The 140834-nt window shown below is 55.2% G+C and overlaps 3 protein-coding genes and 1 long non-coding RNA gene across 11 annotated transcripts in view; 1 reads left to right on the top strand and 3 right to left on the bottom strand.

The window, feature by feature from the left end:
• The window catches only part of LOC143638403 (uncharacterized), a 17118-nt gene extending 14272 nt beyond the window's left edge, over positions 1-2846 (top strand). The window contains exon 4 of the long non-coding RNA XR_013154603.1: positions 1-2846. This exon is cut by the window's left edge and continues 5704 nt beyond it. This is a non-coding gene — a long non-coding RNA (uncharacterized LOC143638403).
• Nr2c2 (nuclear receptor subfamily 2 group C member 2) overlaps positions 1-42755 on the bottom strand; it is a 65510-nt gene extending 22755 nt beyond the window's left edge. For 2 of the 6 annotated variants that reach the window (XR_013154602.1, XM_077106249.1), the window contains exons 1-2: positions 42406-42484; positions 5533-5643 (exon numbers count right to left, since the gene is read on the bottom strand). Coding sequence is in view for 5 of the 6 variants with exons in the window: in XM_077106249.1 (XP_076962364.1) it covers positions 5533-5604 (72 nt within the window). In the remaining variant the exon portion in view is untranslated. Of the gene's footprint in view, positions 1-5532; positions 5644-27040; positions 27127-41394; positions 41601-42405 lie in introns of those variants that run through there. The other 4 variants (XM_077106247.1, XM_077106248.1, XM_077106245.1 and 1 more) reach the window with 3 other exon arrangements.
• Positions 42756-49970: 7215 nt separating this feature from the next.
• Fgd5 (FYVE, RhoGEF and PH domain containing 5) lies at positions 49971-113947 on the bottom strand. 3 transcript variants are annotated; one of them, XM_077106242.1, is made up of 21 exons: positions 113818-113947; positions 104008-106597; positions 83433-83565; positions 79266-79324; positions 79158-79188; positions 70600-70760; positions 70039-70195; positions 69449-69533; positions 68722-68772; positions 68069-68127; positions 64195-64266; positions 63394-63462; positions 61859-61942; positions 60419-60498; positions 57824-57923; positions 57438-57575; positions 56405-56534; positions 56009-56130; positions 54777-54905; positions 51758-51909; positions 49971-51503 (listed from the first exon to the last, which is right to left on the bottom strand). In XM_077106242.1, exons 1-21 carry the CDS (start codon positions 113828-113830, stop codon positions 51467-51469), a joined length of 4452 nt encoding a protein of 1483 aa, XP_076962357.1. In that variant the 5' UTR covers positions 113831-113947; the 3' UTR covers positions 49971-51466. The 3 variants fall into 3 exon arrangements, with proteins under 3 accessions (XP_076962357.1, XP_076962358.1, XP_076962359.1); XM_077106243.1 differs by lacking the exon at positions 61859-61942; XM_077106244.1 differs by lacking the exons at positions 49971-51503; positions 51758-51909; positions 54777-54905; ... (4 more) ...; positions 60419-60498; positions 61859-61942 and adding an exon at positions 62071-62888.
• A 21386-nt stretch (positions 113948-135333) lies between these two features.
• C20H3orf20 (chromosome 20 C3orf20 homolog) overlaps positions 135334-140834 on the bottom strand; it is a 28422-nt gene continuing 22921 nt past the window's right edge. The window contains exons 14-15 of the mRNA XM_077106264.1: positions 135528-135665; positions 135334-135415 (exon numbers count right to left, since the gene is read on the bottom strand). Coding sequence (XP_076962379.1) covers positions 135334-135415; positions 135528-135665 — 220 coding nt within the window. The remainder of the gene's footprint in view (positions 135416-135527; positions 135666-140834) is intronic.

Genomic DNA, 140834 nt, shown 5'->3' with positions numbered 1-140834 from the left:
AGAAGCCAGGGGGGCAGGGAGACAGGGGTGACTGGCCTGCACAGACACAGTGGCGTTTAATGGCTGCACATACAATTCTTTCTCCACTGCCTCCTCATAAGCCTCGGGCTCATGCAAATGCAAGACCCACAGCTTTTGAAACCTCCTGCTCTGACCCCCACAGCCCCCGGAACCCGAGGCTGACCACCAGGCAAAGAAAGACAGGCCCAGCGCGGGCAGGTGCGCTCCTGTGGCCAGGGCTGGGGCAGCGTCAGGTGGGAGGGTGCAGCCACGTCCCTCCTCTGTGAGCAGAACCGCACCCTCCCCTCAGCTCGCTCTGCCTAAGCCCCGGGACCGGTGGCCTTACTGGGAAACAGGCCTCTGCAGACGTAACCGAGCACAGGTGAGCTCACAGCGGGCCCGGAGTCCATCAGCCAGTGTCCCCGCAGAAAGGCCACGTGGCAACGGGACAGAGACTCTGGATGGTGCAGGTGTAAGCAGACAAGGATACCAGGGGCTGCTGGTGGCCACCAGATGCCAGAGAGCAGGGAGCACAAGAGGGGTGGCCCTGCGACACCTTCGCTTCACGCCGCTGGCCTCCACAACCAAGAACACACTTCTGCTGCCACAGGCCGCGTGTCTGTGGTGACCTGCTATGGCAGCCCTGGGAGAAGGACACAGGAGGCCACCTGTCATTTCTTCACACAGAGCAGCACGCGGCAGGCGGGGAGACCTCAGGGATGTCCTGCTCTCTGTGTGACTTCTATGGCCCGCCACCTCTCGGCCACTCAGAGAACCGGAACATCAGGGAAAGGCGAGTTCTCCGGTGTGACAGCTCCAACAACAGCTCCCGTGCTGGTCTGCGCACTGTGCCTCCTGCGGGCAGCACTAGGCCACACACCTTGGTGATCTTGAGAACAGCAGCCCAGGGGAGGGCCGTGTGTCACACCCAGCCAGCCAGCGCTGCACCTGTCCATGTGACTTCAGGTCCCCTCCGACCCTACTCGGTCACCCATGAGATGCGCTTCTGTCACGCCCCCTGCGCTAGCGCTCTGCAGGCTTCCTTGGGTCCAGGGCCGCGACTGTCACAGCTGGGCACTGACCCGCCTGCAGCTCTACCAGACTCACTGCCTGTGAGGCTCGTGCCACTGCCCCTGAGCCTGCCCCTGCGTCTCGTGGCTGTCACTGCATAATTTGGTACAGTGTGGGGACTTTTAGGGATACGCGTGCCACCTTACCACAGAGCTGGCCATGCTACCAAGCCAAGGCCTATCCCAGCTCTAACCCCCAAGGACCTGGGTTTGACCGGACACCCTGTCATTGTCCCCTACACTTCCCACTCTGTCCTTCATGACAGAAATGAGCTGAGGAAACGTCTGCCAGGAGATGGCCAATAGGATATCAACCGAAATCATGTCAACTGAAAAACTAAGAGGAGTCATGTGAGTTGGTCATTCAAAGACCAGAGAAGGCAGAGTGAGAAGCTTCTGGCAATTAACAAAAAACAGAGTCGGATGATACTGATCCACATAGATCAATAGCACCAAGTGTGAGTGATCTGACACGCCGACTGAAGCAGACCGTCGGTGGGGAGAAGAACCCCAACTAGGTGCTGCTGTATGTATGTCAAATATATAAATTTTACATTTTACATATAAAACACAGACTGGAATAAAGAGGTAGCACGTGAACGCTCATTAAAAGGAAGGGGAAGTAACTGCGATTTTAAACAAGGTAGACTTCAGAACAAGGAAGATATCAGGCATAAAAAAGGGCGTTTTATGACGGTTAGCCACACTGGGTTATTGGGAGTACAAACTGGGACACCCTCTTTGGGGGCAGTGTGGCAAAATGGAATATCAAGCAGCCACTCAAGAGAAACAGGATGTCTATTTTGCCCCATACGGAACCATCTCCAAGGACGAGGCACACTTAAGAAGAAAGACTGAGGAGGAAAACGACGTCAGACAGTCTTGACACTCGTGTCAAAACACGATATATGCATTCACGTGTCCCTGTAGACTTATGTGACGAGACCGACGCTGAAGGAATGAAAGGCAATATGGCAACAGCAGTTGCCTCCCCCCACCCCCATAGAGCCGTGCAACCCCAGGAAGGCGGGGGACACTCCTCTTTTACTCTGTGCCCAGTTTGGTGTGACTCTGTTACACGGGTCTCTGTCACCCTTCCAACACACACGAGCAACAAGTCCTCTGAGCACTCGAGAGAGGAACCAGCACATGGCTGGGGACCGAGAGGGCACAGAGAATCGGCTCCAAGCAGGATGTGCAGGACACAGCACCAGGGCTGCGGGCAGCAGGAGGGAGGGACACGGGGCAGCTGACCAAGAGCACAGCGTGAAGTAACAGTGCTGTCACCTGGGCTGGTGGGACAGCCAGGAGGCCTCACCCTGGAGTGTGAAGATGCCAGACGCCACCCTCCCTCCCAGGACTGGGCCCAGAGTGCGTCACCAGTGAGCTGGGCCCAGACCTTTTGTAACTTTTGGGGAAAGGCTCTCCCTCCATTGCTGAGCCTGGCCTCAAACTTGTGAATGTTCTGCTTCAGCCTCTGAGTCACTGGGGTTAGGCATATGACCGTCCTGCCTCTTTTTCTGTGGTGCTAGAGTTTGAACCAAGGGTGCTCTCCCTCTGCTACGGAGCTCCATCCTCTGTCCTTTTAAATTTTTAGGAAGATCTCCAAGCCCACAGAGAGGGCAGGAGGGCTGCACAGCGTCTGCCCAGGCAGAACAAGTCAGCAGAAGGGACAGCACCGATTATTTCCAGCAGGTAAAATTCACTATGTCACACAGTGTCCTTTTAACTTACTTTACTGGCTTCCAAAACATGAATAAAAAAATAAAACTGGAACCTCATGTGTGCTGTGCCCTCCACGTCCTCCCATGGCTCCTGCCCCACACCTCTGTGTCCCCAGAAGCAACAGCACCCCGACTGCACACCTGCCCTGCACCCCGAGGGCTGACGCTGCACCCACTTCCTCAGGGCCTTCTGAGCCGCTACAGGGACACAGCACAAATGGACTCAGGCTCTGCCGCACGCACCCCACCCTCTTCTAACCTGCATAACTAAGTGTGTTGACCTTGGGCTGATGAGGTCTTTATTGCTTTTATCTCTATTAAAAATATAACATTGATCCTGGGGAAATAGCTCCACGGGCCTTTATTGGGACAGCGAATGAAATGTGGGAATCTGGAGTCTGGATCAGATAATGGCACATTTCAATATTAGTATTTTCTCATTTTGGTAACTGTATTTTCATGATGTAAGAATGTCACTGTCCTTAGACCTAGTGCACAGGAGTGATGTCCCCAGTCTGTTCTCAAATGAACCAAAAAAAAAAAAAAAAATGAACACGCTCATATTTAGAATGTGACAGCACACAACTCATGAACCCGAGTGATAGGCACAGTGATTCCTATAGACTATTTTTGGTAAGTTTGAAATTATGTTCAAAAAAACCATAAAAATCACACACTGCGCTGGCTTCCTGGGCTCCACAGGCCTTACCTTACCTACTTATGTCACCTCGTCCCTTCCCAACTTACGGAGTGAGCACCGTCAGTGCAGCTCTGTCTGCTCACTTTCCCGAGTCGCACGGCTGGGGGCAGACGCGACTCGACCCTCGGTCTCTGTACACTCAGACACGGCTCCGACCTGTTGTCTAGCCTGCTGTCCTTTTAAAAAACAAAACCCAAAAAACCCTTCCCTGCCCACCTTGCGAGAGAAGCCACCATTTGGAGTCTAGGAATTGTTACTCATGACAACATCAGAGAACGCGTCCCTTCTCCTCCCAGGCCTCAGGGAATGCAAGTTGATCACTAAGGCACGAGCTGGCAGTGAGAACCGCAGGGGACCCTCAGCACTAACTTTGAGAATCCAGAAACCAACCAATAACCTTTATTTTACTTTGAGAACTTCACATAGCCAGTGTGGTGGCGCTCAGCAGGTCCGATTTCAATGGTGGCTCCCAATGGGACACTGTTAATAAACATAAAACTCACACCAAAGGACTGTCTTCCCTAGAAACTGCAAGCTCAGCACCAAAGATCTGTCCCCCAAGACTTTTGTTGAGAGGTCCTGAGGGCGCCCCCAGGGGCTGGGCGCCAGCACGGAAGAGCCTCACTCTATAGATAAGATGGGGCGGTGCCAGCATCCCATCTTAGGAAAACAGGAAGTTCTCCTTAGATAATACAGAGGGAGCTGCGCTCTGGAGACAGACCTACACACCGGGTCTCCTGGGGTGGCCACCCCGTCCTTCTCGGCACCCTTATCTGCTTCCCGCCTTCTGAAAACAGTTGCCATTTGAAAAAGTAACAGTGACCTGCGCAGAGCAAGCTTCTGTGCCAGAGTCAGGAGAATCCTGCAGTGAGACCCCAACACCTCTCACGCAGGAGCGACTCTCATCAGCAGCCAATAAGAACAGAGGAAAGGGAGAACGCCACAGCTCTGTCAGCCCCTGACCTGGGCAAAGAGTAACACCCCGTCAGGGTCCTTCCGACTTGCAAACCTGTGTTTCCAAGTTCAAGTGACAGGCTTCCGTATGCTAAGAACGTCATGCAACAGACAACAGCATTTAACAACTCGTTTCATCTCACTTATTAGAAACGTTTGTAGTTTATAACAGGAAGAGTCCATGAAGTCTCTTAAGAGCAGGCAGACTGGAGGATTCACCCGCTCTGTATCACTGTCTGCCTGCGTGAGCTTCCACTACCTAGGACAGCAATCCCCAATTCACCCAAATACCCCTCACCTGGCGTCTCTCACGTTCATGCTATGAAACTCATGTTCTTCCTGCTGTCCATCTCTGTTCTCATGTTTGGATTTGGCCTTTGGGTTCCGCTGATGTGATAACATTGCATCTTTATCTGTCAGGGTCTGTTGCCCCTTCCTCCCAGCTAGGGCCTACATATCTACCTTCTGAGAAAAAAAACGTGCAGTGGGCTAGGGGCAGGCTGAGCGCCGCCCCTGCATAAGTGACTAGTGGTCAATGACACCAGTAGTAACAGGGATCACACAGAGGTGGAACACACTGGACACTGTCCCGGGCCAGGCCCCTTCTCAGCACTTCATAAGCAGAGTCCGGCTGATTCCTTACACTAACCTATGAGGTGGGCATCATTATGCACGTGCTGCAAGTGGAAAATGTGAGTCTTTTGACAGTTAACTGCCCAAGACAGCAACAGCGACAAGGGGGACCCCGACAAGCGGGCAGCCTGACCAACATATCGCCCATCAATTTGGAAGCAAATGAGTAACAAAATGGTTCTTTATCACAATAGTTGAAATAACAGTCTAGAGTTCTTAGAAATAAGTTAAGCAGGGCTGGAGGGCAGCTCGGCGGGACAGCACCTGCCCAGCCAGAGGAGACCCTGGGTTTACAACTGCCCAGCACCACAATGGTCAGTTCAATGAACAGAAACATTCCTTCTTTTGTCTTTGAAATAAATGTGGTGGTGGTGCACTTGACGCCATAGAGGTGCGATTTCCTAGAGATTTTGTGTTTGGCAGGACTGGGGGGCAGCAGAGTCCCGGGTACCTGAATGCGCTGAGGTGAGGCTACCGCGGAGTCGGTGGAGATGATCTGGATGCGCGGGGAGGGGCTGGTCATCCCTGGAGATTCCGGCCGATGGGTCTGTGCACGCGGTACCTGTGGGCAAGATCAGAAGGGGTCAGAAAGCCGCCCAGGGCCCAAGGACCGTGCCTCTTGCTTTTCCTGTGACAAACATGCAGCTCCGAGGCGTCAGCATAGGAGGCAAACGCAGCACTGAGCCACCGCACAGGATTGCCCTGGAAAGACCACCTGGCCGCCGCAATGCCACTCAGAGTGCGGGAGAAACACGAAGTGTTGGGGTTTGCTCTGCCCGACCTTACAAGGGCTACCAAGCTAACTTTTTGGATATGACCTGGGAAGTTTGTGTCTGTGCGAGCCACCGGTAAGGCTTAAGGTGACTGTTTCTGGAGAAAGGCTCCTAACAACTCTGCCAGGGACCACGGGCCAGAGGGACCCAGAACTGGAGGGATCAGTGCCTGGGAGCAGTGGAACAGGACTGGAAAAGCCCAGCAGGAACACAGGGGTCTGGGAGGTAGTCAGGACCTGCCCAAAGGCGGGGGTCCAGCTGCTCAGTGGTCACCTGGTTCCTGAAGTGGGAAGACATTATTTTCCTTGACTGAAAGTAGATCATGAAGCAGTACCTTCACAGGATTCCAGAACAGGGCAGAGAACGTTTCCTAATTCATTCTGTGAGGCCGATACTACCTGACACCAAAACCCACAAAGATATATCAAGAAAGAAAGGAAAAAAAAAAGACCCAAAAAATACAGACCAATATTTCTTATGAATATTAATGTAAAAAGAATCCTCAACAAAAGAAAGCAAACCAGGGCTGGGCTGGGCTCAGGGCTAGAGTTCTCGCCTAGCATGTGTGAGGCCCTGGGTTCCACCCTCAGCACCACATAAAAATAAAGGTATTGTGTCTACCTGTAACTAAAATATAAATAAATTACATATACAAAGCAATCCAAATCCAGTAGCATATGAAGGATAACATACCAGGACAAATGGGCTTCTTCCAAAGAACGTGAAGCTACTTCAATGTATGAAAATCAAACAGTTTAATACACTATATTAAAACAATAAAGGATAAAAGCCACATATGATCATGTCAACTGACAGAAAAGGCATTATGACAAATATCCAGCAATAGAAAGACAGTTCATCTTGATAAGAGGCATCTACCAAAAAACAAAGAAAAAAGGAAACTTTCCCCCTAAGATGGGGAAGACCACAGGAGGCCCGTTTCCCCACCTGCACACAGCCCTGTACTGGAGGGGCCAGAGGTCAAGCAGGGAGAGCGGGAGAGGAAGGGCAGGGCACGCGGGCATCTACATTGGAAGGAAGAAGACAGAGACTATCTTTGTCTGCAGATTAAATGGCTTTATATATAGGAAACCTCACAGAATCAACCACCACCACCACCAAAACCAAAAAACTCAGAACTGGCAAATGAGTTGCAAGGTCGCAGGGTACAAGACAGACATCCAGCTAGCTGTCACATTAGTGATGAACGATCCGAAAATGACATTAGGTAACAATGTCACTGACTAGAGAAGAATGACACTTAGGAATACAGTGAACACGGCTAACTAAGATCTATACTCTGAAAATTATAATCCATCACTGAAGGAAATTAGAGACCACTGAAATAAATGGAAAGAACTTTGTGCTCATGGATTAGACTAGACACTGTTAAGTTGGCCATACTCCCCAGACTGACTTTCAAATTCTGTGAAATCTCTACCAAATTTCTGGATGCTGTTTTATTCCTTTATTTTTTTGGCACCGGGAACTGAACCCAGAGCTCATGGGTGCTAGGAAAGTGCTCTACCTCGGTGCCACGTCCCTGGTTCTTCTAATTTTTAATTCTGAGACAGGTCTTGTTAACCTTCCCAGCTGGCCTTGAACTCTGCCTCAGCTTCCCGAGTAGCTGGGATCACAAGTAAGGGCCACCAGGTTCACTCACCCTCCACGTGCTTTTTTGCATCAATTGATCAGCTGATCATAAAATTTATACAATTTCCAGATGCAAGGAGCCCAGAATGGCCAAGACAGTCATGGACAGGCGGGGAGCAAAGCTAGAAGACTCGCACTTCATTTCAAAACTTAATACAAAACCTACAGTAACCAAAACCACTTGGGATCCAGAAATTCTGTTTCTGGGCACTTCATCCAAAGATTTGAAACCAGTTTGTGGAAGGCACATCTGCATTTCCATGCTCAGTGTACCATTATCTATAAGAGCCAAGTTAGGGTGGCCGTCGACAGTTCAAGAGATGAAGCAAATGTGATGCATGTATACCTCATTGACACTCTTCAGCCTTAAACCAGGGCTGTCACTGTGACAACATGAATGAACTAGAGGACGTTACGGTAAGTGACACACCAAGCACAGAAAGAAACACATGTTCTCACAGGCGGAATCTAAGATGATCAAACAGAATGGGGGGAACAGAGGCTCAGGATGGGCCAATGAGGCGCATAAAAGAACATAAAATCTCACAAGTTTATTTCTGAGATGCACCTCACAGCAGTCAGTTAATTAACAGTATATTGTATGCTTCAAAATCGCTGAAAGGAAATTTCAAGAAGTCTCACAATTAAAAACTAAGCCCTTGAAATGATGAACATGTTAATGATTCCACACTGGACTCACAAATCTCATCACCTTGTACCCCCAACACATAAACTTATCAGTCGTCAATTTACAACTGGAAAAGAAAACAAAACCCTAGTCTTTGCATGAAGACAAAGACCAATGGAAAAGAACACAGAACTCGGAAAAAAACTTTTATACGTTCAAGTAATCTGGGGAGGAGCACTGGGGATTTAACCCAAGGGCACTCTGCCATGTCCCCAGTCCTCTGTCATTCCCAGACAGGGTCTAGTTGCTGAGGCTGTCATCCTTCCACTTTGCTTCGAGTTGCTGGGATTGTAAGTGTACACCTGGCTCAACTGGTTCTTGATAAAGGTGCCAAGACAATTCATCATGTTAGCCACTAGGCAGGTACTTCTAAGAACAACCACAGGAGTGTGTATGGCTGTGTGTGTGTGTGTGTGTGGTGGGGGGTCGGGGTCCTCTGTTAACATACCTTCTAAGTACTTTGTATGTTTTAGATGGGGCACTCCAGAACCAGGAACCAGCCAAGACCACTCAGGCATGCTGGCGCACCCTTTTTAGGTGATAGAGAGTCGACTTTGCTCATTATGATACTAACTTTCCCACCCAGGAGGCGGTCTTCAGCCATTCTTAGAACATGTGATGTATGAGGAAGCATGACCTTGAACTGAGCATGCTCAGGACAATGTGCCACCCCTATGTGTGACATGTGATGACAAGACTTTCCTACAGTGAACAGGTCTGAGACTTCCTAATAAAAGCCCCTTGCCAGCCAGGGGGGGTGGCACATGTCTGTCGTCCCAGTGGCTCCGGAGGCTGATGCAGGAGGATCAAGAGTTCAAAGCCAGCTTCAGCGACTCACTGAGGCCCTCAGCCACTCAGTGGGACCCTGTCTCTAATAAAATAGAAGTGGGGCTGGGTTGAGTGCCCCTGGGCTCAAGCCTGGTACCAAGACATAAAGCAGCCGCTTGGCCTTCTCTGCTCAGGGACGTGCTGCTGTGAGAGTTCTCTCCAGAGCCCTCCGTACTTGCTACAAGTGAGAAACCTTTCTCTACTTGTTTATCCCCTGGCTTTGTAATCCACTATGTTTGGTTACAAATGGGCAAAACAGTCTTTTTCAACCACTGGTGATGAGACAACTGGACATCTAAATGCGGGAAGACGAACTTGGGACTCCTACCTTGAGACTCCTACAAAATATTAAAACATATCAAAGATCGAAATGTAAAAAAGTCAAACTACAAAACTCTCAAAAGAAAACAGGTGTGAATGTGTGAATTTGGATTAGGTGATGGTTTGGGGAGATGACACCAAAAGTATAACAAAAAATGTCAGATAAAAGTTCTTAATTTTGAAGTTCAGTTTGTGTTTCAAAAGACATCATCAAAAAAATGAAAGGGTAACCCACAAAGTAGGAGTAGATTCTTGCAAACCATACATTTGATCCACACATCATACACTGAAAACTATTAACATTAGTAAGAAAAGACAGATTTAAGTTGGGTAAATCTGTCTTGGGTAAAGACGGATTTAAGCAGGGCAAAGGGGGGGGGAAGAGGAGAAAGGAACAAGGGGTGTAAAAAAGACAGTGGAACAAGGTGGACACCACTCCCCTAGGACACGTATGAAGACACAAATGATGTGATTGTACTTTGTGCACAACCAGAAACATGAAGAAATGTGCTGTGTGTGTACTATGAATTGTAATGCATTCTGCTGTCATATAACAAATTAGAATAAAGAAACTTTAATAAGCCAAGATGTGAAAAAATAATAATAAAATCCTCACACGGGAGGCGGCTGGCTGGTGCTCCAGCTGCAGTGAGTTGGCAATGATCAGATCAGTGGCTTCTTGTGACTGTTCTTAAAGCCACTGGAATGACACTTTGAGAAAGGAAAAAAAAAAATTGGGTAAAAGAGACATTTCTCAAAGAAGATAAATAAATGGCCTATAAGCATAGGAAAATGTTCAATATCATTAGTTATTAGGAAAATTTAAATCAAAGTGACAGCGAGATGCCACTTCACACCCACTACAATGGCTACAAAACAGACGGATGATAACAAGTGCCCGCGACGTGAAGAGACTGGGACCCTCACACGCTGCTGGCAGTGAGAGGAATGAGGGGGACAAGAACACCCGTCTCAAAAAAGAAATGCTGACAAACTGTTGGATGCAGAACGAATAACTTGTGATATCACACTTAAAGCACAAGCAGCACAAGAAAAATAAATACATTAAAAATTGTCAACAGTAACAACTTCTGCACTTCAAGGACAGTATCAAGAATGTGAAAAGAAAATCTACCAGATGGGAAAAAATAATTTGTAAAGTATGTATTTGATAAGGGGTTTGTATCCAGAATATGTGAAGAAGCCCCGCCCCGACCAAACATGATCAAAGGATCAACCAGACATTTTTTCACAGAAGATCTACAAATGGCCCATAAGCAAGGAAAGATGACGTCACTGGGAATACAATAAAACCAGGAGCTGTGGGCACAGAAACGTCAAAGTCCCTCTGAAAACCAATCTGGCAGTTCCTGGGAAGTCTACCATGGAGGTAAGTCATTCAGCCAGCAGTGCCACTTTTCAAAGAATAAAAACATGTCCACAGAAAAATGAGCTCACGGGGTTCCTAACAGCATTGTTCTTAATTAATAACTCCAAATGAGAACTCGATCCTCATCAACTAACGAGCAAAATGGCACGTGCCCACAGGACACACTATTTAGCAGTAAACAGGAGTGAAGTGGTGGCACACACTAGGACAAGGAGGAGCCTCAAGGCACAAGACAGGCACAAGACAGCATGCCGGGCGGTTCCATTTACCCGAGTGTCCAGGAGACAGACCTCAAAAGACAGAAAGTCAATTAGTGGTCGTGGACGGCCAGGGGTGGGGATAACAAAGGGGGCTGGGGTTTCTTTTTGGAGAAATGAAAATGTTCTGGAATTAGAAAGTGACAGTGGTGACGGTTGCATAACCTTGTGGATATGTGAAAGCCACGAATTGGACACTCTAAATACGTGAATTAATTGCAGGTTGTGTGAATGACATCTGAGTAAAGCTGATGAAGTTTTTTTTAAACAGTGAACAAAAATCCTCGTTGAAGCCATACTGCAAGGAACTGGGACAGTGGTCACCTCTAAGGAGGAGCTCCTGGACTTTTGGGAAATTCTACTCCTAACCCAGTGGTGGTTCTGTGGAAATGTCCTCTGGGGAAACTCACCGAATTACACATTGGTACACTTTAAACCCACGTGCAAACTGATCTTTAACATAACAACTGTACTCAAAAAGCTTCCGCTGAGACCACAAGAGCTCGCTAAGTCAACAAGCCTCGGGGACCACAGTCCAAGCTTCATTTGAGGAGCAAGCACTTTGTCACCCTGGAGCTGTGTGCTAGATGCACAGAGCCACGGGCAGTGACCCTGCCTTCAAGCCTCCGTGGAGAAGGCTGGAGGGCTGCAGGACGTGCAGGCGGGGCCTGAGGGCGCTGGCCCAGCGAGAGCTTGGCGACCTGTTCCGGAGGCCCTCGGTGACCACCCTAGGGAAGCAGCAGGGAGCCTCGGATCCTGGGACTCCACTCGCGTCTCTGCCCATCAGACACCCGTAGGAGCAGCTCACCCAGGCAGGCGTGGAAGCCAGCAGGTTTCTCCCCAGTGGGAAGCCCCGGGTCACTCTGGATCAGCAGCTTCTCCACTCTGTCCCAGCGTTGACCCACCTTGGGGGTGTTTTATTTGTTTTGGTTTATTCAGAAATAAATATTAGGAAACGAGTCTGGGTTCACGGACAGTCATTTGCTGAAAGCCGAACATCCAGGTTGAGGAAGGGGCTCGACACAGTCCACGGTGCAGACCTTACGATTTCTCGGTCCCCAGTGTATTCTGGGGTGTGCGGGCCATGTCCCCCCAGTTACCATCAGGGCGGCAGAGCTCACACCAGTGGACACCTAGCACGGACACCAACACCTTACAGCCGCAGTGGAGACCCTCCAGGTCCCCTCAACACTCCCCTGGAAACGAGGGACGAGGTAAATGCCGGAGGGGGTAAGCGTTTGGGATAGTGGCCACCTACAGGGACACCTTTCTTTTTTCCAAAGGACCATTAAAGAGCAAGGGTGGGGAGGGGTCATCGGGCAAAGAGTCCACGGGCTCTGCACTGCAAGCTGCACCACAGACAGGGACGGATGCTGGCTGCTGGGCTTCAGAGAGCTTCCCCTCAGCCCACAGCGCTCAGAGCTTGGGAGGCCGCCCGTGAGCCTGCGCCCAAGGATGCCTTGTCTGGGTGGCCCTTAAATCCTGCTCTTCTTTACAGAGGGTCAGTGAAGGAATGAAACGAAACATTATAAATGGCCATCATTTATACCAGACTCCATTTTCTAGCTTTTGCTATTTTCTAGCTGTTCATTTGGCTTCAAAAAAGGGAAAACTGTACCTCTCAATTTCATGGCACAGAAACAAACATCCAAAGTCAACAACTACTTCCCACCATTACATAACAACAACGGTTAGGAGCAGCACAGCTCATAGTGCTTTGCTCACAGGCAGATTAACCTGTCAGAAGAAACCACAAGGGGACAGCTCCCGCCCCACCTGATGTCTCCAGTGCACCCTTACGCCACCTGGCCACGAGCTTAACACAACACACACCACACTGAATTCCTTCTAATACACAATGGGTGCCAGAATCCTCTGCTGTTTTACCAGCTGCTTTAGGAACACGTGCCTACTCAAATGCACCCTGTTACACAGAGGCTCACCCAGAAGCAGAGAGGGGACAGCCGGCAGTTCTGCAGTCCTGTTGTCACACTTACCATGCCAACGGCTCCTGCAGCTTTATTTACATTTTCCCTCAGAGCCTCCCAGGCCAAACAGGGCCCAACAAGGGAATTCACAGGCCCGAGCTTCCCAACCCCGCCAGTGCACACTCTACTTTAGGAAACCAGATGGGCTTTTGAAAGATGCCCTCTCTGCGACCCCGCTCTGCTGAAGGTCAAGTACACTATCACTCCCTGTAACCAAGGAAGCAAAATCGACATGCTCCTGCGGTGTCACCAGCTGCTGAAGCAGCCTGTCTTATTAACAATAGGATTAACTGCTTCTGGAAAAGAGGCACCCTGCTTTACAAACTTCTCCCTTCACCCAGATCGCTGCCTTTGCTAAATTCTCTCCTCCAGCCTCCTTCCCCTTAGAGATCACCCTCCTTAAGGGCTCACAGAACACTACCATGGGGTCCAGCCAGTCAAAGCAGGTTCAAAACTGTAAGGAGGGAAGATCTGGAGAACCAGATGATGTGCACATAACACCCGCACCCTCACAGCACGGCAGGCTGATGTTTTTACGAATCCAGGGGCTCTGAAGGCTCCTCTTTCATCCAAAGGGAAGGCAACAACCGAAACACAAGAACAGGGCCAGGGCTGGGACTCAGCGGTGGAGCACTCACCTAGCACATGGGAGGCCCTGGGTTCCATCCTCAGCACCACGTAAGACTAAATAAATAAAATAAAGACAGGCACGCGCGCGCACACACACACGAATACCCACAAGAGTGACAGAACTGAGCTAATCTTCTCCATCCAGTCGGTGGAAACCAAGAGAATTGCAGGCCCAAAGACGGCCTTGAGTCCCAGTCTCAGTCCCCCAAGGTCACTGAAGAAAGGGACCTCCTGAAGTCACAGTGAGGGTACAGGCGGGGCGGCAACTGCCTCCCAGATTCTGGGGCTTTCAGACAAGAACACCTGCCACTAAGCCAGCCTGGGCAGTCTCCTGCTGGACATGGAGACTCAATACCTGGGTTAATATGCAGCAAACGACGCATGAGAAGATGGCGCCATCACAGAACAGACTGCACAGAAGCCCAGGGAAGGAGCTGGAGGAAAGAGGGCTGTGAATACGCTTCCACAGGGTCGCAGCGGGAGGCGGAGAAAGAGGATGTTTTAAAAACAAGTTCACGCTGCGATTCACCGCAAGTTTCAGTCAGACACCAGTATGCACACTAACTTAAAGCAATGCAGTTCAACAATATGGCACCCACTTTCCAGATTCTACCACACACCCAGGAATCCCAATCCAAAAGGGAAAACTAAAGGGAAAGAGAAGACTCAGTTTTTTGAGCAGGTAAACTAGGAGTCGTTCCATCTCCATAGCTATTTGAAGTTGTCTTTTTTTTTGGGGTGGGGGACACTTACTGGGGATTGACCCCCAAGGCGCATATCCACTGAGGTGCCTCCCCAGCCCTTTTTTATTTATTATTATTTTTAAAATTTTTTTTTTTGGTGTACATGGACATAATATCTATATTTTATTTATTTATTTTTATGTGGTGCCGAGGATCGAACCCAGTGCCTCACTCATGCAAGGCAAGTGCTCTACCACTGTGCCACAACCCCAGCCCCTTATTTTTTATTTTCAGACAAGGTCTTGCTAAGTTGCTTAGAGCCTCACTAAATTGTTGAGGCTGGTCTTGAAGTTGATCTTCCTGCCTCAGCCTCCCAGCCACTGGGATCCCAGGCGTGTGCCACCACACCTGGCTAGCTATTTGCAATTCTAAGAAACCTATAGCTAACACTGCATTCACTAAGTTTGCTCAATGAAAGGTGCATACTTTTTTCTTTCTTAGATGGGTTAAAAGAGGAGTTTATCTAAAGCCGATTTTTGTTCTTAGTGAATCAATAAAAATGAAAGCATTTTTTCTGCTATTTCCTACACCAATAAAAGACTACAACTTTAAAGACTTTTTAAAAATATGAACCACTAAAGGTGAACCTCAATGCCGGGAGATTTCAAGGAAGAAGGTGCTTGCTTTCTGCAGCAGATCATTGCTTCACTGTGTCACGACACCAGGGGGACTCTCTGAACCTGTGCTTCTGTGTAGGGTGCGGCTCTTCTGCAGGGACAGCCGGCTTCCTCACGGCTCCTTTGGACAATTCCCGTTAAGCCTCGTCCTCCTTATTCCAACAGTACTTCTACTCCAGTCCCACTGTGTGCGTTTCCCCTACAGAAGAGCTTTATCTCCCTACCACCCTTCCACCATCACTCCTCCACAGCATCCTCTGTGGCCCCCAGGGCTGCGCGCCGACATGAACCACCATTTAACAACAAACTGCTTTCCTTTTATTTCCCAAATGTAACTAATATATTGATTTTTGAAGTTATTTCTGTACAAGTGGCTACATTTTCTATGAATATCATTTTGGCACAGTAAAAGGTCATCTTAAAATATACTAATAAAAAGAGGGCTCTAGGTCAGAAGGAATTGAAAACCCCTAGAACGAGGGACCACACTGCATGCGCAATGAATGGGTCAGCACCTGGGCTTATTTAATGAGGAGTCCAGTCGTCACTGTGAGGCCCTTGGAAGATACAATTTGGGCTTTCAACTCAGCTTCTACTTCTGGTCTGTAGAAATACTCCCCCATATGAGCCCAAGGAGAGAAGCACGAAGATGATCCTTACAGTACAACCACTTAAACACACTCCTACAGTGGAGTGGCCAAAGAGAAACCTGATCTTTGGTAATGCTATATAATTAATAGGAAATAGAATTATGTATGTATCTCTATATTTGAGCCACAGTTAAAATATTAACTTTATCAAGGGATCATATTGATCAGAATCTCACATCCAGTGTGGTTCCATTGACTTTCAACTTAAAAACCTACGCATCTCTGGGGCTGTTATGGAGCTCAGTGGTAGGGAGCTTGCCCAGCGTGCACCAGGCCCAGCACTGCAGAAAGCAGAAACAAAATTCCCACAACAACTAAGAACTGAATATTTCTGTAGTTAAATATGTCTGAAGGCACTCAGGAAAAAAGTCTGGAGGTAACACACCCAACTAAAAACAAATTTCAAAAACTTACTGTCATTCAGGCCAGATCTACTTATTACATGGTGATTAAGTTAAAAAATTAATTAAAGATGAAGTGAAACCTATAAAATACTTACAGAAAACATAGGAGAAAATCTTTGTGAACTAAGATTAGTTAACAATTTTTAGATAGAACATAAAAAAAACCATAATTCATAAAATTGAAAAAAAATTAAACTTCATCAAAATAAAATCTGTTCAAGAGACATATCAAGAGAATTAAAAGATGTCATAGATTGCAAACATTTTCCCCCAATATATCTGAATAAACAACATTCATGCAGAATATAATTTAAAAACCTCAAATTTAATAAGAAAACAAAGACCTCAATTTAAATAAATAGGCAAAAGATTTGAAGAGACATTTCAAAGAAGATATATAGCAAATAAGCAAAGGGAAGATGCTCAACATCAGTCATAAAAGAAATGTGAATTTAAAACCACAAACCAGTGCACATCTAAGATTAAAGATACGATTACACCAAGTATTGGCAAAGACACAGAGCAACCAGAATTCTGCGGCACAGCTGGGGGGAATATGAACTTGTATAACTTTTTTGGAGAACAATTTGTGAATTCATTAAAACAGGAAAAAACAAAAACAAAACAAAACAGTGGTTGCCTGGGGATGGATGTGGCTAGAGTGGTACTTGGAAGACAATAGATAATCTAGTATTTGCATTAGAAAAGAAGAAATAAGTCAACAAGGTAGGAGTCCATCCTAAGAATTAAAAAAAAAAAAAAAGAAAGAAAAATAAGTGCAGAGAAAATAAGGTCAGAAATTAATCAAAGTCAAAACAATTTATAAAAGTCATAAAGGAAAAATGACAGTATTAGGGATGAAGGGGCTATAACTAGAGTTGCTTCAAATCTTAAAAATATAAAATAAGCATATTCTGAAAAACTGTATGACAATAAATTTTCAAATTTAAGACCAAATGGACAATTTTTTAGGTGGAATCATAAAAATTTTTCTAGGCACTAATATTTTACTGGCAAGTTCTACAAGCATCCCAGAAACACCAATTCCAACTTCATGTAAATTATTAGGGCACAGAAAATGAGGGAATCTTCTTTCACTCCATTTTAGAAGTTAGCATACCTTGATGCCAAAAACTCAGGAAAAATTATAAGTTACCCTCACTCACGAACAGATACAGAACTCCTACACAGTTAGCCAAGAGCTGGGCGCAGCAGCGCACGCCTGTGATCTCAGCTCCTTGGAGGCTGGTGGAGGCAAGATGATTGCAAGTTCCAGGGCAACTTACCGGAAATCCTGTCTCAAAACAAAAAGGGCTGGGCATGGAGCTCAGTGGTAGAGTGCTTGCCTAGTCTAGCATATGCAAGGCCCTGGGTTCCATCCCCAACACTGGAGAGAGAGAGACAGAGAGAGAGAGAGAGAGAGAGAGAGAGAGAAAGAGAAAGAGAGAAAGAGAGAGAAAGAAAGAAAGAGAAAGAGAAAAAGAGAAAGAGAAACAGAGAGAAAGACAGAAAGAGAGAGAGACAAAGAGAAAGAGAGAGACAAAGAGAAAGAAAAAGAGAAAGAGAAAGAGAAAGAGAAAGAGACAAAGAGAAAGAGAAAGAGAAAGAGAAAGAGAGAAAGAGACAAAGAGAAAGAAAGAGAAAGAAAGAAGGAAGGAAGAAAGAAAATTAACAAATCGAGTCAAGAATCTGTGTATAAAATTAAAATCAAGATGAGGTTAGCTTGAGCTGGGGATGTGGCTCAAGTGGTAGCGCGCTCACCTGGCATGTGTGAGGCACTGGGTTGATTGTCAGCGTCACATAAAAATAAAATAAAGATATTGTGTCCACTAATAAAAAATAAATATTTTTTAAAGAAGCGATAAAATTCATCATCTGCTCAACAAAATAATTTTTATTACAATTAAGAATAAGAGAAAGTCTTTAATCTCATAAAAAGTCAATAAAAGCTCACAGAGCTGCTAAAAGCCTTCTTTTAAAATGACGAAGGGCGAGGCAATGATACCTACTATCGCCACTTCCATTTGACATTGTACTAGACTATCCGAACCAAAATAGTAAGGAAAAAGCAAAGAAAAATGTAAAACTACCATTAAATCAGAGGCCATCAAAACCCAAGTGAGTTTAGAATTACCAGAATTAATAAGAACAAACTGCTCAAGTTTAAAAATCAAAAACAAAACCACTTGCATTTCTATATGCCAGCAAGAACGGGAAATTAAAATTTTAATCCGATATTTATAAACAGCATCATAAAACAAAGTATTAGGAAACGCTAGATATTTTTGGAAAAAAAAAATTTGTCACGATGAATTGTAAACTCAAACATCAATATCATAAAAATGTCAATTCTCTTCAAATTGATTAAGTATTTGCAAATCTCAATTTTGGAAGCCAGCAGGCATTCTTTCTGTATGTATATAATCTAACAAATTAACTTAAAAATTCACATTTAGTTGGAAGGACTGAGAAAATTCAAGACCCTCTTAAAGATGAATAATAAAGTTATGGATACTTGACCCTTATAAATTCTTATCTTAGGCTAAAATGTCAATTCCAAGAGGTTCAAAATTCTAAATCTAGAAAGTTCAACTTTAAATCTTCCAGAAAACAATCTAAGAATTATGACCATGTGGTAGGGAAGCCCTCATAAATAAGATTTGGACCATGCAACCCCCAAAGATAAGGGCTGATGAAGCAAAATGAGGAATGTAAACCCCTCAGTAACAATTCCTCACCTGCCTGACTTGCAGAGGCTGACGGGTTAGCTCTACCACTGTTCCCAGGGGTGTTTCTTTACCCTAACAGAATCCACGAGCATTCTGGATTCCTGAGCACCCTGGGCTTGAACCCTAACACATACTTTATTTGATTCTGAGGACCTGCTTAGCATGTGCAAGGTCCTGGGTGAGTCCATCCTCAGCCCTCGCACACACACAGCGACAGGCTTTAAGACTGAATGAGATCACACACTTACCCAGGTCAGGGTGCCTGGCACACACGAGGGTTACCGTTACTCTAAATGTGTGACCTATGAAACTGTCACAGAAATGATGTCAGAGCACCAGCGGAAACCAACTGATTCACACGTGACCACTCCCAACTCTCCAAAGCTTTGTATCATTGGGTGACATCACAGGATTGGGGGGGCACAGCGTTGTGCGTGTTGCCTGCTGACACCAGGACCGTTCCCCGTCACACGACCCCCGTCCCCCGTCCCACTGCGCGCTTCCCCCAGCCTTTATACACTGCATACATTTCTCAAGTCTCAGCAGGAACTCGGTATCTTTAACCCTTCCTCGTATTTTCTTCCATAAAACTATTTTCACTTTAAGACAAAATCCTATACTTAAGTTTCATTATTAGGATCAATGTATCTTTCTAACTGTGCTATTTTTATTTTGATTAGGGTTATTACTTCTGGTAGTTCCTGGTCTGCGCCAAGCCCTATTTTTCTATAAGCTGTTATTTTTAGCGTACAGAACACAGGGTTTTCAGAAGCGCCTGCATTACGTAATGTCAGAGACGTCCACTTTCCAACTCTTAGAGAGCACAAGAAATCTTACCAATGTAGTCCTGCAGGGGATACAGTTTGGCTCAATCAATACAGACCAGAGGGGGCAGGGACATCATACAGGATGGACACAGCCACCCAGCGAATAGGACATGCATCTGCTCACCCTAGGAAGGGAGCGCGGTGCTCAGGGGGAAGACCAGCCACACCCATTGCACCCTGGAGGCTCCCGATCCAGCCCCCAAAGAAGGTCCCTCTTCTGCTCAAGACTCTCCGATGGCTCCCAGCACATGGGAAATAACATACAAGTCTGTCACCACAGCCTGTAAGGCCAAGATGCTGTGGCCCGGCTTCGCCCCCTGACCCCATCCCCTCTGCCCTGAGCTCCTGCCACACAGGCCTCACTGGGGCTGTCCTGTAGGGAGACGTTCTATAGAAGAAGACACTCTCTGGAATATTCCAAGCGTCATCCCCTGCTTCCCTGCCTAGTATGCCCCCCACCTCTGTAGCCTCACCCCAGAAACTCACAAGAACCACTCCCACACCTTTCAGGTCTCCTTTTAAACGCCACCGACTGAGACATCCTCCTGGACAGGCCCAGACATTAACTCCCATGGGTCTCTTCCCCAAAGGAGCATCCTGACACTGACATTTTAGTTGTGGTGAGATATTCACCGTCTATTTCTAATAGAACAGAAACTCATGTTGCAAAGCCTTCATCCAGCGTGCAGGAAGCACTCCTTAACAATTTCATGATAAATAAATGGGATATTTCTGGAGCCCCTTGAAGTCCATCACTGAACAATGACAATTTCTTTACAAGGACAAGTACTTCCTGACTTCCAGTTAAATGCAGAAAACAGGTACATGTGCTACCCCCATTTCTTTACCAAATCACATTGCAGTATGAGTAAACGAACAATAATAAAAAATGCCCAAATGCACAAGGACAAAAAGAGCAGTCAGGAGATGAGGGGGGTCACACATGCTAAGAAACGTGGGAGCCGGACAGCAGATGGCGGGTGGAAGCTGACCCGGCAGAAAGGACACAGCTGCAGAGGCGCACACCGCCGAGGAGCTGGCCCACGCCCCCTCAGAGCCCCGAGAAGGCTAGGCCTCTCGGTCTCACAGAAAGCTGGGCTAAGAAGCAAGCTGAAAACCCGGGACCAGCTTCACGTGGTGAGGAGCAACCCCCACCACCACACCGTGCCTCACTCCACTGCAGGAAACCGGAAGTCTGTGTGCAGACGAGCTGAGCAACAGGCCCCAACCCAGAGACGACACGTCTGCACGGTGAAGGAGCCAGCCCTGGTCCCTCCCCTCTAAGAGGTATGGAAAGGTGATGCATCACCAGCTGCCAGGCTGCAACCAGAAGACCACACAAACACAGAAATGCTTTTTTTGGGGGTCAGGGACGGCTCAGGCAAGGGAAGAAAGGGAGGCAAGAGCCAAGAGAGACAGCACCCCCGAAACCCCTCTATAATTGGGGAGAAGACATCCTGTAGAATATTCCACCCAAATAAGGCAAGGGATAGGATTTTGAAAAGCGGAGTCTTGTGTGGGATGTCCCGTGGTCAGCAGACTGATTGACATCTTGGCTAGTCACGCCCACCTCAGGGGCTGCGTGGGTCACAGGCAGAGCGGGAGGAAGGCGCACTGTGGCCCTTGGCCCATCAGCAGCAAGGCCCCCACACACCGCCTAGGGTGCCTCCGACAGTGACCTCCACCCCGGCCCCACTCCTATGTCCTGTGCCACAGCTTTCAAACAGACTAGGACAGGAGAGCTGCAACACGAAGCTGGAGAATTCTTGCCTGGAAAAACTTGAATATTCAACTCTAAGAAAGCAACCTACAGACAGTGGCAGGGGCGTGGCGCCCAGCCCCGAGGGTAAAAGATGAACAGGAGGGAACGAAGCCATCAGCTCCAGGGTCCAGACTCCAGCGCATCAGAAGTTCTAGAAAGAGCCTTGAACAAAACTGAGGAAGAAATTCTCAGAGAACTAGTATAAAGCAATTTCCTAAAACAGGAGGATGTAGATTGCTAAACCCAAAGAACCCCCTGAGCCCTGAGCATCATGGATTTCAAAAACGCACCCACTAAGGGACAAACTGTGAACTTCACAACCAAGGGGTAAAGAGACCTCTTAACAACGGGGTGGGGGTGGAAGGTGTCAGGGCTGAGGCCTGAGGAGGAGGCTGCAGCTCCAGCACTGTCCAGGGGGAGGCGCAGGAGCTCCCCGGCCTCAGCCCAGTGAGGCCTTCGAGAAGCACCAGAGCGGCCTTGACCTTTCAAAAGCAACACTCCAAGCTGAGAGAATGAAATGCCTTTGAAACTCTGAAGTAAAACCACTTTCAACTTTGGTTTCTATTCCTAAACTACCAGCTCAGCAAGGGGGAGTAAATAAGGTCAGGTTCAGATCTCAAAGATCAAACACCACCCGTCTCCCAGGCACCTTTTCCCAGGAAGCCATGGAAGCATGTTCTCCATAAAAAACAAAGAAAAAAAAAGTGATGACGAAACCAGGAGAAAAACAGGGACTCAAGGAAACAAAGAATCTAAACAAGAGAGAAGGGCTGACCAAGCCAGAAACACAAGCAGGAGAGGGCAGAGGGCCGGAGGAGGAACGCTTCCACAGGAAAGACGCACCAGAACCTTCTTCTCATGTATCTGTATGGAAAACAGCAGAGTCTCCCAGCGCCACTGGAGACACCAGGAAGCAGGTGGCACATTATACAACGGCACAGTGGTTCCTGCGGTGCACAGATACAGTCTTATCGGGATGATGGAGGGAAGAGATGTGAGCATACGAGTCACTTAAACCATGAAGTTCCCCCATCCATGATGGCGAGTCAAAAGAAAATGTCCAGTCAGAAATAAAAGCAGAGTCATTATTAGATGTTACAGCAACAAACAGGATTATAAGTGAGTACTATCGGTGACTGTGTCCCCCAAATTGGGCAACGTAGATGTCACCTAGGGACCAATTCCTAAAAACACACAACCTATGAAGACTGATGAAGAAACAGAGGATCAGAGTAGACCTAGAACTATGAGGAGATCAAATAAGCAAGCAAACCTTCCAAAAGAGAAAAGCGCTCCACCACATGGCTTCACTGGGGAGTCCTATCAAATATTTAAAGAATTTCACCAATCCTTCCAACTCTGCCAAGGACTGAAGAGGAGGGACTCTCTAACTCACTCTATGAGGCCGGCATCACCTGTGCAAAAGCCAGACACAGGAGAACTGCAGCCTACCATCACCGACCAATGGTGCCACAGTCCTCAAGGACACACCAGGCAACTGAAGCCAGCATCGTGTTAAAGGAGTAGCAAGCACGACCAGGAGTGGTTTGCTAAGAGCGCAGGAGTGGCTCCAAACACCTAAACTCATCAGTCACACGCCCTATTGGTGCAATGAGGGAAAACCACCCACACAATCCTCTCAGTTGATGGACAAAAGCAGCCTGACAAAATCTAATCCCTTTTAGGATCAAGACGCTCAGCCAAGCAGGGACAGAGGAGATCACCTGCACATAATGCAGGCCTGGCGTGAAGAGCCACTGCTAATGGCAGTGCCTTTCAAGGATGGCAGACTGAGGGGTTTTCCTCTAAATCAGGGAGAAGCCAAGAATGTCTGCGCCTTGGCCACTTCTACTCTACACTACGGAGAGTTCTAGCCCAAGCAATCAGGCAGAAAAGGGGGCAGGGGCAGCCAAATAGAAAAGGAAGAGAAACTATTTCCATTTGTAGCCAATGTGATCTGATATGTAAGAAAGCTCTGTTAGAAATGCTAAGTTTGGCAAAGCTGCAGGATACAAAATCCACACACAAAAAAAACAGTCACCTTTCTAAACTTAACTCTGCACAATCTGAAGAGGATATCAATAATTCCATTCACAACAGCATCAAAAGTAACAATCCCATGGGGCTGGGGATGTGGCTCAAGCGTCGGTGCACTCGCCTGGCATGCGTGCAGCCTGGGTTTGATCCTCAGCACCACATACAAACAGAGATGTTGTGTCCGCTGAAAACTAAAGAATAAATATCAAAAAGTCTAAAAAAAAAAAAAAAAAAGTAACAACCCCAGGGCTGGGGTTATAGCTCAGCAGCAGAGCACCACATAAAAATAAATATACTTAAAAAAAATAATAAATAACAACCCAGGAAAAAAAAAAGACTGAAAATTACCAGACTCTGCTGTAAGAGATTAAAGATGCCATAAATTAAGTGGAAAGCTATCCCATGTTCATGGAGCTGGAAGAGACAGTGTTGTCAAGATGCTGAAAATACCCAAAGCCACACTGATTCAGTGCAATGCCTATCAAAATCCCGATGATTTCTTTTCAGAAACACAAAAGTGTATCCCAACATTCTGATGGCACCTCTAGGCACCATCTTGAAAAGAACAAAGCGACATGTCTCCTGATCACAAAACTTACTACAAAACAGTCTAGTTCTAGCATAAAAAGCACATATATATATATACACAGACCAATTAAATAGAATACATCCTAAACCTATTAAGCTAAATGAAGTAAACCAGTCACAAAATAACAAGCTCTGTGTGACTCTCCTGGAAAGCAGTCACAGGACGGTGGTTGTGAGGGGCTGTGGGGGAGGCTGTTCACGGCAGCACTGCTCACAGTAGCCAAGAGCTGAAAGCAACTTAAATATCTATTGAAGGATGGATAGATAAAATGTGGCCCAATGGAATATTAATCAGCCTTAAAGAGGAAGGAAATTTTGACACACACTACAACACAGATGAGCCTTTTGGACATTATGCTAAGTAATATGAGCCAGTTCCAAATAGGTGAGATTCCTAGAGTTGTCAGATGCATAGAAAGAATGGTGGCAGCCAGGGCGCAGGGAAAGGAGAATGGGTAGCCAGTGTTTAATGGGGACAGAGTCAGTTTGGGAAGATAAGGGAAGTGCTGGCCATGGACAGCGGTGACTGGCAGCGGACGTGCACAGCAGTGTGGATGTGCCCCACACCAGCAAGCTGGCTTTAAGATCCACGTATGTGCACTACTTGAACAAGAAAATACAAACCGTCCAGACTGTAAGAGGGCAGAATTCACCAAATTTCCTCAGCCCGACTTGGACCTTGCAGGACACGGAAACCCGAAACCTGAGCAAAGGCAGCTCTGTCCCTTGAGCCCCGTCCCTGCACTGGGCAGCTGTGTGTCGAACACCCCCGTACCTGGAAGCGACAGTTTAAGTTTTCTGCAATGAAGATGTGAGAAGTCTTCATGGTAAAAATGATAATAAAGGTCTAAGGTTTGACTTTCTCCCCCATGGCAGATCTCCCTGTTCAGAGTGTCTGGCCAGATCTGGAAAGCCACCCCACGGCTACTGCAGAGACACATGCCACTTACAGGGTCGCTGTATGAGTGACCGACTTCCTCCTGCTCACAGGTAGTCAAAATGCTTCAGCAAGTGAACTCCAAAATCTCCTAACTCAAAATATCTTAGAGCTGAGAAGTGCTCCTGTGCAGGTGACCATGTGGGACAGCCCATCATGTGTATTTACATGTGTGCAGCTGTTTGTTTTAAATTTCTAGTCACCGAGGGAAACCTTACATGTTTAAAAAGTATTGCAGCATCTTTAGAAAAAGAATCATTTCTTTCATATACGAAAAGCAAAATTCGATACGACTCAAGGTCTCACTGCACCTGTTGCCAATTCTTATCTGTCAACTACCCTTTTTTTAATCAAGTTCCATAGCTGACAGGCATTGGGGTTACACTGCAGCCAGCAAAGAAAGGTTTCCAATTTCTCCGCATTGTCGCCGACACTAATTAATTAATTCTAACCAATCTAATAAATGTTAAATGGTACTTATTGTGGCTTTGAGTGAAAATTAATCAAATAAAGAATAGAAAAGCGATAAGGAAAAAAATTAAACAAATCCAAAAGCTTTGGTCCTTTGAGAAGATCAACAAGTCGACACTGAAAAACTTCCAGCTAGACTGAGCAAACCAGGGAGAAGACTGCAACTCCCACCGTCTCAAGGGAAGCAGAGACATTACTACCGACCCCACAGAAATGAAAAGGCTCAGGGCCAGCACTGAGATCAGGCAACCTGGCTGCAGTCCCCACTCCTGACCGCTATGCTATGCTAAGCTCTGAGTAACTGAATCGTTTTGACATCAGACATCAAACTGTTGTTTTGTACCATCCAACTTCCTGTTCTAGAAAGTTAATCCGGGGACTCTAGAGAAAGTCATTTACGTAACTAACCACCGCTGCAGGAAAGGCATGCCACTGCTGGGCAGGGTGACCCAAGCCTGTGATGGCAGCTACCTGCTCAGCAGGAGGATCGCCTGAGCCCAGGAGTTTGAGACCAGCCAGGACAACACAGTGAGACCCTATCTCAAAACAAAGAGCATAACTTTAAAGAAAACAACAAAAAAAACCAAAAACCAAGTGCATAATTTAAAAAATTCTATTGAAGCTTATTAAACCTCTCTTACCTCACGTACAAGTCTTTAAACATCATTATTGGCACTTCCAAAAGCTCTTCACACATTACCTTACTGAATCCTCACACCAGTCCTAAAGGACAGGCAGGTACTACTATCACTCTCACTTTCCAGCTCAGGAAACCCAGGCACAACATCGCCCACCCAGCAGGTGACAGGGCATGGACTTGACTGTGTGCCTGATCTCAGGGCCCACAGCTCCACGTGGGGGGCCCCTGTCTACCAGGATCCCGCCCCTTCCTACTCACTCCTCTGTGGCCCACAGCACGCACAGCCCCTTCACAGGGAGTTCCTGGGGAGAACCCTGTCCTGTCATCCACCAGAACTCACTCCCAGCCTCCCCACACACACCACCTATGGGAGAGAGGCACAGGCTCCTTCATGGTTCACTGACCAATGAGCATCGCACACCGACTGTTCAGAGCTCTTCAACGTGGGGACCTTACTCGCCCCCCAGGACTGTCCAGCGTTGAGACGGTCAACTCAAGGATCTCCTGCTCACTTCACTAATCTGATTATATGCAGCTTAAGTTCATTAAGCTCAAAATTTCCAAGAACACACATACTTACCCCTTCAAAACAATAACGATGGGGAATGGTTTAAGTGGGAAGATTGTTCTTGCGTGCAAGATGAACGATAACTTTTTTATTTATTTTTGGTAATGGGGAACGAACCCAGGGGAGGGGTACTTGAACCACTGAGTGGCATCTCCGGCGCTTTTTCAATTTTTTATTTTGGGACAGCGTCTCACTGAGTTGCTCAAAGCCTCACTAAATTGCCAGGGCTGGCCTTGAACTTTCGATCCTCCCATCTCAACCTCTAGAACTGCTGGGATTACAGGTGTGCACCACTGTGCCCCACCCTATTATTTTAACTCCAAAAAATGCATGTTTTGCCATGGCAAACAATTGCACCAAGTTAACACATGAATTTGCGTTTTTTGAAGGAAATCAGGCATTTGGCAGAAAATTTGAGCTAGCAAATTGTTTGAACGTATAATTCAGAACGTATTTACCTATTTTAACTTCTCTCAAAGAACTGATAGCCTTTAGAGCAGCAATCCATATACTAGTCTCCAAATCAGCCTCAATGAGGAACCCTATAAAATATAAAATAACCCTAAATATTTGAAAAACCAACTATTTTTGAGGTGATTATTCCATTCATAAATTAAAGCAACATAAATACAAACACTTTAACATCAATACTTTCATATTGCTAATGGCGCTTTCCAAAATATTATATTAAATTTTGAACTCTATTTTCTTTCATCTTCAGTTAACACCAACCTGCATTTGGTGGAGGGGGTGTAACTACACATACTGTTGTCTTAAACTTAATGGTGGATCTAAAATTCTGAAAAATCTGCTATTTTTATTGGTTTAAATTAGCATGTATGTGCTTAGTTTTCGTTTAAAAACAATCCTTTGTTTGTTCATTGGTAAATCTGTCTCTGCCTTAGAAACTAATCAAATGCAAACTTGAATCCTTCCCATGGCTCTTGGTTACCATAACCCATGGTTAACTGAAGGAGCTTTGAAAAACATGCACAGACCTGGGTTAGAATCTCTGCGGGGCTACACGTGCTCTTGGCCAACTACATGTCTTTGAGCCTTGGTTTTCTCACCTATGAGGACGAGAATAATAGTACCAATCTCAAAAGGTTATTGTGAGAATAAGATCTGGTACAGTGAATATTCATGATTCATGATGTTATTAATGATGACAGATTAACTAGGCTTTTCAATTCTGGCCCAGATTACCTCGTTTACACCACAAGCTGCCCCCACATACCAAGCTGATGCCTCAGCTCCTTTACATAAATGTTTGACTTAAGTTTTTTCCTAGAATCTGGCACAAAGTTCTCCACCCTCACTCACTCGGGTCTGTGTGTCCAGTGCTTACTTGCCATTCAAGACCCACCTCCAGGCTCACCTACCTCCCATGGAGTGACATTTCTCAATCCCTGTTTACAGTCACTCCATAACCAGGCCTGATCTCTGAAGGAAGAACTCTGACTCGTTCTCCTCCGTGTTTCTCAGCACTTGGGACAATGGCAGATGGCCAAGAACTGCTGGATGCACAGTCCTCCATCATTTGGTAGTACTGACCAAGTGTGAGGCAGAGACAGGAAGGCCAAGCCTTCGAGTTACAACTCTGCCCACGAGTCAGACTCTGTTGGTTTGGGGCTTGCGGTAAACTTTCAAGTCACTTTAATGTGTATGCAGCCGTCCTGTTCAGGCAGACAAATGCTACACTACGTCATTTTAACACTTTCTTCCACAGCATCCTGCTCTGGATTTGCATCACATGACCATTTCCTTGGGACCATTTTGAAATAACAGAGCACACTGATTTTTTCTTTCCTTTCAACAGCAAGGGTGCCAGCTATGGTGCTAGCCCCCGTCACTCACCTCAGCCACCTGCTGGGTCCCCACTCTGTGCTGAACCAGCCCCTCCATATTTGTAGCCATGGTGAAGCAAGATCATTAGAGAACCTGTTTGGAAAAATGCAGCAACTTCTATCAGGTGGGAGAAACCAGGCTACGTGAAAAATAGCACTAATCAAAATTCATCGTTGGTGCCATCTGACACGGGCTGTGCCCTCTACAGAAGGCCAGGCTGGCGGGCAAGCGGAGCGCATCTGAGTATGTGGCACCAGCGTCTTCAATTACAAGTACCGAAATTAATTTGTAGAAACATTTCAATTTGGAAACAAAGCCTCCCCTGGTAAACAGAGATGAAGATGACTGAAGTTTAATTATCACATCTTCTGGGTCGCCTCTCAGGGAGGTGGGAATTACACACACCTTTTTGGATAGCTCTGTCACCGCAGGCTGGATAAGAAGGCGGCCATCTGAGAAAAGCGTGAGATCAACCCTGGACAGAGCGCCAGATCGCTATCATCAACTGTGTTTCTGTCACTGGTGGCAATGCAGGAAGCAAAACCCTGCCCAGGTGTCGCACACCTCACAGGTGCAAGGCAGACACCATGGCAGAGAACGGGCTGATGAGAACCGAGCACCTATAAACTTATTAACTTACAGTTTAAAAGTTCTCAATGACGAGAGCCAGATAATTCGGCTCTCTGCTAAGAGGAATAAAATGTAGCTGGGCCTGGTGATGGCGCACGCCTGTGATCCCAGAGACTCGGGGGCGGAGGCAGGAGGATTGCAAGTTCAAGGCCAGTCTCAGCAACTTGGTGAGACCCCGTCTCAATATAAAAAATAAAAAGGGCTGGGGTGTGGCTCAGTGGTCAAACACCCCTGGGACCAATACAACAAGAAAAAAGATCTGATACCAACATTTGTAAAAACTGAAGAAAATCATTTGATGATCAAAAAGCGTGTCAGCCTGGGTCAGGACCAGGGTCACCACTGATGAAGCAGACTCCTGGTCCCTTCTGGTCAGGAGCAGTCCCCTGTTCCCCCAGCACTTTCCAACAACTCTACCACAGAAAATCCAGGACCAAGGGAGTCCCACTGGACTTAATTCCTGGAGAATTCGCTAGGGACTGCACAGATCTCTTCTTAATAGGAGAACAAAGCTCTGTGGATTTACTCCCAGGATCCGCACATGAAAACTACACGGCATCATCACGCGTGCAGTGTACACAGATGCTCCTCCACAGTCACAGACTGGGCCCCCGGGACATGCGGCTTTACAGAAGTACTTTCCTACAGCTCCCACCTGCAGGGCTGCAAGTGTGGGCCTCTGTGAAGTTGCTTAGTTCATTGGCAACTCTCAGTACTGTCCTACCCACTTTTAGCCACTTCTATCATAACTCTCCGTCCGATTATTTTATCTCCAAAATGGAGAGAGAGAAACGAGAGCATGACCAACAAGTATCAAATGATCCGGCTCTGGCCTTCAGGGTTTCGTCAGAACCCTGCAAGAGGGCAACACCAGGCCACCAACAGCAGATTCAGCTCTACTGTGGGGTCAGGTGGGAAGCTGGCGGGTGGGGTCTGGTGTTCATTTTTTTCCTCCGGAGTTTCCTTCCACCCTTCCCTTCTCCCCCTCCCCCTCTCTCCATCTTTCCTTTCGTTTTGGGGACTGCATCCAGGGCTCCCGCATTCTCCCAGCAAGCTATAGCCCCAGCCTATTTACTCTTTTAATAAGCAGCTCAATTTTTTTTTAAGTTTGTTTTTAGAAGGAAAAAACAAAACACAGGGAAACGCATTAAATGTTTTTTCATTGCTACAATTTGTTTCCAACTAATAGAGAAGGAGGGAAAAAGCACCCTTTCCCATGCACCAGAAAACTGAATGGTGTTAAAATAAGAAAACCCAACAGCCAGGCCAGACAGGCCACACAGCAAGAACGCCACACACGGAGCTGCAGCTGGTGACTATCACTTGTTAGATGCTAGCATTGTTTCTAATTGTACTTTGATATAAGAAGTATGTGGACTTGCGTATTTCAACATTCTGAGGGAAATATTAAAGATTATGGAAACAACAATTCTAGAGAAACACATCTTTCCGTTAGGTTTCCCTAAAAGAAGTGGCTTGATCTTGAAGTTCTGAGTTGGAGTGAATTTTACAGATGACTGTCCGAGATCATGGAGGCTTAGTAACTCAGAAACCTTTATGACATATTTTAAATTTGCTGGACCAATTAACTTCAAATAGAATTATTTGGGGGCTCCAAACCCTAAAGGCCAGTGACTATAAACATTAGGTTTCAGAATAGTAGTAGGAAGCCTGTTTGATTTAGAAAGGGCTAAATCACTATTGTGATCATCAGTAGTAGTCGTATTTGGGTACTGGGAACTGAACTCAGGCTACTTTACCACTGAGCTATGATTCCCAGTTCTTTGAGCCTGGGTCTCTCCAAATTGCTAAGGATGGCCTCAAATTTGTAATCCTCCTGCCTCAGCCTCCCGAATTGCTGAGATTACAGAATGTCCCCCTGCACCTCCATATTTATTGTTTACAAAAGTTACAAATATTTTCCCCCTTGGCTCATCTACTTATGTTCTTTAAGGTGTCTTTCCCTATAACCCTCCAGGAGCTAGGGATGGAACCCAGGGCCTCACATATGCTAGGAAAGTCCCCTACCACTGAGATAAGTCCCCAGCCCTTTAAGCTGTCCTCTGACAAACATAAAGATAATAATGATGTTGGGCTGGGGCTCAGAAGTAGAGCGCTCTCCTAGCATGTGTGAGGCCCTGGGTTAAATCCTCAGCACCACAAAAAAATAAATAAGTAAATTCAAGATATTGTGTTCATCTACAAAAAATAAAAAAAGATAATGATAATGCTGAATTTACCAGTATTTTCTTATATAGTTTATACTTTTATGGTTAAGAAAATTCTATCCTACTGTACAGTTGCATGTTTTCTTATATATAAATGTTAAGGAATTCTTGCTCTGACATTTAAAATTCCTGATCCATCTGCAAATTGATCCTCAAGTTTGATGAGTAAGACTCTAATTTTTAATAGATAACCAATTGTCCAGTGCCATGTACTGAACAATATTATTTTCCTATCTGACACACATCAGGTGTCCCTCCGTGTGTGGACATAATCCTAGGTTCTCAACTTTATTTTACTGTTGTTCCACTTATCTCTGTCACCACCATTATCTTATTATAGCAACTTTATAATACATCTTATCTCTGGAAGGACAAATGTCCCCCGCCAACTTCCTGGGCCATGTCAAATGCCTTTCTTTACACTTGAATGGAGCCAACTTTTCATATAGACTTGAACTCTGACAATTTCTGATTTCAGAGTTGGGTTTCTGCCTCTGACACAGCCATGACCACCATCAACAGAAGCTTCAGAGGTGCTTAAAGAAGGAACAAGGAGGAATGTACACCTACTAGAGACACAGACACAAAAAGAGAAATTAAAAGAGAAGCTAATGCCTTCAACATAAAGACTTAAATCCAGTTAGAGCAGATGTGAGAGATGGTTTCAATACAATATTTTCCTTTCCATTTTTTTTTGGGGGGGGGGACCAGGGATTGAACCCAGGGGCACTTCACCACTAAGCCACATCCCCAGCCCTTTTTATTTTGGAAACAGGGTCTTGATAAATGGCCGAGGCTAGCTTTGGACTTGTGATCCTCCTGCCTCAGCCTCCCAAGCTGCTGGGGATCACAGCAGTCACCACCGAACCCAGCCCATTTCATTACTTTTTAAAATGTCGTAAATTATATCTTATCTACAGATGTTTCTTTTTCTAGGATATCACAATGAAAGTAGTAAAATGAAACACTTAAGTGATATTAGAAAGGGGAAGGATGTTTAATCCAAGCCCATTCAGAAAAAAAGTTTGGGGAGAAGCCTCTCCCTCCAAGAGCTTGTTCCACTACAACAGTGGCCACAGAGACCTTGGGAAAGGGGATGCTTCCAAGGAACAGTGGGTTGTGTCTTAAAACGTTAGAACAGCATAATTTTATGATTGACATCTGGGGAGGGGAAGCCCTATTATTTTGATGCCACCAACTACAGAAACAAAGCTTTTAGAGACAACCTCTTGGCTTGTGGATCTATGTAAAATGAGCTTGATGACAAATAGTACTTGCTAAGAGGTAACTACATACATGGCATTATTTATTTATTCAATTTTATACTAGGAATTGAACCCAAGGGTGATTTACCTCTGAGCTACATCCCCATGGTACACACCTGTAATTTCAGCAACTTGGAGGCTAAGTTAGGAGGATCATAAATTTGAGGCTAGCCTCAGCAACTCAGCAAGACCCTGTCTTCAAATAAAAAATAAAAAAAGAGCTGGGGATCTAGCTCAGTGGTAAAGTACCCGTGGGTTCAATTCCCAGTACCCCAACCTCCCCAAAAGAGCATGATAGGCATCATAAACTTGTAGGTTAGCAGTTAATCTGTTCAGGTCCCTAATCTTCAAAGATCATATCCACACACAATAATGTTCCTAGAAAAAAATCCAACTAGTTTCCAAAAAAGATCTAGTATCTTAGGTTAAAAATTGATCCAAAAAAATCTTCCTCCAACAGTTTTAAACTAAGTCCAACTACCTTCACCAATCCTTACTAAGAATCAGCTATTAACTAGCAATGAGCTGACTTCTGAGAATCAGCAAGAACAGCCAAAGATCAAGGAGTCCTCATCCGTGATGAACTTAAGGGTACCAAGAACATCTCGGCAAGGTTAAGGTCTCAGGGAAGAAGCATCTCCCTCTGCCCCTAGGAGCCAATGACACACTGCGAGGAGAGAGGGCTGGACCAGCACTGAGGGAAGGGTGGAAAAGCAGCAATCAGGGAAAAGGAGGAGCTCTGGGCAGAGTGGGCAGCTCATTCACATCTGGCAGGTAGGTCTGAGGAAGGATGGAGGTCTGAGCAGCAGCAGGCCTCCTGCTGAGGAAGGACGGGAGAGGGGAGTGGCAGAGAGGCTGAGTTGTTAACAATGGAGAATCAGTAGTTCAGCCAAAGAACCCGTGTCTGCATATGCAGATACCTGCACCCAGCAAAGAAAAAAAGGAGAACAGGAGGCCAATTAGGAAGTAAGGGCATCCGCCAAGGCTCAACCTGAAGGAGGTTCTTAAGCTTAACTTGAACTAGTGAGTTTGTCGGGTAGCACACGAATGACACCAGGACACAGAACACACAACAAAGACAAGGCCTAGGGTGACGCAGCGGCAGAGCACCTGCCTAGAAGTCACTCCCAGTACTGCAAAAGAAACCAACACAAAACCTGTACCAAGGGCCACAGGATGACGGCGGAACACACTGTGACCAGAATGACCCCTTCCAGGCTCACAGTGACCACCGAGGAAACCCTGCAGGCTTGGTAGAGGAGGGCGCCAGACCTCAATGCAGTGACACCTGGGCTCCCGCTGGGGACACCTGAATGCGCCCTCAGTGGCTAGGACAGCCCAGCGGTGCTCTCCCCGGGCAAGGCCAGGAGTCAGTGTCCCGATTAATAAAGTCCCTTGTCTTCACTGATAAATGCATGAGCCCGTCTTGGCCTCACAATCAACTGACTGAACTCGTCCCTATTTGTGGACTGCGTGGCCCTGGTCACACAGCATTCAGAAAGTCCACTGTCTGGGAATTCTTTCCTCTAAACAAGTGTCCTGGACTCGGAGGCTCAGGCACAAAGCCAAACATGCAACGCACAGCGGCTACCACTGAGGGGACAGCACCACTTTTTTAAAAAATTTTTTAATATTTATTTTTTAGTTTTCGGCGGACACAGCATCTTTGTTTGAATGTGGTGCTGAGGATGGAACCCGGGCCGCACGCATGCCAGGCGAGCGCGCTACCGCCTGAGCCACATCCCCAGCCCCACAGCACCACTTTTACTTCCTTAAGAAAAAAAAAAAAAAAGGCAGTAGCCCAAACTGTAAAATGTATATTATAATTAGGACGAGGCGCCTCATTTACCATAAGATCCACGTGAAATTTAATTATACATGTATTATATGGAAACACCAAAGGCTAATCTGTAGTTCACTGTTAAGCTGTGCAACTGAGCAAAAATTAAAAACACCGAATTAGGACAAAAATCTAGGATTTTTTATACTTGTTTATTTGTTTTTGATATCAGGGATTGAACTCAGGGGTGCTTAACCAATGAGCCACATCCTCAGCCCTTTTTATTTTTTATTTTGAGACAAGTTCTCACTAAATTGCTTAGGGCCTTGCTAAGTTGCTGAGGCTGGCCTCCAACTTACAATCCTCTCGCCTCAGCCTCCCAAGCCTGCATGGGATTACAGGCGTGTGCTACTGGGCTGGGCTGTGTATACAATTCAGTGGCATTAAGCATATTCACACTATGGTACAGCCATCCCTGCCCCAGCTTCACAAATTTAAAATAAATCAATACCCAATAACTATTCACAGAATACTAGATATGGAATTTGTCAATAGGTGTTAAGTATTCAGTATAATTTAATTACACTGTAATTGTCAGAAGTCTTTGTGAAACAATAAAAATTGACCAACTTGGATACACAGGAAAAAAATGAGAAATACATAACCCCAGACTCGAAATCACAGATCAAAACATGAAATAGGAAATAAAAATCAAGTGGCAGGTTAACAGAATACAAATATTCATCAACAGAAAAGAAATTGCTCACGGGGATGCCTCTGAGTTCAAGTTCAAGTACCACGTCCTGTCATCAAAACTGTTACTTTTAGACTCAAAGATGACCTGGCCTTTGGGTCATGGGCTTTCTTGCCCTTTGTGTCTGTTCAGGGGACACTTGTGAAAAGGCCAGCAGTGGTCAGTGGGTGCTGAGGAGGTGGTGGGGTAAGGAGGGAATGGCAGGGAAGAGGAGCCACTGTCACATACCTGGAGTCCTCTGCTACCAGGACAGTTTTACAGTTGTCTGCGTGGAGACTTCTACAGTAAGTCACTGTACACTGTGGAGGATTCTTTCTATCCTACCAAGAGCCAAGAGCAAGGGTAACAAGGACTCTTCACTTCTCTCTGTGTGAGTCTGTGGATGGATGGAGGGAGGGAGGGAGAGCAGGGAGGACGTCGTGGCTTTGTAGGAAACCAGGCATGATTTACCCTGTGGCCGGCCTTGGGAGGAGGCTTTATCAGTCCCACCCACCAGATGGAAAAACTACGCCTCACTAACCAATCGATTTAAAGTCATCCAGGGTGGGGCTGAGGTGGAGCGCTCACCTAGCATGCCCGAGGCACTGTGTTCGATCCTCAGCACCACATCAAAATAAAGATTGTGAGCACCTAAAACTAAAAAATAAACATTAAGAAAAAATAAAGTCATCCAGCTAGCAAAGCAGGAGGGGAGGAGTCCAACTCATACCTCTGACTCTAAGAATCACAAATACTCCCTCCCCCTGGATCACAGTGCCCTTCAAAATAATTTTCCCAAAAGACAAAATCAAGGAGGAAATGCAAAATAAAAGTGACAGGCAGCCAGTTAATTATCTAAGGGAAGGAACTAAAGGTACGTCATTTAAAAACTGATTTACACAACTACTGATTCCTAAATACGTGACTTAGGTTCCAGGACTGGTTCAGACCCAGCTCCACTCTGGGTGGACCATGACAGTTTATCAGGCACTTGATAAAACCTTGCCCATATGGTAATGACTGCAACATGCAAATATGAAGCCCACAAATTATAAACGGTCTGATCAGTGTCCACCCACTGAACACACTTGTAAACACCACTCAGGTCAGAAAACATGACCAGCATCCAGATGTCCGGGTATACCCCAGGTCCACTGGCATTAACATCTTTCTCCTCCTGACTTCTAATTTCCATGGGTTCATCTTGCTTGGTTTTTGAGCTTACTGTAATACATATCTGCCCTTTTTTTTTTTTTTTGCTCAAGGTGATTTGTGTGATAACCATGAGTGGCTAGTCCATTTTCATTACTATATAGTATTCCAGTGCGTGTGACTATGCCACAATCTTTTCATCTACAGCTGTTAGACATTTTGATTGTTTCTAGCATGGAGCTCTTATGCTCACTCCTGTGAACATTCTCATCCATGCCTCGTGATGTCCTGCCATCCTCTGTGCATTTAGATTTTCTCATTTTCACCCTTTGTTTTGGTTTGGGTGCTGGGGACTGAACCCAGGGCCTCCCACGTGTCAAGCACATACTCTACCAACTTCACCCCAAGTCTCTTACTCTAAAAAACTGTCCTGCACATCTTCAGAAAAGAAACATACATCATAAATTTCAATCTTTAATCTCTTAAAAATCCTGTACTAAGTAAATCAACAAACACGTTCTAATTACCAGCCTTTTTAGTTGAGGACTGATGTACTTTGACATCTCCTTGGTAAAGCAATTAAAAGGTGACTTTTTTTCAATAATTCCAAGGTATTCACCTCATCAACCTGGTTTAAAAAAAAGGTGTTGTGGAGGCAATGGGAGAGCCACTGGGGGAAAGGGAACGTGAGAGCAGTCCCCTGGAGTTCCAGGGCCGTCCCGTCTCAGCCCTTTCTCAGAGAGCTGCGGCCCACACAGGCAGCTGCTGGTAGGAAACTCAAGGTCTCCCGCACAGATCCATCAGCACTCCTGTGAAAACCACCAGGCCTTCATCAGCCTCCCTCCTCCTCTCTCCAGCAGCTGTCCTGTTTTCCAGAAAATGGTGTCGTCCTCCTGTACACTTGAAAAATCTTGGAACAAAATTCTGTTTTACACATTAGTATTTCTAAAGTTACAATCCTTGGGATTGCTGTCAGTGACTATGGAATAAAACGTTTCACCTCCTGTTAAAGAGCTTTAGGCCTCGTATTAACAGGAAGCACTTGTTATTACCTCTTAAAAAAAATAATAATCATGCTCTGCCCCCAAGGCTGGCTTGTATTAATAAAGGCTTCCAAGAGTCTGGGAGGAGGCCAGCTGAGGTCTGAACCAACCTGCTGCCTTCATATCCCAGCAGCTGCCCATCACCCTCCTATACTCCCAGGCTCCCAGATGCCAGGTCTCAATCTGCTTTCACCTCCTTTTAACAAACGTCCCATGCCAAGGCCCGATCTAGGCTTCCGTCCCCTCGGCCCATGTCCTCCCCATCAGCGGGCGCTGTTCCCCATGCAGCCAGGCCTCTGGCCCCAGAGCTGCTGCTGCCACCTGCACTCCAGCACTCAGGCACCTGCACTGAGGACAGAATACCTGCCACCTGGGGTAGACATAGGTGACACAGAGACACGAGATAATACACGACAATCTCAGCCTCTAGGCAAGTCAGGCCAGAGGCAAATAAACCCCATGAATCAAGAGGAACCTTATTTTTCAGGATGTGACAGGAGTGTGAACACATCCTTCATGTTAAAGGTGATGAGCACACGTGGAGGGAACCAGCGCTGTTGAAGGTCCTTACAATAAAGCACAGAGAGACGCCAAAATCTTGTGGAGGACCCTACATCAGGCTTGAAGGAGGACTCGGTGAACTCCACGAGCACCTCCCACGCAGACCAGAGCCACCCTTCAGAGCCCCCACGCTGAGCTTGCTGAGACGACGCCCACTCCAGGAGACGCTGGAGACCCCAAAATCAGCCTCCAGTGCTCAGGCAGGGGAGTCAGTGCACAGTCCCAAAGGGGACAGACTCCACAGAACTTGGAGACACTCAGGCACCTGGAGACAGGAGACCAGTTGGCTCAGGTCAAGGTTAAAAGCCGGTTCCTTGTACACAGGCCACTTCCCTTGTTTTCAAGGTCATCTGGTCATCAAACACAGCCTAGCCCCCAGTCTCAGGGCTGACTTCCTACTTCCCAGGTCACAAATAGGGAATGTCTATGCCTGGAAGAGGCAACAACCCAAGATTCTGGAAGCAGGTCTTCCTGGCCTCCTCAGCCCAAGCTCTTTGCCCTGGACCACACTGTCACTCGACACTCTGAAGACCAGCTTAAAACCCTTCAGCTAGTGCCCAGTGGCCCACTCTGCAGTACCAGCTACCTGGGAGACTGAGGCAGGAGGATCACTGGAGCCCAAGAGTTCAAGGCCAGCCAGGTAGCACAGTGAGACCCTGTCCTAAAAACAGCAACAACAAAAACACACACACACACACACACACACACACACACACAACTTCCCAGAGGAGGCTGTTGCAGATAGGGTTTTGTTTCTATAAAGACATGATCATGAAAAGAAAACATCAAAGTCATCATGAATACAACTACTGAAAGCAATAAATACATGATTTAAGCTATGTGCAGTGGCACAAGCCGTAACCCCAGAGACTTAGGAGGCTGAGGCAGGAGGAGGCAAGTTCAAGGCCAGTCTCAGCTACTGAGACCCAGTCCCAAAACAAAAAATAAGAAGGACTCAATGGCAAAGTGCCCTGGGTTCCATCTCCAGTACCAAAATAACAAAAAGAAAGAATGAAATTTAATGGTATAAAACAGTATATAATATTTTTAATTAAACCATCAGTTCTTCGGTTACCCTGAGTAATTAGTTCAAGGAATCAAGTGCTGAACAAATATCAAAATTCCTTGAACAGGATGTAGAAGAAGCATACAAAAATAAACTAATAATTAAATAAAACTATGGCTGTTTTTGTTTTTAAAAAATGTTATTTAAAATTTATGTGTCAAAGTGTGAAATATGATATATCAAGAACTATGTAATGTTTTGAACAACCTACAATAAAAATTAATTTAAAAAAAAATAAAAAAAATAAAATTTATGTGTTATGTAAAATAAGAAAATACAATACAAATGTTCTATTTACCAGACTTTCTGGTAGAAGCTTAACATACATTCTGTAGCTTTTAACCTTGGGTAGCCAATTAAAAGGCGATTTTCAATAATTTCATTGCATGAAATCAATTTACTTTTGGAAAAATAAATATTTATAATTAAGCCACAGAGACTTTCAACTCCAACTCTGTAAAACTACTAAAAGTTTGTTTCCTGCTGTGATAAAGAAATTTTTACTTCAAGAAAATCATATTAGCTTGGTGCTTTGTTTCTTCAAATGAATTAAATGACACAATTATATATGGGCTATTTGTTCACATATGAATTTACTAATTCTCATGTAATTAAACATAATTCAATTAATAAACTGTTTCCGACCTTAAAAAAATAAAAACAAATAGGGAAAAAGGATTTGAATGGGTCATCTCATCTGTAATGACATCTCTGGGCGGTGGCCTATCAGTCAAGAACCACTTCTTAAGTGCATCCAAATACCCTGAGAGACATTTTATTGCTGGGAGTGCTAATTGAAATAGCACATAAAAAGGTAAAAGGTACCCATCAACAGGCAGCAGCTTAGTTATCGGTGGCATCATAAATTAACCAGACGTGCCAGGGATTTACTAAGTGCTGGATAGATAAAGGTGACTCCTTTAGGTACTCCTCCTCTCAAAGCCTAGAGTGTGGTCAGAAGGCATTAAACCTAAGAAGACATTAAAGAATCACATAATGCAGTGTGTAATGACAAAGTGAGACAGAGGCTACAAAGAAAGGGACACAATATAAAGCAAAAGATCTGATCTAGACTGGCAGTGGCAATCAGGGTGGACTTCCCTGTAGGGAAGGCTTTTCTGCTTAAGCAGAAACCTGCAAGACAAGGAGTCCAGGAAAGAACCAGAGGGGCAGGCTTCTGAGTATTTCATAGTGAAGGCCCTGCAGGTCAGAGGGCTAGGGCAGAAGGCCAGCCACCCTGTCCAGGAAGCCGAGGGTAGGCCAAGGTGTCTGGAGCACAAGGATAGAGGGAGGCCTCTAGGTTACATGGGTTCTAGTGAGGCCGGAACTAGGCTAGGTTCCTAAGAGTCCTGGGAAGTAGTCTGTAATTCTGTTAGCACTATTTCATTCCATAGCTTGTTTTCGATATCAACTTGAACTTGATGCCACACCTAGCTGAACAAAAGCATCCAGTGTCAGTGTTCGGACCACTGCGTGTGCTCCTACACCACACCACCCATAAATTTCATTGCTGATATCATTTATCTAGTCCAAGGTCTATGAAGCCAACCACTGCTTCATGACAACCACCTCCAACTTTTTCACTGAGTTTTAACTATGTTCCAGGCACTTTTCTAAGCTCTCCACTTACAGTAACTCATTTAATTCCCAATTCCAGACAGAATGTCTTATTATCGTTCAGACCAGGATACTGAGGCTCAAAAGTAACCTCTAGGCACAACCACACTACTAGTAAGCGTTGAACTGTCAGCCCCAACACGTAGTTTTGCCTAAAACCGACTTTGCATCCGTGCCTACACGTGGCGCGTGTGTCAGAGACGGTGGCAGTTCATACACGGGATCATGTTAACTTGAGGATCCTCTCAGCTACCTCTGTATCCCCCCCCCCCCCCCCCCGCCTGGGGGATGAGTGGGGCTCAGCAAATATCTGCCCAACTGAAGGTGCACAGAAGGGGCTGGTGAGGGATGTGAACCCAAGGTAAAGTGACTTCCTAAGGCTGTCCCTTCATGGCAGGGACTCACCAGCAACTAACCTCAAGAGGCACTTCCCCTCTCTCATTGTCAAACTACAGATGCTCTGCATAACCCGGCGACAGTCACAGTCTCTGGCGGGGGTAGAGGGGGATCACAGGACAACGACCTAGTTCAGGCACCTTCCAGCCAGGCCCCGCCGGCCCTCCGATGTCCCCCAGTTCCTGAGGTCCCCCGGCTCCTGTGGCTGGCGACCCACGGGGCGCCTCCATTGGAACACGGCACCCTCACGGCCAGGCTGAGCCAGTGCCCCGGGCCTCCAGCTCCTCCTCCGTGTCCCCTTTGGGGTGTTTTCGTCTAGCTGTCCTCCCACCCGACCGGCGGTCCTGCGGGTGGCGCCCAGAACTTCGCTGCCCGCTATTCCCGAGCCCGCGGAGCCCGGCGCCCCGCACTCGCCTCCCCAGCCCCACGCGCCCCACACCAGGCGGCTGGGGACAACAGGCCACTCTGCAGCCCTCGAGCCCCGCAAACCAACCTGGGAAGGGCGGTGGGGTCCGGCCGGTCAAGCGCGCCCATTCTCCCCGCGGGACCGACGACCAAACTGAGCCTCGGACGGCGGATTCGCCCAGGGCAGGGCCCAGAGCCCGCGCAGGAGCCCCGACAGGTGTCCGGGTTCGGAAACGCTGTCCCCACGAGGCCGCGCCGTGGACTCACAACGCTTCATCACCTTTACTACTATTGTTCCCCGCCACCCGCGAGCGACGCGTTCAGGGCACAGGGACGCCGCGCTCCCGGCCCCGCCCCGCCCCGCCCCGCCCGGGCCGCGCCCCCAGGCGCCCCGCCCCCGCCGCCCGGGCCTCACGCCGCGCCCCGGCCTCTGCTCCCGCCCCGCCAGGGCGCCCGCGCCCCCCGGGGGAACGCCCTCTCCGGCCAGAGCCAATCATCAGAGCCTCGGGGGGGGCGGCGCCGCAGGCCCCGGCCCTCCTATCGGAGCACCCATTGGTCAACCCCGCTGTCACTCAGGAGGTCGCGGCCCGCACCCGCCTTCCTCCTTTTCCTCCACCCTCCCGTTCATAAAAAACGGCGGTTGGGCCGAGGCGACCGCCAACTGCAGGCGGGAAGCGGAGGGGCGAAGAGCCGGGGAGCGAGGGAAGGAGGGACTGCAGGGAGGAGGAGGAGAGATGGAGGAAGAGGAGGAGGGGAGCCCGGCCCAGCCGGAGCTGTCTCCATCGGGAACAAAATGGCGGCGCTGGCGGAGGGCCAACTGTGAGGCGGGGCCGCGGCCATTCCCCCTCCGCCCCCACCCTCGCGCCGGCCGGGCCGGTCAGGGGGAGCCCGCTCGCTCCGCTCGGCCGCGGGCGGGGAAGGGAGGGGAGCGGCCCGGCCCACTATGCAAAGCGGCGGGCGCCGCCGCCGCCACCGCCCCGTGGCAAAGGTAAAAGGGTCGAGTTCAGCAGCCGCCGCCGCGGCGCCTCCATGTCCGCGCGCCAGGCCCGCCCCCTCCGCCGCCGGCCCGAGCCCGCCCCGACCCTCCTTTCAATTTTACCTCAGGATTTGGCGCCAAAGCGGCCTCGAAGCAGGTCCCGTGTCGGCGGCGGGCGGCCCCCGGCGCGGAGGGCAGGGCGCGGGGAGGCCCGGCTCCCGGCGTCGGCGGATGGCGGGAGCCCGGGGGCCGCGGGCTCGCGGGGCGGCAGGCGGGAGAGACGAGGCGCCGCGGTGGGAGCGGGGGCGGCGGGGGCGGGCCCGAGGGCGCCGCCGGGGTCGCGGGGAAGGGGGGGTTTGTTATTGTTTTTGTCAGTGAAAGGTCAGAGTTCGTGACCCCGGTGCCGCCGCCGCCGCCGCCCGCGCGCTGGTAGGAGGAGGGCGAATGTTCTTCTTCCTCTTCCCAGCGCCAGCCTCGCCGCGGCGGCGGGGGGCGGGCGAGCACGCGATTGGCTGAGGCGCGCGCGCGCACCGGAACGCCGCGGCCGGCGCCCGGTCCATCCGGCCCGCGAGCTGCGGGCCCCGGCGGCTCCTCCTGGGCTCGGCGGCGGCGGGCGGCCGGGGAGCCTGCCGCTCAGACCGCGCGGCCCCCCGGGGTCCCGGGCCGGTCAGGGGAGGAGCCCGCGGCCGCCGCGCGCCGTTCGTCGGCCGGGCGAGGACCGCGCTCCCTGGCATCGCCGCCCCCGGGCGCCCCGCGGGGCTCTCCGGGCGGCCTTGGTGGGAGCCGCGGGGCCCCGAGTGGCGCGGCCGAGTCCGCGGAGGCGGGCGGCGGGAGGGGCGACCCGGGCGGACGCGGCGCGCTCTGGGCCGCCTCGGTGCCGGCGTCTTTTGTTGGGGATTTAAAGGTGCCCGGCCGCGCGGTGATGCCCGAGCCAGGCCTCGTGGGCAACGCCCCGCACCTGGGTGTTTTGGTTTTTTTTTTCTTTTTAAAGCGAACCTCGCGGCCGAGCCTGCGCAGTCCGCGCCCCGCCCCTCCCCTGCGCGACCGGGACCCAGGAAAGGGGGATGGTGTGCGCAGAGCAGCTCTGGCACAGCGGCGACGCTGCCCGAGGAAAATGTCGCGATCTGCCGCCTCTCGGGTCGTGGGGCTTGGGTTTGGGCTTTGCTCTTGTAGGTCACAGCTTTGACTGGCTTGGGAAGACGCGGGCACTTGCCCCCCATGCCCCCGAGTGTCCAGTGTCCCCTTGCCGTGATCACCATGCTTCTGCAGGCTGCAGGTCCTGATCGATTTCCTTCCCTTTTTTTAATTAGGAATAAATACTCCAAGATGACTGTTCTCAAACAGTACCTCTCGACTTTATCAGGGTGACTCCTACTTTGATTTTGTCCATGATCTTAAAATACTTTATTTAAAATGCTTCAAAATATTCCTATCATAAAAGGTTTCTCTCTGGTGGGAGGTGTTTTCAACACACCTGTTTTCCTTTCCACTCTGTTGTCACCTTGCAAGGTGCAGGAAAGAGCTGTATTCCTTTTTTAAACAGAATTTTTAAATATTTTCCAGTTTTCGGTGGACACAACATCTCCATTTTACTTTTATTTGTATGTGGTGCTGAGGATCGAACCCAGCGCCCCGCGCATGCCAGGCGAGCGCGCTACGGCTTGAGCCACATCCCCAGCCCAAGAGCTGTGTTCCTAATATCGAGGTGACCCTCACACCCTGGAACTGGAAGGGGCCTGGAGAGAATCTGGTGAAATCCTCTCAGGGATTTTTTTCCTATTTTATCAGTGAAGTGGGTGAGAACCCAAAAAGGCAAATGTTGTACCTCAGGTAACACAATATTTGGATGGTAAGTCCTTGTAGACATGGACTGCTTTGTGCACTTTTTCCAGAAATAAAAATTTAATGCTAAGTAGGCCTAGAGATGTGTGAAAATCCATAACAGGTTATTAGAGGAACCTAGGGTGTTTTTTTTTTTTTTTTTTTTTAATCTCAACAGTAATGAATGTTTCAATGATTTATGATTTTCTAATCTTTTCACTTAATACTCTGAAGCCCTGTGAATGAAGCACTCTGTATAAACATGCATTCTCCTGAGGTGCAGGAACTTGTACAGAGGTTCCATGACCTGCCCAGGGTTGCAGATGCCTCAGTAAAACCAGGGCTCTGGTGTACCCTGTGGTGTTAAATATGCAGTGAATCAGCTCACCTGATTGCCACATTTGCAGTAGCCTTCAGGTAGGGCTCATAACCCTTGATTGACTTTGATTGGCTTGGCCATCTTTCCTTGCAGACACATGCTGGTAATTGAGTTTGATTGACTTGGGCATCTTTCCTTGTAGACAGGTGCACGTGTGCATGCACCCACGGGCTGTGTGCTCCCTTAGGGCTGCACTGCTCTAATGCTTTAATTGGCTTTATAATTCTTAATAGGCTTTGTAGGCACACAAAAAATGCACAAGTTGTATTGTGCTGGCTGTACTTGCCTTTTCCTGAGCTCATTAGAAGCATCTGCATTTCCAGTACTTTTAACATTGTTTGACCAGCCTTTAAGGGATTCTTGACCCTTCTGAATTGCCAGGTCCCGGGGTTCTAAGCAGGGCTTGGCTTCAGCACTTCACTGAGCATCTCGGGTAATTCTGTGCTCTCCAGGCCTGCACCGCTGATTTCATTGCACACATGCGTGACAAAACAAACCGCCACCCAGAGATTGTTTATTTACAGGGACAGGAGCTGGGGGTGGGGGGTGATCATGCATCTAGCTGCACCTGCCCACACCATGAGCCTTGGATGGGAATGTGCTGTGTCCTTTCTGTCCCTGCCCTCACGTAGTACCTGGTGCAGAGTGGTAAGGAGTGGCTATGAGTGCTTTTCCTAGCAGCAGTGTGTGACAAACCGACAATATTTATATTGTCCCCATATTTACAGAGGAACTCCGCAAAAACCAGGTTATTGAGCTAGAATGTGAGCTCTGGCTCCTTGCACAGAGCTCTGTGGGTGACACTCATCTGACCCAGCTGTCCCTAGGGCAGGTCTCTTTCAGTCTGTTCCGTGGTCAATAATTGATTGGATTTTTCCCTGTGAACTTGAGAGCAGGAACTATCACGGTTTCATTTTTGTACCTAACAGAGTAAACATGCCTCTTTGCCATCCGACATTATTCTGCATTTAAATTTAAATGATATATATTGACTCAATGACAGTCAAACTTTAATTAAGCTGTTGGAGATGTGGCTAGCCTGGCATGCATGAGGCACTGGGTTCTATCCTCAGCACCACATAAAAATAAACATGTCGTGCCCACCGAAAAACTAAAAAATAAATATTAAAAAAAAATTCTCTCTTAAAAAAATTTAGTTAAACAGTCGTAGATGCATAAAAATTTGCAAATTTTTGAGCAGAGATCTGATGTCAAGAAAAGAATAAATGGTGCTTTCCCTTTCTTAAGATAAATTAGTTGCTGACTTTTGTATCCTGGATGGGGAAGGCTTAATCATTGCCTTTGTAATGACTACTATAAGGACTCTATCACGTCTCCTGTAACAGTTCATGCTTTCTTATCTATGGTAACCATTTTCTCAGATTTCTGTTGGGATTGCTTATATCATTATTTCCCACTTGTGAAATAAACATTTAAACCTTACCCAGTTGCTGTCAACCCTTTGATTTTTTTTTCTTGAGACTCTGGAATGGGGGCAGGCGGAAGCTGTGGTCCCGGATTGCACATTCCTGACACTTACACATGATCCCGTTTAATCTTGCCGTAATCTCATGAAGTAGTCGGTATTATCCTGTTTTTACAGCTGAAGAGGCTGAGGCCTAAGCAGGGAGGGTGGCTGATGCGAAGTCACGTGCTCAGCAAGCAGCGGAACATTTATTAATAGTCATTTCTGTCCTCGAGGACTCTGAGGAAGAAAGCCCTGTTCTGCCCACGTCCGTGTTTCTGTTCACGTCAGTCCCATCAGGCCACTTGCAGAGGGCTCAGAAAGACTCATGTTCCTGGGGTGGCCGGGTGGCTCTGGAGCACAGGGACCTGGGAGGAGTGCATTCCCTATTCCTGTCTGAGTTGCCTTCACTGAGACTCGGGCCTCTTTAAGCTGATGTGGCTTCCTGTACCTGGAAGAGGTGTTCCTTGGAGTTGCACTGGGGGACAGGGTCATCCTGGTCTGTTTCGGCAAGATGCATCTGCACTTGGCCCTGTTTTTAGAACACGGCTGGTTCTGAAGGATGCTCCTGGTTTTGAAATGTTGTGTAACTAGGAACTCAATCTGAGGGCTGGCAGGTGGGGGGAAGCGTCCCCCTGGTGAGCACGTGGACGCCAGCTGTCCTGTTTTCTGTGAAGTGTCTTGTCCCCCTCCTGTCAGCCAGGCCTGCTTCTGAGTCCCCAGCCTCTTGTACATTTTCTTTGCAGAGAATAGCCCCGCTCCCTGCAAGGTGGAGGGTGGGCAGTCCCTAATCTGGAGATGAAGTGTTGGGGATCTCAGTCTCATGTCTCTTTCCTTCTGCCTTGGGTCCCATCCTGGTCTTCCAGGTCATCTGGGCCTCGTTTGGAGCCTCTTCAAAAGCAGGGCCCCTTGTGCATCTCCTTGGTGTGATGGGTGACGGGTACTTAACTGCTGAGCCACATTCCCCAGAACTTTTCTGTTAGGGTCTTGCTGAGTTGCTTGAGGCTGGCCTCCATCTTGCAATCCTCCTGCCTGAGCCTCCCGAGTTGCTGGGATTACAGGTGTCCGTCACAGCACCCAGCAAGAAAAGAAAATCACTTTTAAAACAATTGCCATCTTGCAGTTCTAGGAGCTGAGTTAGACAAGCTGCAGTTCATAAGCTGGTGCTTGGCACGACGCAGAGCCTGGCGTCACTGTCCGAATGCACCTGGTCACACAGTGTCCCTCGGCGCCCTAGAATTCTCGGACTATGCACGTGGTGCTCAGCCACTGGCCACCCTCTTCCTGCAGAGCCAGCTGGGACTCCCAGCCCGGGAGGCAGGCCCCTGGCCCTCCTGGAGGGCAGCATCCGGGTTCCCACATCAAGGTGTTTCCTACACAGAGGGTTCAGCTGGGGCTTAGGTAGTCAGCGCTGCCTGCCCAGGACCAGGAAACTCAGTGTTTATGTCACCGTGTGTCTGTGTCAGCTGAGGGAGTCAGTTTCTGGAATAACTGACCATGAATAGCCTTTCACCCGAGGAGGGTGGCAGCCATGTGGCGGGGACCATGGCTGTCTTGACACATCCACACCGTCCCCAGGTACTGCTGACAGGCAGTGCGACTTCTGGATCCATTTGGTGACGAGCAGAGAACACTGTAGATACTCAGTCTCCCCCACCCCTGTGCCCAACCCGCAGAACCTCCTGAGCCGCTGGGGCTCTGGAGGCCGAGGCAGGAGGATCGTGAGTTCAAGGCCGGCCTCAGAAACAGCAAGGCCCTAAGCAACTCGGTGAGACTCTGTCTCTAAATAAAGCACAAAATAGGGCTGGGGAGGGGGCTCAGTTGCTGGGATTACACCACGAGCACCACCATACCCAGTGGGGACCCCATCTCTTAAAGAAATGAATAAAATATATGTGCTTTGGGTTTTAGATTTCCAGCTGCCCAGGAGCAATGCAGGTAGGTCTGGCATATGTGAATATATAAAATAGCTTTATTTTTTATAACATATTGAAATAGTATTATATAGATCTTTAGTTGTAGATGGACACAACACCTTTATTCTGTTTATTTATTTCTATGTGGTGCTGAGGATCAAACCCAGTGCCTCACGCATGCAAGGCCAGCACTCTACCACTGAGCCACAGCCCCAGCCCAAAATAGTATTGTATTTCATAATATATTCTAGTAGCATGCACTAATTATGTATCACACAATAAAATGTGTACTGTGGTTTGGGGTTGATAATGAAATGCACAATTTAGACCCAGGGCCATGTTTATCATGACTTTGGAGGGAAAGGTCCTGATGCTTGGTCCTTGGCAGCCACAGGTCTCTCTGGGGAAGGAATTCACACTGTAGGTGTCCGAAAACTGCTTATAAAACGAAGGCTGCTCACAGTGAGCGAGCAGATCAAGAGAGACGCTGGGGAGCAGCCCCGACGTGGGCATTGCTCTTAGCTAGGCCCCGCTTTGTCAATTGTGACTCCGTAAAAATGCCCTACTGCTTCTCATCCCCAGCTTCCTCATCTGCACAATGGGCATAACGACAGAACTCATCTGGGCAGGCCTCTGGGGAGAATTCAATTTAATAATAAGGTTACGGTGCTCAGTGCTTAGTTGTTGCTAAGAATCATGGAAAGAGTCTCTGGGAGCTCATAGAGGTCGGTGCTATTTAGCTACTGATTTAACAATTCTGATTGGGAACTTACAAGATCAATAATGTCAAATCACCTTCCCCAATACCACTGACTCGAATACCTACAAAACATGGGTGCCAGATGGCCCGAATAATGGCCTTCTGAGTATTCTATCAGATCACCCCCCAAATCCATGGCAAGGTGAAGCCCTTGCATGTCACTAATCCAAACCCAAGTTTTCTTCTAGAAGATTTGGTCCAGAGCATGAGCCCTGAATCCACAGTGGCCACCCTTCCCTGCCTGCTGCTGATGTATTAATCAGCTTTCTGTTGCTACAACAAAATACCTGACATAGTTAACTTAAAAAGAGAAAAGGTTCCTTGAACTCGGTCTGGGCAGTTCTAGTCCAAGACTGGGGGGGGTGGGCTAGAACTTTGGGCCTCTGGTGGGGGTGCCAGACAGCAATGGTGGGGGCAGGTGGCAGAGCAGACTGTTCACCTCGTAAGGCAGGAGGCAAGAGAGAGCAAGGAAGAGGTCACATTGTCTTAGAGGACCTAATGTCCTCCCACTAGGCCTCCCCTCTTCAAGGTCCCACCACTGCCACAAGAGCACCCCCTGGTGACCAAGCCTTTAGTACTCAGGCCTTGGAGGACCACTGGCTGTCTGCACCAGTCCTGGTGGCCGCCCTCCATGACCAGCTCCGGAGCAGGAAGGCACATTAGCATGGACCAGAGGACAGAGGGCCTGGGGGGTGGCTTCTAAGCAAGAAGTAGCACCCAGGAAGCCCAGCCATCCTTCCCTGGGGGCTGTGGACAGGGACAGGAGCCCCGGCTCTCAGTGGCAGTCAGTAGCCTTGGGAAGCAGCCCTGGAATTCAGCTGACCCTGGGACAGCAGGTCGGAAAAGCCCACCGATTTGGGGTTTACCGGATCCGCTGCTCTTGGGCCTCCTCCTGCGGAGCCAGCTTCCTCATTGCTCCATTCTGTCGGCTTCCTCTTACTCGCTGCTAAAGGGAGGCATCTTCTCAGTGTGGGCACATGTGGCCTCGCCACCAAGGGAGCCCACGGAGGCAGAGAATGTCCCATGATCGCAGAAGCCACCGAACGCAGCCTGAATCAATTAACACAAGATTCCACCGCGTTTCTGTAGCGTCTTGGCCTCGGTGGCCAGAGTCCCCATGTCAGGCTTCTGTTGAGTGACAGCTTTTACACTGAGGATCTGAGGAAGAAGCTGGAGTAGGTGCAGACAAAGCCACCACCCTGGGACCACAGCTGCCTGCCCTCAGCACATTCCCAAAGGGGAGACGGAGCATCGTCCTCTTCCTCTACACCCCCACCCAGTGCCAGGCTGTGCCACGGGGTGTCCCCCCGTTACTTCATCGACATGACCAGAAAAACTCTGAGCCTCTTTCATTTTATGGTACCGGGGATTGAACTCAGGGGTGCTTAACCACTGAGCCACACCCCCAGCCCTTTTTATTTTCAGACAGGGCCTCACTAAGTTGCTGAGGCCGGCCTCCAACTTGCGATCCTCCTGCCTCAGCCTCCCGAGCCGCTGGGATGACAGACCCGCGTCACGGTGCCTGGCTCAGCGGGTTACTAGGAAGCCCATTTATGTGCATCTTGTGACTAAAATGATTCCACTGGAGGGAAGCCCTCCACCATGAACAAACAGGTCTGCCCGGTAACCCGTTGGAACCCTCCATCCTGCTGAATGCAAACATTTGAAAGGAAAAACTGCCACCTAGGAAAAAAAATTCCCTGAAAATATTTAATGTAAATAAAGTCCTGGAGACGAGGGTGCTTTTTACAAACGGTTTGTCACCAAGGCCTTTCCCTAGGGGGCAGGGCAGCAGGAGAAGGGGGACAGGAGAGCAGGAAATGACAAGGCTGATTCTGACTCTAAGCAACAAGGAGCCCTGCCCCTCGGCCCCTCTCTGCTTTCCATTAAGAAAAAAACCCAAAATCTCCAGCATCATGAGCAACGTGGACAGTCCCAGGAGGTGACAGCCCCAGGTGTGCAGAGAGATCTCCAAGCCCCGACTTCCCGCACCCTCGCGGGACCAGGGCCACGTCTTGAGATCAGGGATCCACCTTCTGATCTTTCTGTTTAGCTTCTTTTGAAACATGAAAAAAGGCTTCTGTGGTGGGACCCAGGGACCCAGGGATCCCAGGGCCACCGCGTGTCTAGGGTCAGGCTCCTGTGAACAGGCGGCCCCTGGGGGGTGGACACGGGAAGGCGCACAATAAATTAGAGTCTCCCCAGGGTCCGAGCTGGTCCCCAGGGTGGGGGTCTGTCACCCGCTGTGTTTCCAGATTTGCCTGGAGAGGAGGGGGCCTTTGGGGACTCACGGCAGGACACGGTCGCGGCCAGCTGCAGGGGTCAGGTGCCTGTGCCGCATCCAGGGGACACCTGGCTGGTGGCCAATGAGTCCCCAGGACTCTGCGGTGACTTCCCTTAGTCACTTGGAAAACGTGGAGATGGCGGTGGCGACTCAGCCAAGTAAAGTGCTTTGGAGGTGACAGGTGACGAGGTGACAAGCTCTCCAGCGGGTTCTCTTCCCACCATGGCCCCGGGGACAGGAGGGACCGGTTGCTGCTTCCAGGAGCCCAAACCAACACTCGGGTGCCGAAGCCCCCGAAGCCCCCGCTTGAGCAGGTAGGTCACCGTCTTCAGGCACCAGGTTGTCACCTCACTGCCGGGTGAGGGAGTGGTTCGTGGCTGGGGCTGGGACACAGGGGGACATGGGGGCCATAAATATTCCACCTGCAGAGGTGCTGGCTGGGGCGGGTCCCAGCGGGAAGGTCGAGACGTGGGTCAGGACCAGTCGCGACCCAGGTGGCCTCCGCAAGGGCTCAGTGTCCCCTAAGAGTCTCTAGAGTCCCGAGTCCCAGTGGCCACTGCTATAGCACGCTGGCGTCCTCCATGGCCTGCATCCACCTGCGAACAAGACAGCACCTGTCCCCACGGCCCTGCCACAGAAACCCCGGGTGACCACCCAGATCACTGTCACCCCAGGCAAGGGGCCCTGTGGCACCCAGGGCCTGGGGAGGTGCAGAGGCCCACCTGGATCCGAGGGCTGAGACCCTCCCCAGGAGGACGGGGTGGCCCCGGGCAAGGAGCAGGCCACACGCCTGGGCTCCGGGTGGCACCTGGGGGACAGGCGGGGGACTGGGGAAGGACGTTCCTGGTACCTCTGAGCGACACCCGCGCTCTCCGCCTTGAAGCTGTAGAACAGGGTTTTCTTGTGGTAAAGGTGGAACTCGGGGCCCGCCTCGCCGCCCTCCTCCTTTTCCGGGACGATGGAGAAGCCCAGCAGAGGCATGCTCTCCAGGGCCACCTTGTCCTGGGGGGGACAAGGGAGAGCCTCACGTTGAGCACCACACCCCGCAGGGACCATTGGGGGTGGACAAGGGAGGGCGCCTGGGGGCCACCCACGCTCACCTCCCACCCTTGCCTCTGCCCCGGCCAGCCCCAAGGGGGAAGGAACATTCTAGAACAGCCTACCAGGAGGAGCCAAGCATTTTCTCCTTCATTCTCTTGTTTAATTGTCACTAGGATCATTGGGGGTGCTTTCCCCATTCAAAAGAAGAAACTGAGGCTCAGAGAGGCTCCCAGGGTCACCCAGACTGTGGATCTGGACCTGCCATGCCTTCTGACCCGGCCTCCGTCAGCGCCTGACCAAAGACTCGGTGCCCAAGTGGCTTTTGACAACCTCTGATGTGTCCATCCCCCGAACCCTCATTTCCAGGACGCAGCCCTCGGGGTGTCTGTGCTAAGAAGTTGCTAGCAATTCCATGAGGCATGCCCAGAGGGCGCAGATGGATCTTAAAAACACGGCTCCGAGGAAAATCTCTGTATAGATTTTTTTTTTTAATCTACTGGGGACTGAACCCAGGGCTGCTTTACATGTTAGGCCAGCACCCAGCCACCGAGCCACAGCCCCATCCACACAGGAAATATAAGTATCTTTGGCCAGGAGCAGTGGCACACGCCTGTTATCCCAGCAGCTCGGGAGGCTGAGGCAGGAGGATCGTGTGTTCAACGCCAGCCTCAACAAGTCAGCAAGACCCTGTCTCTAATAAAATATATATATATATGGGCTGGGGATGTGGCTCAGTGGTTAAGTGCCCCTGGGTTCAATCCTTAGCACCAAAAAAAAAAAAAAGATTCTGAACCAATCTTTAAAAATCTCTAGATTGGGAAAAGTATTTGACAAGATGCGACATTCATCCGTGATTTGAACTCTCAGTAAAGTAGGAGTTGAAGGGAATGGCCTTAACCTGACCCAGGACATCTATAAAATATCCACAGCCGACATCGTAGTCAGAAGTAAAATCCTAAGTGCTTTTCCCCTAAAATTGGGAACAGGGAAAGAGGGTGCTCACTCATGAGCCTAACCTGATACGCACTAGAGGTGCCGGCCACTGCACTAGGGCAGGAAAAAGAAACAAGAGGATGAGAAATGATGAAGGTCACACAGAAGTCAAACTATTTCCTGGAATCCCAGGGGCTCTGGAGGCTGAGGCAAGAGGATCGCGAGTTTAAGGCCAGCCTCAGCAACTTAGTGAGGCCCTGAGCAACTCAGGGAGACCCTGTCTCTAAACAAAACATAAAAAGGGGCTGGGGACAGGGCTCAGGGGTTAAGTGCCCCCTGGGTTCAGTCCCTGGTACCAAAAAAAGAAAATATTGATAAATAGACATCAGCAAAGTTATGAACTGCTCTTCACCAAGATGAGGAACAGGTAGCACCTACAGAGGCTGGGCCCTGTGTTCTCAGGACTCTCTAGGGAGGTCACTGACATGCCACCCCCTTCACCCATCTAAGCCCGCTCATGTCCCCGACGCGTGTCCTGCGACGTTGCTTGAGGACTGGGCTGTGGCAGGGCGGTGTGGGGAGCCGCCACATCCTGGAAGCTCCTCACACACCTTACAGGACAGTGGAGCCTCCGAGAGGCCGTGGAGAGGAAGTCCAGCTGGCCGGTCAGAGCCTAGTGGTGACAGACCCCTGTGAGTGTCCCCTGGTGTGCCTTCTTAGCCAGAGGCCTCTCGGGGCCACGTTTCGGTTTGTTGTGGGATCAAACAGCCCCCCAGCACAGAAAGCCCCACCTGGGTACCCGTGAGTAAAGGTCACCTGGGTCCCCGTGCCTGGTCCCTCAGGCTCTGGAAGAGTCCCCCGCCCTGTCTGCCTGCTTCCCTGCAGGACCCCCGTGACCCCGAGGAGGGGCCTGAGGGGAAAGCTTTGCACCCTAAGGAAGTGACCTGGGGACATCATCCCAGCCCCGCTGTGGTCACCAGGGAACGGCCAGCCCTGGGCTCTTGGGCAGAGGAGGCCAAGTGCCCGTCCTGCAGAGGTCAGAACACAGCTGAGACCCGTGTGAAAGGGGACTTGGCCTGAGGAAGCTGCCAACCAGAGGGTGCGACCCTTTCACATGAACCAACAGGTTTCCCCTGGAGCAGTCCCCAGCCGTGTGACCACAGCCCCACAGCTGTCCACGTTGGGAGCCGGCTGCCGGTTTCGAGGGTTCTCTAGCCTCTATTTTAGAGGATGTAAGATGAGCTCTAAAAATGTCACACTTTTTTTTTTTTTGGTACCAGGGATTGAACTCAGGGGCACTTGCCCACTGAGCCCTGTCCCCAGCCCTATTTTGTATTTTACTTCGAGACATGGTCTCCCTGAGTTGCTTAGGGCCTTGCTTTTGTTGAGGCTGGCTTTGAACTTGCGATCCTCCTGCCTCAGCCTCCCGAGCCACTGGGATGACAGGAGCGAGCCACCGCGTCCAGCTGTTTCACTTTTTACTGGGGCATATGATATCCTGCAGCCATCAGATACCCCAGTCAAAGAAATGGGTGGACAAAAGCGGGTGGCTTCTAAGCTGCAGAATTTTGTCCCAAATCACCCCCACAGAGGGCACAAAGGAGCTTTCCCCTGGGGCACGGCTGGCGTATCCCTGATGCAGGGCCCGCGACAACTGAAGACCTCATTGTGTCCTTCCACATGCAGGACCCTCTTGTCTCTGCAGAGAAACTGCAGGTCCCTTTGGCTGGGGACCATGGGGGACTGGGCGTCCACCCCCAGCAGGCCACTGCTCTACAAAGGCTCCCTGCCGGGAGGAGGGGATCCACAGGGCCCTGCGGGGAAATCGCGGGGGCAGACCCCAGGGGCCTCCAGGCACCCACTTGACCAGGGGGGACCTGCAACGCCACCGTTACCTCGCTGGCCGCGTAGGTGTAGAGCACCTTGCCTTTGATGACAAACCAGAGCTTCTTCCAGTGCCGCTTGCCCCTCTTACACCGGCTCAGGTAGCCGCTGATGGCAGAGCCCTCTCCAGAGGCCGTCACCTGGCAGAAGGGACCACAGCAGTCAGGGGGACAGGCGGGGAGGACAGTCCAGACACCCAGGGGAGAAGCCACAGCAAGCCGCCCGCCGGCCTGAAACCTGAGATCAGGACCGACTTAGCATCAAGGTCAGCAGAGCAGGACTTCAGGGTGGACAGACAGGGTTTAGGGGACCCAGGGGACCTGGGGTCAAAATCAGCCTTGGAGCCGTGCACAGTGGTGCTCGCCGGAGGCTGAGGCAGGAGGATCTCCAGGTCAAAGCCAGCCTCAGCATCAGTGAGGCCCTAAGCAGCTCAGGGAGACCCTGTCTCTAGATAAAGTACCAGACAGGGCTGGGGACGGGCTCAGGGACCGAGTGTCCGGGGTCAGTCTCTGATACCCTCTCCTGTCGGCCAAGAAAAGAAAGAAACTGGCTGGTTGTCCCCTCGGGGGACGGAGAGAGGCTGGGGATGGAGAGGAGCTCACTTTTCACATCTCCTCTTTTCCACTTTGTTAACGTCATTGTCACGGTGCTGGGGGTGGAGCCTGGGCCTCGGGCACGGCCAGCAGGGCCCTGACCGCTGAGGGACACCCAGCCCTGTTGCCCACATTTGTAACTTGCAGAAGGAGCAGGTTAGTGGGCAGAACGTTGCCCGTTCCTAAACGTCATCCTCTAACGCCCTCAATCCTGCCACCTGCTACCTGATGACAAACATTCAAGGAGACGTGTGGAACCAACGGTGACGCTTTCTCGGGGTGTGTGACTTCAGGACGGGCACTGGCTGCTGTGTGGCTGGGATTACAGGGTGCACACAGAACCTGGCCCCCATTTGCAGGAGGGTTTTGAATTTAACCAATTCTGAGGTTTCCTGCAAAAATCCCCATCACTTCCCGGAGACTCGCCACCTGGGCTCACGAGGGACCCTCCAGGTGACAGGACAGCCCAGCTCAGGGGTCCCCATGCAGGAGGGGACCCAAGAGGCCCAGTCTGCACCGTGGTGGGCACTGGGTCTGTGCTGCGCGGGGGAAGACGTGGGGACCAGTCAGGCTGGGCAGGGAGGCCTGCCCCCAGGGGACAGTGGACACTCCAAGTCCCCGCCTCCTGCGAGGCAGCCGCCCCGCCTTACCTCCGTCAAGGCTGAAGGGACTTTCTTCTGCTTCCTGAAGGTGGAGGGGAAGACGGCGGAGAGTGCGCTCCCCGAGGAGAAGCGGGCAGAGGTCAGGGGAAAGCTCATGCTCACTGGCCGCTCTGCAGGGGACAGAGGCCACCAACGGCTCAGGCTGTCCCTCCCCGGGCGAGGTGGGACCAGGAAGGCGGGCACAGCCCCTCCCGCCAGAACAGACAGAGGCCATGGGGCAGGGGCTGGGCTGCTCCCTCTGATGGCCTATGTGGCCCCCGGGTCCCCTGGGGTGAGCTTGGGCCTCTAGGTCCCCGAGGGCCACTTTCGTCCACTCGCTCCCTTGTGGGGGACGTGGTTTCAGGTGGGGACAGTGAGGCAGAGGAGGACCCCCAGGCCACCCACCTCTCACGGGGCCGGGGACAGCGCCGCCCCTCTTCTTGAGTTCCCCATAGCAGCCGTCGCACACCTTGGCCATGCGGTCCTTGAGGTACCTCAGCGGGTACTTGTTCCGCGAGCAGTTCCGGCACACGATCTGCGGGACACGCGGGGACATGGGCCAGTGAGGCTGACCAGGGGAGGCAGGGGGCAGGTCACCGCGGAGTGCTGCGACTCAGGTGTGTGACGCGCACACACAACTGGGGAACCAGCCCCACCATCGTCTAGGGTTACAGTGCGCCCCAAAATTAACCCAAAGATTAAAACATGGTAAGTATGGAGCCACCCCGGCATTTGGAGCGTGGTCACAAGTAACCCTAAGTGTTGGCGAGGACGTGGGGAAAGGCACACTCATACACGGCCGGTGACACTGCAAACTGGTGCAGCCACCGTGTGACCCAGCTGTCCCACTCCTTGGCTGATACCCAGGGGCTTAAAGTCAGCACACTACGGGGACACGGCCACATCAGGGTTTATAGCAGCTCAATTCACAACAGCTAAACTGTGAACCAACCCAGATGCCCTTCAACAGATGAACAGATAAAGAAAATGTGCTGCATACACAGTGGAATATTACTCACCCATAAAGAAGAATGGAGTTACGGTGTTTGCTGGTAAATGGATGGAACTCAAGACTATCATGCCGAGTAAAATAAGCCAATCCCCAAAGAGCAAAGGCCCAGCGTCCTCTGTGATATGAGGACACCAACACAGAATGGGGGGGTGGGAATGGGAAAGACTTGGGATGAATCGGATATGACTTTCCTGCGTTCACACATGAACACACGACTAGTGACACGCCACATCACGGACAAGAAAGGGAAGTCCCACTCCCTGTGTGTTCATTATGTCAAAGTGCACTCTGGGTCGTGTGTGTCTGAACAGAACAAATAAAAATCATAAAATAACGTGAAAAACAAAATAAGACTGTCTCCCCCAGGGCCCGGTGGACCCTGGACCTGGCTGCGCAGGGACGCCCGGTCCTGACCCTGGCCCTCACCTTGCCGCAGGCGTGGCAGTGATGTCGCCTCAGGGTGAGGGAGAAGTCGCAGCCGCAGTTCATGCACATCATGACGTGGGTGACGGGCACCAGGGTGGGGGGCCTCTCCCCAAGGCTGACGCCCAGCCGCTCGCGAATCTGCAGGGACAGAAGCGGCCAGCAGCGGGGTCAGGCGGTCCCTCCCCTCCCAGGGTGTGGGGCGCAGGGGACTGCGTGGCCTGGGCTGGGAACAGCTGGACCCTGAGGCGTGGGCAGGGGGTGCTGTGCTCCTGGGGCCCAGGACGGGGGCCAGAGCAGGGCAGGGGCGCGTGGAAGGCCAGTGTCCCCAGGTCAGGGTGCAGGCACCTCCTGGTACCTGCTGAGGCTGGGAGCTGCTCCCCACCCACCTCCACGCTGTGGTGGAACGCGGCCAGCGCCTGGGCCTTGTAGTCCTCAGGGAGGGCTCTGCTCAGACAGCTGTACCACTCATCCCTCTCGGCGCAGGAGCTGCGGATATGGGTCTCGATGAGCGGGGCAGCTGCAGCCTCCACCTGTGGATGAATGCGCGCTGCGCGGCCCCCACACCAGAACCCCTCACCCCCCCACCAAAGCAGCTACGTTTGGTCATTTGTTTATTTGGATAGTCCCCCCAGACTAGGGTTAGATCCCAGCTCCTCATGGGGCGGTAGCACACCCCTGTCACCCCAGCAGCTTAGGAGGCTGAGGCAGGAGGATTGCAAGTTCGAGGCCAGCCTCAGCAATTTAGCGAGGCCCTAAGTCACTGAGGGAGACTCCGTCTCTCAACAGAATACAACAAGGGCTGGGGCTGGGCTCAGGTTGAGCGCCCCTGGTTCTAGCCCTGGTGTGTGTGAGTGGAGGAGAGAATCAATCAGTCCAGCTCCTGGCCTGTACCAGGGGCCATGGCCGCGTGGGCCGCCTCTGGGTCTGCTTCTCACTCCAGCTCCCAGGGCCGTGGTGAGGGTGAAATGAAATAGGGGTGTGGAACCTCTGTCCCTGGCAAGACACCATGCCAAAGGAGGGGGCCCCAGGGAAGCCTAGAGGGTCCCACGTTTTAGGAGGGTTAGGGAAGGCCAGGGTCCTGGTGGAGGGTGGGTGGAAGCTGGCACTGGTGAGCACTCAGTCTCCATCTTCCCCTGATGACCTACAGGGCTCCCTAGAGGCTCATGCACCCCACAGACAGACGTCGCCAGCCCCCTCTCTGCGGGGCACCGTGTCCTGAGTGGACAGGGCCACCCCAGGGCTATGGTCCCTCGGAACCAGGGCAGGGTGGAGTTCCCACAGTGCCCACCAGGTGGCGCGCACGGCCCGCGCAGAAAGCCCGAGCCCGAGCTGGCGGAGGGGAGCGCCCCGCTGGGAGGGACGGGGTGCGTGGTGTGGGCAGCCAGCTGCCCTGTTGGTAAGAGGAGATGCACGGGTTCCACGGCCCCTCCGCCCCCACTGCTCCAGTGTGGAGAGTCTGGGCTGGCAGGAGGGGACGGGCCTGTCACAGCCAGAGCGCAGGGCCCCTTCCTGGGGGAGATGGGCGTCCCCACCTGAGGCCCCAGCGTGGCCTATCAGCACCCTCAGCCGAGGCTGGACAACAGACTCCCCCGCCCCTTGTCACTGATTTGATCAAGAGGGGGGGGCGACATGTCCCCGCCCAGGCACCCCTCCTCCTTCCCCTCCTCCCCCAGATGGGACAGCGGCCCCTCCCAAGTCCCAAGGGGGTCAAACCCAGGTCTCCTGCGGGCCAGGCCATGAGATCCTCGCCCAGGTGACGGGACATGGCCAAGTCAGGAGGGCGGAGCCCTCAGGGACATGATGGGTGTCCTTACAGGAGCCCCAGAGGGACCCGGCCCTCCCCCGACAGGCTCTAGAAAGCAGCCCTGGTCCCCAGGAAGGGGCCCGCCAGACCCCGACGCCAGCAGCACCTCGAACGCCGCATGTCCTGGCCCCGGGACCGGGACACAGGCTCCTGTCATGAGCCGCCCCAGGGGCACCCTGGATGGGGGAGAGGGGCCGGGGACCCTCCCTCTCCGCCTTCTCCCTGCCCCCAGCGCGAGGCGGCCACACCGTGTGACCCAGCAGGACTTGTGGTGTGCACCCACCCTTCACAGAGGGCCTTGTGAACACGACGTATTGTCACTGTCACCTGAGGTCCTGTATTTTATGAGTATGGCGTTTTTCTGGGGAGTGAAGCCTCGGGTTTGCGGGGGGGGGGGGGGGGGGGGGGTTTGTTTGTTTTAAATATGAGATTCCCAAGGGCTGTGACCACAGGACAGTCAAGAAGCACTGAGATGGCCAAAGGTCCTTTGATCCAAAGGGACGCCAGGATGTAGACTGTGACATTCCACACCTGTCATTCCAGACACTCCCACCCCCTGAAGTCCTGCCCTAAGTCCTGCCCTGGGTCCCATGGCCCCATACCTTGAGGCCCCGTCCATCCCACAGCCCTGCCCCATACATCGAGGCCACGCCCCTCCTGTGTTCCTGCCCATACCCCAAGGCCCCGCCCCTCCTGCAGCCCCACCCCTCCTGCAGCCCCACCCCTCCTGCAGCCCCACCCCTCCTGCAGCCCCACCCCTCCTGCAGCCCCACCCTGTACCTCAAGGCCACACCCCTACCCAGCCCCGCCTCATACCTTGAGGCCCCGCCCACCCACAGCCCTGCCCCATACATCGAGGCCACACCCCTCCTGTGTTCCTGCCCTCCTTTGAGGCCACGCCCCTCACGCAGCCCCACCCTGTACCTCTAGGCCCCGCCCCTCCCCAGCCCACCCTATACCTTTAGGCCCCGCCCATCCGCTGACCCAGCCCCATACCTCGAGGCTCCGCCCCTCCCACGGCACCGCCCATACCTCAAGGCCCCGCCCCCTCCACAGCCCCACCCATACCTTGAGGCCCCGCCCCTCCCACAGCCCCACCCATACCTCAAGTCCCCGCCCCTCCCACAGCCCCACCCATACCTTGAGGCCCCGCCCCTCCCGCAGCCCCGCCCCCTACCTGGCGGACAGCAGCAGGCAGCACTCGGGCACCTCGATCTTGAGCGCGTAGGGCACCTTCTCCATCACGGGGCGGCTGACCTGCGGGACCCACAGAGCCCCTTCAGGCTGGGGCGGGAGGGCAGCAACCCACCTGCTGTCCACGGGTGGCGGTGGACAGAAGGGCCTGGTCCTGCCATGGACACCCTCTCTGCCCCAGGGTCCTTATTGGCGGAGGGTGGCCCTGGTGCCATGGCTGAGCCTGTGGGAGGTGTCTGGCTGCTGGCGCCGTCACCCACAGGAAGGCTGCGGGGACCGTCCCCTCCTGGGCAGCCTACAGGCACGCTGTCCTGCTGGGCGACGCGGCCCGTGGCAGGGTCTCCCGCGGCCTCCTCCACCAGGCGGCTCCTGGCCCGCCCCTCCCCGCTCCCCGCCCTGTCCCTGCCAGGCGCCCCTCCGTCCCCGGTGGCCTCAGAATCGACTGCCCCAAACCTCCTGCTGCCCTAGAGTGCCCCAAATCCACCAAGCGTCCCCATCCTCAGGACCAAGGTGCGCTGAGCGAGGCCACACGGGCGTGCCCACGTTTGTGGCAGCCATTCCTACAAGGGCCACGACGTGGAAGGACCAAGCGTCCCTTGAGGGGTGAGTGCGTGACCCAGCCGTGCCACACACGTAGAGATGGCACTGAGGAAGGAGCAACCGGACACCTGTCACCACACAGATGGGCCTCAGCTGAGAGAGCCGGCCACAGGACATGACCGCTGGTAGGGGACCCCGTGCAGGAGGCCCCGGGAGTGGTGGAGGTCACAGCCACAGAAAGAAAGGTGGTTCTGTTTGACCCAGCTATCCCACTCCTTGGTCTACACCCAAAGAACTTACAGTCAGCACACTATAGTGACGCAGCCACGTCAATGTGATAGCAGCTCAATCCACAACAGCTAAGCTATGGAAGCGACCTAGGTGCCCCTCCATAGATGAATGGATAAAGAAACTGTGGTATATATACTCAGTGGAATATTACTCAGCCATGAAGATGAAGGGAATCATGGTATTTGCAGGCAAATGGATGGAGCTGGAGACTATCATGCTAAGCAAAATAAGCCAATCCCCCAAAACCAAAGGCCGACTGTTCTCTCTGATAAGTGGATGCTGACTCACAATGGCGGGGGTGGGGTAGAAGTTCACTGGATTAGACAAAGGGAAGGGAGAGGGATGGGAAGAAAATAAGAATGGTGGTTCCCAGGGGCTTAGGCCCCTTCCCATGGGATATTTAGCAAGTGCTCTGAGTGCTTAGGACGCTGCCTCCAGGGAGCCCTCCAGGGTTCCTTCTTCCCAGAGGACCTGGAACATGCCACAGCCCACAGTTGACACTGCTTTCCGGAGCGGCCCTCTCCAGGCCCGTGGGGGTGCCTCTTCTCCTCCCTGGGGCCTCCCCGCTGCCCCTGACCCCACCAGGCTTTACCTTCATATTGGCCACTGCCAACGAGCTCTTCAGCCGGTACTTCCCGTCCTTCTGGGGATACGTGTACAGAAGCACGTCGCTCATCTGGGGAGAGGGGACCCTATCAGGCTCCTCCGGGTCCCGGAAGGCTGCAGCGGGCGTCTGTCCTGGAGGATCCCTGAGCTCCGGGTGCACAGGCATCCGGCACTCCCCAGGGACCCCGCAGGTGAGCAAGACCACTCTGGGCTGAAACGTGAGCCCCTTCCCCACAATCCCACTCCGAGTTAAGACGCTCAAGAAGGGCCAGGCCTGATGGTGCACGCCTGTCATCTCAGTGACCCCAGAGGCTGAGGCAGGAGGATCGCATGTTCGAGGCCAGCCTCAGCAACTCAGTGAAGTCCTAAGTGACTCAGGGAGACCCTGTCTCTAAATAAATACAAAACAGGCCTGGGGATGGGACCCGGTGGTCGAGTGCCCCTGAGTTCAATCCCCGGTGCCCACAATAAAAACCAGGGTGTGGTGTGTCCATGGGACAGACACTGGACACGGCGGAGCAATCCAAGGGAATGCACCGCCAAGATGCGCAGACGAATCTCAAAATCCCGCCGAGTCAGGGCAGCTGGACACAAGCATGCAGCCTGACCACTTTAGCAGGAAGGTCCCCATCAGGCAAAGCCATGCTTAGTGACGGAAGTCCAGCCAGTGGCCGCCTGGCTCCCTGGGGCAGCTGTATCTGCCACTGTCTTCCCGTGTCCTTTTCCTTCCGTGGGACCCTGAGGGCTGAGGGTAAGGCCCGTGGGACTGACCTCCCTGTTTCCAGAACCCACCACAGAGGAGGTGCTCCGCGAACCTCAGAAATGGGCTCTGAGGCGCGTGCTCAGAGCTCAATGCTGTTGCTTCACCCACAATCCTAGCAAAGAGGCAGCCATGATGGACAGGAACAGGAAGTGATGGAGAGAAACAGGATACCCAGAAGACAGGCGGTGTTAGGGTTGGGTCTTGAATATTCCCTGAGTGCTCCTGTGTGGAAGGCTTGGTCCCCAGCCTGGTGCTATTGGGGGGTATGGTGCTTTAAGAGGCGGGGCTTAGCGGGAGGTCTTTAGGTTCTTGGGGGTGTGTTCTTGAAGGGACTGTGGAACCTCACCTAACCCCTTCCTCTTCCTCTCTTTGGCCTCCTGGCCCCGGAGACGAGGGGCTTAGCTCTGCCTTGACGCGCTGTCTCACCACAGGCCCCAAAAAACAGGGCCAATGGGCTACGAGGTGGGGCTCCCGCAACTGAGCCAAGAGAAACCTTTCTTCTTTTTAAGTTGACCCTCTGGGATGTCTGTTACAGTCATGGAAAGCTGACTAACACAGTAAGTACAGGATGCTGGGGGTCCTGGGAGGGGGACAGGGAGCTGCCCATGTCTCAGTGAGCCACCAAGGTTGACATCACAGGACGCAGATCCTGCCCTACTCCATTTTGTCCTGTACCTTGCCACTCGAATGTGGGCACTGGACGATTTCACGGGACTAGAGGGTCCAGGGGCTGGTGTGGGATGGGGACAGGAACTTACCAGAAACAGGTGCCGGGGGTGTCTGCTCTTGCCCCTGACTTTCGCCAGTGTCCCTTCCTTGAGAAACTCCTGTGGGGAGGGAGGCAGACCTCAGTCACCTGGCTTGGGCCACTGCTGCCCCAGACAAGGGGCTGGGGACGACCCTGAAGACTCCAGAGGACCAGAAAGCAGCCCCCTATGGGGGACCCCCAGGCCACCCAAGATGCTCCTGATACACCTGAGCTCTGCAGGCTCCGAACGCTAAGGGCGGTTTCACAGCATCTCAGATCAGCGGAGCCACTGGAAGCTGGAATCTGCTGAGCCCAGTCTTTCATTCCAAGGGCTAAAGACCACATTTCTGAGCTATTTTTGAACTGAGTTATAGGTTTTTATTTCCCATTTGGAGGCTTCCAAGTAAATAAATTTCTTTCTTTTTTTTGGTGCCGGGGATTGAACTCAGGGGCACTGGCCACTGAGCCACGTCCCCAGCCCTATTTTATATTTCATTTAGAGACAGGGTCTCCCTGAGTTGCCAAGGGCCTCGCTAAGCTGCTGAGGCTGGCCTCCAACTTGCGATCCTCCTGCCTCGGCCTCCCGTGGCCCTGGGATGACAGGCCTGTGCCCCGGGGCCCGGCAAAGACCGTATTTTTAAGATGCTTTCTTAAGGTTTGCTCTAGAGATGGTTCTCTGCTTCTCCAGCCACTTAGGACTGAAAATACTTGGCGCCCCGTCTTCCCCGAGTGAAGAGACCCCACAGGACGCCCGGAACCAACCCGCGCTGGGGCGGGGGAGCCCACGCGCTCCCCGCAGGGCGGCACTCACCCTCCCTGGCTGCAGGAGGTCTCCCTGGCCCCGCACGCTGTGGTCGATGTGGACCAGCTTCTGCAGGTTCTCCTGTGGGCGAGGGCAGAGGGTCAGACCCTGGAGGCGCCTGTCCCCTTCGTGAGGGGCCACACTGCTTCCTTTCCAGAGGAGGACGGCCTGGCCCCCGGTTCCAGCCTCTATTTAGGGCAGGGGGGACGCTGGGCAGAGCCGGGCCTGCGGGATGCCAAGGCTGGTCCTGCCAGGCCTGACGCCACCCTCGTGCTGTGTGTGCTGGGGACGGACCCTGTCTGTCTCTGGGCCACAGCTCCTGCTCTCCCAAGGCTGGGCCCCGTCTCTGCAGGCTCAGGGTGTGGCCTTGAGGGACAGTCACGCGATGGCCGGTTCCCTCCCGTGAGTCTCTGCCGGGGGCTCAGGAGGCAGACTGGGGGCTGGGGACGGGGCCAGACAGAGCACCCAGGACCCCGCCCGTCCCCAGACTCCTCAACTGATTATGCAGAACAAGAGGTGACAGGCGGTGGCACTAACACACGGGGACTTCAGAGTAACGTGATCAACATGATGGGAAAGGGAATTCCAGGGGCAAAGTCAGGTGACGTGCAAGGACACGGAGAATTTCACAGAGTCGAATGGCAATGTTTTTAAAGACCCACAAAATCCACAAGAAGGGACACCTTCCACAGGTGTGGCCCAGGAGGGGACCCACAGGGGGAGGATGGACCGGTAAAGATCTAAATGGAAACAGAGAGGTGGAGGGAAAAAGCGTGTGGGTGCGTCACACAGCATCCAAGAGAGTGTCCCCCAAATTAACTAAGGACCAGTGACGGGCGGGTCCCTCCGAGAAGCCCGAGAATCGCGACAGGTTTCAAGCCACCTGAGACCCCTCAAGACCCACAGAGACGCACCAGAGTCCAGCTTCCAAAAACCAGAACACAAAGGGCAGATGGCGGAGTCCCAGAGGAGGGACAGGCGACTTCTCGTCCCGGACTATGGAGCCGGCAGGCGGTGCAGGGCATCCCCAGAGCGCCCAGAGGACAGAGCTGGCCCGCCCGGACCTGTGGGCCACCAACCGAGTCTCTGAGAGCTGAGGGCAACGGGACGTGAAGTGCATGGGAGAGGACGGTGGGCACCCGCCCCGAGAAGGCCAGGGCGCTCTGTGTGTGACGACGTGAGTCGGAAACAAGGTGCGAACTCGTGACGCGTTTAAGGTGCAAGTGGCTCTGTGTGCAGAAGGTGGTCCCCGCGGGTTCTCGGGGGAGTATGGGCGACCGCCTTGTTCCGCCAAGAGAAAATGAGACCCCGTGAGCAATGGCTGTACCTAGGGACCCAATCTTGGCTCTTGTATTTTTTTTTTTATTTTGGTACCAGGGATTGAACCCAGGGGCACTTTAACCCCTGAGCCCCGTCCCCAGCCCTTTTTTTGTATTTTATTTAGAGACGGGGTCTCACGGAGCTGCTTAGAACTTTGCTAAATTGCTGAGGCTGGCCTCCAACTTGTCATCCTCCTGCCTCAGCCTCCTCCCGAGCTGCTGGGATGACAGGTGTGCGCCACTGCACCTAGCTCCAATTCTTGTTTTTTTTTTTTTAAATACCATTATGGGATGAAAGGAACCGGGGATTCCTGGTGAAAGGGCTGATTCTAAGACAGGGACAGTAAATACAGGACATGGACCGATCTGGAATATCAAACAAATATCAAACACCCAATATCAAACAACGCCCCAACTCATACCATTGGGGCGTGTGAAAGGGGAACGGAAATTAACTGCAGGAGCTCCCAATGGCCACGGCTGGACCGATTATAGAAATAGAGCACAGCAGCGGGGCGCGGTGGCGCACGCCTGTCATCCCAGCAGCTCGGGAGGCTGAGGCAGGAGGATCACGAGTTCAAACCCAGCCTCAGCAAAAGGAGGCCCTGAGCAGCTCAGGGAGACCCTGTCTCTAAATAAAATAGAAAAAGGGGCTGGGGACGGGGTCAGTGGCTAAGCGCCCTGGGCTCCATCCCTGGTACCAACAGAAATAAAGGCAGCTTCGGCAAAAGGGGAGATGGCGCCATCTGACGCATTTTAACTGGCTCCCTGGCTGTCATCGGGGACGGACGGACAGGGCTGGGCTGGAAGCCAGCAGGGACCCGGGGGGTCACAGAAGGAGGCAGGACAGGCCTGGGCTGTGGGGGTGGCAGGGGCCGAGCCGTCAGGAACCCTCAGTCATGGAGCTCAGGCCCTGGGTGGCCCGTGGAGACCCTCCATCTGGCCATGCAAGCGTGGGGTGGCCATTGGGTCCAGAGCAGAGGCCTGGTGCAGCTGTGCCCAGCACCCCCGGGGGGTGTCCAGGGCCAGCGCTTCCTGACCCAGATTTTCCTTGGAGGAGCAGAGGGGTGTGGAGCGCCCAGCCCGTCTGCTGCTGAGCCGGAGCCCCTGTGCAGGGAACCGCGCTGCGCGCCCAGATGCCCAGCCCCGGGGCGGGGACCCGGCAGACACCAGAGAGGACACATCTAACCCACCCAAAAATGGCTCAGTGGGCTTCGGCCTCTGTCCCAGCCCCTTGTCACCGGCCAGCCCTGAGTCTCCCCCAGACTCCTGTCCCACCTCAGCCTCCTCAACTCCAGGCCTCTCCTGCCTCCGCAACTGTGCAAATGTCCTGGGGCACGGTGCTCCAATCCACTCCTCTCACTGAAAGGGGGACACTCGCGTCTCTGGCCCGAGCAGCACGGGCTGTGTCCCCTCCCTGAACTCTGCAGCTATCTCTCTGTCTCTCTGGTGACATTGACTGGGGTCACATGCAACCATACATTTACTGCTCCACTGAGCGGGCCCTTCCTCAAGGGGCGTCTCCAGTCCACCCCACGACGGGAGGCCTGCCCCATGGGAGGTGGCCCAGAATTGCTCCTTCCCCTCCTCCTCTCTGTACAACTCACAGCGAGGACGCTCTGTGCATCAGCCGTGGCCCACAAGCCACTGCCACCCCCTTCTGTGCCTCTGGAGGTCACGGGCAGCGGATCACTGCGCTTTCCCACTCACTAGGACCCGGCCTCAGAATCATTCTTAACACAGAAGCTGCGGAGTGCCCACCACGAGGTGCAGCAGGGACTAAGTGGACACAGATCACCGCAGGGACCCTCAAGTGGGACTGGACGGGGGATGGCGCGTCATCCTTGGCAGACACGGCGTCAACCCCTGGTCACGGAATCGCACCAGGCAGAACCAGAAGTGGACTCACGGCCCACGTAGTCCAGTGACCCAGGGTCTAGAGTCTCCAAGGTGGGTGGCCATTTACCTGGGGTGCTTATTTAAGAAATGCCTGCACGGCCGGGCGCGGTGGCGCACGTTGCCACCCCAGCGGCTCGGGAGGCTGAGGCAGGAGGATCGCGAGTTGAGAGGCCAGCCTCGGTCACTTATTAGCAAGGCCCTCAACAACTCAGGGAGACCCTGCTTTTGTAAGATATAAGCCGAGCTGGGGATGCGGCTCCGTGTTGAAGCACCCCCCAAAAATACACACCCCCAAAAAGCTCACACCCCCCAAAAAATGCCTGTCTCGGACTCTGCGCCCAGAAACTCCAACTAGGAAGACCCAAGGTCTGTACCCCTTGGAGCCTGTCACTTACAAAGCCCCCCAGTGCTGAGGCAGATGGTCTCAGACCCCCGTCGGGGCCTTGCTGGTCGGGGTTCTAGAAGCTTGTGGCCTCCCTCTTTGTTCAAATGGTGAACCGGAGGCCCAGAGAGGGACCCACCGTACCTGAGGTCACACAGCAATCGTTGAGGCCAGAACTGAAGGCCCTCTGCAGGGTCCCGCGGGATCAGTGATGGGGTCTCCCGTGTCAGGCAGGGAGGGGCCTGGGATGGGCACCGGGGGAGGGTGTGCAGGCTGGACTTACCCCCTGCTCCATGCTGTCGTTGGCTCGGCCTGTGACTTTGGAGATGAGGCTCAGGGCTCCTGGGGAGGAAGCAGAGTCAGCCTCTGGCCCTTTGGGGAGGGCTGGTCCGGCTGCCCCCGTCCTCACCTCTTCCTGCCCCTCCCCACTCGCCCCTGACCCCTGCTCGTTCTCTGTGGGGGGCGACACCAACCCAGCTCCACCTCCTCTGCCTCGGTGGCCCTGACCACTCTGACCAAGCTGGGCCTCGGTTTCCCAGGTATAAACTGGGACGTGACAGTGGGGACCGTCCCAGCCGCTCACACGCAGGGGCCGCTGCGCTTTAACCCCCGAGCCACATCCCTGGCCACTTTTTATCTTTGATTTTTCGACAGGATCTTGCAAAGTGGCTTAGAGCCTCACTAAAGTGCTGAGGCTGGCCTCCACCTGGAGATCCTCCTGCCTCAGCCTCCCGAGCCGCTGGGATGGCCGGCGGGCGCCACGGCACCTCACTGGGTGAACTTTTTAGACCTGCCCTCCTGTCACTGAGCCGCCACCCCCTCCCCTCTCGTTCTTTGTCTGACTGATATCAGGCCACCCCAGGGAGTCCCCCAGCCCTGGGCACGCGCACAGCGGGGGGAGAACACGTCCCCTGCCTCTGGGTGGCGGGGACTCACCCTGGGTGTCGTCGTACTCGGCCGAGTCCGGGCGGAGGTTGTTTAAGTAATCTGGAGGCAGAACAGAAGAGTCAGCCAGGCGGGGGGACGGTCCCTCAACCACAGCACTGTCCCCTCCGCTCTCCAGAGTCGGGGGAGCTCCAGAATGGGGGACCCAGGCTGTCCCCCCGCGGCCCATGGCAACACCAGGACGGGCCTCAACACCGTGGCCTGGTCCCCTCTGCCCCCTAACGGGCCGAGGATTTCTTCAGAGGTCCTAACTGTGACCTTAGGTGGCTGTGACTTCCTTGGTGGCCTGTGGAGTGTCTGAGTCCGCGGTGTCACCGAGCCTGCCTGGCATTTACCGCTGTCCCTTTAGCATCTAGCCTGGGGCCCTGCAGGACGTAGTAGGTGCTCAGCGCACGCTCCTCTGGGCCCTGGGCCTCGCGGTTTCCTTACGGCTCCTGGAGCGACCCGGAGCGTCCCCTCCACCAGGGCAGGGGGTCTTTGTCCCTGCGGGAGGTGGTCACGTAAAGGGGCGTGAAGCCCAGGACAGGGGCGCGGATGTCCCCGGCAGACAGAGTGGAGAAAGGGGGCCGATCCCGGGGACTTGGTAGGAAAGGGGCCGGGGCCTGGGGCTGGGAGCCGGGGGGCCTTCATGGAATGGAGGGGACAGCGGGGGAGCAGGTGCCCAGGGAACGAGGACTCTGTCGCGGGGTCGCTGCGGTCTGGCCTCCCCGGGGCCCACCTGTGAGCAGCACTTGGTACTGGAAGAGCCGCTGGACCACCCGCAGCAGCCGGTGTTTCGCGCTCTGCCCGCCTCCGTGTTGACCCTGTTGTTCCCCAGGGAAGAGAGAGGCCGTCAGGGACCCTGCCCTGTCACCCCCGGCCTCGGAACCAGTCCCCCTCCTCCGGGAAGCCCTCCTGGGCCAGCCCAACCCTAGTGTCTCCGCTGGGGACCTCAGGCCCACGGTCAGTGCCCCTCAGCCGTGAGCCTCTGCGGGGAACCGGGTCCCGAGTTCATGGCCAATGCTGCTGATTTCCTTGGTCACCGCAATGGCCGGACCCCGGCCTGGTTCATGCTTGTCTTTCTCTCTTTCTTTTTGGTACTGGACATTAGACCCAGGGGACCCCCTACACGGAACCACGTCCCCAGCCCTTTTGATCTTCCATTTTGAGAACAGGATCTGGCTAACTTGCCGAGGCTGGCCTCCACCTTGAGATCCTCCTGCCTCAGCCTCCCGAGGGTCCCATTCATTAGCACTAAGTCCTTCCAGGTCCCCACCAACCAGCCCTGCGTCTTCACAGCAGGGTCTCTAGGGACCCAGAGGGACCCACCTCAAATTCGCGGACGGCGGCTGCCAGCCGGGGAGAGAGGAGGCAGTTCTCGGCCAGCAGAGCCAGGTACCTGTCGAACTGCAGGATGTGAGCAGCGTGGTGGTCAAACTCCTGCTCCCGGGCCAGGAAGACATCGGCCACCTTCTGCTGGCCCTCCCTGCAGCCAGGGAGGGGGACCCGAGAGTGAGAGCGCAGCCTGCTGAGCGGCAGAGGGTCTGGGGGGAGGTTAGAGCCTCGTCCCTTGTTTTATGGGACAAGTGACTTAACACCTCCGTGACTGGACTTCCCCGTCCTGCAAAGGGAGACTATTTCCTGTGGGGGCCCTCGACTTCTGAGCCCCGTCCCCAGCCCTATTTTGCATTTTATTTAGAGACAGGGCCTCACTGAGTTGCTTAGGGCCTCGCCACTGCGGAGGCTGGCCTCCAAGTTACGATCCTCCTGCCTCGGCCTCCCGAGCGGCTGGGACGATGGGCGTGCGCCACCCTGCCCGGCTCCGTGGGGATCTTGTTGCTCTCCCCCTCCCCTGCAGTGAGTGGGGTGCGGAGCCCCGAGTCTGCTCACCAGTTGGCCAGCCTGTCCTCCAGCTCTCCCAGGATGCCTTGGTGGAGGTCGTGGATGGCTGGGAGCTCGCTCAGGCCCTGCCTCAGCTCCTCGGGGGCCAGCGCGTCTCTGCCCTCTTGGTCCATGTCATCCAGGGCCCTCAGGACGGCTCCGTGGAAATCCTGAAACCCCAGAGGGCCCGTTAGCCACAGGCGACAGGACTGGCACTCGGACCCGTGGCAGGCCCCCACGGCGGCCTCAGAGAGCTGGCTGACACAGAGACGGTCACCAGACCGACCCCCTCTGCCGGGCCAGGTCCTTACCTGCGAGACAGGGTCACCAGCACACACCTGGTCTCCCTGAGCTGCTTAGGGCCTCGCCATTGCGGAGGCTGGCCTTCAACTCACGATCCTCCTGCCTCAGCCTCCTGAGCTATTGGAATGACAGGCGGGCGCCATGGCGCCTGGCTGATCGTGATTTACGTCTAATATCAAATCTGATAAATGGTAAAACTATAAAGAACGGAAGGCTTGTTTCTCACTGGAAAAAAAAAAAATGACGTACTCTCTTTCAACACACTGGCTCCTCACGAGGCCCAAACAAACGACCTGAATTGTGGAGCCAAGTGCTCATCAGCAATCCTCGGGGTCAGAGGTCACGGGGTCCAGGCCCATCAGGAAGGTCACTGAGCTCTGTCGGGGGGAGACTCGCTACCAGGACAGTTCATCCCACGGCCCTTCCTCCAGGAAGCCCTCCTGGATTCCTTCCCTGGGGGCTCAGGCTCAGGATGCACCCCCAGTCCTGCAGGGTCTCCTCAGCCCTGGGGTATACCCACAAGAAACCATGCCCCTGTGTCCCCAAGACGGCCCCCCTGAGGCCTCGCCTCCCCACTATCTCAGGGCCCAGCGGGAGTAACAGAGCACCCAGCTCAGCCTCAGGCTGCCGCGGAGCTCACCTGACGACTCAGACTCTCTGCAACCTGTAAAGTGCCGCTCCCACTTATCTGTGGTCTGGGTTACCCCATGGCCACCCGAGCTCTGGAAATATCAAAAAGAAAAATCTAGGAAGAGCCAATCCCAACGTTTCCAATGGGATGCGGTTCTGAATCGTACAAAGAAACCTGGCTCCGCTCAGCTTGGGACCAAACTCGCTCCTTGGTTCAGCGTATCCACCTGGTATGTGCTACCCGCCTTCTAGCTACTCATTACCATTTCTGTCCTCAGACTCACTGCCACAGGACTGCAGTGCTCACGTCCTAAGGGACCTCATTCTACTTCTTCCTGGGCCCACAGACCACGGGTCCTGATGCAGGGGATTGACCTTGACGACAGAATACTGTTCAACATGCTCTATTTAACTGCCAGTTGTCACTGCGGCTGACATGGGTACGTTAGGCTGTCTCGTGGGTGGGGTTCAAAGGGTTGGGTCCTCTCTCGACTTTCAGGCACCCTCTTGCTGTGTGTCCCCTGGGGAGGAGTGGGGCCTGCTGTCATGGTCATTACATTTTGGACAGGACACCTTCAGAACGGGGGCCACGTCTGTTTTACATCCTGCCTGGTCTGAAGTCAGCAGAGCAGGTGACACAGAGAGGGACTCTGTAATGCTGGTCGCCTGGGGGATGGCACGACCTTCATTTAACAGAAAAGGAGAGTGAGTCACCGGGAAGCCGGGCCCAGACTCTGGTCACCTTGATGCCCAGACAGAGGGCACCTCTGGGGGGGGGACAGGAGGAGGGAGGGAGACTCGGGAGGACAAAGACAAGACAGACAGCCGCAGTGACGTCACCCTCGGGGGAACTTAAAGATGAGCTGCCTGGCGCGCTGGCTCCTGCCTGTAACTGATTCTCGCTGAGCCACCTCAGTCGGGATGCCCACCACCGAGACGGCCCACTCCAAAAATGAGTAAAATCAGAATTTCCAAGAGCACCGATTCTTTCCCACCCCCCACTATTGGGGATGGAACCCAGGGGCGCTTAACCCCGGAGCCACGTCCCCAGCCCTTTTTATTTTTTTTTGAGACAGGGCCTTGCTAAGCAGTTGAGGCTGGCCTCCAACTTGTGATCCTCCTGCCTCAGCCTCCTGAGATTACAGGCGTGTACAAATGTGCCCGGCCAAACCACTGATGTCGCTGCTGAGAGTCCCAGTGACTCTGGGATTCTATGTGTCCCAGTGCTAAGTGAGCGTCCTGGGGGTGTGACCGCACTTGCCTGCACAATCACTGGAGGGTGCTTTGGAATCTTGAAAATAACACTCTGTGAGGCCTGCAAAGAATTCCTAACTGTAGAGTGAGTATCCAGCCAAAAAAATAGCAAATTAGGCTTAACATTGAAAGACAAATAGGGGTAGGTGGACATGGTCACCCACGCCTGTGATCCCAGTGGCTTGGGAGGCTGAGGCAGGAGGACTGAAAGTTTGAGGTCAGCCTGGGCAACGTTAGTGAGGCCCTAAGCAACTTAGCAAGGCCGTGTCTCAAAAATTTAAAAAAAATTTCAAAGAAGGGCTGGGGAACGGGGCTCAGTGGTTCAGCACCCCGGGTTCCATCCTCAGTACAAAAATAATAATAATAATTTGTTTTAATGTCACGATGAGGCTCCTGACCAGAGGCTGCGTGGCGCAGGAGCAGGACAGACACGTGGATTAATGGATTGGACTGGGAACCCATAAAGATGCCTTATGGGAAGTGGACTTTTAACACGGCTGCCAAGAAAATTTACTGGGAATAATCTTTTCAACCAATGGCGCTGGGCCAGCGGGCTCCACCCGCCAAAGGATGAAATCAGACTCCGTCTGTTGGCCTTGCCCAGATGAACTCAAAATGGGTCACAGAGTTCAACAGAAAACCCTCAGCGTCTTGAAGAGAACCCAGCTGTCAGTCTTGGAGATCTAGGGCCGGGCCGAGCTTTCTTAGAAATGGCACCAAAAGCCCCAGCCACGAGAGAGACCTTCATGCACTGAATTCCATCAACATGTGAAACACAAAATCAGAACCCGCCCGTAAGCCCAGTGATGCGCGAGGCTGAGGCAGGAGGATCGCAAGTTCGAGGCCAGCCTCGACGATGACTTAGGGAGGCTCTCAGCAACTCAGCCAAACCCTGTCTCACGATACAAGATAAAAAGGGGCTCGGGATGTGGCTCAGCAGTAAAGTGTCCCTGGGTTTAATGCTCAGGACCAGAACCAACCAACAGGCAAACAAAACCCAGGATGAGATACCCGTTCCCACTCATTAAGATCACACTTTTCTTTTATTTTTCATTTATTTATTCTTTTTTTTTTTTTTTGTAATTTTTTGGGTACCAGGGACTGAACTCAGGGGCACTCGACCCCTGAGCCCTCTCCACAGCCCTATTTTGTATTTTATTTAGAGACAGGGTCTCCCTGAGCTGCTTAGCACTCTGCTTTTGCTGAGGCTGGCTTTCAACTCGTGATCCTCCTGCCTCAGCCTCCCAAGTCGCTGGAATGACAGGTGCGAGCTACCACCTGTAATTTTTTTTAAAAGATGGAAAATAAAAGACAGCGAGGAGATAGAAACCAGAAGCTTCATACTCTTACAGTGGAATATAAAGTATGTGATAACTTTGCCTTATTTATTAAGAGTTGTTTTTAAGAGATGGGGGTCTTGCATGTGGCCCAGGCTCTAATGCCATGGCGGTTCCCAGGTGCGATCCAGCACTGAGAATTAGTGGGGACGCCTGATTGGCTTCGTGCACTAGAGCCCTGAACCCCTAATGAAGAGCTCCTCCTGCTGTGGCCTACTGGTGGCGGGGACGCTAGACACATATCCCTGCACCTGGCTGCAGTCATTTTGGCAGGCAGAGTGGTGCGTCTACAAAAGATTCAAGAGTCACCGTGTGACCCAGCAACTGTCATCCTAGGCACAGACCAAAGGGAACAGGGGACAACACATTCCCACCAGAATCACAGCAGCATCTTCATAATTCTCAAAAGGTGAGATGAACCCAAACATCCATCTAGAGGTAAGTGGGTGAGCAAACTGTGGTACGTACACGCCGTGGACTATTCCTCCGCCTCAAAGTGCACCACTTACCGACACCTGCCACAAAACAGATGAACCTCGGAAACATGAATGCAGCTGCAAGAAGCCAACCACACATGACCGTGAATTAATTGCACAACTCAATTACATGAAATGTCCAGAACGGGCAAATGTAATACAGATAGAGAGGAGATGGGGAGTCGCAGAGGGAAGCTGGGAGTGTATTTTGGGGGTGATGAGGATGCTCTAAAATGGATCCAGGTGATGAGCGCACCACTCTGTGCACACACTAAAAATCATTTTACCTTACATTTTAAATAGCTGAATTATGTCATCTCAATAAAGCTGTTTTTTTTAATGACTTTTTTTTATGTGGTGCTGAGGATCCAACCTAGGGCCTCACACATGGGAGGCCAGCGCTCTGCCCCTGAGCCCCAGCCCCAGCCCTTTTTTTGCAGTTTCTAATAAAGCTCAGCCTGGGCTTCCTCTGTGACCGCCCCATGCCACCCCTAGGTAAGTGCCAAGGACAAAAGATCCGCGGGTGCTCGCCAATAAAGGATTGCACAGAACATGCAGGGTGGCTGCAGGATGCTCACCACACCCCGGGGTGCGGATGAACCAGCTGTGGGTCCCCTGGGCAGGCTGCTCCCACACCACGGGGCAATGGGGACGGTGGACGCAGGTGAAGCAGCCGGATGTAAAAGGGCACGTCCTCCACCGCGGGGAGGTCAGGAACAGGTAAGCAGTGTGCACCTGCCATCCCAGCCGCTCGGGAGGCTGAGGCAGGAGGATCGCGAGTTCTAAGCCAGCCTCAGCAACCCGAGGCCCTAAGCAGCTCAGTGAGACCCTGTCTCTAAATAAAATGCAAAATAGGGCTGGGGTCGGGGCTCCGTGGTGAAGAGCCCCTGGGTTCAGTCCATGGTGCACCAGGGAGAAGGACGGACTCAAGGTCACAAGGACAGAGGCCTCCAGATCCTGCAGGGGCAGAGCCACGGCCGAATTCCTAGCAGAGACAAGAGGGGCTGTGGCTGGGGTCCCCAAGCTCCCTGGTCCGGGAGGCCCGGCTCTGTCCTGGAGCCTTCCCCAGCCCCTTCTGGTGGCTCCCACCCCGGGGAAGGGGGCGGTGTCCTCGGGGAAGGGAGGGACCCTGAAGCCACTTGGCTGCCACTCTGCACAGAGTCTTTCCAAATACCACCCCGCTCCCTCCATCAGAGCCTCCCGGTCCCCAGGGCCATGCCCTCCCGGACGCCCCTTCCTCCTCAGGGTGCTGGAGAGCCCTCTGCTCCTGTCCCCAGCGCTGCACCGCTTAGGCCCAACTGCGCAGGCGCAGGCCTCTCCTGAGCCTCGGCCCCCACAAGCCTGGCGCCCTGCTCGCCGGCGCCCCCTGGCGTCTTACTGCGTCAGCGAGGCCCCTCCCACAGCCCGTCCATCATCTGCCAGTCAGCTCCAATGCCGCCCCACCACCTCTCCCCGGGACCACCCACCAGTGTCCCCGCAGACAGGCGATGAAGTCCTCGCAGAGTGGCAAAGTCTCTGTCTGCCCTGCCACTGCCTGGCCGTCCCTGTGACAATGCTCCTGCCTCCTGGGTTTCCTTCAGTTCCCAAACGCGCCATTCTCCCCTGGCCCCTGGGCCTTTGCACATGTAGATCCTTCTGCCAGGCGGGAGCCTTGCCCACCTGGTCCCTGGACACCTTTTGCTCTGGGAATCCTCTGAGCCCCAGAAGCCTGGGCTGGGTGCCCTGCTAAGCTCCCCACCCGGTGACAGTATTATCCTGTTCCTGCCGGTCTCCCGCCCTAGGCTCAGCCCCCAGAGGGAGGGACCTGCTGTGTTGTCAGCGCCTGGCCCAGGGGAGGTACTCCAGAGGCATCTGGGGCTGAGGAAATGACAGGCCTGGTGGAAGGACTGGCCCCACCATTTCTCATTGATCAGCTACGGATGTGGCACCAACTGTATACCTGGCCCTGGCCTTTGCTGTGTGGCCCGGGGGACAGCAGGGGAGCTGACCACGTGTCTGTGCATTCAATTTCATGGGGAGAGCATTTCCGGGGCACCTGCTGCCCCCTGAGCCTAGATCTCAGAATGAACGCAGGAAAGCGGGGCTACCGAGTCAAACCCAGCTTTGATGAGGCGACCCCCAGCTTCCTCTGAAACTCCAAGTGCCCAATGAGACGGAAGAGATCATCAGGCAACGCTTCTGGGAAAGCGTTTTCAAGGAGACTAACTCAGCGAGGAGGCATGAACTTTGGATTTTCCCCCTTTCTCTTTCCTGCTGCAAGGTGGATGCGATGGTTAGAGCTGCAGCAGCCACTTTGTGTCCAGGAGGAACCCCGGAAACAGATGCAGCGGAAACTGCTCCGGCCCTGGGGGTGGAGCTGCCTAATGGGGCCTGGGTCTCCTGCTTCTGGATTCACTTCACACAAGAGAATAGCACCTAGGTTATTTAGGATTTTGTCACCAGCGGTCCAACCCGATTCCTAACAGACACAGATTGATTTGCCTCCTGCTGTGGACGGTGTTTTCCCAAGGGGACCACAACACTGTCGCCCGTCTCAGGGTTTGTTTTGTTTTTTGCAGTGAGAGCTGACACTCCTCCCAGTGAGTGGCGGAGACCGCGTCCCCTCCCCTTGAACCTGGGTGGAGCTCCATGGCTGTCTGACTAATGGATTAGGTGGAAGTGGTGTACGTGACTCCCAAGATGCCACGCACTTCCTCCTGGCTCTCTGGGGGGACAATCGCTCTTGGAGCCCAGCCACCGATCGAGAGGAAGCCCAAAGTCTCCCGGGCAGAGAGACCCCCGGGCAGAGGCCGCAGGTAAGGCTCCCGCCCCGCAGCCCCCCTGAGGTCCTGGGCCACGTTCGGCGTCACCCACCAGGTGACGGTGACCATTTCCAGAGCCACTGCCCCCAGCTGTCAGGCTGGCTTCTGATCAGGCTTCCAGGGCCTTGGGCCAAAGCGGGGACCCCGGGGAGGAGCGTCCCCTTCTGCTCGCTGCCCCTGGGCTCTTCGCCCGTCACCTGGGTACTCCCCAGCCTGGCCCTTGTCACAGGGGCACCATGAACACCCTGAAGTGTTCCCAGAAAAAATGGGCAGGATGGCCAATCGATGGCGGGTAGATAGATGGATGGGCAGGAGGATGAATGGATGGTGGACACAGGATGAACGGATGGAAGCCAGGTGCCATGGCGCGTGCCTGTCCTCCCAGCGGCTTGGGAGGCTGAGGCAGGAGGATCGAAAGTCGGAGGCCAGCCTCAGCCACTCAGCCAGGCCCTCAGCAACTGAGTGAGACCATGTCTCTAAATAAAAAAGGGGCTGGGGACGGGGCTCAGGGGTTAAGCAGCCCTGGGCTCAATCCCTGGTGCCATTAAAGTAAATAAATTAATTAAATAACTGGTGTCCTTGGTGAGGACTGCGAGTCAGAGGCGGGACTTCGGCCACTGCTGTCCACTCAGCCTTGTGTGATAAATACGGTGGCTCCGCACCATTTCCCGCAACCAGCTGACGAGCTGTGATTTTTATGGCCTCTCTCTCTCTCTCTCTCTCTCTCTCTCTCTCTCTCTCTCCCCCTGAGCTGGCCAGTGGCCTGCCATGATGCTGCGGGCTCTGGTGCACCCAGGGACGGTCCCTGCCCGGAGGAACGAGCGAGAGTCACAGGGACCTGGGATGGCATCCAGGTGGCCCTGGCTCAGTCACCCTGGGGCACTGGGGCCAGGTTACCCGCGGGAGGTCCAGGATGGACGTTCAGAGTGGACCAGAGAAAGAAGAGGAAGACTGAAGGCTGAGCCCGGGGTCGGGGGCAGGGAGCTGGCAGGAGGGGACGGCTGAGCCCACCTGCTCTGTCACCTCCCTCACCCCTCCCCGTGACTCAGCCCCAACTGCAGCAGCCTCCTCATGGAAGCCCGCCCGGATCCCACCGCTGCTGCTCACAGCCCCATGCTCTGGAGAATCTGTCCCCTCCGCTGACCAGGGAGCTCTCGGGGACGAGCCCTGGGCGATCTGTCTTTCCACCCCCAGCTCCTCTCCTGCAGCCAGAGCAAAAAACCAATGAACCAACCAAACAAAACCCCCGAATCCCTCCGCCACCGCCAATACAATGAACTCAATGGAGCTGAGCGCAAGGGCGGTGCTGCGGCAGCCCTTCTGTGAGCAGCGAAGGCTGGTCCTGCCCACATCTGAGCGGCCCCCAAATCTGGGTTCCTTTCCTCTGCGTGTCCAAAGGGTGTCCTCACCACCAGCCCAGGCATTGCTGTCCCCAGAGCTGGGGTGACAGAGCTGGGCTCCCTGAGCCGTGCAGACACATCGCCCTGTCCATGAGCACCTAAATATGGGTCACACACGGGGGGCAGGGCTGTGGCTAGCAGCACTGATCTTGCGCGGCCTGCACGAGGCCCTGGGCTCCCTGCGCAGCTCAGCAGAAGCGCAGACACGGGGACCCTCCCCCTGTCGCACAGCCACCATCTCACGGGCTGCCCGGGAGGCCCTGCCCGCGCCCGCTGTCCCCGCTCCTGGAAATGGCTCCTCTGCCTCTCGCACCCCGGCCTTGTCCACGGGCGACCAGTTTGTGACCATCAAAATGACCAACTCACCCGTCGTAGGTGCTGCAGCGCCTGCACGTACCTGCGGGGACAGAGGGCGGGCCGGTTAACGGGTGTCCCCGGGGTGGGGGACAGTCCACAGGGCGGCTGCGCACTCACGCTTTCTCCGAAGCCAGCAGCTCCTGGGCGATGGCGAGGGCTCGCGACGGTCCTTCCCCCTGCGGAGGGGACAGAGGGTCAGGGGACAGTGTCCAAGGCCAGTCCCCACGGCTCCTCCCGCGGTCACCAGCCACTCCTTAGGGGACTTCGGCAGGCCACCCCCCTCCTGGCCTGGCTTCCTCCCCTGGGCACCTGCAGGCATCGAGGGCAGGGGGCTGAGGGGTGCCCAGCTGGTCCCGGGCACCACAGTGACCACATCTGCCTCCCAACCTCAGCAGCCGGGGGCAGGTGGCCCGCGGTGGCACAGAGGGCACTAGACAGGGACGCCCAGCTTCTGGCTCCACCTCTGCCTCCTGGTTCGGTTCTGCACAACCTCTTTCCAGAGTTGGGCCTCAGCTCCCCTCCCCACCCTCTGTGCTGCCGCCGAACTTGAAGACATCAAGAGAAAAGTCCCCGCTACTGACGAGAGGCGCGTCACCCCGTGGAGCGTGGCGGATAAATGACACAAGCCTGCCGCAGAGCTTCCATAGGGAATGAGGGGAAGAGAATGATCCAGAACTACTACGTTTCTTCCCCTATAAAGTGAGGCCGGGCCGGGCGCGGTGGCACATGCTTGTCATCCCAGAGGCTTGGGAGGCTGAGACAGGAGGATCGCCAGGTGGAGGCCAGCCTCAGCAACAGCGAGGCGCTAAGCAACTCAGCGGGACCCTGTCTCTAAATAATGACACAAAATAGGGCTGGGGACGGGGCTCAGGGCTTGAGCACCCCTGGATCAATCCCTGGTACCAAAAATAAAAAGTACTAGAAGTCCAAAAAGGCCAGCTGTGGAGGGGTGCACCTGTGGCCCAGGGGCTCCTGAGGCTGAGGTGGGAGAGTCCTTGAGCCCAGGAGTGGACGGCGAGCGGCCTGGGCAGCACAGCGAGGTCGTCTCAAGGCCAGTAAGGCTGCACGCCATGCCCACAGCAGCCCCTTCGCAAAGCTGAGAACCCCCGTGGGTGACTGCGGGCTGGGGTCCCTCTGTAGGCAATAGGGGCACCCAGCTCCCACCAATGGCTCGGCCGACGATGGATGTGTCCCCGCCAGACAGCGGCCCAGGGACCTGCCAGCCGCGCTGGGCTGCCCCAGCCTCGGGCGTCGCCCATCTGGCCCCTTGGAGAGGTGTTTGTTGAACCAGGAAATGACCTTCAAGAGGAGGGGACGGCGTCCGGGGACGGGCTTCTGGGAACAGGGTCCCTGCAGGAGCGTGGGGGTGGGGCTGGGCCTGAGCCATGGGTCCTGCTGCCCAGACCCCGGCGCAGGGTGTCCCCCGGGCAGCCCCGGCCAGCGCTGCCCCCCCAGGCCCCAAACCCACCGGCCGCTCAGCTCCTGGCTACGGGGGACCAGGGCAGGGACGGAGGGACAGTCCTTCCCGTCCCAGGAAGAGTCGGGCTGCGGGTCCTTGGCCTCTGGGCCTCCGTTTTCCTAGCTGTCAACGGGCAGCTTAGCCTCCTTCTAGAACATTCCTTGCCAGTGTGTGGGTGGGGTCCCCAGGATCCAACCACGCGTCTGTGTGGCCGGGAGTCCTCAGTTTGTTTTAGAATATAGCTTTTCCCCCATAAAACGTACCCACGGAGGTCAGTCTGTAATGGGTCTTTATTACTTTTAAATGAATTAAAAGAAACTTCTAAAGTTTTCCTCAGATTTCTCTCTTTTTTGTTGGTCCTGGGGATGGAACCCGGGGTGCTTACCCACTGAGCCCCGTCCCCAGCCCTTTTTCTATTTTATTTAGAGACAGGGTCTCGCTGAGTTGCTCAGGGCCTTGCTAAGTGTCTGAGGCTGGCCTCCACCTTGCGATCCTCCTGCCTCAGCCTCCCGAGCTGCTGGGGTGACAGGCGTGGGCCACGGCGCTCAGCTCAGGATTTCCTTCTCAAGGGCAGAACGATACTCCGTGGTGTGGGCGTCTGTCACGTGTTCCTCAGCCACTCCGCCTGGGAGGGCCATAAAGAGGCCAGACAGTGTCACCAACACAATGAACTCTCCGTGCCTCTGTCGTCCCCTCGCCCTTGGGAGTGCCCAGAGTGGCCGAGATGGTGGTCAGCGGGCTCTGGGTGGTCAGTGGCCGGAGGAGGCTCTTCCGGCTCCCAGTCCCTGTCCCCCCACCCCACGTTGGTCCAAGAAGGATCCAGTCACACCTTCCAAAAGCCCGTCAGGGGCCAGTGGTGTCCTCTGTCCATCTGTCCATCTGCTGCCGACCCCCTGGTCCTTCCCACGCAGCCCCCCCCCCTGCCTCCTCACACGCAGCCCCTGTGGCTCCGGTTCCGCTGCCCAACCGGGCCCTCGGGTCCCCAGGGCTGGGCACTCAGGGTCCCCAGGCTGGCCCTCCCTGCCGGGCCTCAGTTCTCTGTTGGTCGAGGGGACGTTCGGAAGGGGACACAGAACCCGCAGGGTGACGTTTAAAGACGGCGGTGGCCTGAGGTTGGGGACTCCCTTAGTGTCCTTCCCGGCACAGGGGCTCCTGTGTGTGGGTCACGGGGACCTGGGGAGGTGCCTGCTGACCCCGACGGCGAGGGCCTGGGGTGAGCCTGGGGGCCGCGCTTCCCACAAGCGGCCAGGTGCCCTGGTCACCGCTGACCCGCCCACGGAGCTCAGCAAACCAGGAAGGATGCGGGTCAGACGCGGCTCACTGTGCGGAGGCCGGACGCCGGGCCAGACGCGTCCCCATGTTGTCAAACCGTCACACATTGTGTGACCCCTCACTTAGGAGCAGGAAGGGCACCTAATGGTCCCCTCCCTCGGTGTCTGAAGGAATCTTCGAGGCTCATTTTCCCCAGGGGTTGTGACAGGGAAGGGGGGAGAGATGGGAGAGTTCAGAGAAACAGGACCCGAAGTCACAAGAGTGGGACTGGGCCTCGCCAGGAGAAAGAGGTCCCCGCAGGACGCCCTGCCCAGGAGGTGGCACTTAACCACCTACGCAAAGGCCCGCATCGTGCTTTGGGTGGAGGAAACGTCAAGTGCAAAGGCCCTGGGGTGGGTTTTTAAGAAAAAAAAAAAAAAAAAACAGAAACAGAACTTTTCTTGGCATCCCTGAAGCTTAAAAGGGTGCAGAGAGCTGGGCGCCGTGGCCCACGCCCATCATCCCAGCAGCTCGGGAGGCTGAGGCAGGAGGATCCCAAGGTGGAGGCCAGCCTCAGCCACTCAGCAAGTCCCTAAGCAGCTCAGGGAGACCCTGTCTCTAAATAACATATAGAAAAGGGCTGGGGACGGGGCTCAGGGGTCAAGCGCCCCTGGGTTCAATCGACAGAAACACAGACAGACGGACAGGCGGGCGGGTGGGAGGACAGGGACGCTCAATTCCCTTGTGGATGAGAATCTGGGCAAAGTGATCTTCCGGGGACAGCTGACAGCATGCTCCTGGCTCTGCCTGGCCGTGGCCCCTGCTGGACACTTAAGGGTCCCCTGCCTGGGCAGGAGCTGCCTCTGGTCTGTGTCCCCAGGCTGGTCACTGCCGTCCAGCCGGCGGCCAGCTCTGCCCTCCCTCAGGAGCTCCGGCCTCCCCAAGCCCCCGGAGACCCCTCACCCTCACCGTGGTCCACTCGGATCTCAGACAGCGGAACCAGCACAGAGGGGACGGGACGGAGCCGGGACACTCAGCTAGCACGTGGCCACGCTGGGCCTGACCTCTCCGCTCTCGGCCCCTGGCCCCTGGCCCCTGCGGGTGTTGGAGCAGTGGAGACCCGGAGCCAGGGAGGTCCACCCGGGTGACCGTCAATGCCAACGTCAGGTTTTGGCAACGGTCCCAAATGGACAGACCCCCTGCTGTCCCTCTGGTGCGGTGCTGGGGAGGGAACCCTGGGTGTCACAGTGCTGAGGACGCCCCCTTCCACTGGGCTACCCCAGCCCCCTCCAGCTTTATACCAAGACCTTGCTGACTTGTTGAGGCTGGCCTCCAACTTGCGATCCTCCTGCCTCAGCCTCCTGGGTTGCTGCCATCCCAGGTGTGCACTGCGCCCGGCTCACGGGCCCCGCGGAGAGACCTGCCTGGCGAGGGACTCGGGGTCTCCCCGGGCCACCTGCTGTCTCCTTCCAGACCCACGCAGCGTCTGTCCCACCCGCCACCTCCGGGCTCCGCTGCGGGATCAGGGGAACCGGTTTTCGTTCTAACTCGGTTTGCAGCTGGTCGAGTCCTACCTTGTGGGTGAGGCTGGGGTCTCTGGGAGCGCTCTCCTCCTCCTCCGAGCTTCCCTGCTCTTCATCCGATGCCAGGTCCTCTTTGGGGGCCACCGCCGAGATAGGACAGACCTTGTAGGGCTCTGTGTAGGCGCTGGAAGGAGCAGGGGAGAGGGTTAGCAGGGGACAGGAGAAGCAGCCGGGGACCCAGTCAACGACGTGAGCCGTGAGCAACTGCTCTGTCCACGGAGCTCCACGTCCCCCGTGGGCTGGCCTCTCTTTAGTGCCTTGAATACGTCAGGCTCTTTGCTACCCCAGGGCCTTTGCACGAGCGAAGACAGGACCACATTCCTGTTAGGGACTAGGCAGGCTGGGACACAGAGGGCAGGTCCAAAGAAAATGATCTTGGTGTCACTTTGCTGGCAGATAGCGTGAAGGTCACCGCCTAGCACCCCCGTGGAAGGTTCACATCTGAAGACTTATTGTGCAGGCACCGCCGTGAGCTAACTCAAAAATACGTGCATTTAACACGTATGCACCAATGGCTGGCTTTGTGCTGGACACGGGCTGGGCCTCTGCTCTGGCCATTTTACGTATCAAAGTCAGGGAAGGGCAGACGGGAGAGTTCATGCGGGAGCTGAGGCTGCCTGGATTCCCAGTCTGGCTGGGACAGGGACAGGGACGGGCTGGGTTTCACCTCGCCGAGCCTCGGCCGTGCCAGCCCGCGGGGCCGTGGGGAAACCCAGAACATTAACTGATGTTAACGTTAAATATTCTCTCCCTCCCTCTCTCTCTTGTTTTTGGTACTAGAGATTGGACCCAGGGGGGCTCTACCACTGAGCCCCGTCCCCAGCCCTTCTTGTTTTTTATTTTGAGACAGGGTCTTGCTAGGTTGCTGAGGCTGGCCTCCACCTTGAGATCCTCCTGCCTCAGCCTCCCAAGCCGCTGCCATGACAGATGTGCGTCACTGTGCCCAGAGGTTTTTCTGTTTCCTTCAGATTGACTCGTTTTGAACACTGACGACCTGCTCTTCTTCATGCTAAGGAATGACGCCCGTGGAGCCCCGGTGAGTGGCCCTGCTCCCCACTGGACACGCAGGCCTCGCAGATGATGGTAAGCCTGGTCCCTTGTACTCCACTGACCTCTGTGTTTCATGTGACCTCAGCTACGGTGGGAAGTGTGGCCCGCCCTGATGGCTGGCTTATGATCAAACCCCTGGCCTCTGTTTTCCAGAAAGATCATGGAGACAGAAGTCGGGGGCACGGGGTCAGGGGTGCGGATGGTATTTCTGGTTCATGACTTCACCAGGGCACTTGGGGACGTGAACAGGACACAGGACGAGACAGTGCCACTAAGAGCTGCTCTCACAGCTGTGGCAGTGGCTCACGCCTGTCCTCCCAGCAACTCGGGAGGCTGAGGCAGGAGGATCACAACTTCAAGGGGAGCCTCAGCAAGTTAGCGAGACCCTCAGCAACTCTGTGAGACCCTCAAAAGCAAAAACTGAAAGGGCTGGGACATGGCTCGGTGGTAGGGCATCCCCGGTACCATGGGGGGAAAAAGGCTTTCGAAGCACGGACCCACCCCAGTGCCTTTGCACAGTCAGTGGAAACGAAGCAACAGACCCCATCTTGGACAGAAGCCATCAGTTAAATAAACGAATCAAACATATGGAGACTCAGACCACAGGTGTCAACACAGCTGCTCCTGCAGCCCGTGGTCACCGTCACCCGACGGATCTTCAAATACCAGGAAGGTGACCCCCTGAGAAGCCTCCTCCCAGGCCGGGGCATAGCTCAGCAGTAGAGGCTCGCCCAGCCTCTTCCGAGTGCTCCCACCAACCCCGGCCGAACCGCTGTCCTGCTGAGTGGCCGCTGCCTTCCTCGGGAGCCAGCCCAGAGCACGCCCAGGACCGCCAGTGCCCAGTCGGTGACAGAGACTGAGGCGGGAGGTGAGCACACAGGGGCACCTCAAAGGTGGCCACCCCCATCCCTCACCTGGATGGACTCATGCACCGTCCATCACCCTCCCATCCATCCATCTACCGTCCACCCATCCACCCTCTCCTCCAGCCTCCCCTCCAGCCTCCGCTCCAGCCTCCGCTCCAGCCTCCCCTCCAGCCTCCCCTCCAGCCTCCGCTCCAGCCTCCGCTCCAGCCTCCCCTCCAGCCTCCCCTCCAGCCTCCGCTCCAGCCTCCCCTCCAGCCTCCCCTCCAGCCTCCGCTCCAGCCTCCCCTCCAGCCTCCCCGGTCCCCACGTGACCTCCTGACTCACAGGCCCCTTGAACCTACTGCACCTTGAGTGGGGGCGCGCTGGGAAATTCTGGGTGAATGGTCCCTTCAGGATTAATACGTTCCCCATCCTTGAGGAATTCACCAGGGACATTCACATGAAAACAGACGCAAGGGCCAGGCAGTCAGTACTGAAGTCAGGTGAGCAGGAAATGGAGGACTTTGGCATCTGATAGAGAATTGCTGTGTGACCTTGAGAAAGTCACTCAACCTCTCTGTTTTTTAATCTGTAAGTTGGGGAGAGTGGGAGAGGTTCCTTGCTGCACTGAATCAAAACAGGATGGTCAAAGTGGTCCCTCCTCGGCATGGAGGAGGAGAGTCTTCCTGGCCAGCCTGAAGGAGCCTGCAGGAGGCCCAACCCCTAACCCCCCAGGCCGGTTTCCACCAGGCCTGTTCTCCCTGGGAATCTGCTTGGGCTTAAAGGGAACATAAATCACAGCTGCCGGAGCTCGTGGCCTTAAGTGACCCGCCCAGAGTGCTCAGGCCTTTCCAGCAGCCTGGAGTCATTAAAAACAGCCCTGGGCCTCCAGTGGGGAGGCCAAGGCTGTGCACAGCCCACGCTGGCCAGCGCTGACCCTTAGATTCCGTCCAGTCTCAGAGTCCTCGCAGCCAGAGCCTGAGCACAGCCAGACACGGCCGCCTGTGCTAGCCCGGGAGCCAGGCCACACTGCCGATGTCACCCGGCTCCTCCTCGCTGGGTGGGGACTTCCCCAGGGGAGGCCAAGGGGGGAGGCTGAGCTCTGGGAGCTGAGTGGGAAACGGAGCCGGGGAGACCCCACAGGGACCTGGGAGAGGAGGACAGGGGCAGGGGCTGCACATCAGAGAGCCCCCAGCCTCCCGGGTCCCTTCTGTCCCCGCAGTCCCCTCTGCCTCCCCAGGGCCCCCAGCACCATAGCCTCCCCGAGGTGACCCCTTTTGCTGGGAGACTCCTTGGCGCTCAGAACGTCCCTTCCCGCGTCCACCCAGACATCAGCTGCAGTGCAGATGGGACCTCAGGGGACAAGGCGCAGGGGACCCTCATGGAGGGCTGGGGAGTCCCTGCGATCCTCCTGTCACAGCACAGCACCGCACGTCGGGGCCAGGCGGTGGCTCTTTGGGCCTCTGCATCTGCCAGGTGGAGGTGGAGGCTGCTGCGCAGGCGCAGGAGGCCGTCCGGAGCGGGGCTGCCCTGTCGGGGGCGGGGCTGCCCTGTCGGGGGCGGGGCTGCCCTGTCGGGGGCGGGGCTGCCCTGTCGGGGGCGGGGCTGCCCTGTCGGGGGCGGGGCTGCCCTGTCGGGGGGCGGGGCTGCCCTGTCGGGGGGCGGGGCTTCCCCGCGGGAGACCTGCGCTCCTCCTCCTGCAGCCACCTCCCGCCCAGGCCGGGTCAGCCAAGGGCCAGGCCAGAGCTGCTTCCCAGAAAGCGGCTCCCAGGCGAGGCTTTTCAGAAAACTCACTTCCACTCCCCACTAAGTGCAAACAGAAGTCCGTCCCGGCTCTGCGACCTCGGGGTGTCCCCATGTCCCCGCAGATGGACTAGGGGGACAGCTTCCCTTCTGCTGCAACTTTTAATAGCTGTTACACGTCGCAGACCCTTTGGAAGCGCACCACCCGGGGCGGCTTAGCACACGCCAGGAGGGTTTGGCGCCAGCCCAAGAAAGGAAACCCGCACCCCGCCCTTAGGGTCACTCCCATTCCCCAGAGGTCCCCCAGCCTCTGGCAACCGCTAGTCTGCTCTGCTTTCAGTCTCTGTCGCCTTGTCTGTTCTGAATAAAATTATACAACCTAATGCCCTTGGGATCTGGCGTCTTTCACTCGGCATCTGGTAGCCAGGACCAGCCCTTCCCTCCTTTTCATGGCTTAGTAATATTCCACCGAATGGCCAAGACCGGGTTTTCCTTCTTTGCTGGATTGCTGACAGACATCTGGATCGTGTCTAGTTTTTGCTGCTGTGAACAAGGCGGCTGAGAACATCTGCATGCAAGTTTTTTGGAGTCGATGATGGGTGTGTTCTGGATATGTATCCTGGAAGAGAGGAACTGCTAAGTCACAGGGTGACTGTGGAGGCCCTGCTAGACTGCCTTCCCGGGTGGCCACAAGTGCGGGGACTCTTGATTTCTCTGCCATTTCCTTGCCAACACGGGTTATGGGCGGTCTCTTTCATCTTGGCCATCCAAGTGGGTTTGAAGTGGTTTTATTGGAATGTTGCTATCCCTGAATCCGGTTCAGTCTCCCACTCCAAGCAAATACTGCTATTTCCCCCAAAAAAGAAAAGAAAAAATATGATGATGACTACGAAAGGCCTATTTTCAGATCATCGAATGAGCTTCCCAAGATGTAGAACTTTCAAGAAATTTGTGGAAGCCTCACACAATGACAGACTACTAAATAAAAGGAAATATGCAAGAAAAATTTACAAGCCACAGCCCCACACTCCTAAGTACCCTGGCTCCAGTTTTGGGAAACAGGAGTGGCCTTTGACATCTTGGATAATTGTCCCCCAAGATTTAGGTGTTGAAACCTTGATCCCTCAGGTGGTGCTATTGGAAGGTGAGGGGACCTTTAAGAGGTGGAGCCTAGTGAGAGGAAGTTAGGTCATTGGGGGTGTGCCCTCCAAGGCAATCGTGGGAATAGTGCCTCTCTCTGCTTCTTGGCCAGAGGTGAGTAGTTAGGCTCCACTGTATGCTTCCCTGCAAGCCCAGAAGCAATGGGCCCAGCCCAGCATGAACGGGAATGTTCAAAACTGAAAGCCCCCAAATAAACCTTTTTTCTTTATAAGTTGATGTCCACAGGTAGTTTGTCACAGTGACGCAGAGCTGACTAACAAACAGCTTGGGGCAGCAGAGCAGGTGTGTGCATTTTTGGTTCTCAATATGATATTTGAGGGTTGTCTGTCCAGAGGGGAGGAATTCTGTTTCAGTGACTCCCACCACATCTTGGGCGTCTGTCCATCATGTGCACCCAATGCGACACCCCGCGGGTCTGTGCCCAGGTCTGTGCCTTCCCATCACTGAGCCTCCCCAAATCTGTTCTGGAATCCTGCCCCCCTCCCTTCCGCTTGCCCAGCCGGGGTCTGACCCAACTTGTGCCTCTTCCACGAAGCCTCTGGGAGAGGCACCTGGGGGTGGACGCTGGGGATGGCAGGACACAGCCCTCCTGAGCGGTCACGTGCTCAGAGCCCCATGTCTGAACCGAGCTGCAGCCGCTGAGCCCCCAGCACACTCCAGATCTGGGCCACAACCAGGGGCTTGGGGCGCGCAGTGCTGCCCCCCAGGACGGGCACACCCGGGCACTGCCCAGGGGTCATCCTGGCCCGGTGCCTCTGTCCTCCCCTGGCGCATCCACCGGCTTCCCCTCAGCCTGCACCAGGGCTTCTGCACATCTGTGCGGGACCCGGGCCTGCAAGTTCCAGGGTCTCCAGGCCCCTTCCTCAGCAGGTCTGGTGGACGCTGACCGGCCTCTCCTCCCCACTCAGCCCCGGGCAGGAGGACACGCAGCACAGCCCCTTCCCCACACCCCCTGCAGAAGCACAGGGCAGGTGGAGAAGGAGGCACAGAGGTGGTAAATTAGGAGCTCGGATGCAAAAAGAGGAAATCTGGTTCTCGAACCCAGGGGCGCTTGACCACGGAGCCCCCTCCCCAGCCCTTTTTATTTTTTTTAATCAGGAGACTGAGTCTCACGACGTTGCTTAGGGCCTCACTAAGTGGTCGAGGCTGGCCTTCACTTGTGATCCTCCTGCCTCAGCCTCCCCAGCCACTGGGATGACAGGCGTGCGCCTCTGCACTCGGCACCTGTTTCTCTTCAAGGGGCGAAACTAGGTTCAGAAAAGTGGCTAAGCCTGCGCCTGACACCTGACCCAGGCTGGATGAATGCGCCTTCTGTTTCCAACTCTCATTCTGCCTTTAAAATATAACCTGAACTCAGCCACGATGGGAATCAGTGTGCGGGGGTCCTCAAAAGACCAGGCATGGAGCCAGAGGCGGTGTGGCGCACACCAGCCATCCGGGGACTCTGGAGGCTGAGGCAGGAGAATCACAAGTTGGAGGCTAGCCTCGACGAACTAGTGAGACCCTGTCTCAAAATAAAACACAAAATAGGGCTGGGGAGGGGGCTTAGTGGCCGAGTGCCCCTGAGTTCAACCCCTAGCACCAAAAAAAAAAAAAAGGAAAATAAGATAGAAAGGGAGGGTCTCATGAACACTGAGGTGACGGGGGGGGGGGGGGGGGGGGAGGGGGGGAGGGGGGGGAGGGCGGTGGGTCCTGGGGAATGACACTGGCCAAGTCATGTTGTCGTATCATGCGCAGATTCAGATGTCTAAACACTATTAATATATGATTATGCACCAATGAAAAATAGGAAGAAAACTTTTAGTCAAATAAATACAAGCTCAGGCCCCTCCCTGCGCCCCACAAGATTCCAGTCTCCCCCACTCCTCAGGGAAGGCTTTGGTGACATGAGTGAGGCCGACCTGTATCCCAGGGTCATGGGGCTGGGTGGGGCTGGCCTGTTTTGTTTTTTGGTCCTAGAGATGGAACCCAGGGTGCTCCACCCCTGAGCCACATCCCTGTCCTTTTAACTTTATTTTGAGACTATGGTCACTAAGTGGTTGAGGCTGGCCTCTAACTTTCAAATCCTCCTGCCTCAGCCTCCTGAGGGGCTGGGGTTACCGGCGGCCTGGCCTGCATCTTGCTCTTCTCGGCTCTGCTCCTCTGTGCGTTTGAAGGTCAGGGTCCAGCAAGGCACCAGTTCAGCAGGCGGGGACAGCAGGGAAGGCCCAGAGGGCAGAGCAGGTTCCACAGCTCCCGGGGGCCTCCAGGGACGAGGGGCCACCTGTCCCGGGCTCTCTGAGGCTGTCTGGGAGGGAAGAGGCGTGGGAGGGGACAGGGCTGTGGGGGGTCAGCTTTTCCACCAAAAAAAAAAAAAGCGTCACACTTGGGGTGGGGGAGGGGCACCCGCCCTGGGTCCAGCCAGAGCCCAGACTCGTCTTCGGGGCTCAGGGAGGTGGGCCGCCCACCACGGGTCCACCGCCCTCCCAGGCCTCGTCCTGCGTTTCCTGTGAACTCCGACACTTCCTCCCTGGCAGAGCTGGGGACACGCCCGGCTGACAGGGCCCTGCACAGGATGGTGGCAGGGACTCAGCTGCACTCCTCACCTGGCCCAGCAATGCCACCACCTGCCAGAGCCGACCACGCCGCAGGCCACAGATGGGCCAAGCAAGGCCCACGGGGGACAGGGCAGGGCTCTGGGGCGGCACAGGTCTGCAGGAGGACTCCAGAGGCTGAGGTGCACCCAGTGTGACCCGGGGAGGCTGGGGAGGCTGGGGAGGCCGGGGAGGCTGGGGAGGCCGGGGAGGCCCGGGAGGCTGGGGAGGCCAGGGAGGCCGGGGAGGCTGGGGAGGCCGGGGAGGCCGGGGAGGCTGGGGAGGCCGGGGAGGCCGGGGAGGCCGGGGAGGCTGGGGAGGCCAGGGAGGCCGGAGAGGCAGGAACAGTGGTCAGGAGGCCGGGACTCCGGAACCATCCCGCCTGCGCTTCTAGAGCCTGCCCTCCACGGGGACATCTTGCAAAGTTTTCTGTGCCTCCATTTTCCTGACCCCTGAAATGGGACACGGCGGCCTTTACCCCAGACTGAGGCAACCTCCGGCCGCAGGGTTTGCCACTTTCAAATCAGGAGCTGCAGGTCTGAGCCACAGCCCCTGGGGACGCTCGGGGACTGGAATTCCAACCTCAAAATAGATCCGAGTGCGAGGGCCGCCCTGGGCGCGGAGGCTCGGCTCTGCCAGGAATTCATCCTGTGACCTTGGACAAAAATACCTCCCTCCTGGTTTTCGGTTTCCTCCTTACAAAATGGAGTCCCAAAGCCCCACTCTGCCTCCCTCCGGGGAGAGCGGAGGGGACAATGGGCAGGGAAGTCCCCGTGGATGATGCCTGAGGAGGTGAGGCCAGGCACCGGTGGCCCTAAGAAGGACAGAAGAGAGAATAAAGACAGGTAGAGAGGACCCCAGGGAGGGACCAAGAACCTGGACGGCCTCTGTGAGGCCCTTCCTCCCCACGCCAGGTCTTCTCCCAGGTCTCAGATCTTGCCCATGACCTCCCAGTGACTCGGGAGGCTGAGGCAGGAGGATCGCAAAGTAGAGGCCAGCCTCAGCAACTTATGGAGGCCCTCAGCAACTCAGGGAGACCCTGTCTCTAAATAAGGTGTAAAAAGGGCTGGGGAGGGGGCTCAGTGGTCGAGCGCCCCTGGGTTGGACCCCCTGCATTAAAAAAAAAAATCCGTCTTTTATCAAAATGGCCTTGGGGTAATTTTGGACTAGGTGACCTGGGGGCGGCTCTGGGGGTCCTCAGGGGCTGAATTCTCAGGTGATAGGTCACCAGGGCCCACAGCTGGCCTGATGTCACATTTAACAAGAAGTGGGACACCTGCTTCTTAGGTCAGTGGGGTCCAAGGGCCTGTTTCAATTTGGGCCTTTATTGTACTTGAACTTGACCCCAGGAGCGTCACAGAGCGCCAGAGGAGGCCGAGACGCTGACGTTGAGGGACCTATGATGCAGGATGGTGACCACCGTTATCTACTGATCAAATTCATTTCTGTGACACTGACTCTACAGCCGACTCGTCCTGAGTCGAGGTCCCCTGGTCCTGGGATCTCCTCTGGTGACATTCCCAAAGACAGCACCCAGACCTGGCCTTCAGTGACAAACCAGAAGGTCCCTGTTGGTGTGGTGTGACACGTGGAACGTGTCCCCAGTCCCCGCCCCGAGGCCGGGTGCTCCTGGGCTTGGCTCCTGGTCCCTGGGAGAGGACTCTGCCAGGAGGGTGAGGTCATCCCCGGGTTGTGGGGACAGACGCTGGTTCCCAGGGCCAGGCCTCGAGGACCAGAGAGGCTGAGACACCCGCCCAAGGTCTCACAGGACCCGGGGTCTCTGGCCTCACACACAAACCTCCCTGGGCACAGCGACGCCTCTGTAGGAGCCAGGGGACCCTGGACAGCAGCTCCCGACTCCAACCCAGGGCAGGGCGTGTGGGGTGGCTCCGCGGGAGCCCCTGGGGAGGCTGGGTGTCCGCAAGTGTCCCCCAGCGCTGCGCGAAGCTTGCTTTTGCTGGTCAGTATCGACTTGGGAATGTGGGAGGCCGAGGCAGGAGGATCTCCCGTTCAAAGCCAGCCTCAGCCACAGGGAGGCCCTGAGCAACTCAGCGAGACCCTGTCTCTAAATAAAATTCCAAATAGGGCTGGGGACGGGGCCCAGGGGTCGAGGGACCCCGAGTTCAATCCTGGTGCCCCCCAATAAATAAATAAATAAATAAAGAGTCTCTGAGAGAAAGACACAGGTAGACCCGGGTGCTCTGTGGGAGTGGGTGGCTCTGTTGGACCTCAACATGAAGGCAGGGCTGCAGCCTTCACCCCGGCCTCCCCCTGCCCTGGAGCCCTGGGGTGAAGGGGCTTCTCGTGGGTCTCAGGGGAGGAAAGAGCCATAGGGTGCCCCCAGGCTCCAGCTCCCTGAGAAATGAAGCACCCTGCGGAGGACGGCGCCCACTGCTGAGCGTCCAGCTCCACCCGAGCCTGCGGTTCCCATGTGACACTGTCTGACTCCGCTGTCCCAGCAAGCTTACGGGATCCCCGACTCCGTCTTACAGATGAGACACCGGAAGCCCAGAGACGTGCGGCGACTAACCCAGGATCACACAGTAAGCCTCAGCGCCAAGGTCCTGAATCTATCCTGACTCAGAAGCAAGACGCTCCCGCACTGCCACCTGCAGCCACCTGTCCTGCCTGGCTTTTCCCCCCAGGTCCCTTCTTGGACACATACACAGGATTGTCACCAGGCCCCGTGACTGTTTCCCTGGTACCTCCAGCTGGACTTCAGATGGCCGGAGTGGACCAGACTCAGGAGGAGGTGACACCCCAGACACCAGGCAAGGAGAAGCCACAGGCTACGGGGGAGCGTCTCTCTCTCGGGCTGCAAACGCGGATCCCTGAGGAACACCCCAGACCCCGAGAACCAGGGTCTTTGGAGGTAGGACCCGGAAACCTACCTTTTCATTTTTGGGGTACCAGGGATTGAACCCAGGGGCGCTTTACCCCTGAGCCCCGTCCCCAGCCCTTTTTATATTTTATTTAGAGACAGGGTCTCCCTGAGTGGCTCAGGGCCTGGCTAAGTGGCTGAGGCTGGCCTCCACCTTGCCATCCTCCTGCCTCAGCCTCCCGAGAGGAATGACAGGCATGAGCCATCCCATCCAGCTGCAAATGAGACTTTTTGAACAACTGATTTTCCAAAAGCCCAGTTAAGGTTGGAGGAAGGCCGCAGACCACGGTGAGGAGATCCAGGTTCAAGTCCCAGCCCCTCCCCACCCAGCCCCGCGACCCTGGGCCAGCCCCCTCTGTTTCCTGGGTCTTGGTTCCTTTGCCTGTCAGCTGGGGCCGGGGACCCCTTCCCTCCAACCCCCAGGTGCCGAGAGGATAAAAGAAAAGTTGGGAGGGTCCTTGGGGCTCCCTCTGCCTGGTGGCCCTGGACTGGAGCTTTGTGCAGGGGAATCCGTGACTGGGAGGTCCCTGTGGGAGGCTGGACAGCCTCCGGGGGGCTCTGCAGGCCCTGGGGACAGAGGGCCGTCCAGGGGGATCTGACTCCACTGACCCCAACAGCATCCAGCCCAGGACTCGGCAGGCCCGGCCTCGGATTTGGAGGCTAAAAGAAAAGGAGGCCCTCGGCCTCCTGGTCCCGAGCCAGGTCCCTCTTGGACACGCAGAGGACTTTGGAGCTCTCCAACCCCGGGGTCCCTCTGCGGTGGCTCTTGGGTGGGGCCGTCCATGTCCTGTGCCAAGCTGGGGACGGGGACCCTGTCTTTCATGCAGAGCCAAGGCCCCAAAGGGAAGATGGAATAAATCAGGCCAAACGTCCCTGGGGACACAGCAGGCGGCGGGCGGCATCTGGAGCCTCTTTTCTTTGCAGAGAAACGCCACCCTGGGCTGGTGACCATGACAGACGCACAGACACACGGTGGCTCCCTGGAGCTGGCCGCCTCCGAGAGGGGACACCCACGGCCACCGTCTGCCCAATCCACACGGTGCCCAGCAGACGAGGCTCGGCAGGAGGGAGGGAATCCTCGTGTCCATCTAGTGGGGAAACTGTGACCTGAGGATTTAGTCGGGGCCACACAACAGGGGGACAAGGAATGGCCGAAGGGACAGGAAAAGGGCAGGTGAATCCCTGGAAAGATTCAGGCGGAGGCCTCAGGGAGGAGGTGGTGTGTGCGAGGAGCCCAGCTGTCCCCCTGGAGGATCTGGACGGCAGGAGGTGGGAAGGGGCCTCTGGGCACGGAGCCCAGCATGAGCAAAGGCCCTGGGGCCCGCATGCAGGAGGGGGCGGGGCCAAGGGGAGCAGAGAGGAGCCGGGAATGGCTGCCCTGCGGAGAGGGGCTCTGTGTCCCCACAAGCCACGGAGGTGCGGGTGGGGGTCTGGCCAGAGGCTGGTCTCTGTGACCTGTGACTGTGCCTGGGACCGTGCTCCGGAGCTCATGGAGGAGACCTTGCTTGGAAGCTTCTAGAACCCAGCTTCTTTGCGCCCACCTGGCCGTGAGCCCGGGTGGCGAGGGACTCGGATGTGGTCCTGTGGTCTGAGGTCGAGGACATGTCCCCCTTGGAGTCCTCTGGGGAGTGGTGGAGGGCCTGGGGGGACGCCAGGGGTGGGTCTAGGACGGCTTGGCATCTGGGCTGCACACGGCAGGGACCAGGCCAGACATCTGGTCACAGCAGCTGCCAGCATCCTCCCCGGGGGACCCTGCAGAAGGCCGGGCCTGGAAACTCCTCGCGGTGGGGGGGGGGGACTCTGAGTCCCCGGAGCTCAGGGCCCGTCCCCTGCTGTCACATTCCTGCCACTCAAAACCGCTCCCCAGTGTCCTGTCTAGATGAGGGAGAGGGGACCGGTCGGTTCCACCTGTGGCCTCTGCGGGGGACTTTTCCTCTTATCTTTTCTGAGATCTTATCCTGAAGGAAAAAAAGAAAATCAGTCCTCTGGGCTCAGAGCTTCAGCTAGTCACACCTCCTAAGGTGACACAAGCCAGCCCGGAGCTGTGGGTGGCCCAGGCTGCCCCAGGCATTCCCAGCAATGGCGTGGAAATGGTCACTGGCCGCAGGACGGCACCTTACAGATGGACGTAACTCCCACCGTCTCTCTTTTTATCCCTTTTTTTTTTTTTTAATGTTTATTTTATCATTTTGGCACCTGGGGTTGAACCCAGGGGTGGCTCTACCACTCGGCCCCATCCCCAGCCAACATAAGAGACTTTCTGCCGGGTGCAGGGGGGACCCATGCCTGAAATCCCAGGGGCTCAGGAGGCTGAGGCAGGAGGCTCGAAAGTTGGAGGCCAGCCTCAGCCACTAAGCCAGGCCCTAAGCAAATCGGTGAGACCCTGTCTCTAAATTTAAAAAATAAAAACAAGAGGGCCTGGGGGGTGGCACCCTGGACTGGACACTCCCCTGGGCTTCTCGTCACCTGCCAATCATCCAGGTGGTCACTGGGGTGTGGGGGGGCGGGCATGGGCACAATCTCGCTGCAGCCAAGCCCTCTGGGACCACCAGACGGCCCTGGAGGCCCAGGTCACAAACACAGAGCTACTGGCCAGTGTCCCAGGCCCACCAGGCACTGTTGGCCCAACAGTCCCATTTGAGTCTCCTGTGGTGGTGCCCGCCTGCAACCCCAGCGCTGGGGAGGCTGAGGCAGGAGGATCATGAGTTTAACACCAGCCTCAGCAACTCAGTGACACTCTGAGTAACGCAGTGAGACTGTGTCCCTAAATAAAATTTCAAAAAGGGGCTGGGCAGGATGGCCCATGCCTGTAATCTCAGCGGCTCAGGAGGCTGAGGCAGGAGGATCTGAAATTGAAAGGCCAGCCTCAGCCATGTAGTGAGGCCCTGAGCAACTTAGGGAGACCCTGTAATAAAATACAAAAAAGGGCTGGGGACAGGGCTCAGGGATTAAGCACCCTGGGTTCAATCCCTGCTACCAAAGAACAAGATTCCCCAGACACCCAGGAACCTTGAGATGCTGTGGCCTCCCTGCGGCCTCCCTGCGGCTCAGACTATAGAGAGGCTCAGACTAATAGAGAGGCTCAGACTGCACAGGCAACACGGCCCAGCAGGAGGGACGCACTGAGTGAGCAGAGGAAGGACCCGGGCGGGCAGGCGGGCGTGGGGAAGGAGGGCACTGCATGTCCATCCCTCCCAGGCCATCTGTCGACCCCACAAGGGCCACAGCAAGGATCTGCCAATCAAAGCTCAGCGGGCTGGGTGCGGTGACACACGCCTGCCATCCCGGCAACAAGGGAGGCTGAGGCAGGAGGATCACAAGTTGGAGGCCAGCCTCGGCAACTTAGCAAGGCTCTAACCAACTCAGCGAGAGATTCTGCCTCAAAATAAAAATTAAAAAGGCCTGGGGATGGGGCTCAGGGGGCAAGTGCCCCTGGGGTCCACCTCCCACGGGGCCAGGATATGCCCTGAGATAGCCTGGGGCCCTCAAGCCTCAGAAGAGACCTGCTCATCCAACAAACTGTCCCCTCTGCACACGGGGCGCTGGGTGGGAGCAGGAGGAGCCATGAGCTGCTCAGGGCTGGGGTCCAGGACCCAGTGCCACAGCTTCTCCTCCTCCCGGGGCTTCTCCTCCCAGCGGGAAGCCTGGGCCTCTCTCCCTCTGGGCCTCCCTCCCTCTGAGCCTCCCTCTCTCCAGGCTGGGGCCAGGGAGACTGAGGAAGCCCAGGAGCATACAGAGGGCTGTGAGCACCCGGGGTGTGGCTGGGCTGCAGGGCCCAGGGCCTCCTGGAGTGGGAGCCTCGGGGTTCCTGGAAGACGGAGGCAGGGAGGCTCCTCCCCGGAGGCCGAGCAGCTGCCTAAACTCCGGGTCTCTCTCCTCCACCACTGACTCACTCGCAGCTGGAACCCAGCCTTGACCTCTGGCCTGGGGCCAGCCAGGAAACTTGGGCTTGGACCAGGGACCTCCCTGGAAACCATCTGCAGCATCCAGGAGGGAGCTGGGAGGGGCGGAGTGGGCCCAGAACAATCCCAGCTGCAAGACGTCACCGCCCTTTCTTCTGCCACCGCCCCAGGTGTGGCCCGTGACCCGCCACAGCCCACCCCAGCTCAGCACCAGGGCTCAGCTCAGCACCAGGGCTCGGCCCTGCCACCTCCACAAGCCACAGGATGGTGGCTTCCCAGCAGATGCCCGGGTTCTGGGTCTGACTGTGCTGCCTGCTGCTGTGTGACCCTGGACCACGCGCTTGCGGTCTCTGGATGGCGCTCACAAGGCAGGGCATGCTTGGCAGCTCCCAGACGCCCTGCACCAGGGGCAGCTACCATGAAAAATGTCTTGAGTTTTCTTTTTGTCCAGCCCTTTCTTGTATTTTATTCAGAGACAGGGTCTCGTTGAGTGGCTCAGGGCCTCACTAAGTTGCCGAGGCTGGCCTCCACCTTGCGATCCTCCTGCCTCAGCCTCCAGTCACAGCTGCTTGCCCCCAGGCCCAGCTACTCTCCGGGGTTTTTGAAATCCAGCTTTTGGATCCATGAAAGGCTCTTCCTGCCCAGCCTGGGGACCACCCGGTCCCTCTGCACATACTCACTGACCTAAGGCCAGGAGAAAGGGCAGTGCAAGTCCAGCATGGCTCCTGGCCCTGCCCTGGGGTCCTGGGTGCGCCTGTGTCCCCGGCCACATGATACACGGAGCCTTGTGCTGCTCACCTGTGACACGGGTCGGGGCTGAACTGTCACCAGGCCGCGCCCCGTCCTTTGCCCACTTACACTGTGAGATTCATTTCCAGTCTCTAAGGCAGATAATAGAAAAAAAAAAAAAAAAGATGACCAGCAAGTGACCGCATCCAGGAACTTAGGATCCAGTGGTATCTGTCCCTTCAACGGTGGCTTGGTGGCTGGCCCTCCACAGAACAAAAGACCTGCCTTTGAGTGACGGGCGGGACGGCTCCCTCCCCCTCCCCCCTCCCCCGTGGGGGGGTCTGGAAACCTCTGGTTAAATTATGGGTGAGCAGAGCCTCGTAAATATGTAGACCCCACAGACAGACAGACAGACAGGTCTCATTACAGAGGACGGCGGGGCCGCAGCAGACGGGGGAGGGGGAGTTCCAACTGCAGGCCTCAGACCCCCCGGGCTCTCGCAGGTGTCCCTGGTGAATGTCCTGGTCACCCGCTGTGACCACAGGGTAAACACGAAGAGCTAAAGTGAACCCAGAGAACGTCACAGTCCAGTCCCAGGCTCCCACGGAGCCCTCTGCAAGTGTCAACAGTCTCCAGTCTCCCGGTGACTCTCTGGGGCAGCTGCTGTGACTTCCCTGGTTTTCAACCCACGAGGAGGCTGGGGGCACAGAGAGGTTCAGGAATCTGCCCAAGGACGCCCAGCTCCTTAGAAACAGAGCTGGGGTCGCCACGCAGCCTTCTGACCCAGCCCTGACCCTCTGTGGCGGGGAGACTTTCCAAGTACCCTCCGCACCTACGGAGGGTGGCTCTTCTGATCCTCCTCGCGCCAAGGCTTATTGCGGTACGGATCACGGCACCACTCTGAACCTCAGTTTCCTCTTCTACCCCCACAGGGACATTTCGCACATTACATGGGATGATGTACCTAAAGGGAACAGGGACCTCCAACAGGATGCAGAGCGTGGGTACCGGGGACGGATGACGTTTTAAAAGTCTGGCTCTGCTGTGGCCAGCTCCGTGACCTTGTGTCCTTCGTTGACCCTTGACCTCTAGGGACCTTAGTCTCCTTATCTTTTACTTTTTGGATTGAACATAGGGGTGCCTAACCCCTGAGCCCCACCCCCAGTCCTTTTTATTTTCTGGACACAGGGTCCCCCTGAGTTGCTGAGGGCCTCGTTAAGTGGCTGAGGCTGGCCTCAACCGTGCGATCCTCCTGCCTCAGCCTCCTGAGCCGCTGGGATGACAGGCGTCCACCACCTGCCCAGGGCACCAAGCTGGGGCTGAGCCTTTAACACAGGGGACCTCGGGGGACTCTCCAGACCCTGGCCCCTCCCAGGCATCCTACTCTGCTGAATCTTTTTTTTTTTTTTTTTGGTAACAGATTCCTCTGCTTCATCTGCGTGTGACACACTTGTCCCCATTGGACAGACAGGAAAATAGAGGGGACTGGGGCTGGGACAAAGGCCTCTCCCCGCCTCCAGGGCTCAGCTGGCCACAGAGACCCTCCGCGGACCCTTGAGCAAGGACCTCGTAAGGAGGCCGCCTCCCGTGAGCAAGGTCGTCCCCAAGGTCCCCGCGGGGGCCACACAGTGAGGAGCCCTGGGTCAGGGTGGCACCTGCGCTCGGGCTGCGCCAAATTAAAAAACAGAACGCAGTTCGGGGAGGGGATCCTCACGTCCCGCGCGTCACGTGGCCCCGAGTGCGTCCCCGACGCGGGTCTCTCGTTGGGGTCCCTCCCTGTGAATTTTATTGCATTTAATTAAAACTGATGGCCAAGGGACCAGCGGCAGATGCTCCTGTCTTAAGTCAGAAAATTAAAAACGGAGCGTCCCCATCCGTCAAGTGCCCCAGCCCCGGGCGCTGGGCCGCGAGGACCTGGAGGGGGACGATCTGTGGGGTGGCCCGGGTCCTTCCAGGGGACTTAATGGAAGCTGTGCTGAGCGCATTTGTCAAAAGGGTGATGATAACGGGGGGGGGGGGGTGGCACGGGCTCAGGGACAGAGGGGAAGACACCCGGCCACCGCTGCCTGGCCAGCGCTCAGGCCGGACTCCGGACACCGGCCCATGGGAGGCTAGAGGCTGGGCCTCCTCCGTGCCCGGGACTGGCCGGCCACTGACACTCGGGCTGTGAGTCACCTTTGTGAGGCCACAGTGTGGGCTCGGTGGCTGCTGCCAGTGTCTGTGACCAGGCCTTGGTCTGCACTGGACGCCCCATTACCTGCCCCTGCCTGGGTTTGTGAGCAGGTCGGTCCTTTGACTTGGACTTGAAAAGACGGATTTCCTGGGACTTCTGGGGACGTCTTTCACGGGACACCAGCCCCAGTCTTTCTTGGGTGTCAATGACAAATAAGTGCTGGGCGCCGTGGCCACAGGCTGTCATCCCAGAGGCTCTGGAGGCCGAGGCAGGAGGATTGTGAGTTGGAGGCCAGCCTCAGCAACAGTGAGGCCCTGAACAACTCAGGGAGACCCTGACCCTCAATAAATCCCTGTTAGGAGGGTCCCTGTCACCTCCCAGGCCTGCTGTCCCGACTGGAAGGTGGTGTCCCACTGTCCCTCCCACGTATGGCCAGGCACGCGCCACGTGACCGCGGTGGCCACAGGCTCGGGGACAACACCCGAAGTGCCCAACGGCGTGGTCCCAGCGCCCTCGGCCGGCCACCCCTGGTGCAGGAGGCGGGTCACCCGAGGCAGCAGGGCCCCGGCTGCCGTCTGTGGCCTTGAAGCCATCCCACGGGGACTTGGGGACGACAGGTCTCAGTCCCCCCTGGAGTGTGGCTGACACCCCCAAGTTTGTGACCCCGTTTCCACAGGTGACGAGGTCCCCCGACTCCTAGCCACAGCAGGCAGAGGGGGTGTGAGCGGGGTGTGGGGGGGACGGACGGATGGACAGATGGACAGACAGACACGCGCAGGGCACCAGGGACCGGCTTCGCCCTCCTGGATTCTACCCAGATCCAGTCCAAGGCCTGCGTCCAGCAGCAGGTGACGTGGACCTTGCCGTCTAAGAACGCTCGCGGGTCCCTTGACCCCCACACCAAGGCTGCGACCCCCGCTCTCTGTCACAGAAGCCACCAAGGCACAGAGGGCTCAGTCACCTGCCCCAGGCCACGCCGCTGAAACCCAGGTGGCTTGTCACCGAAGCCGTGTGCCGAGCCACCGTGACACTCGCAGCAAACACACGAGGCCACTCTCGGTGCGCGGGGACAGCCCTCGGGCTGGGGCTACGTGTGCATGGCCCGGGGCTCCCCCCGCCCCCCCAAAACACAGAAGGAAAACGAGGAAAGGACTGTCCACATCTGTGGGCGGCGAGGGAGGAGGGGACGCCCGCACGGCCACATGGGGACACGGGGTCTGGGTCACCCACAGAGACGCTGTGACCCCCCGGTCAGTCTGAAGGAGCCCACCGTAGGCCACAGTGGGGCCCTCGGTTGGGGAGTCACCTAGATGCCACATCAGGCAAGAAACAAAACTGACAGGGACGGGGACATCAAGGGGACACCAGGGACAAGCTGGTCTGGGTGGCGTTTGGCCAAAAACAGGCCCTCGATGACTCTGAGCCAGCACTCGGCCGGCCACCCCACAGAGGGGCTGAGAGACCGAGGGTCCGGGTGGACCGCGAACCTGCAACGGCACATTCCTTTATTAAGCGCCTACTGTGTGGCCAGCTATCGGGGTCCAGGGGGCTCTTCAGACAAAAGACCGGGCTCCCCCGTCCATGACCACGTTCTGATGGCCGTGGACACAGGACCCAGCAGGGCTGCGGGACTAGATCTCTGCGAAAGCAAGTTTGGTTTTGTTTTGTGAATTGGGGATGGAACTCAGGGGCCCTCGGCCACGGAGCCCCGTCCCCAGCCCTGTTTTGTGTTTTATTTAGACACAGGGTCTCCCTGAGCTGCTTAGGGCCTCACTTTGACTGAGGCTGGCCTCCAACTGGCAATCCTCCTGCCTCAGCCTCCGGAGCTGCTGGGATGACAGGCGTGGGCCACCGTACCCGGCTGCTCTGTGCCCCACACATTGAATGGGCAAAGGACTCGGGTTTCAGTGACCACGGATCATAGCACGAGACTTACTCCCTGCTCCATCTTTCTGAACCCTTCAGGGGGTGCCAAGAGGAGACGGCCTCTGGGGAGCACCAGAATGACCTCAAGGTCTCCCCAGTTTAGCAAAGACCCGAGGCCCTGAGGTGAGTCTGAGGACAGGGGATCCCACCCGGACCCTGGCTGCTCAGCGGCACCCCAGCCCCTTCAGGTGGAGAGGTGGCCCCGCCCCCACACCTGTCAATCAAACCTCCCCTGCCCAGACCTGCTAGGCCCCAGGTGGGGACTTTCCTGGGACCTCCCTTCCCTGTGCCTGAGGCCAGAGGCGGAAGGATGGATGTGGCTTCTGCACGGGAGATTTACCCCTGTCACTCTGGCCTCCAGCATGCAGTGACGCAACCCTGCTTTTGAAAGTCAGGATCTGACAGTTTGGGACACTCCACCGAGGCCCGAGGCTGCAGTGTCACCTGTGAGCAGATGCCAGCAGAGCCACCGACCAGGACCAGTCAGTCAAGGTTCGGGGATTTGCCATTTTTCTGGGATCTTTAATTCCCTTATTATGAAGGGACTTTGTTTAATTTTTTTGGGGGGGAGGGGACTACAGGACAAGGCAACAGGGCCTTTGCATATGACAAGCAACCCCAAGGGGCACTCTATATGGGCTCAAAGATGAAGGAGTTACCCTTGGGGTTGTGCAGTGCACAACCTGCACAACCAGACCTGGCCACCCTTTGCGAAATTCACTGCAAATTCCTAAACCAGGAGTCCAAAAAAAAAAAAAAAAAAAAAAACTTGAGTCCTAATAAGGATCCCTTTCTGTTCCAGCAGGGCAGGGGAAGGGAGCAGAGAGTCCTTCTCAAATCATGACCCTGGGGGCTCTTCATTGATTCAGACTGGGTGACCCCCAAAGAGCGTAAATGCCAGAGGGTGAACTGGAGGTGCACCCCGCACACCAGGGACAGCCGGATTTGGTGACCCCAGCCGGGGATGATCAATAGAAGGCATTGAGTCAGTCTGGGGGAGGTGGGGTCAGGAAACCCCGGTCTTGTTCAACAAACACTGGAGACGTCCATTCAGAAATTCAGCTCAGGGCACCACCAGCTCTTTAAACAAGTCAGACTGTGTTCTCCGGTTCCCTGTTGAATGGCGGGGGGTGTCTGCACCATAAAATGGTCTCAATCTCAACGCAGGGTAGTTTCCCGGTGGTGACAGATACCTGGCAAGGTTCCTGAACCTTCTGTCTGAGTCACTTTCCCAGAGAGCGCTACGAAAGCCCTCCACCCAGGATTTGAGAAATGCCCAAATCATCACATCTTTACCATATTTGGCATTTTTATATATAAAACCCTGACACAGAAAAGACTTGCATCTCGCGGGAGACCCCGCGGCTCCCGTATCACAGGTAAAGTAACTGAGGAGGCTCAGAGAGGTCAAGACACTCACCCCACATCACACAGCTAGAAAGAGGCCCCAAGGCAAGTCCCTGCCGGCCAGGAGGCTCAGAGAGGTCAAGACACTCATTCCACATCACACAGCTAGAAAGAGGCCAGAAAGCAAGTCCCTGCTGACCCTGTGTCCCCAAGCTGCCCGTCATAAGTCTCCGTACCTCTCTGCCTCCTGCTCGGCGCTCTGCTGCCTGTTCTCGAAGGCGTTGAAGCTGCTCATGTCCACGTAGCCGTCGTTCTCGTTGGCGGTGGACAGGGCCCTGCTCTGCTCCTCGAACAGCTTGGTGAAGGTGCTGGCCCGGGCGGGCCTGCGGGGCGGGATCTGGATGTTCTCGTAGTCCGAGTTCCCGGCTGGAATGTTCTCGTAGTCCGACGTGTCGGCGTTGGGGAAGGAAATGGAGCGAGGCTTGGTCAGCGGCAAGGGCAGGAAGGGCGGCCGCGAGCGGTCTTCGAAGGACTCCACCCTGGACACGGTCCGGCTCAGGGGGATGCCCTTCCTCTTGCCGTCCCTGTAGAAGATGAGGGACGAGGGGGACTCGGAGGCCCGCAGCTTCCCGGCCCGGGACTTGAGCTGCGGCGAGTTCCCGAAGCTTCTGCGGTCCATGTCCAGGAGCCTGGGGGGGCCGTGGTAGCTGGACTCGGAGGAGGACCTGGAGGAGGACACGCTGAGGTCCCCGTGCCCTTTGCTCTCTGACTTCTTTTTGAAGGTCAGAGCCAGGAAGCGCTTGAAGGACAACTTCTTCTTCTTGGTGGCCTTGTCGGGGGACTCGCTGTCCAGCAGCAGCGAGGGTGAGCTCTTGGTGATGGGCTTCTTGGTGATGCAGGCCAGGTCGAAGGGGGGCGGGATGTCCACCACGGAGGACGGCGTCGACGTGCCACTCGACGGCAGGTGGTTTCTCTGGGAGAAGCTCCCGGAGGAGCCGATGACGCAGGGCAGGGACAGGGTGTCGTCCTTCCTCTGGATCCTGAGGTCGTCCAGCCCGGGGCCGTCGGGCTCCCGGAACATGCCCGCGGGAACCTCTCGGCCCTCCACCGAGAAGGAGCGCGGGTACAGCGTGAAGGCCCTGGGCGTGGCGGGCAGGGCCCGGCTGCCCTCGGGGGGCCTCCCGTCCAGGGGCGTCCGCGCTTCTTCCGCGGCCCCTGCGGTGCCTGAGCCCAAGGGACCGGCCTCTGGCCCCGCTTCTTCCAGGACCGTTTCTGGGACATACCCAGCCACCTTCCCAGAGTGGGGACGCGCCCGGGTGGCCAGGCCCTTCCTGTCCGAGGGGACCAGGCCGCCCTCGGCAGCAGCCATCGCCTCTTCGGTGCTGTCGGGGCCGCTCGACCCGTCGGGGGTGGCCGGTGGCTCCGGCTGTCCTCCTCCTCCAGGGTCGCCCGGGCTGGGCAGGCCCATGGCCACCACGTAGGGGTTGCTGAGCGAGTCGTCGGGGGCGTCCTCGTCCTCTGGCACGACCACCACGTCGGGGATCGAGGGTCCCTCCCCAGCGTCCCCCGGCAGCTGGGGGGCGTCCTCCGCGCACGGCCCCTGGGCCCCGGGTTCCTGCCCCGGTTCGGGGACCTGGGAATAGCTGTCGCTGCAGAAGGAGGTGCTCTCCGTGGGCAGGAAGGCGTAGGGACTTCCTGTGAGCGATGTCACAAAGTCGTCCAGGCTGTCGCTCTCGAAAGGGACGATCTGGCAGCTGTCCTCGCTGGCCTGGTCCAGCATGGGGGGCTCCGTGGGCTCGTCCTGCGCGGGGTCCTCCCCTTCCAGGGGCCCTTCCTCGGCTGCCCTTTCTCCCTGGTCCCCCTGGTCCCCGCCGTCTGGGCCGCCCTCGCCCTCCTCCTCCACTTCGCCGTCCTCCTCCTGCTCCTCCTCCTGTCCCCCAGGGGTCTCCAGGCTGTCGCTGGCGGTCTCAGTCCCCTGGATGGCGGTGCTCAGCTCCTCACCCTCCTGGGCTCCTTCGCTGTCATGTGCAGCGTCCTGCCCCGTGTCCTGGGTCGCCCCGTCGGGGTCCCCGACCTCGTGGAGTCCCCCAGGTTCGGCTCCGACGGGGTCCTCCCCACCGTCCTCCTGCGCCTCCTCCGCCCCGGGGGCCTCGGGCTCCTCGCAGGGGACCTCGGGGACCTCCGCGTCCACGTGCGTGAGAATGATGTCGTCCTCCGAGATGTCGCCCGTGTCCCAGGGCCCCCGGGCCCCCAGGTTGTAGGCGTTGTGCGCCTTCACCCGCTTCTCCTCCTCCTCGCTCGTGGAGCCCTGCTCCTCCGTCCCCGGCGCGTCCTCAGAGTCCTCCTCCTCGTTTTCAGGGGTGTCGCCTGTGTGTCCCTCGCCCTCTCCGCTGGGTGTCCCTTGGGCCGGGTCCTCACCAGCGCCCGTGTCCTGGCCTCCGTCCTCCTGCTCTTCCTCCCCAGGGTCCCCGGGAGGCTCCTCGGGGGCCACATTCCCCACGCAGCTCCCGTCCCTCGCCACCGCCCTGGCGACCTCCATGTCCTCCTCGTCCGTCTCCGACTCGCGCCCTGGGTCCAGCCCCGGGTCCGCGCAGAGCAGCCGCCCGTTGCGGCATTTGGTGACGCTGTCGCCGAGGCACACGCCGGGCCTGCAGTCGCCGGGGTCAGCCAGCCTGGGCTTGGGGGCGATCGGGGGCTTGGGACCCCGGGGCGCGCCGTGCGGACTGCGCAGGCGCAGGTGGGGCGAGGCGGCCAGCGGGGGCGCCACCCCGGGGACGCGCGGGCTGCTGGTCCTGGGCTTGGGGGCGACGGGCGGCTTGGGCGAGTCTGAAGAATCGGAGCAGAAAAAACAAAGAAAGAAAGAAAATTAGAATGATCTCTCCCGCCGTCGAGAATTGGCTCAGCGGAACCCACAAGGGCTCCAGGTTCCCGGGGACCCCGAAGATGGATCCCCCCGTGGCACCCGCCCCGCCCCCACCATTGTCACCTGCAGGGACCCCCCCACCTGCCACTGCAGAGCCGCTCCCTGAACCAAGGGCACAGGTCCCTCTCCTGGAAATCGACTGAAAGGGACTTCCTGCGCCTGGGGGGACAGAGGGTGTCCTGATCGTCACATGGGTCCCCCCCACAGCGAGCCACCGAGAAGGGCCTTCTGCATCAATGAACCATGAGAAAATGCGACGTTTACGGGCCGCTGGTCCCGCGGCCCCGTGGAGCGCACCGTCCCCTCGACGGCTGCGAGGAGTGGGGGCGTCCAGGGTCACGGGGAAACCTGGCACATGCGACCCCTGGAGGACAGCCACCGACCCGTGGGATGGCGCAATCCAACAGCCACTGTCTCATCTCGAGGGGAGGACTCAGTGTACACCCCATAATATCAGGGACGTGTGGTTTTGGGGACAGTCACATCTGAAACTCACAGGCGTCCAGGCGGTGGCAGCCAGGGCGCCTCAGGGGCATGCGCACTTCAGGGGAGGAAGAACCCACGTGTGCCAACAGGAGAAGCTGCAAAAAGTCTCTTCTGTTGGGCACCTGGTGGCCCACGACTGTCAACCCAGTGGATCAGGAGGCTGAGACAGGAGGATCATGAGTTTGAGGCCAGCCTCAGCCACTTAGGGAGGCCCTAAGCAACTCAGGGAGACCCTGACTCTAAATAAAATACAAAATAGGGCTGGGGACGGGGCTCAGGGGTTGAGTGCCCCTGAGTTCAATCCCCAGTAGGTACTAAAAAAAAAAAAAAAAAAAAAAAAATTAAGAATTAAGAGAGCCACGTGTGGTGGCAGGTGCCTATCTACAGTCCCACCCACTTGGGAGGCTGAGGAGGGAGGATAGCCTGAGCTCAGGATTTGGAGACCAGCCTGAGCAACATGGTGAGAACTTCTCAAACAAAATAAATAAATAAATGGGAGTGGGTGAAAGCCGTCTTCGTGATATATTTTATTCAAATTTGGATATAATTTTATTTTATGTATTTGTCTGAGCACCTGTGAGGCAGGAGGGGCTCAGCACCATGCTTTTTAGGCTGCGGCCGGGGAAATGCATCCATTTATACAATGTTTTCTTTTCTTTCTTTCTTTCTTTTTTTTTTTTAAGGGAAGTATCAGGGATTGAACTCAGGGGCACTCGACCCCTGAGGCCCACCCCCGGCCCTATTTTGTGTTTTATTTAGAGACAGGGTCTCCCTGAGTTGCTCAGCACTTCACTGTTGCTGAGGCTGGCCTCCAACTTGCGATCCTCCTGCCTCAGCCTCCAGAGCCGCTGGGATGACAAGCATGCACCACTACACCTGGCAATTATTATTTTTTTTTTTTTACAGTGTTTTCAACTTAAAATGAGTCTCAGGACACAGCCCCATGGTCAGCTGAGAAGTACCTACAGTCAATATGCAAAGTGTATTAATGAGATACTGGACATTTCTTTTTTCATACTGAGCCTTGGCCTTTGAATATGTGTTTGACACTCGGGGCCCTGCTCCACTCAGACCAGCCACATGCCCAGCACCAGCCTGGCTCTGAGTTTGCACATGGCTGTGACATCATCCCGGGGCACCTCTGTTTCTGGGTGTCTGCAGCCAAAGTCAATACCGCCTTCCCCAAACTGGCAGAATCATGTCAAAGGCAGCTGAGGCTCCAGTTGAAATAAAACCTCCCAGAGCAGCAAACATATAATTCCCAGGCCACCCACTGGGCCGCTTGTGGCGCTTGATTTCAGAGTCACACTCCAAGGAGCGGTTGTCTGCCTGCTTATTAGTGGCTGCGGCAGGAACCCTGCAAGTTTTCAGATGTGGTAGCCGACAGGCAGCCACATGAAGGAGGCCCAGCTCCTAAGGATCTTGAAGCCAACACCACATCGAACCCCTAACCCGCCCTGCGCTCATCCACGTCACCGCTCAGGGGACCACAGGCCTCCAGTCAACAACCTAAAATCTTCTAGGAATAAAAAGTGATTTTCCAACTCTGTGCTTCAGAAGCAAAGATGTCCTGGCGTAGGAAAATAGCTGTCCAAATTGGTGGGCAAAAAAAATTTGTTTGGAGCTTAAGAAAAACTTTTGGCTGAGCAGGGAGGCTGAGGCTTGTCATCCCAGCGACTCGGGAGGCTGAGGCAGGAGGATCTCAAGTTGGAGGCCAGCCTCAGCAATTGAGCAAAACCCTGTCTCAATATAAGATGTGGGTTTGTAGCTCCGTGGTGGAGCATCTGCTCAGCATGCATGAGACACGGGGTTCAGTCCCTGGTACCAGAAATGAATGACCGGCAGGAGTGGGGATCCCAGGAACACTGGCTGTGGCTGTTGAGAGAGAGGCCAGCCCTGGCCTGCCCACACCCCCCTGGCCTGCGCCTGGCTCTGCCCTGAGACATTACAAAGTATCAGCCCCAGCTCTGAACATCAGGGGTCAGGGGCTGGGAGGAATTATCCACTGGGATTGGGGACACTCATTCCTCATCCTTAACAGGTGGCATTTCACAGAGGCTCCATGAGACCCAGGGACAGATGGGACTGTGAAAAATGACCGTCACCCTGGCTGCAGCACCCCCACCCCCACCCCATCTTTCCTCCAATCAAGCTATTGATCTGTGGGCACCGGCTCCTCGGGAAAGGTTACGGTGGGTGTCTGAGGCGTGATCCGGCAAGAAAATGTTGTCCCCAAGGAACGATAGGGCTCTGTGGCCACCCTGCGCTTCTAGGACTGGACCCCATGGTGCATCCCCTGAGTCTCCCCGAAATCAAGGGCAGCCAGAATCAGAAAGGCCTCGTCTGGCCCCCTTGCTGAAAGATAAGGAAACTGAGGCACAGAGAGGGCAGGTAAGTGGCATGGGGTTGCACAGCAAGACTGGTGTAGTCCCCTCACCCTGCCTGTGGGCTTTCGGTCAAAGTGTTTTCCGTCCAAGTGTTTTCTTTACAGTGGAGACTCTGAGGTCTCAGCGTGTAGGGAGGCAGGGCAGGGTGAAAATGTAGGGAAACCGAGGCCAGAGAGACCAAGAACAGCTAGAGACGTGAGAATTTTGTTTTGGTATCAGTGATTGAACCCAGGTTGCCTAACCACCGAGCCACATCCCCACCACGGAGCTACAAACCCACATCTTATATTGAGAGAGGGTTTTGCTCAATTGCTGAGGCTGGCCTCCAACTTGAAAATAAGGTCTCACTAGGTTGCTTACAGCCTCACTGAGTTCCTGAGGCTGGCCAGAAACCTGCGATCCTCCTGCCTCGGCCTCCTGAGCTCCTGGGATCCCAGGTGTGAGCCACCGTGCCCGGCCAGGTGAGAAATTTAAATGAGGTTGGGTCCATGTTTCACCAATAACTCGCTTTAGCGAGCTCCTCCTCCTCGATTTCCTTTAGTCCAATTCCAGTAAATACTAATTGAGCACCTACTGTGTACCAAGCCCTCACCCAGATTCTCTGCACACACCACTAGTAAATGAAATAAAGATGTTGCTCTCGGGGATCTTCTCTTGGGAGGTGGAGGGAGACGGGCAAGATGGAGGGAAAGTTCATCATGCCAGGTGACAACGAGCTCCATGCAGAAATGGGGTGGCGCTTTTAAGGAAAGCGAATAGGACATTAGAGCCAAGATGTAAAAACAGGTGAGAGAAGCCCGAACGCACTCGTCACGCCCAAGAAACGGCAAAGGAGACCAGTCCAACCCAGGTTTTGAGCTCCCTCCTGCCCACCACCTTACAGAAAGGAACCAAAGGGCCAGGCGAGGTGGTGCGCATCTTTAATCCCAGAGGAGGCTGAGGCAGGAGGATCGTGAGGTGGAGGCCAGCCTCAGTAACTTAGTGAGGCCCTGAGCAACTTAGTGAGACCTTATCTCTTAAAAAAAAAAAAAAAAAGGCTGGGGACATGGCTCAGGGGTTAAGCACCCTTGGGTTCGATCCCTGGTATGTGGGGGACAGGGGGAAGGAACCAGATGGAGATCCCGCCTCACACTGGTTACCTGGGTCTCAGACTCAAGGGAAAGGTGGCAGGGGACTGCTCGCAGATGGATGGAGGGGGTGGCTTTTCACACAGGGAAAGGATCGGGGCAGAGGACATTCCAGGTAGAGGGACCAGGGACCAGCAATGGGTAACCCCGGGGGCGGAGCTTCAGGGATGGGGTGACAGGACGGGCCAGCGCTGGGGTTCCCTCCTCGGGTGGACCTCGACTCCTGCCCGCCTGCACCCCGTGTGGATGTCCCTGGTGACCCTAGGTGCTTTGCAGGGCTCCTCTGAGGCCGGGAGGAGCAGCGGACAGGGGTCAGGGGGGCTCTGCTCCCTCCTCCCAGCTGTGCCATTAAAACCGGAGCCGAGAGACCTTGGGCCAGTCCTTGTCCCTGGGCTTCAACCTCCCCCTCTGTAGAGCGAAGGGACTGGCCACCTCCGCCTGGCTCTCCTCGTGACGTCCTCGGACATCCCCACACTCAGTCCCCAAGTCTGTCTGAGCTGCAGATCTGGATCCCCCCCCCCGTCCCCCCCAGGATGCCCAGGACCATGCGCTGCAAGAGTCATTAATTATCTCCAATTTCACCTTCCCACGGTGTCTTAATTAATTGATTCCTGGGGACCTGCCGGAGTGTCCAAGCCGAGCCTGATGATTTCTAATTAGGCTGCTGCGAAGCGAGTGCAGTGACCCGTGGCAGGACACTTCCCCGGATGACAGACTGGGACACCATGGAGAACCAGGGGCCTGGGGCTCACAGTGTGGCGCTGATGCCTGCTCTGTCACCCATTGGGCTCTGTGATCCCGGTCCCTGTGCCCCTGGGTGCCTCAATTTCCTTCTTGGTAAAAATGGAAGCAACACCCCCTCTTTCACAGGACTGGGGAGACGTCCCAGAGAAGGGACAGGCATTTGAAATGTATAGCAGAGACACCCCGGCAGGCATGTGCTGCGCACCTACTGTGTGCTAGGGACCGGATTAAAAAGCAGCCTCTCAAGATGAGCAGGAGGTGGTTCAACCCTTGATAAGTTGATGACCCCCAAAATCCAGGCACCTGTTTTTGCATCTATAAAATGAGGGGGTAGCAATAGTACTGTCCCAATCAGGTGACCGGGAATGTCAAATAAATTGAGACAAATAGAACACTTTATAGCACCACCGGATACAAAGTAAATAGCTGCTACATATTAGCTAGTATTTATGGGCTGCTTAGAATGGACACTGGTCTAGGCACCTTATATGCTTTGTGACCACAAGAACTCAATGACAAAGAGCTATCTCTCCATTTTTCAGGTAAAGAAGCTGAAATGCTAGGTGTGGTGGCACATGCTGATAATCCCAGCAACTTGGGAGGCTGAGGCAGGAGGATCACAAGTTCAAGGCCAGCCTCAGCAATAGAGTGAGGCCCTAAGCAACTTAGCTACACCCTGTCTCAAAATGAAACATAAAAAGGGCTGGGGATGGGGGTGCAGTGGTTAAGTGCCCCTGCGTTCAATCCCCGGTCCAAAAAAAAAGAAAGAAAGAAAGAAGAAACTGAGGTTCAGAGAGGCTCAGTAACCTGCTCAAGGTCTCACTAAACTAGGTTTATGGTGACTCTGAGGTTCATTTCCTGGGATTCTGTAAACCAAGCACAACACCTTCAGGAAATTCTGAGCATGGTACCCATGACAGGCTGTAATCACACTGGAGAAGGAACCCGGTTTATGCTTTTAGACAAATTACAGGACGGCAGAATCAAAGGCTGCCAACGGCTCAGACCTCTAGGACCAAACCTGCCTCCAACTTGATCTGGCCTCACTCCATCCTCCCTGTTCTGGGAGAAGGATAAGGCTTGCCCACGCCCCACTCAGGAAAACGTGGGAAAGCTGGAAAGGCTGTCACCATTGTTATAAAGTGACTTTTATTAGAAGCCTAGGGGAAAAAGCTAGCCAGCCTCTGTCCAGGCTGCTGCTAGCCCAGCCGAGAGGCAAAGTCCCTCCAAGCAGTGGCTGGCTGGGGCCTTGGGACCCTGGGACCCTGCTCCAGCCTCCCCGACTCCCACCCAGTGGCACCCCTGCTCCTGCGCCCCTCCCCCCATTCCTGGACCCGCAGGGACTCCCCCCCCCCAGGGGTCCACATGCCCAGCCCCAAGCGCGCTCCATCCTTTGTAGATGCGTCTGGTCCCCTGGCTCCTGGGGGCACCTCGCTCCTCAGACAATGACCTTTTTTTTTTTTTTTTTTCCATTAAAACAATTTTGAAAAGAAAAAGGGGAAAGGAAAAGAAAAACCACACACACACACACACACGCACACGCAGGGCAGCAGGATATGGTTCCAACCCAGCCAAAATGGTGGCTTCCTGTTTCTTGAGGGATGTGCGTTTTGGAGTGCGGCTCTGGAGAGGGTGTTGGTCGCGAGCAGCGAGGTCCCGGGCAGGAGGACCGCGCGGCGGCAGGGGGACGGCGCGGCCCGCTCTCCTCGTGGAGAGAACTTTCTGCCCTCGGCGCAGGGGCGCGCAGCGGCGGCGGGGAGCGCGGGGGCCAGGACGGGCACAGGCGCCACCCAGCCGAGCCTCCCTCCCCGAGGCGCCCCTCGGCCTCCTCCTCCCCGGAGGCGCGCTGCGACGTCTCCGCGGACCCGTTGGGGTTCCGCGGGAGCTCGGAGGGGCAGGGTCCCCCCGCTGGGTCCCCGGGAGGACGCGGGGCCAGGCGCTCCCCGAGCGGGCTGCCGAGGGCGGGGACCGGGGGCTTGGAGACCCCGGGGTCCGCGAGGGAGCGGGGGGGGGGGGGGGACCGCGCAGCGCAGTGCCCGGGGCTGGGGACAGCTCCGGCGGCCCGAGTCCTGTGGCGCCCTGGAAAGGCGTCCGAGGACGTCTGGGGGACCCCTGGAAAGGGGGGGTGACGGGATGTGGGGACGCGACGCCGTCACTCGGGGGAAAGGAGCGTCCTTCCCCGTGGCCCGGGAGGACCGCGGTGGGAGCTCCCGGCGACAGCGACCAGGGCGCTGCCCCTCGGAGCTGAGCGCGCGTCCGTCCGGGGCAGGGGACCCCGACTCGCCGCCCAGACCTCGGGGAGGCCGCGCCTCAGGGGAGGTGGTGTCCCCCCACGGCTGGCCCCCGACGCCCCGCGGGCTGTCCCAGGGCGCCTCCTACCTGCCCGGTTCATCTTCCAGCGCGCGGAGCCCCAGGCCCGGCGGCGGCCCGTCCGTGCGTCCGTCCGTCCGTCGGTGCGAGCGCGACTCGGCCGCCGACCGCCTCACTCCATGGCCGCCCGCGGGGCCCGCGCCCCCTGCGCCCGCCCCGCCCCCGGCGCGCGCCGGACTCGGCAGGACCAGGGGGCGGGGCCGGGGGCGGGGCCTGGGCGAGGGGCGGGGCGGAGCGGGGCGTGGTCGGGGGCGTGGCCCGGGAGGGGGCGCGGCCAGGGAGGGGGCGAGGGGAGGGGGCGAGCGCGCCGCGGGGGGGGGGCGGGGGGCGGCGTCGCGTCCGCTCGGCGCTCGGGCTCCGCGCTGTCCCCGTGCGCGCTGCGCCGGCCGCGCCCCGGGCCCCGGTGGACGTCTCCCCCGGGCGCCGAGGGGAAGGGTCCCTTTTCTCCCCTTTCCCTGTCCCCTGTCAGGGACCCGAGAGGGTCCAGGAGTCCCGCGTGCATTCAGAGGGGCCATGGTAGCGGGGGTCTTGGGGACAAGCTGGGTGTCGGGGGGACCGTGGGGTCCCCTTTGGGTTCGTCTTTGGCCATGCACCCGGTGCGGAGCCGGGCAGGCGCTCCGGATGGACGCGACCGCCCCAGGTTGTGGCCTCCTCGGGGAACGTGGATGGGAGCAGGTGGCCAGAGACCCAGGACCAAGCCAGCCGCGAGGGTCAGCAGAGCGGTGGCCTCCCAGCCTGTGGAACTGGGAGAAATGCAAGTCCCCAGGACCCCTCCCCAGACCTACAGAGTCAGAAACCCCGTTTTGACCAACCTTCCAGATCCTTCTGATGGAGCAGACGTTCAAGGACCACTGGAGTAGAGGACGAGGGACCAAAGATGCCCTTCCCCAGGAGGTGACCAGGCAGAGGAGAACGGGTTGACCAGGAAGCTCTTGGTTCCCTTGGTGCACATCCCGGGTGCCCGCCTGGTCCTGGTGACATAGGTGACTCATACCGAGCCTTAACCCCCAGGGACCTTCCTCTGTGGCTCATGGGACATAGACTGCCCGGTGGCAGGTGCCCAGGGTGCCCAGCAGCCCGTGGGAGCTCAGAGGAGGCTGCAGGGGAGAGGGGTTGACCAAGGAGAGCCCCTCCAGGTAGTCGGTGGGGCACTGGGCAGGGACCTGGAGGCGTGGACCAGCCTGGCCAACTTCAGGAGTGCGAGGGGCTGACCTTGATCCAGGCTGGGCCTCAGTTTCTCCAACTGTCAGATCAGAAGCTGGAAATACGATCCTTTCAAACAACCTTTCCATCTGGGAGCCTCCGCAGCCTCCGGGCCTCCACCTGGAAAGGGCGGAGGTAGATTAGGTGGTGGAGTTGAGAGACGGGCACAGGTTGTCACAATGGCGGAGACAGCGGAGGTGATAGAGGTGGGGGGGGTTGGTGGCATTGATGGGGTAATGGAGATGTCAGAGGCGCTGGTGATGGCGGAGGTGGTCCAGGTGACCGGGATGATATCGGTGGGGGAGGCTGGTGGGGGAGGCTGTCAAGGTGACAGAGTGGCTCCAGGTCAGGGGCAGAAATGAGCAAGTCGACGTCTTGGTCAGCTCTTACGCTGCTGTGAGGAAAGGGCCCGGCCAGAGCAGCTGTGAAGGAGGAAGGGTGTATTTAGGGGCTCGGATTCAGAGGTCCTGGTCCATGGACAGCTGGCTCCATTCCTTGGGGACCCAGGGGAGGCAGGAGGTCTTTCTCCTCTCACATATGAGCCTTTGGGGGACATCTCCCATCCAAACCCTAACAGTAGATAAGTCCCTGCCATGTTGGATGCCAAAAAAAGAAAATATGTGTTTAAAAAAAAATGTGACCTTGGGACTGGGGTTGTGGCTCAGGGGTAGAGCGCTTGCCTAGCTCGATTCTCAGCACCACATATAAATAGACAAAAAGGGTATGAATTTATTATAAAAATACATAGAATAAAAAAGTTGACGAACTTATAACATTTAGTAAAGTTCTATCAACCACTAAAAATATAGATATTTTTAAAAAGTGAGCTTGTAGCCAGGTGCGGTGGCCCACGCCTGTCATCCCAGCAGCTCAGGAGGCCGAGGCAGGAGGATCGCCAGTTCAAAGCCAGCCCTCAGCCAAAGCGAGGCCCTAAGCCACTCAGTGAGACCCTGTCTCTAAAAAAAATACAAAATCGGGCTGGGGATGGGGCTCGGTGGTTAAGCGCCCCTGGATTCAATCCCTGGTGCAAAAAAAAAAAAAAAAAAAAAAAAAGAAGCACTTATTGGGCACCCTCTGTATACCTGATGGGCGGATGGGCAGAGTTGGGGATGATGGAGGTGGAAAGCAACATGGCAGCCTCACTACTCACTGGCTGTGTGACCTCAGGCAAGTCGCTTTACCTCTCTGTGCCTCCATTTTCTGCTTAGTAAAATGGGGACAGCAAGACTCTCTCTCGGATGGAATCAAGGATCATCCTGTGGTCAGCGAGGGGTGGGGCTTGGGGACAGATCACTGTGACACAGTGGGCCTCAGTGGGGCTGGAGAGGAGAGGGGGGTACCTCTGGGCCAGGCTGTAGAGGTCAAATGTCTGAGGGGGCCCTTCGAGGCACAGAAGAGGAAGGCAGGGTGGGCATAGTCAGAAGTGGTCACAGCACAGAATGTCCCCAGGGGGAAAAGTTCTCCAGCAGCAGACCCCACGGCTTGGACTGTATCCTGCAGGCAATGGGGAGCCATAGAGTGCGTGTGGGGGAGGGAGTGGCCTGGTCAGAACCGTGGGGTCGCTGGGGGTCAGAGGAGCAAAGAGCACAGGAGCCAGTGAGAAGATGAGTCCCCAACTCCTGAATGTCCTGCCCTGTAGCTGCAGGGCTGCAAAGCAGGCTGGGAAGGTGTCCCGGAGGAGGCCCACTTAGAGGCCGAGGTGAGGCTGGAAAATGGAGGCCAATTACCCAGAAGCCGGAGCACCCTGGGTACAGATTTCAGGGTGCACTGAGGCCACAGGGGTCCCCTCTGCCTTTGTCCAACAGGCGTCTCCCAGGAGGGCCTGGGCCCTGGGGGAGGGGAGCTGCGCCTTTTTATCACTGGGTGGGATTTTTTATCACTGGGTGGGATTCAGGTCTGGAGGAAGCGGCCACCCTCTTCCGGCCGGGCATTTTTTCCCCTGCCCCGGCTGGACTGGCGTTTCCACCAGGGCCCCTCCTGGCCGCCTGCGCCACACACCCAGGCTTCCTGCCCCTCTCTGGGCAGCCGGATTGGAGGAAAACAGCCCGGGCCTCCTTCAAAACAGGAAACGGCTCTCCCTGCTTTCCTGAGGGACAGGAACTGTCCCCATGGCAACCGCAGGACAAAGAGGCCACCTTAACCCTTACAGGGCAGGCCCGGGCGGCTGCAGGGAGGGCCCGATGCCTACTGGCTTCTTGTGGGTGTGGCACCAGGCAGGTGACAGGCTCTGAGAAGGAGCCCATGACTGCTGTACAGATGCTGGGCACATAGCTCTCCCAGCTCCGAGGATGCATACAGCTGTAGCTCAACAGTTGCTTAGGTACTGACATCTTCTCTCCTTAGCAAGGAGCCTAAGACCCCTGCACCCTGCCTGCCTTATCCTGTCCCCTTTCCTACCCCACCTTTGAAGTCCCTCTTCTTGTTCACCAGTGGCCTTTCTCACTGTCCCTAAATCCACCCAGCTCCTCCCAGCCCCAGGGCCTTTGCACCTGCTGTTCTGAACATTCCTTCCCAATTTTCCACATAGCTGGACTGTCCCCCATCGAGAGTCAGGTCTCCAATGTCATCTCCTCACAGAGAGTCCCCTGCCGTCCCATCACCCTGTCTCCTCCTTCCTTGCACGTAGTCATATCTGAAACCATCCCCTTTACGTATCTGTGTGGCTGTCCCCCCCTCATCCAGGGGACGTATATTCCAAGATTCCCCGCAGATGCCGTAAAACCCCAAGTCCCCAGGGGTCTACATACTACAGGGTTTTTTAAAAATTTTTCTTTCCCTACACACACACGTTCCACTCGTGGAGTTTGATTTATAAACCTGGCATGCTGAGAGATTCCTAACAATGATCCGTGATAAAAGGGAACAGTCGTGACAATAGACCGCACCACGAGTTATTTAAGACCTGTGAATTATTTACTTCTGGAATTTTCCACGTCTCCTTCTCAGACTGCGGTTGGCCGTGGGTGACTGAAACGGTAGAGAGTGAAACCGTGAATAAATGTGGCAGAGGGGTCACTGTACCGGTGTGCTCTGTCCCCACCCTGGATACCAGCTCTGGCAGGGCAGGGCTGGCTCTTCCTTGCTGGCCTCTGTCCCCTCTGGTACTAGAACAGAGCCGGACACACAGTTAGCGCTGGTCTTAGCCTCTGTTTGGTGCTGAGGATATGGGTAACTGACTCCCATGCCTGGGGCTTGTCACCGGCTGTCGTGGGCTGTCCCCCTCATCCAGGGGACGTATATTCCGAGATTTCCTGCAGATGCATTAAAACCCCAAGTACCCAGGGGTCTACATACTACAGGGATTGTGTTCGTCTGCTTTCTGCTACTATGACAAACGCCTGAGATGATCCACTTAATAAGAAAAAAGGTTGATTTGGGCTCAAAATTTTGGAGGTTCCAAAATGAAACCACTGCTTTTAGGACTGGTGACCTGGGGAGGGTAGGACGTTGCGGTAGGCACGTGTGGCACAGTTAACACAGAGGAAGAGGCTGGGGTCCATAGTCCCTTTAAAGAACACCCCCTCAAAGACCTAAAAGCCTCTCGCTAAGCCCCGCCTCTTAAAGGATCCAGCACCTCCCAATAGCACCCAGCTGGGGACCAAGATTTGAGCTCTCCCAAACCAAAAGATTCTTCCTCGTGGGAACCACGGAGACCCCACTAAAAAGCAGGGGAACTGGGTGCGATGGTGCACACCTGTCATCCCCGAGGCCCAGGAGGCTGAGGCAGGAGGATCTTGAGTTCAAAGCCAGCCTCAGCAATTCAGCGAGGCCCTGAGCGACTTAAGAAGACTCTTTCTCAAAATAAAAATAAAAATAAAAAAGGGCGGGGGGATGCGGCTCAGTGGTAAAGTGCCCCCTGGTTCCCAGGGACCCCTGCAGTTCCAGCTGAGCCAGCAGAAGAGACCCCGACTGCTCAGAACTCACCAAATGCCTAACGGTGTCCCGGGGACGGGGACCCGCCCGTGCCTGGCCCCGCACAGCTGGGGAGTCAGGACGGCCCAGGAAACGTGGTGGGGGCCGTGGAGTCCGGCCTCGAATGACTGGTGGCCACCAGAGCTGAGCTCTGCTGGGGACAGGGAACAGACGTGGCAATGTCACCTTCCCGGGTGCCCCCGGAAGGGTGGTGGTTGGAGAGGGGCATCCCGATGAGCCTCCGGAGCTCCGCCCTGATTGATCTCCCTGTCGGAGCCCCAGTGGCTGGCGGAGGCTGAGGAAGAGGGAGGACGGCTCCAAAGATCCCGTTCATTAGCCCTAATCAGTGTGCGCAGCCATGCGTCCCTGTGCCCAGAGGGACACCGGAAGCCAGGGTGACCCCTGTCACGGGCACCATCAATTGCTGGGGAGGCCTGCCTCCCATCGGCCACCGCGAGACACTTAGAGAAATGAACCAGGCCCAGGCCAGGAGCGCCACTGTGAGGCCTGGCTGTCGTCTGGACACTGTCCCCTCTTTGCATAGTGACCTCAGGGGCTTGTCCTGGTGTTTGCAACCACCTGACATGAGCCACATAACCCTGGTCTTTTTTTTTTTTTTCCTTTTTAATTTCTGATTTGGGGACAGGGTCTCGCTACGTGGGTGAGGCTGGCCTCCGATTCGCAATCCTCCTGCCTCAGCCTCCCCAGTGACTGCGATCACAGGCGTGCGCCACCGCACCAGACCTAGGGACAGAGCTCTGGACGGCTGGGATGCTAACCAGGTTCAGAGCCCCCGGCCAGTTCCTTACATTTTAATTATTATTATCATTATTTTTTGGTACCGGGGATTGAACCCAGGGGCACTTCACCACCCAGGGCCCCATCCCCAGCCCTTTTTATTTTTTTATTGAGAGACAGAGTCTCGTCCAGTTGCTTAGGGCCCCCCTAAGTGGCTGAGGCTGGCCTCCAACTCATGATCCTCCTGCCTCAGCCTCCCAAGTTGCTGGGATTAACAGGGGTGCACCATGCATAATTGATTCTTGCTCCTCACCCAAGACCAGCGACAGTCATTTGTGGGACCCAGCGCAAGAGGAGCATCGTCAGCCGCTAAATCTCATCTATATCGAAGCAACGGAAATGGCACGCTTGCTCTCCGCTCTGTCAGGAGGACTCAGGACCACGAATCTGCAGATGGGAGAACTGAGGCTCAGGGAGGGAGGCTCTGGCCTCCCCTCCCAGCCTCCCCTCCCAGCCTCCCCCAAGACTCCGATTCCCTGCCTCCTGCCTCACGAGCTGACCCCAATCCACAGCCTTTGTTTTCCTGACCCCAGAAAGAAGGGTGGTGTGGACCACGGCTCGAGTTTGTTTTCATGTTTTCCAATAATTGATTCCAAAAGTCCCTCAGGCCGACGTCCTGCCGAAGGAAAACATGTTTTGCTCCCAGAACCCCCAGGGCCCCCCGAGGAAAGTGTGGGGTGACGTTTTCCCCTGGGATATTGGAAGGTCGTTGGTTTTTCCATCGCGCCGTCGGGAGACAACAAAACATGTTTTTTTAAATTTTATTTTTCTTTCCTTCTTCTCCAAAGGGACGTCGGAACTTTTCTGACGGGCGACTTTGTGGCCTCTAATTCCTCCTCCTCCTCCTCCTCCTCCTCCTCCTCAGATGACTTCAGATCCAAGAGACGTGACAGGGAGCTTCAGAAAGAAAGGTGTGAGGGTGACCTTCATTTCCCTAGAGGGACAACCATCTTGACCCAGGTTGTCCCCAGTGCACCCAGAGCCGGCCACCGACTCCCCGAAATCCGCTGTGGCCTCCTGGAGAGGCAGGGTTGGCTGCCGTAGAAACGGGCGTGTGGTGTGAGGTAGGGATCCAGCTCCTGCCCCCCCCACCCCATAGGGGTATCTGGTCGACCCAGAAACGGGCTCCTCACCCCCACCGTCCCGCAGCGTCTCTGCTGTCCCAAGCCTTTTCTTGTCTCTCCATCCGTCTTTGCACCGAGGGCACCCTGTCTGCATGGCCCTTGTCTCTCGCCGCTGGCTTCGTGAGTCCCCTATTGTTGGATGTTTAGGTTTGCAGGGTTTTGTTATTCCAGCTTTGCCTCATCCAGGTCATTAAAAAGCAATTCCCCAGGAGACCTTGGGTGTGCCAGGCTCCAAGTGCGTCATTTCTCAGTCTTCCCAGAGACCACTCGGAGGGAGGAGCCACGGGGAGACCCTCTCCAGGCACAGAGAGGCTGAGTTATTCGCCTCGGGCCTCCCAGCTCCGGAGGTGGTGAAGCTGGCCTCTGATCCAGGCCGGGCTTCCTCCAGAAAGTGCGCTTTCTCCGGCTCCTCTTTATTGTAGGTGAATGGATGACAGGGAATAGTGGCAGGGGAGGGACAGAATAGAGTAGACAGGCCTTCTTGAAGGAATTCAGTGGCTCAGAGGAGCGGGAGAGCCCTGGGACCCGACCCTGCTTCACCCCACTAGCTGCATGATGTTGGGTGAGTCACTACTCATTTTTTTTTTTTTTTTTTGGAACTGGATATGGAACCCAGGGACACTTAACCACTGAGCCACGTCCCCAGCCCTTTTCATATTCTTTTTAAAAATTTTGAGACAGGGTCTTGCCAAGTTGTTCAGGGCCTCGCTGAGTTGTTGAGGCTGGCCTCCAACTTGCGATCCTCCTGCCTCAGCCTCCCGAGCCGCTGTGATGACAGGCTTGTGCCGCCGCACGGGGCGAGTCACGACTCTTTAAGCCTCGGTTTCCTTCTCTGTAAACTAGATCGAGTAGGTCTACTTGTGGGGGACTGGTACAGCGCTCTCTGGCTCAGAGGGAGTTCCTGAGATCTCACCCATCAAGGACAGAGCCTGGCCCTAGAGGTATGGACGTCCCCAGCGACCTCCACCATGTCCTAATGAGAGACACGGAGTAGATTCATGGCCTTTCCCACCCAGAGCCACCCAGGAGTTCCCATAGCAACTGAGAGTAAAATCCACAGTCTTCCCTGTGGTCCTCCTAGCTGGACCAAGCCACCCCCATGATATAGGGGGTCAACGGGGAGTCTCTAGAAACCACATGACTTGCACCCAAAAAATCATCCACAGGCTGCTGACAGGCAGAGGCCGGCCTCCTACCCAAGAGGCTGCCCAGCCTCCTTTGCCCCAAATAATGCACATGGTGCCCCCCCCCCACCAACTCCTGGCTCAGGGCCTGGCCCCAAAGCACAGGCTGCCAGACCCAGGTGGGAAGTGGGTGCCTGTCAGGGCCACTGATCACAAGCAGCTCTCAGTCCCCAGGAGCCTGTCTGGGCCCTGAGCCTCCTTCGCCTGGAACCTTCCATCAGAGCGCGCTGGCCGGCCCGGGCGCTGTCTGCCGGGTGATCAATGTGAATAATAAACGTTTAGAGTTAATAAGCTCCAGTTAACTCCCCGCGCCTCGGTGACGAATGGGCTTCCCAGAGCCCATAACTCACGGTGTCACCCGAGCCTCCCTCCCCTGCCCAGGCGTCCCTGGCCCCAGCCTGCTGCGAGACACTGCGGGAGAAGCAGGGGAGGGGGAGGCTCGGCACTTATTTATGTCATTGTCACTGAACACTGCGCTTCAGGACAGCCGCCGGGTCTCTCTGGCTGGCCTTGGGTTCCAGGAGAGGAGATGGCCAGGCTCGGGGAGGCCGGCCGACCATCTGTCACCCGGATGCAGAGTGTGGAACTGATTTTCCGTGCGTGTCCTGGCCACTGGTTTCTGTTTGCCGATGTGTGTGGCCTTGTCCCTTGTCCCCAGGACCAGTACAGTGGCCTCACCTGTGCACCTGTGACCACTGCAGAATCTCAGGACACAGCCACGCGGGCTGGGCCAGAATGGGCACGTCCACAAGCCCCCCCAGGGATCCCTGAGCAGGTGTGTGTCTGGGCACAGCCACCCCAGACAGTCCAAGGCCAAAAACAAACAAACAAACAAAAAAACCTGCTCTCTCCTGTCCACCAGGCCCCTGCCCAGAGCAGACATCACTAATCAATCCCAGCACCCGGATCAAGGGAACCTAGGAGTGGCCTGAGCACCCGAGTCTGCCCCCAGAGCGGCTCAGCAGCAAGATGGGAACTCACTGTTGGCCTGGGCCCAGACCCTGTGTCCCCAGATCTTTGACCCAGATGAGGGAAACCCAGCGCAGTTTTGGGAACCAGTTCCAGGCACAGGACAGGTAGGAGGTGGCATGGAGAAGGGACATGAGAAACCGAGGCAGGGAGCACTCCCCAGGCTGCGTGGACGGTGGCACCCCGTGGGAAGCCGGATCCCCAGCTCTGCAGGGACAGTCGTCTTGCATCCCAGGCCTGGGGATGGCTTGACAGGCGGGTCTCCCCGGGAACTGTTTAAACATGACTTTTTTTAAAATTTATTTTTCAATACCAGGGATTGAACTCGGGGGTGCTTGACCACGGAGCCCCGTCCCCAGCCCTATTTTGTGTTTTATTTAGAGACAGGGTCTCCCTGAGTGGCTTAGGGCCTCGCTTTGGCTGAGGCTGGCCTCCACTTGCGATCCTCCTGCCTCAGCCTCCCGAGCCCCCTCCATATCTGGTAATCATGACTTTTAAGAAAGAATACTTATAAAAAAAAAAATTGAGGACTTACTCTTTTTTTCTTTCTTGTGGTGCTAGGGATTGGACACAGGAGCCACATCCCCAATGCTTTTTATTTTTTCCGCTTGGAGACAGAGCCTTGCTAAGTTCATTGCTTAGGGCCTCCCTTAGAGGCTGAGGCTGGCCTCTCGAACTTTCAATCCTCCTGCCTCAGCCTCCCAAGTCTCTGGGATGACACGTGTCCACCACGGCGCCTGAGAAACACTCACTCCTGAAATTATCAGAGCCCTAGAAACTCGTCAAACAATTCATTTCATTATCTGGTTCCTCGTCCGGCTCTTCCCTGGGGTAACCAAAATCAGCAGCTTGGTGAATCTGTCTTTCTACTTTTTCTCTTTGCCTGGACAGAAGAAAAGCATCGCACCATCTACCCGACTGTGCCCCTTGCTTTCTTTGTGGGATACCCTAACACCGTCCCATTTCCAAGCATAAGCCTGCACATTTACATTTGTGGGTATTAATTGTTATCAGTTTGCAAACACGTCCTAGAATCAGTGTCCCCTGATGCATTCAGTCGTTGCTCAATGGATCAACATTTAGTAAATTCTGGTTTGAAGTAAATTCTGGTTTCTTTTCTTTCTTTCTTTTTCTTTTTTTTTTTTTTTTGAAGCAACATCCTCAGACCTGTCTTCTTGGGTCCCTGTAGATCATTTGTCAGGATCCGTTCTCCAAAATGGAATCGCTAGATCAAAGGGCAGACGCATTTTAAACTTTAATAGCCACCACGGTCCCCAAAGATCACGTTGGCTCCCGCGCCCAGCATCAGTGTCAAAACGGCTGAGCCGGCCCTGCTCCTGGCGGGCGCTGGATGTCATCAATATTTAATATTGTTTCCAATCTGATGGGAGAAAAATGGCATCGCATTGTACTTTTAATTTGCATGACTTCCCCGGGAGGCCGGGCCTCTCTGTTGCCTGATGGTCTATTTGCATCTCTGTGTCTGAACCTGGTCTTGTTTCTCCCCACTCCGTGTCGGTCTCTTGATTTTGCAGTTTTGAGGTTTCCATTTGGAGGGGCTGTGTGTCGGGCGGGTTGACCGCTCCTGACATCAGAGGTTGGTGGGTGGGGTGGCAGGGGACCCTGGGGGTGGGAGAGGCCTCGGGGTGCCTCCTAGACACAAGACTCTCTGTCCACCTCTGAGAAAGGTGGTCAGTGCTGGGTCCCTGGGGAAGGGGGAGGAGCTGGCCCTGCTCAGTCCAGAGAGGAGGGCTATCTCAAGACCCCAGGAGGCCATGGGCAATCAGCCCGGAATAGGGTCATGAGATAGCCCAATCCTCCAGAGGGGGCTTTGGATCAACAGGAGACCCTCCCCTGGGTCTCCCAGGGCTGCAGGGGCTGGAGGCCAACCCTCTGGAACCCTCTCTAAGTGGGTCAGTGGAGGCTGTGTCTGCCCTGGCCTCTCCTGCTCAGTGGAGGCCCGGCCTCCACTCTTCCCGGAGCCTCCATTCTGCCTCCAGTAGGAGGCCCTGGTTTTGGGGAAACACCACCCCACATGGAAAACAGCTCCAAAGGTCGCTTTTAACCTCCTCCGGCTCCCTGAGGCCCCCGCCCCCCTTCCCCATGCCCTTGATTTTCAAGAGAAAATCACACACGCGGGTGGCCGCAGCCCTGTCCTGGAGCCGCCTGGGCCACAGCCACAGGCCCCGGGGTCAGGTGAGAGATAGGTACCAGAGGGACCGTCAGGCCACGACTTGCTGTGTGACCTTACAAAAGTCTATCTGCTTCTCTGTGCTTCTAAGCGGGCGTAGTTTAAAGGATCTACCTCTTGGGGCTGTCATGAGGGATGAGCAAGTCAGTGGCCTTAAAGGGTGGCACACGGCAGACCCAGTCAGAATCCTTATCGTCATCCAGAGACTGAGCCCTCGCCCTCCCTGGGTGCCCGATGGCAGCTTCCTGGGGTGAGCATGGCCCTCTCTGGGGTCAGGTTAGAGCCCCCAGGAGCCAGGAGTCAATCCTCCCCACGTCGGGGGACCTCACTTTGTCCCTAGGAGGCTGGGCATGTGGCCGGGCCACCCCCCGCTCCCCTTGTCCCTTCCCAAGGGGTCCCTTGTCATCCAGAACCAGGTCCTTCCCCGGGGCCCTCCGCCAGCCTGTCGACTGCTTCCTAATCAGCCCCAAGAGGCAGGTCCTTGAAATTACGCCCACTTAGAAGCACAGAGAAGCAGACAGACTTTTGTAAGGTCACACAGCAACTCAGGTGACATGGGCTGGAAGTCAAGCCCACACATGGGGACAGGGCTGGTCCCTGTGTCACAGGTGTGTTGAGGCCAGTGGATGAGACGGAGCAGAACCAGGCGCTCCCAGGGGGACAGAGACGGCCGGGGCGTGGCGCCCCCCAGTGGACAGGGAGCGACTAGCAGGCGGACCCAGCTCCAGGGTGGTTTGTCACCTAAAATAAAGCCCCGGCAGCCAGCGGCCCCTGAAGGACCCAGTGGGCACGTCCACAGCTCACAGGAGCCAATCCTGACCTCCTCCCCACAAGCCACCGCAGGGCAGGGCCTGGACCGCAGGCTTCGGGGACTCGGGCCACAACCCAGCCCTGGTGCTGGGCACTGATTTCTGGTGTCCCCCTCCCTGGAGCCAGGGGCCCCTGCCCTGCTGTCCCTCCTGTAGAGGTGACAGGCTGCATGGGGACCCCCGGGGTCCTGCACCTGTGCTCTGCACCAGCCGAGCTGGGGACCTCGCTGACGAACACACACAGGACCCTGCGCCTGTCCCCCCCCAGGTCCATCCCTCCCCGACTCAGGAGGGGCATCTCCCCAATTCCTTCCAAGTCACCCGGTCACCCTGCCGCCTGGCTTTCCCTCCCACCCAACTTGGATCAGTTGAGAAATCCAAAGACACTTCGCAGAAGGAGAAATGAAGAAATGCTCAACGTCTGTAGCAACTAGAGAAATGGAAATCAAAACCACCCTAAGATCCCGTCTGACTCGGGTCAGAATGGCAGCCATCAAGGATACAGACAACAGTACGTGTTGGCGAGGATGTGGGGGAAAGGCACACTCACACGCTGCTGGTGGGACTGCAAATTGGTGCAGCCAACATGGAAAGCAGAATGGAGATTCCTTGGAAATCTGGGAATGGAACCACCTTTGGACCCAGCTAACCCTCTCCTTGGTCCATACCCAAAGGACTTAAAAACAGCACACTACAGGGACACAGCCACATCCATGTTCATAGCAGCTCGATTCACAATAGCCAAGCTCTGGAACCAACCTAGATGCCCTTCAACAGACGAAGGGATAAAGAAATTGTGGTGTATACATAATGGAATATTACTCAGCCATAAAGAAGAATGAAATGATGGCATTTGCCGGTAAATGGATGGAACTGGAGACGGTCATGCTAAGTGAAATATGCCCGTCCCCCAAAACCAAAGGCCTGGTGTTCTCTCCGGCATGTGGATGCTAATGTTTAATAAAGCGGGGGGTGAGTGCATGATTCGTGGCTATTATCACGTTCGTTATTCATGCATCCACGATTTTAGAACCCTTTTGTCACCCCCCAAAGAAACCATTTTCTGTCCCTTCTTAACCCCTGGCCCTAATGAACCACCCACCTAGACTCAGTTTCTACGGATTTGTGTCTCCTGGCCATTTTCTATAAATGGAACCACTCGTTAGACGGCCTTTGGTGACCGGCATCTTTCACTTAGCGTAATGTTTCTGAGGTTCGTCCGTAAGGTACCGTGTATCAGTACTTTCGTCCTTTTTGATGGCTGAATAATATTTCTTTGTAAAGATAGCCCACATTTGTTTACTCATTCGTTAACCCGTGGATTCGGGTTGTCGTCCCCTTGGGCTGCTGTGAACGAGGCTGCTGTCAACCTTCACATGCGGGTGTCCCCCGTGGACATGTGCTATCGTTTCTCCCGAGTTCCACTTGGGCGGCATCCCTGGTTGTGCAAAGGCCCTGAGGTTGCGATGGCTCTCAGCATGCTCAAAAGGACAGAAAGGAGGCCAGGTGGGGAAGGAAGGGAGGACGGAGGGCCTTTTGTACCTTTTGGCTGGAGCTTCCCGGCTCAGGGAGGATTCCCGAGGGCCACTGGGCCGTCCCCAGGGCATGCCTGGGGACCCCACCTCCCAGCAGCACCCCTCCCCCTCTCTGGACCTCCCCCTGCTCCCCACTTCCTGCTCCCTTCCCTCCTGCAGGGACAGCACCTGGGACACCCCCATCTCTCTCCCACGTGCAGGCTCACAGGTCGGGGCAGCTGGAGGGGGACGGTCCCCAGGGGTCCTTGGACGTCCCTGGTGAGGAAAGTCATTAGGATGCCACCCGCGGAGGAGCCCCCGGCTTTCATTTCCGAAGGCTGAGGCTGGGGACCGGGAGATTGTCACAGATAGGGGACGGTTGGCCGGCAGCCAAGCTCCTTAACCCTTGCGGGTCTGGATGGGCGATGGTGACATGGAGACAGGGGAGGCCCTTCTCCCTGTGCTTCCCGCAGGGACAACCCGCCCTTGGGGTGTGTCCCCGTACCCCGCCCTGGGAACCCCACATCAGTTCCAGAAGTCTGGGGGCTGCTGGTGGGTCTTCCCGGCCGATGACGGAGTCATCCGCAGGGTGACCATTTTATCCTTGTCCCCTCCTTTAACTCCCTCATTTAGACCAAAATAAATAAATAATGTTTGCTGCAGGAACATTTCAGGAAGCCGAGGAAGGGACCTGTCTGTGGTTTTTTAACACGTTTTGAGCAACATTCGTTCACCAAGTGACAGAGCTCGGGACTCTTCTCCTTTCTGTCTTCATGTGGCAGATTGCACTGATTTTCTTTCTTCTTTTTTTTTTTTTAAAAAAAAAACATTTGTTGGAGCTGTGGCTGGACCTGTATTTTAATCATTGATTTTTATGTGGTGCTGAGATTCGAACCCAGGGCCTCCCACAGGCCGGGCGAGCGCTCTGCCACGGAGCCACGACCCCCCAACTGGTTTCCTGATATCAAACCCTCTTCTCTCTGTTAGGAGAAACCTTACTTCATCATGAAGTGTTATTTTTTTTTTTTTAATTAAAAAAAAATGGATTTTTTGGGCTGGGGCTGGGGCTCAGCGGTAGAGCGCTCACCTAGCACGTGGGAGGCCCTGGGTTGCATCCTCAGCACCACATAAAAGTAGATAAATAAAATCAAGGTATTGTGTCCAGCTACAACTAAAAAAATTAAAAAAAAAATATTTAAAAAAAATGGATTTTTTATTTTAAAATAAAAATAGAGATTTTAAAAAAAAATAAAAATGGGTGGCTTAAGATAAAAAAAAATCATTTTAAAAACTACTGGATTCAGCTCGCTGATATTTTGTTCAGAATTTTCGTATCGATACGCGGAGGCGCAGTGAGCAATGAGATTTTCATTTTCTTTCTTGGTATGTTTTTATCTGATCTTGAGGGTATTGTGCTCTGTCTGGGCGACGGAATCCTGCAGACCACGGAGACCCGGTGAACTTCAATCCCATCGATGAATTTCATGAATAGAAAAGAAGCCAAATACGGAAAAAATGTATTCCTTAGGGCTGGGGCTGGGGCTGAGCGGTGGAGCTATCACCTGGCACGTGCAAGGCTGGGTTTGATCCTCAGCACCACAGAAAAATAAATAAATAAAATAAAGGTATGGTGTCAACTACAACTAGAGAATAAATATTAAAAAAAAAACAAAAACAAAAACATTCAGACTGGGGATGTGGCCAAACACTTGCCTGGCATATACAAGGGCCTCGGTTTCATCCCCAGAACCTCAAACAAAACCAGGAACAAGCCCGGTGTGGTGGCCCACGCCTGTCATCCCAGAGGCTCGGGAGGCTGAGGCAGGAGGATCGCAAGTTGGAGGCCAGCCTCAGCCACTTAGCAAGGCCCTAAGCAGCTCAGGGAGACCCTGACTCTAAATAAAATACAAAATAGGGCTGGGGAGGGGGCTCAGTGGTCGAGGGCCCCTGGGTTCCATTCCTGGCACCACACTTCCCACAGTGACTTACCTGGTGGTGGTGGGGCCGGCCCCAGGGTCTCCTGTGTGCCAGGCGGGTGTTCTACCCCCGAGTCACCCCCCAGTCTCCCACTCTTGATGTCACCCAGGCTGTTAAATATGGGTGGCTCTCCATCCACGGGTTCCCGGGCCCTTCTGCTGTGTCTGCCCATCAGCCTGAGCTGTCCGTGGGGAGGGCTCCGTGGCCAGGTCTCCTGGGCCAGGCCACATTTCATTAGCTGAAGTCAGAGGCCAATGGCACTGCATGCTGGGGACGGCGTGGACACCATCGGGTCCTCGGATCTACTGGCCATGGCTGTCCACAATACCCCTTCTTAAAAAGTCTTCGTCAGCCCTCCGAAAGCCCAAGAAGTAAAATCAAGAATCAATAAATGGGATTTTATCAAACTAAAAAGCTGCTTCACAGCAAAGGAGGCCACCAAGAAGGTGAAGAGAGAACCCACAGGGTGGGAGGTGACCTTGGCCGTCTGCACCTCAGTCCCCAGGACACACAAAGGACTCAGAAAACACCAAAAAAACCCACAAAAACCCCAAAACAAAAACAAATAACCCGATCAATCAATGGACAAAGATACTGAACAGGCACCTCACAGAACAAGAACTATGAACAGGGGCCGGGGATGTGGCTCGGTGGTAGAGCGCTCGCCTAGCAGGTGTGAGGCGCTGGGTTCCATCCTCAGCACCACATCAAAAAAATAAATAAGATGGAGGTATCATGTCCATCTGCAACTAAAAAAAAAAATCAAAAAAAGAAATACGATTGGTCAACAAATATTATGAGAAAATGTTCAACATCGCTAGCAATTAGAGAAATGCAAATGGAAACGACCGTGAGATTCCACCTCACTCCACTCAGAACGGCATCCGTCGAGAATACAGACAACAGTGACTGTTGGCGAGGACGTGGGGGAAAGGCACACTCAGACATGGCTGGTGGCACTGCAAATTGGTGCCACCACTCTGGATAGCAGGGTGGAGATTCCTCAGAAGCCTTAGCATGGAACCACCATGTGACCCAGCTGTCCCACTCCTTGGTTTATACCCCAAAGACTTAAAAGCAGCACACTACAGGGACGCAGCCACATCAATGTTTACAGCAGCTCAACTCACAATCGCCAAGTTATGGAACCAACTTAGACGCACTCCAACAGATGAAGGGATGAAGAAAATGTGGTATACATCCACAATGGAATACTATGCAGCCTTAAAAAAGAATGAAATCATAACGTTTGCCAGTAAATGCATGGAACTGGAGACTCCCACGCTAAGTGAAACTAACCAATCCCCCCCAAAACCAAAGGCTGAATATTCTCTCTGATATGCAGATTCGGACTCACAATAGGTTGTGGTGGGGGGGAGTGGAGTTTCACCAGATTGGATGGGGCGGAGTCAGGGAAAGGGAGAAGGGACGAGACAGACTGTGGAATAAATCAGACATAACTTTCCTGTGTTCATATACAAACACACGGCCAGTGAAACGCCACACCATGTCCAACCACAAGAATAAGAAGTCATACTCCATGTGTGCATGATATGTCAGAAAGCACTCTACTGCCATGTATAACCAAAAAGAATGAATTAAAAAAAAACTGGAAGTCTTTGTTATTTTCTGTTTATCAAGCTCGCGTATCTTTCCAAAGTCAAGTTCATTATTCTGCTTAAAGGACCAGTTTTGGGTTTTGTACAGCTTCACTATTTCATTAGTATCCGCAATTCTTTGGATTTATTTATTCATTTATTTTTATACCAGGGATTGAACTCGGGGCCACTCAACCACGCACCCTCATCCCCAGCCCTATTTTATATTTTATTGAGAGACAGGGTCTCACTGAGTTGCTTAGGGCCTCACCAAGTTGCTGAGGCCGGCCTTGAACTCGAGATCCTCCTGCCTCAGCCTCCCAAGCCGCTGGGATTCCAGGTGTGCCGTTTGGATTTATTCCGTTGCAACCTCTTTCAACTCCACAAATTGACTGCTTGACGTTTTTAGCCTTTCTGGGGTCTTGAAGAATGTTCTTTTCTAGACACAGGTCTAGCTGCAACCCACAAATTCTGACACACAGAGTTTTCATTCCTATCGGTTCTAAATATTTCTAGGTTTCCTTTGGATTTTGATTTTAACCCGAGTCCTACTTCGTAGTAGTGCTTCAATTTGCATAAACACAGGGTGTTCGGGCGTATCCTATTATTTATTTCTAACTTGCATCTCATTTGGAGAATACAAGGAACGGAACAGACACTTCCCAGGAGGAGGAGGAGGAATTAAAGGAATCTAATTTATGGCCTGACACATGGCATCCTTTTGAGAAAATCCCCTATGTTCTCAAGAAGAACTGTGTTCTCCATTCACCCGTGTTGTGTAATTTGTATCAGGATTTCACTCCTTAAAACAAACAAACAAGGGGCTGGGGCTGGGGCTGGGGCTCAGGGGTAGAGCACTTGCCTAACATGTGTGAGGCCCTGGGTTCAATTCTCAGTGCCACATATAAAGTTAAAATCCATTAGTGACCAAAAAATATTTTTAAAAACCCTCCTGAGTAACCTTTGTGGATATACCACCATCTGTTCATCTGTTCAGCCGCTGATGGACATTTATTTCCATTTTATGATATTGTAGATGATGCGTCAGTGAACACTCGCGGACAGGTCTTTGTGAGAGTCCCTGATGTTTTGGTTGGAGAGTTTAACACATTCACGTTTATTATACTGCTTCTCACTTTGGGACTTATTTTTGTCACTTACTTTTACGGTTTTCTCCCCTCTCTACTTTCTTTCCTTTGGATCGACAGAGATGCATTGGTGGCCACAAGGTTATATATTCTATTTTTGTTTTTATGATGGCCACCACTTAAGATCAGCTTGTTTTGCCTGTGTGTCCCTACCGACTCTTCCACGCATCGGTATCCGCACTTCTTCCTCACAAGCTAAACACCTGACTTTCTCTATTCCTACCCTTCAGTTCTTTAAAATCGCTCCTCCATTCTCCTGGCACCCAGCGTTGCTATGAAAACTCTGGTATCAGTCTTGTCTTCCCCTTGTGGCTTCTTTTCTCTGGTATTTTCTAGAATGTTCTCAGATTGTACAGAAGGGGATCTGCAGCCTGTGTCTCAACCTGGCTCCTTCACCTGGTCATGGGTGAAGTGGGCTTTTATAAGAAATCATCAGTCATCTTCCAAAGTCCTCTTACCCTGTTTTACACCCCCGCCACAGAGGAGGAGAGCTCTAGGTGCTTGGCTGACGCATTTGGCCTTTTCAGTTCACGTTTTAAAGTCATTCTAATAGGTGTCTAGTGCAACGCCACTCATGGCTTCAGTGTGCATTCCCCCCAAGGCTGATCATATCGGGCATCTCATCCTGTGCTTCTTTTTGACATCTCTACAGCGTCTTTTGCAAAATGTGCAGATATTTAGTCCATTTTTTTTTAACTGAGTTGTCTTTTTGCCTTGAAGCATTCTCAACCTGCTTTGGAAATTCATTTTTCTCCCAATTTGTGAGCGCTTCTGAGATTTTCTTAAAGGTGTTTTAGATTTTTTTTTCTATCTTCCAGTTTTTCAAAAATTTTACTTGTTGATGGAACTTTTATTTATATGAGGTGCTGAGGATCGAACCCAGGGCCTCCCACATGCTAAGCAGACAGGACGGGGTTTGGGGCCCTGTGACCCCAGCTCCACCTCCGCATGGCAGGATGGAGTTGGGAGACTGGATGTGGCACCAGGGACCCCCTGATAATGCTGTGTACCATCTGGTCTCCCTTTCTTGGGGTTTTATTCTCCTTTTTTATAAAGTGAGGACTCAGTTACCTAGATCCCCGGGATTTCCTTCCTGTTTAAATTTTCTCTGATGCAGAGTCGACTGTGGGCAGCCTTCCCCTCTCCTGGTCATTTCCCAGAGTCTTGTCAACAAAAAGAACTGGTTGTGTTCCCCCTTCAAGCCCCCTCCCGTCCTCCCCAAGATGGCCTGATTCAAAGGAATCTCTGGAGAGTGGAAGTGCATGGCACTCGGGCCGGGCCACCTCTCCCACAGCCCTTGCAGACATCACAAATCGATCACAGCACCGTGGAGTCGGGTGGATTCATTTTGTGCACCCCCCAACGCAGGCTGACCATGGGGGCCGTGAGTCTTCAGATGCCCCTTCCTTCCCTGCTGGTACAGAGAATGCCCTGCCAGGCTTCCTCATAATCCCACCCTTCATTCCTCCCAGGAGTCTTCCTGAAAACGGAGTCACACAGACAAATGGGCTGCTCATGGGAGGCAGAGATGGGTGGTTAACTGGTAGTGGCTTCCTGGGTCTCCTCACTGGGGTGGATCCACCCGACTCCACGGTGCTGTGATCGATTGGTGATGTCTGCAAGGGCTGTGGGAGAGGTGGCCTGGCCCGAGTGCCATGCACTTCCACTCTCTAGAGATTCCTTTGAATCAGGCCGTCTTGGGGAGGATGGGAGGGGGCTTGAAGGGGGACAAAACCAGTTCTTTTTGTTGACAAGATTTTATCACTCTGGTCATTGGCATCCTGCCTGGTTTGTGGGGGACGCTGTTGAGGGGTGAAGCCTCCTCTCTCTCCATCCACACAGAAGAAGGACGCCCCTTCTCACCTCCTCCCCAGGGGACAATCTGATCATGTATCTCTGGACATTTGCTGGGTCCCTTTGGCTGGTGGGAGGCGTCCCTGCTCACAGGTGGCTCTTTTGCCCCTTTTCATGTGGCAAGAGCCCTGGGGAGGGACAGGCCCTGACCCCATGGGCCCAGGCAGCTGCAGATGTGCACACAGAGATGGCCTGGGGCACCCAGGTGGGCACCGCGGCTCTGGGGACATCCAGGGAGGCAGGTGAGCAGCTTCACTCCAGGCTCTGGCTGTGCCAGGTTCCATGCCCCCTGTCCCCAGGGCCCTGGCCCAGGGGACAAAGGGCCCCTTTGGAGCCTTCTTCCCCTTGTCCTTCGACAGCGGTCCTTGCTCTTGGGATAGTAGGAGGAGACCGTGGCTCGGCCCCCACGACCCCTAACGAACGGCGAGTCCCTAAGATACCAGGGTGTGCAGGCTGGACAAGACAGCGGCCACCTCTCGTCCATCTCTGGGGGGACAAATGTCTGACTCAGATAAAAACCAAGCCTCAGAAAGTTCAGGTTGAAAAAAAGCATCTATTGGAGACGACGCCCTAGAAAGTTCGCCCCCCGGGGGGTCGGGGCCTGAGGCTCTGGGCTCAGAGGACCCTCGGGAGTCCTAGCTCAGGGGAGCCCAGTCCAGCCCAGAGCTGCCCACCTGGGGCTGCGGATGGCCAGCCCTCTTGGGGACATGGGACAAGGCAGCTCTGCGGGGGGGCCCAGGTCTGGGGGCGCCTTGGTGCTTCTAAGGGTGCCCCAGCCTCCAGCGGAGGCCCGGGTGGCCCGTCTGCAGAGGCCAGCTGAATGGCGTGAGCCTGCCCAGGGGCCACCGGCTCTGCTCTGTGCACACAGCAGGACTTCCCAGGGCACCTGTCACCCCTCTTCCTCTGGCTCCTCAGTCCCTGCTCTCGGCCCCCCAATGCCCTCCAGCCCCCCTCTCCCCTCGTCCCCTCCTCTTTCCACCCACTGCAGGGTCAGAGGACCCAGGCGGGTCCTGTCGGAGTCTCCCGGGGTGACCCTATGGTCCAGCAGGTGGCCCTCCTGTCTCCAGGGGATGGGACCCTCCAACTCCTCAGAGGTCACAGAGGAAGCGTGGGCTGGGGGCCCGTCTGAGCCAGGCCGCCCTGTCCCAGGGCCTCACCCACAGGCTGAAGGCACGTTTCTTTATTAAAGGGGACGGGGCGGGGCGAGGTGCGGGCAGGGGCGTCCGCGGCCACCGGGGCTGGCGTCACTTCTTGCTGGCCTGCTTCTTCCGGCTGCCCCTTCTGGGTTTGGGGGGAGGAGGTGGCTCCACTTCAGGGTCTTTGGGCCTAAGTATCCAAACAGGAGTCAACGGTGGGCACGGAGTAGGGGGGCAGAGCCCAGGGACTCCCGCTGCAAGCTGTGCCTATTTGCTGGCCCCAAGCCACAGTGGTCACCTACTTCACATCAACCGGGGAAGCCATCTCCTTGTCCACCCTGTCTCCCAGGGCCAGCGAGGAGACGCTCCCTTCGAGATCCCCCGACGCGGCCTTCTGAGCTGGCTCAGCATCTTCCAGGCTTGGGATAATGGCTGACACGCTGCAGGGCAGGGGACACGGGGGGACAGAGCTGGGCGGGGCGGAGGGAGAGAGAACTCAGGCTTGGGACCCACAGCCAGCTCAGGGCCCGGTCCCCAGGCTTCTGCTAGAGGCCACACGGCCTCGGGCTCATGTGCTGGCCACACCTGGACACCCAACAGTGACCACAGGCAACCTGGCCACCGGGCAGAGGGGACTAACCTCGAAATGCCCAGTGGTGGGGCTCCAGGGAAGGGTGGCCTCATGCCACCCCAAGCCAAGGAACTACCGACACATTTCTGTGGCCGAGGCCACTCGGTGTGGAGACCTGGCGTCAGGCTGTCTGGGGCTACTGTGACGAAACACCACAGACCGGGTGCTGTTATAAACCACAGAGGGGTCTTTGGAGGTGTGTTTCTCACAGTCTGGGAAGTCCCAGATGAAGGCTCTGGGAGGCTCAGTGTCTGCGGAGGACACTCCTCCTGACGGCAGCTTCTCGCCGGGCCCTCCCACGGTGGAAGGGGCAGCCGCGCCCTCTGGGGTCTCTTTCACGAGGGCACTAATCCCACTCAAGGGCGCACCATCCTCATGACCTCACCACCTCCCCGATGGCTCCTCTTCCCACAGCACCCCGCGGGAGGTGAGCATGTCAACGCGGGAAGCACCTTGTTGCAGTCACTGGAGGAAACTCGCGGGCGTGGGTGCCCCTCACCTTCACACCCCACCCCCTGGCTTTGCAGCCAGGTGCTGCCAGTGTTTCTGACCTCGGGAGGTTTCCGGGCATCACGGGAGCCCTGCTCAGGGGTGTTTGTCCCCGTCTTACTGACTAAAGTCCAAAGAGGGGAGCGGGCTTGTTCAGGGCTGCATAGTATGTCGGTGGCCCAGACAGGACTGGCCATTCGCTCACTGTCTTGTCATGTGGTCATGATTACTGATCTGGAAGGAGCCTGCCATCTGGTGGGTAATGACGCAGGGTGAGGTCCGGGGGGCTCTGGGGGTAGGTGGCACCTATGCCTAAGACTCGATGAGGTGACACAGTCATCCCCGCTGAGGCTGGGTGGGGACGCAGGAGGACCAGGGCCGGGCCATCCCACCAAAGCTCAGAGCCAGAGACAGTGTCGTGGGGACTGTTTAGATCTCTCTCTCGTTTGTTCTTAAACAAGGAGATGAAGGAATAAAAAGGTTAAACGGAGACACATGGAAACAATGTCACAGCCAGGCGCAGCGGCACCCGCCTGTCAGCCCAGCAACTCGGGAGGCCGGGGCAGGAGGATCGCGACCTCCAGCCTCACCCCCGGCTGCCCAAGATGGCACCTTCCTTAAGCTGGTCTTGCTTCCCTCCCTTGGAACCAATCTAAGGTTCCCTGACGTCCGCAGGGGGACACCCAGCGCCCTGGCATGACACCCTGACTGACCACCACGGTCACCAGCTCCACGTGGCAGCTCTTGCTAACTCCACGGCTCGCTGTGGCAATGTCACAAGCCTCGGTGACAAGGAGGGTGTGAGACGGGCCCTGAGCCTGTGTGGCGCCCGCTCTCCATGCATGAGGCCAGCCCTCCGGTCCTGGGTCCCTAGGGACTGTGTCCAGGGGCTCTCGCCCTCAGAGAAAGGGCCTTGCTAAGTGGCCCAGGCCCAGCACTGCCCAGGGCCAAGACCACAAAAGAAGTGTATCCCTACCCCGGGGTCTGACGGTCCAGCAGGGAGACAGACGGACGGCCATTACACTCAGCTCCCAGGCCCAGGGAGACCAGCCTTTCAGAGGGGCCAGCGGAGGGTGAGGTGACAGGGACAGAGCCCAGGCTCCCAGGTCCCCAGCGCAGACCCCCCACGGCATCTGCCACGGCCTGTCCCCCTGTCACGGCCCAGACTGCTCCCTGTCTGTCCCTCCCTGTGCGCGTCCCCTGCACCTCATCCTCACCAGGGCGGGGTGGGGCAGGGAGGGGACAGGCACGGATCACGGGGACACCCTGCATGTGGCTGGGCCTCCCCACAGAGGGGGACAGGGGAGGGGCAGCCACTGGGCACGCGGTGGACACGGCCCAGGCCCTGTGCTCGGCCCTGGGCACCCCCAGGTGTCCAAGCTCCCTGGGTCCCTCCAGGTGGGACCCTGGGCAAGAGCGCGGTGACAGCTTGGTCCCCTGTCCCTGCATGCTGGTGCTTAAGGGCCCAGGCGGAGGCGCAGACCCGGCCTGGCCTGTCCCCCGAGGGTCTCCCTGCCCGCTTGGTAAGGACAGGGTGAGGGGCCCGGCCGGGCAGGGGACAGGGCTGGGGGCCCTCCACCTACCCCCTCTCAGCCTGGGCGGCTGCGCTGCGGGCTCAGAGGGGCGCCCGGGTGGAGGCCGCGGTGCCGACACCCCAGGAAGCCTTCCGGGAGGAGGGGGGCTTTCGGGCTGGGGCTCCAGGCTGTGGGGGGGCACAGGTCGGTGGGGAGGCGGGCCATGCAGGGGCGGCCAGGGCGAGAAGAGGCCTGGAGTGACCCTGGCCCAAAAGGGTGTCAGGAAACTCATCGTCTTGACCATCTTTGCTGGTCTTTGGTGGCCCTGGAGGCTGAAGCCAGGCCTGTGGGGGGCGGTGCAGCTCCCCGCCCCTGAGCCACACCCTCACCCCCTTGATCCCGGTCAATATGCACGGTCGGCATTTGGGGGGTACTAGGCATGGGACCCAGGGGGCGCTTCACCTCCGAGCCACACCCCCAGCCCTTTATATTTTTTTTTTATTTTGAGACAGGGCCTTGCTAAGTTGCGGAGGCTGGCCTCCAACTTGCGATCCTCCTGCCTCAGCCTCCCAAGCCGGTGGGACGGCAGGCGTGCGCCACCGCGCCTGGCTCTCTGTACGATTTTAAGTATACGGTGGGAGCTGTGCTCAGGGCTCTAGAACATTTTCTTCCTGCAAAACGGAAACTCTGCTCCATTAAAGCTCATTCTCTTCCCCCTGAGCCCTTGACCTTGGCCGTTCCACTTGAGCCTCAGCCACGGTGCAGTCACGTGGTGCCAGTCTTTCTGTGGCTGCCTGCTCTTCTCTTTGGGTCTCTGGCTCAGCCAAGGTGCAGAAGGGTCAAGGTCAAGGTCAAGAATCCCTGAGTTGCTCAGAAACTGAAGGAGTGACGCGGCTTCGAAGCTGGGAGATGGGGTGAGCGCCACAGGAGGAAGAAGCCACTGTCACTGGAGCTATTCAGGGGCCGGTGACCACGGCACCTGGGCGTCAGCGGACACTCTGTCGGCCAGCCCTTCCTCACCCTGCCTGCCCCTTGTCCCTGGGATAAATATCGGCCCTCTGTCACGGCTCAGTAAATATTTCTCCAGAAAACACTTCTCCAGGGTCCCCAGGTGTCCCCCAGAGGACGAGCCAGGAATCAGGGAGGGAGATGGGGATCCTGTACACGGAGGTCACCGGCACAGAGAGCCGTCTGCTGGCTCGCACAGCTCCCATGTGCAGAGAGACCGCCGCCCGCTCTGCAGGAAGGGCTGTCCCCAGGTGTCCCAGCGCTCTGGCCTGCAGGGGTCTGGGGACTCCTGGTGGCCTACACGGCTCCCCCAGGCGCCCCGCAGCCCCTGGCCCACCCACTCCTCTCCGCCTGCCAGGAGCCACTCTGCCTGCGGGCACCCGCCGTCTCGGTCTCCGCTGGGGCCGCAGGGCCTCGCGGGAAGGACCACGTCCCTGGACCTCAGCAGACCCCTGGCTCCCGTCAGGTCGTCACGGACCCTGCCCACAGTGTCCCCGTGGCCGGGTCAGGGGACCTAAAAGGCCCAGCAGGCCCTGACAGCCGAGGCCACAGCCCGCCAGCCTCCCGAGGCGGAAGGTGGACATTTGCTCTTCCTCTCAGGCCACGCTTCGCAGCTGAGCCCAGGGAAAACCTCGATTCAGCCGTGCCCCCCCCAGAGGCCGCCACCCGTCAGTGAGGGTCACCAGGCTCTGCAACAGGCTGCCTGCTCGGAGGGGCGCAGCCAACCGCAGGACAAGGCAGCCCTCCCTGCCCACGGCCACCAAGCACGCTACTGGACATGGCCGTCTGAGTTCCTGCCTGAACCAGCACCTGTTCCTAAGGACACTGTGCGATTTCGCCCGGTGTCTCTGGAACCCAGACAATTCGGGCTCGTCAGGCAGCACCAACCTAGTCACCCAGCTGGCGGGGATCAGCAGAAGGTGGGCCGCTTTGAAAACCTGTCTAAACCTCTGACATGGTTCCCCCCATCGGGAGGTAGGAGCTAGTTCCCCTGCCTCGACTGCGGGCTGGCCCCAGGGACTCCAGTGCGGTGGGACGGGACGTGTGAGGCCGTAAGACTACGAGGCCAAGTCCTCAAAGGGGAGACGGCGTCCCTCCTGCCCGGAACCCAGCCGCCATGTTGGGAGGAAGCCCAGGCCGCCCGGGGAGGCAAAGCAAGGACAGCAGCCCAAAGGGACCCCCAGGCCCCTGCGCGGGCAAGGCCTGGGGGTGATGCAGCCCCCCAGCTTCTGGATGAAACTGCACAGCAGACCCCCTGGACCCCTCACAGATCAGGAGACCATGCTTAACAGTGACCTCATCATTAGTGACTGGGTCCTGCCCACCCCCTGACACATGGTGATAAGGTCCTTAGAGGCTGAGGGGTAAATGGCTGGCCCAGGCCACACAGCTCTGCCCCACTGCCCCCAAGACACCCGCGGCCCTTTCCTATTAACGGCGGAAGCCGGATCGAGCCGTGTCTCTTGGTAAGTATTTCCTGGCACCCCCCCCCCCCCGCTGCAGTCTGGTATCTGTGTCCCCGTCCCCAAGTTCACGGGTTGAAATTGTCACGGCCAAGGAGATGGCACCAGGAGGCGGGGCCTGTGATACCTGTGCAGGTAGGAGGGGGAGCCTCATGAATGGGAGTGGTACCCTTGAAAGAGGACCACAGGGCGGGGGCAGGGGGCTGCTTTGTACCTTCTACCATGGAAGGACACAGGAGGAAAGGCCACCTGTGAGGAGCCGGCCCCCGTGAGACACCAAGTCAGCAGGTGCCTTGTTCTTGGACTTGACCTTTAAACCTGAGAAACTTTTGTTGTTTATAAGCCTCCCGCTGTACGGGAGTTTTGTTACAGTATCCACACAGACTAAGTTGCCCGCTCCTCGGGGCCACGTGGCCGTCTTCTGAGCGTCTCTGAACATGGCTTTGCCCGTGGTTGGCATCGGCCTGGAGCCCCGGCTTGTCTTGGGCCTGGGCTTTCCCCTCC

This window comes from Callospermophilus lateralis, chromosome 20 (assembly GCF_048772815.1).
Source record: "Callospermophilus lateralis isolate mCalLat2 chromosome 20, mCalLat2.hap1, whole genome shotgun sequence".
Lineage (NCBI taxonomy): Eukaryota > Metazoa > Chordata > Mammalia > Rodentia > Sciuridae > Callospermophilus > Callospermophilus lateralis.
Note: the sequence above shows the minus strand (reverse complement) of the source record. Positions and strands in the feature narration are given on the sequence as shown.

Excerpts from the sequence above, each read along its gene's own strand:
- Fgd5 (XM_077106242.1), bottom strand. Across the intron at positions 61,943-63,393 it reads ACCCCCGGCACCTGTTTCTG|ATGAGCGACGTGCTTCTGTA; the intron begins GTAAGTTCCTGT and ends CCCTCTCCCCAG. Across the intron at positions 51,504-51,757 it reads AGCGCGGGTGTCGCTCAGAG|GTGGATGCAGGCCATGGAGG; the intron begins GTACCAGGAACG and ends TCTTGTTCGCAG.